Here is a 144,179-nt window from a genome sequence, read left to right on the forward strand (position 1 = left end):
TATGCGAGTGTGTTATCCCGCTAGTGTAGTTACTTACATGCCATGTGCTTTGGACGTTGGTTTTGTAGTTAATTTTATTGTTGTTTTTAGTGTTACCGTTGTTATGTAAATTATACCAATTTCGTCTTGTGTTCCATTCAAGTGCTGTTAGCATGTGAAAACCTCTTACGTTATACCCCCGACAACATGGTAGCCACTTCCGACTGTGGCACCACAGTTTCCTTAAACTCTATACGATTACGAAAACAAACATCATCGCCCTGCAACTTGCTCTCAGTGAGCGTTTGGTTGCGTTAAACCGCCTCCTGGCGTTGCCAGTCACTGACTTCTAGCATAGTTTCATTGCATATTAAGTAATAGTTGGGTGGAATTCAAGGGGGAAAAAATAATGAAAATTTCGTGGATTGCAGAAAGAGTAAGCCTATAAAGGAGAAGAATAATGTCTTTGCTTACACAATTAGCCGAACAGAAAAGTATAAAACTAATTATGTGTGATTTTCAATAAGAAAGACTTAAATTTGTGCCTGAAATACCAAAGCAAATTAGCCAAATTTTTCTCTGTAAGTTTATCTTATTTGATTTGACCCGATGATATATTTATATTAGCAAATTTTAAATAAAAGATGAAATATGACAAACGATTATGTGTAGAAAGTTTTAATACACAGAGTAAAACAGTCTTTTACACATTGGCGACGCTTGAGTCACATAATTAAATACATTTCGTTGCACCGTTGCCTTACGAAATTATTTAAGTTATTTAATTTATTGGTTAACAGCTTTTAATAATAATCTAGAAAACTCAAGTTCAGTAAGCATAATGACAAATGTCAGGGCTATAGTTTAAAAGAATAACTTGTTTAATTTGTAACTTATAACAAGTTTGGTGTTAGCAATTCCGCCAGCAATTTAACGGTATTAAAGAGACATATGAGTTTTAAAAAATGTCCATAACTTGCCTTCAGAAATAATATAATCCAAGTGAGGATGGTGATATCGCACTTAAAATACAAAAGCGTTACTTGTTACTAATTTTGTATACCCTGAATAGGGTGTATTAAGTTTGCCATGATTTTTTTAACACCCAAAAAGAAATGTCGTAGACCCTATAAAATATATATATAACTTCGTTATTTGTGTAGGGTATTCCAGCTTCGGCGCAATCGAAGTTAACGTTTTTTCGTGTTTTAACAAGTTCTTGGAACACATTTCCAATTACTACACCGACACCCTTTAAGTAAGATTATTTAATAGATCTGATCCCAAATCTCTCGATATAAGACTACTATAAATTCAGTATAAAGTAATATATGAAAGAAAGATAGTATTCTAAGTACTACAAGGTGCGTCCAAAGAAAACAGGACTTCTAAAAAAAAGACAGAACAAATGGTTTTATCGGCAAAATCAATTAATTTTATTCAAAATAGCCTCCTTCTGCTTTAATATAGCTTTTTGCACGGTCCAAAAGCATGTCGAACGAGTGTTTTAGCTCATTGCCCGGTATGACCGCCAGTATGCCGGTGCAAGCCTTTTGAATGGCCTCCACGTCTGCATAACGCTTTCCTTTCATCGGCAAATGCATTGTTCCTAAAAGGTAGCCATATCAGGTGAATACGTGGAGTGGTTGATTGTTAAAATGTGATTTTTGGTCAAATAATCGGCCACAAGCGCCGATCGATAAGACGGCGCATTATCGTGCAACAAACGCCAACTTCCATCTTCGCGATATTCGGACCGAACACGTCGAATACGGCGCACCAAATGCTTCAAAACTCCAAGGTAGAATACAGCATTAACGTTTTGGCCGGGTGGAACAAATTTTTTGTGGACAATACCCTTAGAATCATAAAAACAAATCAGCATTGTCTTCACTTTTGACTTCTTCAGGCGCGATTTTTTGGGTTTCATGCTCATCGACATTTATGAATGTCCTCACGACCACTTTGAAAACGTTGAAACCACTCGTGCACTCTGCTACGGGATTGGCAATCATCGCCATAAACTTGTTTCATCAATTGAAACTTTTCGGTAAAAGTTTTACCAATTTTAAAACAAAATTTAATGTTGGCTCTTTGTTCGAAGCTCATTTTCGCACCGATGAAAAAACATACTGACACTTAAAACGCAATAACTTCACTTCCAATAGATGAATGAAATGTCATGAAATTCTTACTGGAAGTCGATAAAGGATAGCAGATTCTAACGCACTAGTCGACATATAGCTGACGCCACTAGAGTTTACTTTGTTACTGTTTACTTTGGAACGCACCTTGTAAGATATGGTAAAGGGATTTGTATGATTAAGTTAATATGATAGTATTAATTCAAATCTTTGTTAAAATATTTTCGCTTAAGCTTAAAATTTGTTTGTAAGGTACGGTTAATTTCAGTTGCAGATTGCATTAAACAAAATTATCTAATTATTTTTGATAATACAAAGGGCAACACGAACGGTATACGATCCTATAAAAAACTCTAGAAACTGCCATCGAAGTTGAAATGTTCCAAATAGAATTCGAACCGAGCGGTAATAAGAAGAACACAATATTGTTTGGCGAGGAAAGGCAAGTGAAGGGAATATTTTATTCAACTGCACTTGGAACAACGGCAACAGCTAAAAATATATCAAAAATCTAAAGGAAGTAAAATGTTAGTGAATGCACATTGTAAGGTTTAAATTTTTTTACTTCATTTCGTGTTTTCATTTTAGAAACTTTTTGCCAACTTACCTATTTCACTAACTAGAATTGAAACCGACAAAAAGGGAAGTCAGTCAAAATGAAGCTTTGAAATCTGGCACTGTCGTTTCGGTTATTATACTCTCGCAACCTGTTGCTACAGAGTATAATAGTTTTGTTCACCTAACGGTTGTTTGTATCACCTAAAACTAATCGAGTTAGATATAGGGTTATATATATATAGATGATCAGGATGAAGAGACGAGTTGAAATCCGGGTGACTGTCTGTCCGTCCGTGCAAGCTGTAACTTGAGTAAAAATTGAGATATCTCTATGAAACTTGGTAGACATATTTATGGGTACCGTGAGACGGTTGGTATTAATTCAAATGCTATTTGGTACACAGGATCACATTAGGGAGGCGCATCTGCAGTTAACATTTTTTTAAAAAGTAGGCGTGGTCCCGCCTCCAATAGGTTTAATGTGCATATCTCCTAAACCGCTAATGTTATAATAACAAAATTCACTGGAATGATTTTAGCACCTCTATCGACAGTGTGAAAATGGGTGAAATCGGGTGACAACCCCGCCCACTCCCCATATAACGGTACTGTTAAAAAATACTAAAAGCGCGATAAACCAAGCACTAAACACGCCTGAGACATTAAATTTTATCTCTGGGATGGTATGAGATGACTTTATAGGAATCGCGCTCTAAATTAGACAGTGGGCGTGGCACAGCCCACTTTTAGGTGAAAACCCATATCTTGAGATCTGCTTAACCGATTTCAACCAAATTCGGTACGTAACATTCTTCTCATATTTCTATGTTATAGTGCGAAAATGGGCGAAATCGCACTACAACCACGCCTACTTCCCATATAACTCCATTTTAAATTCCATCTGATTCTTTCACTTTCCACTATGCATATCAAGCAACAATGATTATATCGGAATAAAACTTTGCGTGAATAATACGTTTAAAGTATGCCACCTTGTGACCAAAAATTGTCTAAATCGAACCAAAAATGTTCAAGCCCCTAAGTACTAAATATGTTGACCCCAGTGCCTATAGTTGACCTTCTACCGAAAATATCAGTCAATCCACAAAGAAATCTCAAACGAGTATACCATTTGACTTTGCGAGAGTATAAAATGTTCGGTTACATCCGAACTTAGCCCTTCCTTACTTGTTTTTATGTTGTTTTTGTGGCAGTCGTGCCTTCTGACTACACTGCGTTCCATCCTCATAATGTGTTAGTAAAGTCTTAAGGTATGCTCGATTTGGAATTATTGGCAATTTAATATGCTTCCGTAGCCCTTTTACTTGTGAAAACTCATTAGACTTCTAAAATTCTTATTTGCCTACAAAAGGCATTTAGTCCATATTTTGTAAAAGTATTAAACTATTATCCGTTCAACCAATTCTGTACATGGAAATAAATTGATTAACAATACTTGGAATTATAGCAAATACTAAAAATCTATCAACATGCGATATGATTCACCGCTCTATGTATGGTAAAGTATCTATTGTTGAGTTAAAAACGGTTTGCGTCCCCGGTTTTTTTTTTGTCACGTAGTTTATTGTCGAAATTTTACGTTAAGGTAATCAAAGTTATTTTAAAGATTTTTTATTATTAGATTTAATGAAATTTATTAATGGTTGTAGACTTATTTGCAATTAATCTAAATTAGTCATGTGCACGACTTTGACAAAAAAAAGATTCCGACACAAAATCGGTAGTTAATTCTACTACAATTATCTTGAACATATTTTATACAAGCTTAAAAAAATTAACACAAGCAAACAATTTTGTATTCGGAGTAATTTCATGCGAAACCAGAGACGATATTATTCTGTTGTTAAGCCCTTTCCCGTCTGATAGGGCTTTGGGACTACTTGAAAGAAACCAAAAACCATTATGACGTTATAAACAATACAATGCAGAGTACTAAGGCAAAACAAACTTGGTAGTGTACGAAGGAAAGAAGATCTATGCTGGTGTAACAACGAAAGTGTTAAAGATAAATATTAACTAAGAACTTACACTTGCAACGTACTCAAACGTTACTTTGAATTACATATAAGATGAATATTAATGGTTGGAGCATTCCAAATGATCGCCATGAAGAGGTGATTCTTCCGCTACACCCTCGCCTGTGCTCTAACTAGCACGAAAAGATCATAAAATTATTTGAAAACAAGAAGGAAGGGCTAAGTTCAGGTGTTAGGAAACTTTTATATTAAAAACTGTTGCGAAACAATTCAACACTCATTATTCGATGAATTTGTAAATTGAAATCAAATTTAATATTTTATTAAGTTATATTATAGGTCATAGACTCACTTAGTTTTATTACTATTACTATTACCCTTAATGGGAACAGAGAAAGGGATTGAGATAATTTTGACATTGCTGAGGTATACTTGAGATCATATTTTCAAGCAAATTTATAACTCACTCATTGAAAATGTTCGGCATAAGGTGTGATAAAATAACAAAAATCAATATATATAGTATTTGGGAGTTGGGGTAATTCGTAGACTAAATTCACATATTTTCGGTAGTTTTTTCAATATTATACGTTGAACAATAGTTTATCCCATATTAATCAGTTAATTTTGCTAAGATATCTTACATATTGACTGATATATATGGCCAACTGGAAGTTTGAAAATCTTATGTTAGTTATAAGAGAGATGGGCTGGTAGCTACCCGATTTCATCTAGTCATCATTTCATCATCACAGAATAAAATGCTCCCTGAGTTTCATTTAAGTACCTCACATACAGTCACCAACATATGTGGAGTTGGATAGATAGATTTTAGGCACCAAGATACATTGTTATTAGGAAAATACGCTACAGTTATGGTCCGATTTTGACACTAGGTGTAGTAAAAATAAATCCATTATTTTTTCATTAAATTGAAGGTTTTAATTACCATAAATTTATTTATCCAATCGCCGCTTCGCTCGATAACTTCTTGCCATTTTACAGGTAATTTCATTATGCCTCTCTCATAGAAGCCTTCTTTCTTATTGGCAAAAAATTGAGACAGTCGATTTTTACATGCCTCTCTTGAAGCGAGTTCTTCACCATTAAAAATGTTCGCCATTGACAGGAACGGATGGTAATCACTTGGTGCCAGGTCCGGACTAGAAGGTGGATGCATAAAAACCTCCCAACCAAGCTCCCGGAGCTTCTGGCAAGTTACTATCGATGTGTGTGACTGCGTTGTGCTGATGGAACACAATTCCTCTCTTATTGGCCAAAGCTGGTCGCTTCTGGGCGATTGCTTCCTTCAGAGGGTCCAATTGTTGACAATACAGTTCCGAGTTAAGAGTTTTGCCGTATGGGAGCAGCTAGGTAATTTCCTGCCAATCCCACCACACATACAGCAAAACCTTCCTAGCCGTTAATCTTGGCACCGTTTCCGCCGGCTCACCGCGTTTCAACCACGGTCATTTTCGCTTGATGTTGTCGTAAGTGATCCACTTTTCATCGCCAGTCACCAACCGCTTCAAAAATGGGTCGATTTTGTTGCGATTCAGCAGCGATTCGCAGATGAAAATTCGGTTCATGAGGTTTTTTTGCGTTAACGCGTGTGGCACCCATACATCGAACTTCTTTTTGTATCCAGTCCTATTCAAATAGTTCCAAACGGTTTTTTATCCATGATTTTATCGACATTTTCGACAATTGGCCTTCCCGTTCATGGTGTGTCTTAAACATTGAAATTACCAGAACGGAATCGACGAAATCTAAACTGCGCGTAATTAGCTGTTACAGTATCAGGACCATAAATGCTATTCCACATTTTCGGCCGCCTGGCTTGTGTTTCGCCCATATCGAAGATAAACTGTAAAATATAACGTATTTTCTCTTTGCAAGTGTCTATGTTTGACGCGCGCTCAAACAAAACTGAATGAACCAATCACAAAACTGTCAGAATTTTCTAACGTCATCTAGCGGAACCCGATCGGACTTATACAATGCGCGATACAGATAAATAACGCCATCTATTGGAAAAATAACGGAATTATTTTACTACCCCAACATATTGATTGGCGCCTAATTTGTATACCAGAAAGTAAAAAATTAGATGGAATTTAAAATTGTGTTATTTGGGAAGTAGGCATGGTTGTAGTCGTTGCGCCCATTTTCACAACGTAACATAGCACACGTCAGGAAAATGTTATGCACCAAATTTGGGTTGAAATTGGTCGGGTAGGGCCGGAGATATGTGATTTCACCTAAATGTGGGCGGTTCCACTCCCATCGTCTAATTTTGACCCCGGCTCCCATATAGCTCTTATGTGAAACTTAATGTCTCTGGCGCATTTAGTTATTGACTTATCGCGCATTTAGTAGTTTAAAAACAACGTTATAGTATAGGGAGAGGTTCTCATTCAATTTCATCCATTTTTACACTGTCGATGGAGTTCTTATAGGATTTTTACTAAGCGAGTTTGGTTATTGTAGTTTTAATAGTTTAGGACAAATGCACATATGGATCTATTAGAGGGCGAGGCCACGCCCATTTTATTAAAAAATTTTAGACCACAGGTGACCCTTGCTACTGCAATCCCCTGTACCAATTTATAGGTTTACATCTTAATTTAGTGTTTAGTTATGGGATTTTATAGGTTTTTGATTAATGGCGTTTTGTGAGCGTGGCAGTGGTTCGATTGCACCATCATGAACTCGTCCTCACTGTTTTGCCAAGGAACACGTTTCATTAAGATATCTTAATTTTTACTCAAGACAGACAGTCACTTGGAATTCAACTCGTCTCATCATCCTGATCATATATATATACATAAACCTATATCTATCTCGATTAGTTTTAAGTGATACATGCAACCGTAACGTGAACAAAACTATTTTATTCTGTAGCAACATGTTGCAAGAGTATACAAAATAAGACAAAACGTTAACTTCGGTAGCACCGAAGCTATAATACCCTTCCTTATCTTTTCTAATGAAAGTTTGCCACGTAAGCACTTTATTCTGATAGTTCAGTTTGTATGGCAGCTATATGCTATAGTAATCCGATCTGAAAGATTTCTTCGGAGATTGCACCATTGCCTTACACAATTTCCCATGCAAAATTTACGTTAACATATCTCATCAAATAAAACAGTTTTTCATACAAGCACTTCATTCCGATCGTTCAGTTTGTATGTCATCTATATGCTATAGTGATCCCATAAATTAGCAGCTTCTTGATGAGAAAAAATGGGTTAAAAATTTCAGATTCATATCTCAAACACTGAGAGACTAATTCGCGTATACAGACAGACGGGCATGGCTAAATCGATTCAGCTTGTCACTCATCATTTATATATGTACTAGTAGTTTACAAGGTCTTTGACGTTTTTTTCAATCATCGTGCCAAACTTTATATACCCTATTCAGGGTATAAAAATGGATGCGAATTCTTGCAGAGCATTATATTTCTTACTTACTTACATTAAAAACACGTGTACTATCAACCAAAAACAACAAACTCATGGTCCTAATCACACTCAAGAAGTCAGTAAACCAGATAAGAATGTAAATATATTACCGCCCAGCTTATGTAATGACACTTGTTAGTGGGCGATGTTAAACTAGATGTCGAAGGAGGACCGAAATTCCGCTTTGACTGTATTATTGCGCTAGCCACGTTATCCGTACAACCAAGCATGACACCAGCTCCTAGCAGCAGTGGTCATATATTCTTCTAAAGTGCAAATGCGTTTTTTACAAGCGGCTGCTAGACAATTGCTATTCCGATAGCTTGTAATATGTAATGCAATCTCGCATGCTCGCGGTACATGTATTTATATATGTATGCTCATATACGTTTATTAAAAAAAGTAGAGTTAAAGAGTTAAATTTAAAATACTCGTATATGTAAGTACTTTTCACTTTGACTTCTTATTTCATTCGTGGTTAGTTAGTATACCTAATTTGCAACAATTGTTTTGTGTTTTAAATGTTACATACATACAAGTATGTAGCTGTAAAAACTACTGCCTTTAGCAACCGTAATAGCACGCCTTAAGACACAGTACCAAAAGTTCGCTAATATACGGTATTTAATTTAACATGGAATTATTTTCATTGAACATTGTATGAGACTCAATTAGAGTCTTTGAATCGATTGGATGTCGTGGTCGAAGTTAATCGAAATGATACTTGTAGGCCAAGGATCATTACGATAACGTTTCCCAGTATTGCAGTTAAAATTGAAAACTCAACTGCCTGTGCTAAGACTAACAAGTAAAAATTAGCTAATAAGTCTAATACAAATATAATTTTAATATGTATTTAAAATGGAATAGGGATCCATGATTAAATTAAACCGACGCGGTTTTGCCAACTGTTAAATACATACTACTATCGAAAAGCAATTCTATCCTAATGAATTTGAATTAGGGACGCATTATTTGTTAGAGAATTATGACAACTCGCTATATTTTACAATTTTTCTTCGATCAAAGCGAAAAAGCAGATAAAGCGGCTGAAAACATTAATTTAGTTTATTGGCCCGATACTGTAAACGAACGTGTAGCACAAAAGTGATTTGCTAGGTTCCGTCCCGGTAGTTTCGATGTCAAAGATGCACCACGCGTCGGGAGGCCTGTCGTCGAAAATTGCGATAAAATCATGAAAATAGTGGAAGGGTAGCCAGAAAACCATTTGGAACCATTTTCATAACCTTGGATTCAAAAAGGACCTCGATGTTTGGGTGTCACACGAACTAACGCAAAAAACATGATGGACCGAATTTCCATCTGCAAATCACTCCTGAATCGCAACAAAATCAACCCGTTTCTGAAGCGGATTGTGACTGGCGATGAAAAATGGGTCACTTATGACAACATCGAGCACAAACGGTCGTGGTCAAAGCTCGGGGAAGCGGCCCAGATGGTGGCCACGACCTGATTGACGGCCAGGAAGGGATTGCTGTGTGTTTGGTGGGATGGGCAAGGAATCATCTACAGCAAGCTGCTCCCCTATGGCCAAACGCTCAATTCGGCCCTCTACTGCCAACAACTGGACCGCTTGAAGGCAGCACTCATCCAGAAGAGGCCATCTTTGATCAACAGAGGCCGAATTGTGTTCCATCAGGACAACGCCAGGCACCCACCTTATAGTCCGGACCTGGCACCAAGTGATTACCATCTTTTCCTGTCCATGGCGAACGCGCTTAATGGTGAGAAGTTGGCCTCAAGAGAGGCCTGTGAAAATTGGCTCTCCGAGTTTTTTGGGGGTCTGGCAGTCTGGCATCTCGTTGGCAACAAGTTTACGAACAAAACGGCGCATATTTGACTTAAATCGGACGAATGTACACAAAGTTATCATTTTTTGAAAAATCAATAAAAAACCGAACGAACTTTTTACTTTACCTAATATATAATTTAGCTAGTGTACCTTTACACACAGACTCTTTTGTAACCAAAACCGGTTTATTGTGGGCGAGGGGACGACGAGGAAAGACGAAGGGACCGTGCCACTCGTGTTCGGGTGGCACGCCTGCTACCCTTTTTAGCATTCTTTTTCACTTTCAAATTCTTTGAACTTGCAAGAGCGCTCGGTTTCAAATGAATTCGTTCACAAATTTGAATTCTGTTATCTATTTTTTGTATGTGATATGCAAATATGTATACATAAAATAAGATAAATATTTTAAAAAATTGTAAATAAGGAGAAAATTAAAATACTCAAAATTCAATTTTAATTTTTAATAACATACCGCATAACCGCAAAGAATTTAGTTTGAATAAGATTATGGGATTTTAAAACTTGAAGATTAGAAAATTCCTGTTATAAATTTGGCCTTGAAAATAGTAGTAGCGTGTATTCAATACATTCTGGTGGATTTGGGAATTCCCATCTTAAGTATTTCTTTGAAACTATTAAGCGGGTAGGTATTATGCATATTGTTCTACCATATTCATGGTAATTCATTGCAAGCAAATTGTGAGACCATCATCCCAACATACAAATGAAATATGCAACACGCTCTAAGTGTTGCGCAGTCGAACCGCACAAATATTTACGAACATTTTTTGAAAAGGAATGCAGAAAAACTAGACTCGAGTTGCTGGACTCTTTTTGATCGTGTGAATGCACAGAGCGATACCAAAAGACAATTTGCCGAAAACGAGGGTCAAAAGAGTCTGTGTGTAAAAGCCGTCTAACATAATTATGTAAATGTGGGAGTTTAATAGCCCAAACAGTCACTGACATTCCTCCCGCCCGTATCAAACCAAATTTGTCTAAAGTTATACCCGTAGTTGTAACGCAGAAATCAGTTGTTCTCTTTTATTTTCATTTCACCAATGTTGCCATTGTTCTATTTGTATACGTGATTTCTCACACATTTAGTTTTTTAGTTATAATTTTTCATAATGTAAAAGTACAACACTAAAATCCAACTATTAAAAATAGTTTACCCATTTATAAATAAATTTATTCGACTGTTATTTGGAGTTATTTTAAGGATATCTCGAATATATTTATTAGTTTATTTTTTAATTACTATAAAGTATCGAGTTTGACAACCCTGCGTTGCAAGAGATTGTTCTCTGACTCTTAGCTCATCCTAGGTCCGTTGAAGCGGACGGTAGAAGCGGTGGTGAGTGTTCATTTACATTGCGCTCTCATAAGATAGGTCGTATCAGCTGACGTACGGAAGGGAGGATGTCGGTGACTGTTTGAGCTATAAGCATTTTAACTTTTTTGTTGTTACTTAAGAAAACAAAACAAAATTTCCTTTGCAGAATATTTATAATGAGTTTGTTTTCCGTTTAAAGTTATAAAAAACAGCAACATTTAAACAATATTTTGATATTCATAATAAAATTATACTCTTATGGTCGTATGTAAATATTTGTAAGACTGTACAAGTATATCGTTCGAGCAATTAATATTCTCGGCTTCTTCTCTATCACAAATACCACATTGTCACATAATTCATTTGTACCGGGTTCATCATCGCTCTCAACATCAAGTTCATCTTCAATTAATTCGCAGATTGCATGTTCATTTAATTTTCTTGAAATTTTTTTTTTAAACTACTGGAAAAACTAAAAAAATATATTTACAAACAAAGTAAGGAAGGGCTAAGTTCGGATGTAACCGGACATTTTATACTCACGCAAAGTCAAATGGTATACTCGTTTGAGATTTCTTTGTGGATCTGGCCGCCTTGTTCTATGTTGACCGTTATTTTCGGTAAAAAGTCAACTATAGGCACTGGAGTCCACATATTCAGTACCTAGGGGCTTGAACAGTTTTGGTTCAATTTAGATAATTTTTAGTCCCAAGGTGGCATACTTTAAACGTATTATTAACGCAAAGTTTTCGCCGATATAATCATTGTTGCTTGATTTGCATACTGGAAAGTGAAAAAATCAGATGGAATTAAAAATGATGTTATATGGGAAATAGGGGTGGTTGTAATCCGATTTAGCCCATTTTTGTACTTTAACATAGAAATATGAGAACAATATTATGTACCGAATTTGGTTGAAATCGGTTAAGCAGATCCCAAGACATGGGTTTTAACCTAAAAATGGGCGATGCCACGCCCACTATCTCATTTTGAACGTGGTTCCTATTGAATCATTTTATACCATCCTAGAAATAAAATTTAATGTCTCTGGCTTGTTTAGTGCTTGATTTATCATGCTTTTAGTAGTTTTCAACACTACTGTTATATGGGAAGTGGGCGGGGTTGTCACCCGATTTCACCCATTTTCACACCGTCGATAGAATTGCTTAAAACATTTGTTCCCAGTGAATTTTGTTATTATAGCTTCAGTGGTATAGAAGATATGCACATTAAACTTATTAGGGGGCGGGACCACGCCCACTTAAAAAAAATTTTAACTGCAGACGAATCTCCCTAATGTGATCCTGTATATCACATAAGAGTCTTGTATCTTGTTGTGGAGCTTGATAATAATAACCCAACGATTACCCTCCTCGCGCCCAACCGTCGCGAGGGGCGCAATCCGCATACGTGCGGAATTAGCCGAGTCAGAAAGAAAGGCAAGAGAGTTTTTTAACTGTTGAGATCTAAAACTGCTCAGCTACAGAAACAAAAATTTCAACAGCTAAGATTTATAGTTACAATATAATAAATTGTTACATTTTCATTCATTAAGAGAAAACAATAAAGTCTTTTTAATTTTGAAAAGTGAGTCAGACAAGTCAAATGTGCTGAAATGAGAGAATCATAACATATACGGCGGAATGGCTCGTTTAGTTCAAAATTTGATCTACAGGATTTTAACAGTAAAAGTCTAAACTGCCTCGAAAAGCGAATCGGGATATTAAATTTAGTTTCAGACAGGAGAAAAGAACTGCAAACTGTTCCATTCAAGATTAAGATTAATTTAGAATATTATGCCAAGCATTCCCCTACGACTAGAAAGTGTAAACGCGCTAAGGCGAAAAGTAAAAATTGTTTTTGAACAGACTCTAAGATCTGAATGGATTTGGTTTTTAGGGTTCAGAGCCATATTCCAATATAGGTCTAACCAAAGTTGTATAATGTGTTTTAGTAATGTACGGATCTCTAAATTCTTTAGACCAACGTTTAACAAAACTGTGGACAGCTTTTGCTTTCAAGATCATGGTATCAATATGAAGACTAAAACTTAGTTGCCTTATTATCTCCCAAATCAACATACGTAGCTAAAAACTTGCTCTAGACTATGGTGTTTTATTACATAAGGATCCCTATTATCGCGTACATTGCTCATGATTTCGACAGATATTTCCAAAGCAGGATGATACGAATCCTCTGGAAGAACAAGAGGATTACTCTGAATAACGGAACACTTTGAAGAGGTATCAACGTATACTAAATCTAAGCATTTACCAAATTTATTCGGAATGAAATTTATTTGGTTCAGACCCAACTCGGACATTTTTTCGAGAAACTCATGAAAACATGAACAATTGCAAATCGGTACGATATAGTCATCGAAAGCATGCTGCATGTATACAGATAAGTCCGAATTGGGTGGTATATAAGACAGAGTTAAATAAATAAAGCAACTATTAACATAGACTCTAATACATTTAAATTCAAATGAGTCGGTTCCTGGAACAAGAACATCTTCAGATGGGATAGAGGAATGTACGGCAAATAGAATACCTCCACCGATTCTGTTCAGTCGATCACATCTAAATATTTGAAATTCGCTATTTAAAATATCATTATGTGAGGTTTTAACCATGCTTCTGTAAATCCAATTATATGAAAATTAAAATTGGAACTGTTTAAATACAAGTCGGTTAATTTTGTATTAAGACCTCTAACATTTTGATAATAAATGCTTAGCGAATTTTTACCAATCAGTTTTTTGTATCGGTGGTTGCTTTTGGTAATTTAGCAATGTTTTTCTCAGTTTGACTTCTAATTTTAGGCTTAAATTCGCGTACAAAAGCCCCAGGTGGCCAGAATGAACTATATAAGATCTTTTTGAATGTTTCAAGAGATACGTCTATTTTGAACGATGATATACTTCTATCATAATTGAAGTTAAATTTACGGATATTGATATCATCAATTTTTAAACGTGACGAAATGTAAGACTTAATGTCCTTTACCAAGGTATCTTTGGCAAGTCTAGAAATAAATATAGACTTTTGAGGTGGAATAACTACCAAATTTTTAATAGATGTTACTGAGTTATTAGGGGGAGCCTCTTTAATTGTGAGACTCTTATTACTATTAGATAGAGCTTTTGGGGAATTGAGCTCTTTGGAAGTTGACGGCTTATCACCTTGAGGGCAAGGAGAAGAGAGATTTATTAGGTCATTGGGCGGAGACGTTCTTTTCTGTACAGAAGAACTAAGTGTTACTTCATCGGAAGGACGTTTACGCTTAGGAGCAGGTTTGGAGGATTCATAAGAATCATTCAGGCACTTTTTGAACAATTTTTCGTAGTGCCTAAATTTTTCAGTGAGGGTTACAAGATCTCGACTGATTTCGTTAAAGCCATTGTGTCTCCCTATAAACTTTAAATAAATCGATCCGATCAGACCAACGCAATCCCTTACAGTCGAGAATAGAATCTAAGATTCTACCTGTCAATCCAGCACATTTAATATGGGCAAGCCAGCATGAAACATAGCGATCTGACTCGCCTTTAATGTTACAATTGGGGAAGTTACAAGACATAATAAACAACAAGAATGAAGATCAAATAAACCAGTAAGTAAAAAATAATTTAATGTATGTAGAATAAGTTAGTGTTTTAATAAAATACTAATAATACTAAATTCAATTAAGAACAAACGCAAAAATAATAGCATTTTCTTGTTTTTTTTTAGTTATGGCAATTTAATTGTTTTTGATTAATGGATTTTTGTAGGCGTGGCAGTTGTCCGATTACGCCCATCTGCAATGCCAACCGTCTTACGGCACCAAGAAACATGTGTACCAAGTTTCATATCTCAATTTTTACTCAAGTTACAGCTTGCACAGGCGGACGGACAGACAGTCACCCGGATTTCAACTCGTCTCTTCATCCTGATCATTTATATATATATAACCCTATATTTAACTCGATTAGTGTTAGGCGATACAAACAACCGTTAGGTGAACAAAACTATTATACTCTGTAGCAACAAGTTGCGAGAGTATAAAAATTTACTGCAAAAAATTAATTAATAAATTCAAACAAAAGAATTTTGTACTTAGTTCTATAATTACCCTTCCACATCACGATTTCATAACCACCTCTAAATTAAAAAGAAAGTTAATTTTAAACGTGCTTTCATTGCAACTGTTTTGCAACTAATAAACTTCCTTTTCATTTTAATTTATATTTTTTAACGTAAAACAACAAAAATATTTTCCGAATTGAGCAACTTGTTTGATTTTTCGCAGAGAATGCCATTCTTGGCATTTCACAAACTCTGGAAACTTCTGTGGAAATGTGTGCCGTCTCTTCTTGACATCTTGTATAGAAAATTTGCTTTATACCGCACATATCAGTCAATAAATGAAATTCAGATAGTCTCTCTTTCTATTAGTTCGGTATTTTCTTTTGCATAAGTGAACTAATATATGTACGTTAGTTAATGCCGAAAATAGGTCAAATCGGTCCACGAATTACTACAGCTCCGATATACTACCTATAACAATCTTGTTTTTAAAGCAGACCTATATTATGTCGAATTTGACTATTATATTCAAGAAATTGCATGAAACCATTTTTGTAGTATATTTGAGCAATGGCAATAGTTAATGCAATCAAGCCAGACCTTCCTTTAACCCTAGTATACCTTTAACAGCGACTTCTGATTTTCCATCTGACTTTAAACCGTTAATGCTGGTCAATATATTAATGAAATTAAGTGGAGGGCTTTCTTAAAAAAATGTGGTTCATCGCTAAATATGAATGAAATTGTTCTCCTCATATAATGACTTCCAATTTTCTGCATATATTCCCCATATATTACATTTATTCCCTTTGGTTGAGTTTATATTGCATATACAGTATCCGAAAAAACTATGGATACACCACCATATTTTTAACTTTAAATATTTCCTCTATGATTGCACATACAATAGGTACACACTGTAAGCTAGCAAATAATAACGGTATGATTTTTACCGCTAACTTGTATTTCGCTAGTAGAATAAAGACTTTGATGATCACTTGAGTTTTGCACGCAACGACACGGATGTGTACCGTCACAATATTTGTGAGTAGTTTTTTTGTATAGTGTAATACACTTTATATGTATATACATATAAAATTTTATTTTATGAAATGTCAAAATCGACAGAAATAAATTTACTTGCGAAAAAAACGGACTGGGGATCGGCAAAATCGCAGAAAAATCTCAAAAGTGATATAAAAAAATTACAAGGAGAATGGTGTAATTGCAACCACTGCTCGCGAGGAGACTAAAATTCCCACAACAGCCGGTTCTGCGATAACGGAATTGACCCGGACTTTATCCGGCCAAGGGCTGTTATTTCGGCGATCTAACCCTGTTTGGATCGATGAGTTTTAGATTAAGTTTGTCGTCATTGGAGCAACGCCTAGCAGCAGAGTTGCTCCGTATCCTCCTAACCCGTGCTGGCATCGAGTCCAACCCGGGCCCCGAGGAATTTTACTGCTGCGTTTGCGCTAAAAGGCTCCATCCAAACTCCACCTCGGTTAGCTGCAATTCATGCAATGGATGGAGCCATCTTAAGACCTGTTCAGGCCTTAAGACACACAGGGAGTGGACCACAAGTTACGTGGCCCCATGCTGTCAACGCAATAATGCGACATCTGCCTCAACGGCTGTGCAACCTGCACCAGGTTCGCGCACTGCGCTGCCACTCCAGTCAAGTGGCCAAGATAGGACCTCCACGGCCCTAAGGAGCTCACACAGACAGCATGACTCCCAGTCTGACTTCCCCCCCCCAACCTTCATCCAGCTCCAATCCTCGTGCGAGAACCACTCAGCGACTCCTGGTTCCTCGCACAGTCTGTACCGTGTGTCAGACCATAATACGCCGGAATGTCACATCAGTCAAGTGCAATTATTGTACTGGCTGGTGTCACTTTCTGTCGTGTTCTGCGCACCACACAAGAGTGGAGTGTGTCGTACGTTGCCCCATGCTGTAGGAGTCTGCCCCCACAATCACATACAGTGGCGTCGCCGATCAACACCACAGTGCGACAACCGCCCATGCGGATAGTGCAGCTGCAACAAACACCACCTACACGCACCCCACTCACCCCTAGGATCACGACTGGACACCCGCGACAAACGCGACTCTTACAATTCAACTGCAACGGACTCCAGAGTAAGATCGAGGAGATAGTTGCATTCATGAGCCGGGAGCGCGTAACGATAGCTGCGGTCCAAGACACCAAGTTAAACAGCCGCTCAGATCTTCTGAGTTGTGAAGGTTTCAACGTTCTACGTAAGGATCGCGAGCGAGATAATGGTGGACGCCTAGCCTTCATATTGCACAACACCGTGCAATATCGTCTAATCGATGTTGACATCGACCGTAGGGACACTGCCCTAGGCGATGTCGAGCTCGAAATATTTAATATATACATCCCCCCAGTTACATGTTACCCAACAGGATATCACCCGAAGATAGATGCGCTACTTCGTGGTGAAAACCGTTTGGTGCTAGGCGACTTTAACGGGCATCACGATCTTTGGCATTCCTGCCTGTCAAACGATCGTAGGGGGATGGAGCTGGCAGATATTACCATCGCTAGCGGTGGTCTGATAAATACTATAACCTGGCGACCTATGCTAACTCTCGCATCAGACCATCTGCCCATAAAAACCTCGATCGGGAAACCTCCTGACTTTATTTCTGTGGACAACCGCACTTATGTTAACTTTAACAAAGCTAACTGGGTCGGCTTCACAGAATTTACCGAGATCACCTTCAACGCACTACCCATTCCTACGGATGTCATCGTTGGCGAGCATCAATTCCGCAAGGTGATCGCTGCTGCTACTGCTCGCTTCATACCGGCTGAATGAATCGCGGAACTCCGCCCTAATTTCCCAGCCGAAGCAGCTGTACTAGCAAACGAGCGCGACACCTTACGCCATGCCGCTCCCTGTGATCCCCGAATAAGGGATCTCAATTTGGAGATTCGGCAAATGGTAAATCATCATAAGAGGACAAAATGGAAAGAGCACCTGAAGTCCTGCACCCTCTCCACCGGTGTGAGTAAGCTTTGGACTGTCAAGGCCCTGTCAAATCCGAGAAGACATGACGATCGGGTTGACGATCGGGTTTAATTCGATGGCCATGCGTCCTCGGACCCGAAGAAGTGTGCGAGCTATTTCAGCCGGCAATTTACACTGCACCCTTCGACTGACAAGGCCAAACGACGTGTTACGCGACGGCTGCGCAAAATGCCAAAAGACTGCGCACCACTTACTTTCACCGATGGGGAGGTTCAGAGTGTCATCAAAAAGGCGAAATCGTCTAAATCCATTGGCCTTGACGGAATAAGCATGCTGATGCTAAAACACCTAGGCCCAACGGGAGTAAATTATCTCACCAAGGTCCTCAACCTGTCGATATCCACTCTTCAAATACCCAATGTGTGGAAAGTCGGAAGAGTGAGGCCTTGTTACTCCCGTCGTTCACTCACCACCTGAGCCTAGCAGATCATCAGCATAGCATCTGAAAAGTGCACAGTACCACCACAGCACTTAGCGTCATAAGCGCCCAGATAGTTCATGGCCTGAACCAGAAGCCACCCTGCGAGAGGACGATCCTCGTAGCGTTGGACTTGTCAAAAGCTTTTGACACAGTCAATCACACAACGCTACTTGAGGACCTAGAACAATCAACGCTCCCTCCAGGGCTGAAACGGTGGACTATGAACTACCTGAGCGGTCGGCATTCATCCGTACTGTTTCGAGGTCAAAAGTCCAAACTTAGGCAAATTAAACAGGGGGTTCCGCAGGGCGGTGTCCTTTCCCCACTACTGTTTAATTTTTACATTTCGAAACTCCCCCAGCCACCAGCGGGAATTTCAGTGACCTCGTACGCTGATGACTGTACGATATTGACGTCGGGAAATGGAATCGATGGCATGTGTTAAAAAGTAAACAGCTACCTCTCCGATCTTTCTCGCTTCTTCTCTGCAAGGAACCTAACACTCTCTCACACTAAATCCACAGCGACTATCTTCACAAATTGGACGAAGGAGTACAGACTGGACCTGAACATTTCAGTCGATGGCACAAAAATTCCGACAGTCAATAACCCTAAAATTTTAGGTGTCACTTTGGACAGTCTGTGCTCTTTCACTCCTCACACGACCGCGATAACTGCCAAAGTACAGAGCCGCAACAAAATCCTCAAGTCGCTTGCCGGCAGCTCTTGGGGAAAAGACAAAGAAACGTTGTTGGCAACATACAAGGCAATCGGCCGGCCGGTCCTAAATTACGCAGCCCCAATATGGTCGCCTGGATGCAGTGACACGCAGAAGAAGAAGCTTCAGACCTGTCAGAACACTGCACTCCGGACTATCACGGGATGCCTCTTGATATCTCCAATCGAACACCTACATAGTGAGGCCCGTATGCTTCCGGTTAAGGAACACAGCGAACTCCTCTCCAAGCAGTTTCTACTGGGGTGTTTTCGTAGAAACCACCCCTGTAGTCGCCTGCCTGTAGCGGAGCCGTCTCCTAGGAACATCAAGAGGTCTTTCCTTGATTACGTCGACGACATTAGACAGTACGCCGACCGGACTTCGGACGCAACGAACTTCAGACAGGCACTGACCGCCATTCACAGTGGAGCCATTAACACCTTCACAGCCTCCCTCTCAGTGAATGGCGTAATAGGAGTCAAACCACCACCCATAGCAGACGTAGAGCGCGAGTTGCCTCGCGAAACCAGAGTGACCCTCGCGCAACTTCGTTCTGGATACTGTAGCTGGTTAAACTGCTACTTATCCATAATGTTCACCTAACGGTTGTTTGTATCAACTAAAACTAATCGAGTTATATATAGGGTTATGTATATATAAATGATCAGGATGAAGAGACGAGTTGAAATCCGGGTGACTGTCTGTTCATCCGTCCGTCCGTCTGTGCAAACTGCAGTTTGAGTAAAAGTTGAGATATCTTTATGAAACTTGGTACACATGTTTCTTGGTGCCGTAAAACGGTTGGTATTGCAGATGGATGCAGATTGTAATTGGACCACTGCCACGCCCACAAAACGCCATTAATCAAAAACAAATAAATTACGCTAACTAAGCTCCACAGTAATATACAATACTGTTATTTGGTATACAGGATCATATTAGGGAGGGGCACCTGCAGTTCAACATTTTTTAAAAAGAGGGCGTGGTCCCGCCCCCTAATAGGTTTAATATGCATGTCTCTTAACCGCTAAAGCTATAATAACAAAATTCACTCCACATATAACGGTACTGTTAAAAACTACTAAAAGCGCGTTAAATCAAGCACTAAACACGCCAGTGACATTAAATTTTATCGCTGAGATGGTATAAGATGATTTTGTAGAAACTTAGACAGTAATCTTGGCACCGCCCACTTTTAGGTAAAACCCCATATCTTGGGATCTGCTTAACCGATTTCAACCAAATTCGGCACATAATATTCTTCATATATTTCTATGTTATAGTGCGAAAATGGGCGAAATCGGATTACAACCTCGCCTATTTACCATATAACACCATTTAAAATTCCATCTGATTCTTTCACTTTCCACTATGCAAATCAAGCAACAATGATTGTATCGGGATATTGTGACCAAAAACTGTCTATATCGAACCAAATTTGTTCAAGCCCCTAGGTACTGAATATGTGGACCTTAGTGCCTATAATTGACTTTTTACCGAAAATATCGGTCAATGTGTAAGATATATATTATAATTGAAATTCATATAATAAATGGTGTGTTGGTAAATAACTAAGACAACAGTTTCTACTTCTAATTATTAAAATTTTTAAAGAAATCTCGAACGAGTATAACCTTTGACTTTGCGAGAGTATAAAATGTTCGGTTACATCCGAACTTAGATCTTCCTTACATGTTCTTTTTCAGATGGTCGCGTGTTTGGCAACTAATAGTTCAAATGTCAATATTTACATTTTATTTTTTTAATGAAATATATCCCTAAAGAAAATAGAAAACAAACTTGCAAATTTCAAGATTATAATATGTTCGGTCATAGCCGAATTTAAAAAATTATACAATTTTGTCTAAATCTCCTTACTGTTAGCCCCTGTACGAAATATTTGTTGTTTTGTACCATTATTTGTGGCTTGCTGGTCCCCTGTTAGTCCCTTTTGAGAGTTAGGTTGTGTAGAGTTGTGGTGTGATGTGATGTGTATGTGTGGGTGGTCTGAGTGGTGTGATGTCTGTTGTGGATCGTGTTGATGTGGTGTGTTGGCGCGCAGTGGCGTGTATGGAGGGGGGAGGCGTAACTCATCTAGCCACATATAACTATGTGCTACCACGATGACACTTAAGCCATCATTATGCTTGTTGTGCTCCCAATTAAAGTTATAAGAAGAAAATATATATGATTGCATCATAAATATATAATAATGAATTTTGTGCGAAATACAGTAGTTAGAGCACTAATTAATAAATTGTCACGTAACATCCTTTTATCCTTTCTTATTTAAAGTACACACAGTAGTGGAGCATAACCAAATAAATAAATTTTGTATAGGTAGTCTTGCTGTACGATTACGGGTTAAGAGTCCATCTGGAAAATGAGAATAATCAACAAAAATACGTAGATAATATATAAAATATTATATATACTACATATGTTTCGGTTATGCATTTTTCCTCCGTCGGCAGAACTCAAAACAGTAAACAATTACACTAGTTTACAGTCATTTTCCGACTGGGATGTTAGAGACTGGTTCTTGCTAATTTTAGGGTTGCTAAAACCAAAAATGATAGTACAAATTTCCCAACACGTGTGATTTTTTGTATTGTAATCAAGGTGTGTAGGATTCAAATCACCACTTACTAAAATTACAAAAATAGCTGTACGTGATGAACAATTTTTGAACTCAAATTCGTAATCAGGACACCTCAAATACCCCCACAGCCCTATTAGCACATTAGTCGCAAATTTTTCTATCAGATTTGTTGATTAGATCAAAGAGACAATAATAAGAACAAGAAGCGGACATGTACTTGTATTGTGGACAGGAGAGACCGAACAAAGTAATCCGAGTGTCGTACATACACCGTATAAATGATACGGTATATATATAATATATATAAAATAAATAATAAATACTCGTAAATATAATTACGCATACGCTGCGCATAGTTTTAAATACGAGTACGTATATATGTATGTATTCCATCATTATTTTATTTTTAAGCAAAAAAAAATACAAATGGCACTTGTTATAATCCCCCAATCTGCTTGGCACCGATTACCACTTGGCCTTTCGGCCTTACAAACATTAAGCTCCATAAATAATCGAATGACTTTAATATAAAACGCATAGTGTACTTTATGCCATGAAAGTGAATTTAGTGTATTGGTGCATTTCTCGTCGTTAGGCTTTCAACTATTTACCACTACGACCTGAGAACAAATACACATGCAAAACTGCCGCTTTAGGAAAATGTATAGTTTTCATTAGGAGGCATTCCTGCATTTGTATATGTTTAGCTTTAAAGTGTTGTAAAGCCTTGTGATTTTGTTTTGTCCAGTGCAAGGAGTAACTAATAGCGTGAAGTGAAAACTGCATATTCCCGCGGGTGCAGTGGTGAAATACAAAATAAGTGTGGTATTACCATTTCGCTGTGTTGCACTAGGCAATAAATAATAAATTAGGTGTTCTTTTGGTGTTGCCGCCAAAGCCCCTAATAAATGAACATTGCAGAAAAGAGTTGAGAGGCAATGTGGATAGAGCGCCGAATTATACACGGTTTCCTGTACATTTACTGACAAAAGAGATGTTTTTACATATGTATGTATATGTATATTAATCGATCCTGATGAATTTTTAATATGATATTTCTGAATGCATATATTCCAAAATTGTTAATAAAAACAATAAGTGTATAGTTGAATATGTATCGATATGCTTGACTTCGGCCTTTTCTGCTTCTGACTCTATTTCTAGCTCCCGTTTTAACGGTTTTACTGAAAATTTATGGCAAATTAACCATAAATTAAATAACCACATTTTGATTGCGAAAAAAAATACATCACCTACAATAAGCGCACACAAGTTTTAAATTATAAGCAAGTATACAAATTTATTATAGCAAAGCATAATAAAGTAAAATTCATTCATTGCACATCACTTGACGTGAAATATATATGTGCATATTTTAATCGATTTTCGCCAATTTTATCGTGCTTTTCAGATGTGATAGACCGATGCTTTTGAAAAATTAAGTTCGTAAATTCAAAGCATAAATTAAGCGTCCTGAGTTTCTGTATAATACCAAAGCTATAATACCCTTCACAGTTGCATTTTTGAAAGCATCAAAGGTTATAAAAAGATCATTTCCATACAAGGGCTTAGTTGGATTGTTCATTTCTATAGCAGCTATATGTTATAGTTGTCCGATCTGGGCAATTTCTTGGGAGATTGTAGAGTTGCTTTGGGTAATAACCTATGCCAGATTACGTGAAGATATATTCTTTAATAAAAATGTTTTCCGTACACGGACTTAAGTTTGATAAGTCAGTTTGTACGTGGCGATAAATGAGCTGCGTGATTAGAAAAGGACTAGAAGGACCGAAATTATGAAAAAAAATTTTTAGTAAAGTTTGATCTCTTAATATTAATATTAATAGATGGCGCATTGTGACATTTGTTTTTTCGTATAAATAAGCCAATAATATATTATTATCTTCTTTGGATCTTCTAAGTGTTTGAAGAAATTCCTGAATAGTAAAATTGTAAACTAATTCTTGTTGAACTTTTTATCGAACTAAAAAAACGTTTTTTACCCAGTCGACTCGTTCAAAAGTTATTCGAGGTCAAAGTCCATCCTTAAATCGTAAAATTAAATTTTTATATTATTTCACAAAATAATGCCTCAAAATATTTAATTTTTTACAAAATTTTTTTTTATTCGATAGATTTTATAGCTTTTTTTTAAATTAAGTACGATTGGAAAAATCGCGGTACATTTTAAAATAACACTGGTACATCTAGCTAATGACGCTATGGTGTACACGAAATACTATTATCATAAACTATTCAATGCAGTGATTTCTAATATCACAGTTTTGCCTTTCAAAGCATAAACCAGGATAACGTTATATTTTCCGTTAAATACTTGTTTAAACTGACATAAGAGTATAACATTTTCGGTTACGCCCGAGCTCAGCCCTTCCTTACGTGTTTTATTTTAGTTTCGCATATACTTGAACTAACATGGGCAAAAATAACTTTTAATCAAAATTAATTTAACACAATTTTAAACAAAATCTAATCTGATCTCTAAGATATAGTATGTTTATCTTAACAAAAAGAGTAATTTCATCCATTTAAAAATTACTAAGTTTTGAAATTTAAAAAGTACGTGTCACACACGCCATGTGTCACAGATGTTTGCAATGACGTCGTTTTTCCACCAAACAAGCTCAAATTTATAGTGACATGCACTTATAGTTGTGTTAATCATTTTTATTCGTCTTCTCAACATTTGACTGATATGGCTATTACCATCGAAAACCAATAATGAAATATTTTACGCATACAACGTATTTAATATATATCATATTTTTATGTGGGTAGAACAAACATAAGAATATTTAAGTTCTAGCCCCTCAAGCCATATAGACATAAAGCACACAAATGTTTGTACGTATGACTCATAAGCGCACTCCGGAGCTCACATTTCACTGCATCTTTAGCACGCACGACTTGCTCGTGACCACGTTACTTTCCACATCGCGTGAAGTTGCGCTATGCGCGGATGGTGGAGTCGACTCGGCGCCGTTCGCAGCAACTGGGACTGACGAATGAAACAACTTGGCGCATTTTATGTCGCTATCTTAAATTGAAAGCATACAAAATGCAGCTTGTGCAAGAACTGAAGCCGCTCGACTTTCCCAAGCGACATCGTTTCGCTCTATGAGCTATTGAAAAGTTTTAAAAAGATCTCATTTTTGGCACAATGGGTAATTAAACAAGCAAAATTTCTGCTTTTGGGACGAAGAGTAACCTGAAGAGATTCAAGAGCTGCCATTTATGTCATCCGGAAAAAACAACGGTTTGGTGTGGTTTGTGAGCCGGTGGAATAATCGGTTTATATTTCTTCAAACATGATGCCGGTGAGAACGTAACCGTTAACGGCTACCGTTATCGCGCCATAATAACCGACTATTTGTTGCCTTAAATTGAAGCTCCTTCTGTGGAGGTAAAGTCTAAAGTTTATGCGGACAATCCCGCTTCGATTCTGGCCTTGAAGCAAAACATCAGGCGTGTCGTTCGTCAGTTACCAGTCGAAATACTCGAACGAGTCATCGAAAATTAGACTCAACGGATGGACCATCTGAAACGTTGCCGCGGCCAATATTTAAAAGAGATAATCTTCAAACAATAAATGCCAAATAATGTTCTTTCGCATGATAATAAACATTCTCCATTAAATTTGAATTGAGTTTTTTCTTTAATTTTGAGTTTTTTCTTGAATATAGTACGGAACCTCGAAATGGATTATCCTCTATGTTATATATACATATTATAAAAGCTAAAAACATTCTCTCTCCTCAATAGAGGTTATACTGTATTGAAGTTTTTACTAATCTTTTAGAGATCATATCTGAAGTGCGAAGTTCAAAACAAATATCTGACTAATTAATATAATCTTGGTAATGTATACAAAATTAATATTACAAAAGTTCGGTTTTAAAGTATGAGGTATACAATTCATTATAAATCAAGAATCCAATCTAGGGAAGAATATGCGTGCTGGACAAGATGGCGTATCTTAGAAATATCACTGTACATGTAAATGTTTTAGATTTGGGATGCTTTGATACATGAGAACACAGTAAGGAGAGCTATAGGTGGTTTTAAAATCTTTGAAAAGTGAGCTTGGTCCGCCCTCTCATAAATTACAAAATCATTATCAACCAAAATCGAAAAATATTTATATGTATGTTCAATATTATTGAAAGTGAGATAACTTTCTAAACAAAAACGTCAGAAGTAGTAAAAGTAGCAAAGTTTGGGTGTAACCGAACATTTTATACTCTTGCGACTTGCAAGGATCCAGAGTTAATGGAAAAAACGTCAACCAAAGGATCGAAATTCATTATATAAGGGATATGAAGTTTAGACCAAGACCAATTTCATTTATATTGATCGCCAAACCATTAATATATATATTTCGTCCGATTATATTCACTTTAGGCACATAGAGGCACTGCTATTAGGAAAATAAGCTTTCTCAATTTCATGAAAATAACTCCCACATTGGCCGATATATTTGGTAAAAAGTCAACTTTTAAAAACTCCGTTAGATTTTGTGTCGTATATATCGTTCAAACTTAAACAAATATTTTCTCCTAAATATGCTGTACTTGTAGTTCAGTGCTGAGAATGGGCACAATCGCTACCAATTCCCATATATAATTATACATACATATGCATGTATAATGATTTACCTTTTGAGTTGAGAATTGCGTAGAAACATAACGTCAGTTTTATTTTATGTGATCACTAAAAATACATGAAATCAGTCCAGTCCCTTGCCCCGGGCCCTAAAATACCGGCAAACTTTATAACGTATATATCAGTCAATGTATGTGATATTTGAAAGAAATTAAGTGGCCAGTAGTGTTAAGCATTATTGAAATCAATCAAGACTTTGGTCTAGTCCACGTAACTTCAAGGAATGATTATCACATTCCGTTCTTTGGCTAAATTAAACGAAATATTCTCGGTTAGTTATCCGAGTAAATATTAGTGACATCAGTACTTTCCCACAGCATTAATATATTTTATATAGTTATTTTGATTTTAATATAAATATTTCGGATATAAAGCAAAACTAGGAAGAAAACTAAGTGAATTTATGACTAATTAGTCAACAAGATACTAAATTGATCTTAATATGTCCACTATTTTGATTGATATTAAATATTAAATTCATAAGCAGCATGTTTGCACGCTCGCAACATGTTGCCACAGAGTATAATACTTGTAGTTTTGTTCACCTAACGTTAGTTTGTAATCCTCAAAAATAATCGAGATTGTTATCGGAAGATGACCAATCCCATAAAATGCCGTTAATCGCATACATATATGGTTTTGTGACTAATAATGCATATAAAGTTTTATCACTGGCGCATTTTCTTTTCTAGATGAAATTTTGCTTAAACATTATATCAATAATACTCCATTATAACTCGTAAAAATTTTCGGTTTTTTACATGATAAAATTACAAAACAATCCAACCAAGTCATTCACAATTTCCATTATTGAGCTTAACAAAATTAACAGCTAAATAATAAATCTTATATTTTCAGAAGGGTAGAAAATGTTATACTTTTTTCTCGTTAGAATGCAACATGCAACAAACGAACCTGAAAAAATGTGATTAGAACACGCAAATTTGGCGGCGTGAGCACAAGACAGAATAAATGCGATATTTTTCTGAGAAAAGAAAACAATATAAGCCGCAAATTAAGGTTGATAAGTAGGGTATCGATCTGTGTTTTAAAAGTTTTAAAAAGTGGGCCACAAAGCTATTTCTCAATATGGTGAAAGCACAAACCATTAAAGCTAAATCAACCAAATTCGCTAAAAATAGTTTCTTCCATCAACTCCTCATTTCTGACATTCTTACATTACAGTGTGAAAACGTGCGTAATCAGACTACAACCACACCTATTTCGCATGTTCGATCTGATTATTTCACTTAGTTATTATATATACCAATTCAAACAAGAAGCTCAACCAAGGTTCGAAGTCGCCAATTCAAAATGACTCGTTTTTCTATTAGCAGCACATACTTTTAACCTCAGGAGGAGCAGCACTTAAATCATCAGCCAGTTGGTAATTCAACCTTATGCGTTTCGATTTATGTCAATACCACTATGCCACCTAAGCCCAATTTGCTCAGTAACAGTTTTTACATAATATAACAATAATGCCCTTTTCAGAAACTTAAGTTTCCAAATGAATTCACATTACCGCATTTGAAGATTTTTTACTGCTCATTGAAATAAACTTCTATAGTATTTTTGCCTCAAGTGCTCGTTCTTTTCGCTGGGAAAGCCACAACTTAAAACGTCATAAGCTCCGTGCAATAAATTTCTATTTGTTATTGTAGTTTGTCTGTCAAAGCTCCCCCGGTTGAAATATAAGTTAAGCATGCTCCTTGGTGGACGACATGGCACAACACTCCGTATAACTCAACCAAGCACCTCGTACCGCCAAGCAACTAACAACACAAAAGGAAATTCAATAAAATTTTGCAGTTACCACCCTTAGTTCTTGCAGCGAAAAAAAATTGCGAAGTTAGGACCGGATAATACTGTGTCTGGCCTGTACCTGCTGTCAAATTGATATATGTAAGTTTACTTCGAAAGTGACGACTGTCATGGAAAGATGGAGTATATTCGTGCCTGGCCTGGTACATACGAAAAAAATATTATTTCGTGTAAAAATTTATTTAAAAGTTTTTAACAAGAGGCAAAACTTTTATGTTTGGAAGGGCTTTCACACTACTCTATTTAGATGCATGCATGTGAATAGAAACACATACATACATATAATCCTATGCATGCACATATCTTAATACTTAGAGAGACATGCATAGCAACATATGTAGATATATTTTGATATAGGAACTATTAATCTATTTACCACCGGACATATTGGGTGGTACATCAAGGTAGCGTGTCGACAACAAAGCATCCGTAAGTTGCAATCGAAGTCCACAAGAGACACTGCCTCAGTCGCGTCGAGCGATGATGCGTCTTACAATAAAGCGATACCGAGATGCGGTGCTTCAACGATTTTTAGAAGAGAAAGACAATTAAACGACTTGGGAATTTAGGGTTTGACATATTCTTGCTGGAGTAGCAAAGTTTTTAAAATCCTTGGAAAAAAAGCAAATTGTAATTATTGCGAATTAAATGACCTTTCATTGTTTAGACTATTGCTGTTGTGTCGTCAGATATTTCGATTAATTTTTAGTAAAAACAAACACCATACACTAAAATATCGCTGTAAGTATATATGAATTTTTGTAAGCCTTAACCGTACAGGCTGAAGTTTACGGAGCATACATGTATACATTATTCTTAACTTTAACATCCTTGCCATTGCTTGCCCTGCCTTCTACTGACAAGGTATTTTTAGATTTCTAACTTTTTCGGCTCGAAGTTGAGTACGCGTTGTATTTGTAAAGCTGGTGGTCCTTTGTAGATATTCAACTATGACATATGTACAAACGTACTAGTTCCTGTGTATTCAAATCCGTGAACCATTTTTGCTGCTGCAAAACTTGTAGTCCTTTCTGGGTGATGCGTCGAATCTTTTTCAACTCCGGTGATTTGTATATTTCTGCACCGTTAAGCTTCTAAGAAGTTGTATTTATACTGCACTTGTTCACGTTTTCTTCTGCTTTATTTTATTTCTGTCCTTTCTTGCATTGCAACTTTTCCGTGCTTTTTGGTACATAGATTACATTGAAGTAACCAAGGGCAAAGTCGCATTGCAGTAATTCTTGTTGCGTCTTACCAACTTTGGAGAAAAATAAAACAATTATGTATAATTAATAGATTTACTTGAGAAAGTTTTTATGATAAATTTATAAAAAACATATATGTACTGAAAATTTTGTTACCAAACGATTACAATATTCAGGTTTAATTTATAGGAAAAACCGAAAACAGTTTGATATAATAAACATACTTATATCCAATTATTGACACACTAAATCCCCTAAAACCAAACAATAACAAATATTTTGGAATTTACTTGCGGAAAATTCCAGCATAAAGCTTAACAAAGCAATAAGAATAAATGCATAAAAAAGTAAGCAAAGGCAAAAATCAAAATTAAGAAATATAAAACAATATAAAAAAATTAAAAAAAAACTGAGACATAACGTAAATAAATACAAAACGGAATTAATAAAAGGAAATACCTACCCTTAATACAAAAGCTCTTATTTACTCAAAATGAAAAAATTTCTTTGAAAATATCATCCAATTTAAAATTATTGGAACATAATCTTGTATTTTAACCAACATCTGCGCACAATAGACATGTCAAAACTTTTTTGAACTTTCAATTTTGGGAAATCTTAAGAGATCTAAGAGGAAAAAGTATTTCTGTAATATACTGATACAAAAACAGTGTCATTAATTTCCTTTAATCTAAAATTTTGCATTATGTTAGTTTCCTCTGCCTTAAGTTCGGAAAGTTATGCGAAATTTTGATATTTAAATTTTTTCAAAACATTTATATCACTCACACAAACCTTGTCCATACCTTTGCTAACAACAACCCACTGTACACTTCATCCTCGTTTCGAATTTTTAAAAGCAATTTTTGCAAAATTTAAGGCTCTAACACCTCACAAACGCACTTGATCTTATAAAAAAAAATGTGTCGAAATCGGTTTTCATGTTCATATTTTTTTTATAAACAATGCGCGCCCGCCTCCAATGTACTAATTTTATAACGGATTTGACTTATTTAAATATGTCATTCCTTCAAATGCCATCAGGCAATTGGAATTGCTATGTGTATACATTTTTTGTGAAAAATTAAAACTTGATTTTACCATAAATTTAAATAGTTTTGAAGACTTAAATAAGTTTTTAAATGCAAAACGACTTCATAACATCTCTGATAAAAATTATTATTAATTGCTTACAGGTAAATTATCAGTTTATAGCTTTTTAAACGGTTTCAAAGATAAAAGCACGTAAACATATTAAAAAGACTCTAGCAACCAACCATTTTGAACCAACTTCGTCATCAAACATATGATTTCAAAGTTGTCGTAACCTGGTATTTTATGAACGTTGCCTGAAGAAGCTATGTACACGCTCAAAACAGGTCGTCCTCCCAGGACATGTTTACATCCGCTTACATAAACCACCCAAAATTATGAAATGTACAAAAATTGTATCTCCGATGCAAAACAAAAGGTCAAGCATAAGTCATACAGTTTACACTAAATGACGATAATTTCAATTTGGCTTGGGAGATACGAAAACGAAAGAATATTGGTCGATAAGCAAATTACGATATTAATAAACTTGCCAAAAATTCAAAAGGAAGCAAGAAAAGAATTTATCAAACTTCAACCCACTGTTTCCAATTGTTTGTCGGTTTTATCGACATAAAACATTTCCGCAGACAGCTGAGACCCTATTTTGGTAAATAAAATAAATTATGGCAGCAAGCAGTACGAAATCGCGTATATACATTTTTGCGGCATCCTCGTTGAATACGTATTTGAATATATGCCTATTAAAAACAAGAAAAAACGTTAACTTCGGTTGCGCCGAAGCTATAATACCCTTCACAAATACAAAGGCCCCTTACAAGAACTTGATTCCGAACGTTCGATTTGTATGGCAGCTATATGATATAGTGATCTGATCTGACCAATTTCTGTGGAGAATAATTTGTTGCCTTAAGCAATAACTCGTGCCTAATTTCGTGAAGATACCTCTTCAAATAAAAAAGTTTTCCATGCAAGCACTTTACTCCGATCGTTCAGTTAATATGGCAGCTATATGCTATAGTCATCCGATCTATATAATTTCTTCGGAGTTTATATTGTCGCCTCAAATAATAATCCATGCCAAATTTCGTGAAGATACCTCGTAAAATGAAAGAGTTTCATATACAAGCACTTGATTCCAATTGTTCAGTTTGTATGGCAGCTATATGCTATAGTCATTCGATCTATACAATTTTTTCGAAAATTTGATAGTTGCCTTAAATAATAATACACGCCAAATTTCATGAAGATACCTCGTCAAATGAAAGAGTTTTCCATACAAACACTTGATTCCGATTGTTCAGTTTGTATGGCAGCTATATGTTATAGTGGTCCGATATCGGCTGTTCCGACAAATGAGCAGCCTCTTTGTTATAAAAGGAAAGGTGCAAAATTTCAGATTGATATCTCAAAAACTGAGGGACTAGTTCGCGTATATACAGACGGACAGACGGACGGACAGACAGACGGACATGGCTAAATCAACTCAGCTCGTCACGGTGATCATTTATATATACACTTTATATGGTCTTCGACGTTTCCTTCTGGGTGTTACAAACTTCTTGGCAAAATTAATATACCCTGTTCAGGGTATAATAAGCAGCATTAAATCTGGCTGGAGCGTAAGCGTGGCAAGTTTGTGGTTTTATTGACATTGAAAACAACTCTTACACCTTCTTGACTTACGTCTTCCATATGGTCTAAATGGAGGTGTTCTTTTAAGAACCTATCATATTCTGGTTTGAGATCGCCGTTTTTAAGGTTTTTTTTCATACTTAAAAACTGCTGTATTGCAGAGGAGCAAGAACGACCCAAGGCGATTGCGTTTGGAAATTCATTTTAGTGGTATTTGTAGGACGTAAGTTGTCAATGTGGATTATGTATCTGTGACTTGTGCACTTAGTATCTAGCCGAAAGTAGTATTTTGTGCCAGAAGTGGGTTTGAAATTTTTTTCTATACCTTCAAGTATTATCTTTGGTATGAGATCGCTGCCTAATAGAGTATCTATTTGAGCGGGAGTGTTGCAGTTGCTATTTATGTGATAGCGCGGAAGCATTTTAGTGAGTTTTGGTTATCCGCTTTTGACAAAATTAGGGTAATGGGATTTTGTTTAAGTTTTGAACTACTCTTCCGCTCATTCCCGTAATTTCAAAATTAGCTAGTTTTGTTGGCAGTTGTAGCCTACTTTGCCTAGACGCTATAACGATCGTTGTGATCCTAGATCTATTAGGGGTCTTAGTCTCAACAATTCTCCTCGGTGTTTCATGGAGACGACTGCTGTGGGTAGTAGTACCCTCTTTTGAATTTTACTGTGTAACGTTTAAGGTTTCCGTGCTTTTGAGCAGCATGGTGTCTCTTGGCAATTTATAGGATTTTGTGTTTTGGGAGTTGTTGTTAAAACTAAACCCGTTGTTATTTTTGTATAAGTTCTTCTGTAGGGTGAAATGGGATATATGCTGTAATAAAGCATTGAGTGGTGTCTTTTTTGACAATAGGCGCAATTGATTTTGCTTTTGCATTCTTTATGAGTATGCGCATGTGGCAAGCAATTTGTAATATACAAAGTCTTTTTGTTTTGACGAAATTGTTTCTTTCATTAATTTTTAATTGTTTAAACTTCTCGCAAGATTGTAGTTTATGACCTTTTGTGCATAGTTCGCATGACATGTGTTTTTTCTGTTCGGATGTGATCGAATACGATTTTTAAAGATATCCCCCAGTAGTTCATTACTCGACTATAAATTAATTATAGTGACCTTTGGTTCCATACTTGGCCATTCCACACTCCACGAATTGGCAGAAAACACCAAGTAAGAATTTCCTCGGGCAACCCCGGTGTTAAAACACAAACGTATGCAGATGATATCCTGTCTGTAAATGCAGGTCTTCCACATGCATACGAACTACTATCACCAATGATACAAGACCACAAAACCGCAGGGTTTCCATCTAAAAAGATATTGGCGAACCACCCTAATATTCTAAAGGACATACCTAAAGAAAACTTGTTGAGCACTAATTTCCTTAAATTTGAAACGGGAAGTACAACAAAAACTCTGGAGATTCAATGGAATGCGATATCTGACCAGACATAATCAATGTAGGCGTTATCCCATATAACAAAGAGATTTGGAGACATTTTATCCTCTGTGGAAAAACTTTCCGACTCCGCAGACTGGTTTTCGCCAATTATGATACAAGCGAAACTCCTAATACAAGAATTATGACTAGACGGAACCGACTAGGACAAATAAGTTGAACCACATTTGTCATATACAAATCCTACGATGCGTAAACTATTTCCCAGACTATAAAGGCGAACTACACGGTTCTTTGACGCCTCTGAACAAACCGATTGCAAAATTGTACTAGCCTAGCTAGAAAAACGACCATATGCATGGAAGACGTATATCTCCAATCGAACTTTCAAATACTTGCCCACTTGGCAACACGTAGCCAGTAGTGATAATCCTGCCGATCTAGGTACAAGAAGGTTCAGACCCCTGCACCTAGCCACCATCTCCATCTGGTTGAATGGCCCCGATGGTTAACAGAATCTCCCTATTCTTGACCACAATCGCCCATACATAATATAATTGCCCCAGAAAATCGAAAAATCGGCTCTTTCCATAAAAAATCGGATGATATTGATATCCTTGAGCGATTTTCATCGTTCCACCGTGCCCTTAGAGTAGTTGCCTACATGCTCAAACTTACAGAGCAACTCAAAACCAAAACCAAGGCATCAACACACCCATTGCGCTACAGGAACGCACCCAGACAAAAAACAAAGGTTGTTCTTATCGCATCTATCTAAGCGTTCCTTATACCTATGGGTGGTTTATGGAAAACATCTGTAAATGCTTCAAACCTCACTTCAAAAAAATATCCCGCAAGAATCCTCCAATTTCACAGCACTAAACCCATGCCATTTTCTCAAAAGAGCACCCATTCTGGCCATATCGGAACCAGGCGTGGAGTTGCCACACTAAAGAAGCCGACCTTAAAGAAATTGTAAATAACCGCCAGTAAAATTAATAAACAAAAAAAAACGCCTATATCCTACAATATTAAGTCGTCAAAATAACAAATCAAATAAACCTGCAAAATAAAACTGCTTTTCTCAAGCATCAACATTTACAACAAAATTCGCTTCCTACATCTACAGCATGTATGCCGCGCCATCCGCCGGTAGTACGCCGAATGACGTTTTAATGAGCTAAGGCTCTTCCTACATATACCACCATTCTACTCGGAAATAACTGGCGTATCCTAATACAACACCACCATAACACCACACAGAATATAACCACTTTCAACAAAAAATCAGCATAGAAGACAGCGCCACACATGATGACACCCTACACCAACTTCGAAAACGGGAATGTAACATCGCTTCTTCACCTCATTCGATGAAACAGCGATCCCGCGCGTTAATACCGTTCAACTTCTATTTCCATACTCGCCGCATCACTCGTCGATATTTTTGTATAAATCTTTTAAAATTGAAATTGTATTGATTTCAATAAAACTATAACGATAAATAGAAACGGATATATTTCCGCCCAAAGTTCAACGTTCATTTTATTTAATATTATAAGTACTACCGTAAAACATTGACGTTACATTTTGACAGCATATTTATCTATCTACATATAATTTTTACTGCAATCTGCGCCCACGAACTATAATTTTTCATCAGAATGACACAATCTGCTAATGACCATTTACAATAATAACAACCTACCGGCAATTAAGGTGAAAAACAATGGTCCGGTTCCATTTGGAAAACTTGAATTTGGTAAATGGTTATTTAATCGTCGCCAGGTATGTAAAAATACTACACATACATACATACGTACGTATACATGTGCCACCCGTCCGACCACACTTACATATATATTATATACTTCATTCGTGGACATACGGGTGAACTATGATAAGTTATACTTCTAATAATACTAAAACATCAACAAATGATGGTTCGGTGCGACCGGATGAGGGTCCTCAACGGCCGTTTTAACATATATGCGGGTCGGTGGGACTTTCGTCCGTTTGTAAGACCACATGTCTACAGGAAATACTAATGTTTCTTTTGCATGAACAAAAAGTGAATTAAGTGAAATTAATTTATTATAATTAATAGGAATTATAAATGATAACTATATCACAATCGATACTCCTTATAGTTTTACAACATATAACCCAAATATAATTGCTTTTTTACCGGCCATTTGTTACATCTTTAATTGAGATAGATATACTGATTGAACAATTAATATTACCCACCCTAATTTAATAAAATGTGTCATAGCTCATAAGTTATTTAAGACACTATATCAACCAAAAAATTCATCCCCAAACCCTGATGATATCTCGTTTGCCTTATTTATACCTTTTTGATCACCGTGGCCTTAGTTAATACGACCGCTCTTAATTTCTAACTGTCAATAGTTAAGTAAGTTTCGGCAGTAAAAATCATAAGAAATATAGAGAACTAAAACAATTTTTTTTACTATCAGAACCCTCAAATGTCAAACACGTTTCAAAACTAAAATTGTTATTATTTGCTTTATTTTAATTTGTTTTCACATACTCCAATTTTGAAATTTTTAAAACTAAATCGTGTTTCATTTTCACCAAGAGAGGCAAATGTTAGGAGGCCGCGAGTACCGTCAAAGCCAGCATCTGTGGTGCTAGCATGTCCTCTGACGCATGCGCGATTGTGCTCCGATTCTTTATTAGTGGAGCAATTAAATATTATTCCCGTGTCCAAAAAACGTTTTGGAATCCCTTAGTTTCAAAGAGTACAATTAAATATATTTTTTTATTTGTCATTTAACTCATTCACAATAGTAAAATTGATCTAAGATATGCAAAACAATACTTGGTAACATTGAATATAGCGGCTATAACAGTTGAATGAGGTATCCGCATACTACCTTGTGCAAATTCAACTCGATAACTTTGCTGTTGCTTTTACATGTAAATTTTTTGACAACAGACTAGCGCGCAAATATAGCGATAAGTAGATTTGACTATATTTTCTTCTATTAACACAACTTTTCCAAGACCAATTGCTGCAATGTAGGCTCAAACCTTGTGATGTTCTGATACTAGCACTTAGAAGTATAATATTATATATACTCAAATACCTTTACAAAGTAGCGAGTACTTTTTGTACTCGATTCCATTATGTAATTATTGTACCAACATGGGTATCGAGTACATTGTGGAAATATTTACTTGGTTGCATAACCGGAGAAACCGAATTTAAAACAGTCTGGATTTTCATGATATGGTAACTCTAGCACTCCAGCTTGAATTTGAACTTCAATACACTCATTCCAATGATGTTCCAATAATTTTATACCATCCCTACAATGACCTTCCGGAAGCTCTGCAAAATATCTGTCTACGACCGTATAGCTTCTTCATTCGACGAAAAACGCTTTCTACGAAGGAATCGTTTCAGGTTTCTGAAGAGGTAGTAGTCGCTGGGAGCCAAATCTGGTGAATACGGTGGATGCTCAAGCAATTGGTACTTTAATTCGTTGTTCCAGCTGAACAACCAGTTTCAGTCTGCTGTAAACGTTCCTGTTTCCATTTAGGATCATGGTGGTAGATCCAAGTCTCATCCCTAGTTATAAAATAAAGCAAAAAATCGGTTTTATTCTGCCTAAAACGCTTCAAATTATGCCGAGAAATTTATTTTCGATCCAGTTTTTGTTGAATTGTTAACGTGGGCGGCGCTAACTTTCCAAACAGCTTTTTCATATGTGATACTCCATGTAAAATATGAAGTACTCGTTCGTCTGAGATGCTTATGGCATTAGCAATTTCACGCTTAGTCAAACTTGGATCTTCACTTTTATGAACTTGCTCAATGATTTCTGGTATGGTTGCGGTTTTTGGTCTTCCTTCGCGTGGATCGTCTTCAAGCCTGGTACGACCACGTTTAAATTCGCCAGCCCACAATTCAACGGCGCGTTTTGAAGGTGAGGACTCCTTATACACTTCTAACTATAGTTCATACATTTTTTTTCCTTTAAACTTTTCAAAACAAAGAATCTAATCACTGAGAAAAAAAACGTAGGAAAAAAATTTCTTGGTGAGTACTACTCACTTTTCAACCAACCTGTAAGTATATCAAGTAAAGATATGTACGTAAGTTTATGTAAATACGTACATATGTACATAATTACATTTTATTTAACATTAGAATACGTACATGACACAAACATATTTTTAGGCCAGGTACTAGTTCAAAAACAGTTGCAGAAAAGGACTTAATGGATCCACCTTAACAAACTGCTCCAATTAGCAACGCCTTTTCAAAATTGTTATCACATCAAGGTAAATAATTCCTTTCATAAATTGAGTACTTAAAACTAATTCAGCTTTGATTTTAATACATACATATGTATGCACATATGTAGATGACGTTCAATAATGTATAGAAGTTTCCACCAATATTTTGTTCTTTACTTGCAAGGAAATGAAGCCTTTTTATGTAGTTTCGGGTATGTATGTAATTTTATTTCTTCATGAAATCAGTATTTCCACAAGTATTTCAAAATAGTAATATAAATTAATTTTTTCAGGTGAAGACTTATGAAAGATATTGCGCCATTTTAAAAACTTCCAGGACCTAAGCGTATACAATTAGCACCAAAAGTGTGCATTTCTATCGACATCTGGACTGATATAATGACAGAAAGAAGTTTTATTCGTGTAAGACTGCATTTTTTAGAAGGCGTTAACATTCAAAACTGCTGTTTTTTTTTAAACTTTAATCCGCTAAACCTAACCTACTCCCAACCCAAATCTCTCTCTCGGAACCACTGGACAAAGTATTACTTCATGGGAGAGAAGAAGACATTTAAGTCTCCTCTACGGTACAGACTGACTGACTCCTAATCTGTTGTAAGTGTCTCAATCTTGTCATTATCAAAGCTGACGCTTCACTGACTGCTTTCCATTTAATAGAGGACTCACACATAAGTGCTGTCAAATTTTCCACCGAGAAACTACCGCCAAGTGTGGTTTTCAGATTTTCTCTTATACTTGAGAACCGAGGGCAATGGTAAAAAACATTTTCAGAGTCTTCAATACACTCTGTACACGTCGGACAGTACGGACTGTGGTCATAACGAAATTTGTAAAGGTAGCTTCTAAAGCACCCATGTCCACTTAGCATTTGGGTCAGGTAGAAATCCAGGTCCCTATGCTGTCTATCTATCCACGGTCTGATGTCTGGTATCAGTCTGTGAGTCCACCGTCTTTTGGATGAGGTTTGCCACCATTGCTGCCACAGCGTAATGCTCTAGGTTCTTTCCTCTCTTTTTGTTGCTGTAGAGGGTTCCGATAGCTGGTATAAGCGCGCGAATTCATTTCCCTGGATGTCAATGGGCACCATACTGGCTAATACTTCCGCAGCGTCGCTTGATACGGTTCGGAAAGCACTTATCACGCGTATTGCAGAAAGCCTATGCACTGTGATTATTGGTTTAGCATATGATTTTTTGTTTAGCGCCTGGATCCATATTGGAGCCGCATACAGTATAACGGATCTCATTGCCTTAGCTATTAAAAATCGTCGGCTGGAACGCACACAGCCTCTATTAGCCATCATTCTAGATAAAGAATTATAGATTTTATTTGCTTTACCCGTCGTGTTTTCCAAGTGCTCTTTAAATTTTATCCTTGAGTACACTATAACGCCAAGATACTTTAGCTGTGGCTGTGAAATTATTTGACATTCTCCTATGGTGAGCGATAGTTTTTCTTCAATTTTCCTGGAGCTAATGAGCAAGACCTCTGTTTTCTGCTCAGCCAACTCTAGACTCATGGTTGCGAACCACCGTCGTATGCCATTTATGCAATCATTGCATTTGACCCGGAGGTCATCTAGATGTTTCGCTACTGCTACCACTATGAGGTCATCCGCATAGGCGATTAGTTTCACGGATTGTTGTTGATGTAGTCTTAGCACCCCGTCGTACATCAGGTTCCAAAGAAGGGGCCTAAGGCCGAACCTTGTGGTACTCCACTCGAGATAGAGTAGCTCTTGGTACCCTCATCTCTGTCGAAAAGCAGCCTTCTGTTCTCAAAATAACTCATAATAATATTTATAAGGTATTGGGGAGCGCGTATTTCACATCCAGAGTAATTAGTATGCAATATTCTTTGATGTCACCTTTCCATCTTTTGCCACTTATTGCACATTTCGCAATATCAACGACTTAGTGCGTCAATAGTGGACCTCTTTTGTATAAAGCCGTATTGTCTCTTTGATAATCTGCCGGCTTTTTGGATTGCTAACTCCAAGCGGTTTCTTAGTATGCATGCACAGAGGTCGATATGATGAAGGTTCTTCAGGGGGCTTTTTCGGTTTTGGAAGTAGAACCAAACGCTGCACCTTCCACGGGTCTGGAAACACGCCTTCCAGTACACACGCATTGTACATTTTAACAAACAAACTGGGTCTCAGAGACATGGCTTCTTTTAGGGCTCTATTTGGTATACCATCTATTCCAGGCGCTTTGAAGTTTTTAATTTTTTTCGCAATGTTCTTCTTGTGTAACTAATAGAGGGGGCTCTGTAACTTCGTTGCACATAGCATAGGAAATGGTCTCATGTGTTGGAAATAATGCGTCGACGACTTTCCTCATAAATGATGCGTTCTTAGGTTGCTGCGGCATATTTTTAAATTTTGACACACATATTTTGAACGCGGTTCCCCAGGGGTCTGTGTTTGCTTCTTCACAAAGCTTTTCGAAACAACCTCTTTTGCTACGAGTGATTGCTGACTTCAGGAGCTTTTTTTGTCGTTTAAATGCTTCTCTGAGGCGATTTCCATTCTCGCCTGCTTGGTTACGCTGGAAGCAACGTCTAGCTGAGTGACAAAGCTTTCTCAGCGTGGCGATTTCTTCGTTCCACCAGTACACTGCTTTTCGCTTGTTATTGTATCTCGTCCTGCGCATAGTTGCGTCGCATGCTGCAACTAGTTCCTTCTGCACAGCGGATACCAAGTGGGCGGCGTCGCCGCCTGGTGCCTTTGCCGCACTCCAGACGATATCGAAAACGTCGGTATCGAACTCCTTTTGTCTCCAACTTCGTTTTCGAGAGGTATTTCTACTGAGGGGTTCCGTTTCTCGGGAGAACAAAACTTCAGCAATTATGGCCATATGGTCACTATTTGTGTACATGTCTGACACCTCCCACTTAATGTGCCTGCTAAGCGCGTCGTTAACAAACATTAGGTCTATTACGGAACCTTTATTGCCCTTTTGAAAGGTATTTTGCGTGCCACTGTTTATTATTGTAAGGTTCGTTTGACTCAAGAATTCTAGGACAAGACGTCCACGATGATTCGTGCTTCTGCTACCCCAAGCAGTAGACCAGGCATTAAGATCTCCCGCTATTATTATCGGGGATTTGCTTTTTGTCATTAGAGACAGCTGCAGGAGAAAGTATTCGAACTCATTTATTGACGCGCTAGGGTGAGCATAGCAACCTACAAGATATATTCCATGTATGTTCGCCCATGTGAAGCTGTTTTGGGCATCTCTGGAGCATCATGTTAAGGCTTGTCCTTTGCAAGACCATATTGCTGCCTTGCCACTTATATTATATCTTTAATCCAAGTGCTTTCCGAACGCTGAGTATATTGCTCGCTTAGCAGGGCGACATCTATATTTTCTTCTAGCACCGTCTGTTTTAGCAGGTCTTGTGCTGCAGCGCAATGCTTAAGATTTAATTGTAAGATCTTCATTTTTCCATTGACTTTCATATCTAGATACTTAGGACAGGCCGTACTCAAGACAGAGTGTTTCCCTTTACAAAGCGTACAGCTCGGGGCATTAGTGCATACTTTTGTCACGTGTCCTAAGGTTCCGCAGCGTTTACAGAGGGAAGACCTGTCAATGGGGTTGCTACATTTATGCGCCATATGCCCCACTTCGAAACACCTAAAGCAGCGAGCGATAGATAAATATTCCCGGAGGCGACAAATAGACCACCCAATCTTTACTTTGCCTTGTTTAAGTACGGTCTTGGCATCCTCGGCACGGAGACATATAAGCGCTATTTGTGTGCCGCTTCTGGTTTTTCGCATACTTGTAACATTTTCTTTCTTTAGATTTTGAATCCCACACTCCTTTTGTAATGCGTCGCAGATTTCTTCGAGAGTGGTTATCTTGTCTAGGTCCTTGCACATAATGGTAACATGATGTGTTTTTGGCTGTATTACCGCCATCTCACCAATCACTCCTTCTAGGGCACTCTCGAACATGTTGGCTCTTTTGTCTGCTTGGTTTTTTAATTCTATAACCAGATCTCCTTTGATGGTTTTCCTGATGTACCTTACGTTTGAGCCCAATTCTTCAAGGCCACTATCGCATTTAATTTTTCTTAGAATATCCGCATACGACGCTCCCTCTTTTTTTTTTAGAATAATAGCGTCAGGTTTCGATCTGATTCTGTTTTCGATCGGCTTTCTTTTTTTTAACTACGTCCACCCATTTCTCACCTGCGGGCTTATGGCAAAACTGCTGTATTACTACGAGTGAGTTGAAAATAAAACATACTGCAGATAATATTGCTGAGTCGCTAAATATAATTATATTTGGGAAGTACAAATAAATCAAATACGCTAGATTGTTACAGATATAGGGCAAAATATGGTAAATCTTAATATTAGCTAACGTGGCAAGACATCAATATATTTAATTTTTTATAAGATAAAGGCAGAAGTTTGGATGATGTTTCATTAACTTTTGCAGAAGAGTTTCACTTGTGTAGTGTTGAACTTTTCAATAGGACAATGCTCCAATCAACAGAGCTAAGAGTACAAAGGAGTTCTTCGCGTCGAAAAATATTTCTGAGATGAAGTGGCCTGTGTTTAGTCCAGACTTTAATCCAATGGTGAACCCATGGATCATTCGAAGCGAGCAAATTTACAAAGTTGCACGCCAATTTAACACCCTATTGCTCAAAAAAGCAATTCAAGAAGAGTGGGCAAAAATCGTTCTCAGTGTCCTTAAGTCAATTTATTTTAATTTTAATTTTGTCCCACATATCTATTTCCTTCTATGGTCTTGAAAGAGTTAAATATTCTACAATAAAAAAGTGAACATGTTGTATTCGAACGTTTCTTTACTTATTTGAAGGTTAAAAATATTTTACATTGATATTTTATTATAAAATAAACCCATTTGTTCAGTGTCCCATATACATAGCTATTTCGCTCAGTGTATTATTTTCAACGGAAGGACGAGAAATGCTTTTAAATAGTGAGATTGAGGGGGCTAAACTAATGGTACTTTTGCTTAAACCGTTTGAGTTTGCGTCTCGTGAAACTTCAGCAAAAAAAATATCTGTTTTATCAAAAATTATACCAACAATAAATTGCATTACATCTTAACTCAATGAGATGAAAGAAAGAGTACCAGCTATTCCAGCAATGAAAATAACGCTAAGGACAGAGCTCAGAAAACGATTTGGTCAAGTGGAGTACCATTCTGGAATTGCAATGGCCACAATTCAAGGAACTACAATTTATAGATCCACTCGTTTCTGCTAGAATTGCTCAAAAACTTGAAGAGCTTTTGAAAGGGGACGTAAAAAGCAGTAGCGATTCAGAAGAATATACGGTAAAATCTTATGATTTTTAGAAGCATCATCGAAAACTTTTCTTGAAGCAAAAAAGCACAAACAAGAAAAGAACAAGGTTTCCCATGCCTTAGTCCTGTTTCTTCACTTTCAAGTAACGATATTTTAGTATGGGAGGATATGAAAGGCCATTTTTTAGCTCTCTATAAGCTTGCTCGAAGTTTATTTTGTGTCGCTGCATCTTCAGATCCATGTGAACGGCTGTTATTCAAGACAGGAACTATAGTTTCGCAAAAAAGAAACCGAATTTCTCCACTGTATATAGACAAACTTCTTTTTTTAAGTGAAACTTCTGAATCGGAATTTTTTACCTAATTATTATTACACTAACATCCATGCGATCAAACCCAGTTTTACAAAGTTCATTTAACTCTGTATGTCATATTTTTTAATAAAAAACATTTGTTCGCTTGTTAAGGAATAAACATTAATTCTTTGTATTTAAATGTTTAAACACACGAGGGTCGATATTTTATGTTGTAAACGATCATTTATTAAAATTTTTGTTGTTATGAGTATAGGTCGAGTACACAGTGGTATCGGAACATCTCTACCCGAACAATAACACTTCACCCACACACACTATCATGGACTTTTCGTGATTATAAGCAAAGAAATACTAATAATTTCAGCTATAGTACACTCACACATGCCTTAATTCGATCTCATCTGATTAATAAAGTAAGTAAGTAAGACCATTGGCTGAGTAAAATTGCGTACTGCAACTGGGAAGATACCCAAGTTCGTGTTACACAATTTTATAGTAGCAGATATCATCGACGAAGTCATAATTGGAGAGACTTTCTAGCGAATCAAGGAATCAAAATTGACATGGAGCACAGGATTATGACCTATTCAAATATAGAAATGCCACTTATGTTCGGTTACGATAATAAGTATAACGTTAGATGATTGGTAACAACAGAGAGCCAGCAGATTCCACCAAAATCAGAAGCAGTTATTTGGGCAGAAATAGGTGGAGACTATGAGCCAAACAAGTCGTGAATTGTTGAGGCCACAAAAGAATCTACACCAAACTTACTTATAGCCAAACCCCTGGCTATGACAAGACATTGATAAAAGTGTTCAGATAAAAGTACTTAATGAATGCATTTGTGCGAAATATATCTTAAAGAAAATTCCATGGACGAAAACGATAAACTAGAGGTAAACTATCAAAATTATTGGATAAATACGATTCCAAATTAGGAAGAACCAAAGTTGGTATTAACACAGGTGATGCAAGACCAACCGCCAGGCTCTTTGAAGCGTTCCACTAGCAAAACGTGTAGTTGTAAGCCAGACCATACGTGAAATGAGCGAGAGCGGCATTATCGAATCATCAGTGAGTCCATAGAGTTCCCTTGTAGTATTTGTGAAGAAAAAAGATGGCAACATGAGGTTCAGTGTGGACTATAGAAGATTGAATGATGTAACAAAGAAAGACAGTTATCCACTACTTACAATCGAGGACATGCCATTGATTTTCTTTGATTTTAAAAGTGGTTATTTGCAAGTAGCGGTAAACGAAAAAGACAAAGAAAAGACGGCTTTCATCGTTGGGGGTGGTCTATGACAATGTAAAGCTCCTACTAACTTTGAGAGACTTATAGACCAGGTATTAAAAGGATTGCACCGGAAGACCTATTTGGTATATCCCGACGATATCATCGTGTTGGGTAAAAGCTTCGATGAACACCTTCAGAACTTGGAAGAAGTTTTCAAACAGAAAACTAACGCTGGTGTAAAACTGAGCCCGGGGAAGTGTTCCCATTTCAAAAAGGAAGTAACTACTTAGGACACAAAGCAACAACGGGGGCATTTTTATTGCTAATGAAAAGATAGAGGCAGCAAAAGATTGGCCCACTCCTAAAAATTGACATGAATCGCGGAGTTTTCTTGCACTTTGTACTTATTATCGACAATTCTAAATTTTACTATCGTAGCTAGTAGCCTCCATCGCAAAGGAATGACAGACATTGCTCGTAAGCTAAGGCCCAAGAAGACATTATAGATGTTCGATTAATGACAATAACATCATACTGGGATCTGTAGGAACTACGAAAATGTCAGTAAGAAGATCCATATTTGAAATGTGAAATACACGGAATGGAAAAGAACAAACGTCCAACACGATAAGAAATAGCTACAGAAAGTCCAGTCGGAATGGCATATTGGGCACAATGGAATAGTTTAAAGCTGATGTCTGGCTGCTTACATTTTGTATGGGAAAACGAAGATGGGCATAGCTCTTGAGCTTTGATGGTTGTTCCGAAAGTAAGAATTCCCGAAGTTCTCAACAACTGGTCCAACTGGGAATCACTAAAACCTTAGAGAAATTAAAACAGAGATTTTTTTGGGTTGGTTGGCGTCAATCAGTTACAGAGTGGATCGCCTATTGTGAGATCCAGGAGTCATGACCAGATGAAGCAGTACAATTCAGGTGCGCCGTTTGAGCGAATTTCCATGGATGTATCTGGTCCATTTCCTACCAGTAAATTAGGAAAAAAGTATGTTTTGGTATTCATGGACTATTTCAGCAAATAGCCAGAGGTATACGCAATTCCTAACCAAGATACAACAACAGTAGCGGACGTATTCATCAACAATTGGGTATCGAGATATGGTGTTCTATTGGACCAAATTGGGTATCCGAAAAACATGCACAACTGCACCATATGCGCAGTCTGATGGCATGGTAGAACGATTCAATCAAACTTAAAAAGAAAATTTGAGAAAAGCTGTGGACAAGTATCAAGAAAATGGGGATATCCATATATTCTTGTTCCCAAAGTCTTATCGATTTGAAGTTTGGAATTAACGCCAACGGAGAAAGAAATGCTAAGGAAGTCAACAGCATCCTAGAAGACGAGACGATATATATCCCATGCTATGAGACAGCGCACCGAAATTATGAGCGATAAAATGAAAGCAAAATACGAGAGGCAATAAACTCTGAGGGTTTTATTGAAGGTTATTGGGTATTGTTATATATATAACCCACAACGAAATAAAGAGCTGTCTCCCAAATTACAGTGCAGTTGGAAAGACTTTACCAGGTTATTAAACGTATAAACGATGTAGTGTTACGCATAAAGACCTTGGAATAACATGAAGGTAGTTCATCTGGAACGGCTTGCAGCGCTTGATGCCGCAAACATGTCTAATTGGGACGATCAGACTTAAGTAGAAGGCAGTGTGTCGAGCATGAATGTAAGAACAAAATAGAATCGACGATAAATTACTAGAATGAACTAGACAGCGATATTCGTAGTTGCCAGAATGTTCGAGTGGCGAAGTTTTGTTAAGGATCTACTATATAAGGGTTAAGCAGCAAATACAATTCTAATTATAGTGCTACTTAGTAAAAAGCTATAAGCAATAAGTTGTAAACTCGAATAAAGAGTAATAAATGTTAAGTTGTTGGAATTAGAAACAAAGAGCATTAAATTAAGATTTTTATTTAAGAATCTAGTGATGGAATTCAAGAGTGAGTTACAAGGTAGACGGTTTATCGTGAAATCCGTTACAACATTTAAAAATTAATTGCTGTATATTATGGCGGACTTAAATAAAAGCGTTGAGGGTCGCGTTTTTTCCCGCTCAGCGTTAACGCCGACTCGGCATCCTTAATTAAATCTGCAATTTTACGTCGAATTCTCACTTAAATCCTAAATTTTGTACAAAAGAAATGAAATGCAATTAATTTATTAATAAAACTTACATCCATTTTTACGGGCATTAAATATCGCGCGTCAAGAAAATTTTTAGAAAAATTACAGTTTCTTCGTTTTTTGCAGCCAACTTTACTTCTTAACGCGCCGTCAAAAGCGAACTTTTCAAAGCTAAGCGTTCCCGCCGCGTTTATTTAGATACATATTACACAGCTGCACAAATGTATTCGTTTGCAGCTTCAAAACATTCTCTTGATTTTAGTATGGAAGTATAATATAAGCGAATATTAATGAGCATAAATTAGAAGAGGAATAGAATAGAATAGAATGAATATTTTATCTCAATGAGTATTTATATTCTCAACATTTGCAACTGAAGGTAGAGTATTTGAGAATACTCTCAAAGAAATGGAAAATATGAAATGGCTACCTGTACTATAATTATAATTTCTTGATGCGTTTAAATTGTTTTTGTCTAGTTGCGTTTATTTGAATAGATTTTTTAATGATTGAAGTTTTCAAAAAATTTACAAATTCACAAAATTTGGAATTTCACACAGTTTAGAAAAACAATGCATTTTGTGGATATGTCAAAATTAACATTTGCTGGATTATTTTTGCTACTATGCGTATTTGTATAGCGGTATCTCGTAAAAATACGTAAATCGGAATAGAAACATTCGATTTAACCACAAGTCTATTTTGTGTGGTGGATCTCACATAACGAGAAACTATCACACGTAAATGAAAAACTATCACATGTCAACAAGAATATACCGGTAATGTCCCAATAGGTATTAAAAAATAATTTCTCCAAAGTTGGAGAAAACCTTAATTCTCAAGTTGGTATCCAATAAAATTCTCAAGTTGATCTTCAACCTAAATGTCCAACAATGTACATATGTATGCATGTATATAATTTTGTATGATGCTGTTATTAAATGAACGAAATGAATTAAATACATATTAACAGTGGAAAATTCAACAATAAATGAACTTTATTTTAAAATAATAATAAATAAAAATAACATATGCTTATACTTATGTACATACTTACATATATACTTAATTTAAACAAAACGAAAGCAAAATATGTATTAATTTCAAATAAAACTTACGTTGGAATTCATCAGTTAATATAGTACATACATATTCATACATATTTTTAAGGGGAATTTAAAATATTATTTTTTAAATCATTTTTTGTAGCAACAATATTTAAAAACATTATTTGGATGACGGAATCGTTATCGGACGAGAGAAGTGTTCTTTTTCTGAAAGTAAATTACGCGCTACGGAAAATATCCTCTCGGAGGATGCACTTCTTGCCGGAGTTGCTAATATTTTGCACGATACTTTGTAAAGAATTCATACTTATGCAATTCCTAGCATTGTAAAACATGAAGGCTAGTTGTAAAGGCTACGTCCAAACTCTGGTATCGATTAAATTCCTTTTCAACGCGTTGTGTTGGATTACAAATTGACTGACATTTTACGAAATCACTGAAAAGCTCATTACTTTTTGATTCTATTTGAGCTATATTTCCATTATCTGCATTTGATATATATTTTAACATCAAATTCATGCGTTTGTCTTTAATTTTGGTTTTTTCTTCTTCACTATATTGCAATAGTTGTTTTGCAGGTGGAAACCAAAACAACGCAATTTTATGGTAAATGGTTATATTATCAATAACAACTGATTCTAAATAATGCCTTTATAATTGTTGATTAAATTTACTGTACACTTTTTTTCAGCTTATGTAAGTATATAAATAATTGATAAATGCAATGTCAGATGTTTATCACTTTCTAATTGCTTAGAAGCTTCTTCAAAATTTTTAGTAAAACAATCCAATTATTCCACTATTGTGCTTGAAAAACAACACTTCAATAAAATAAGAAATAGAAACTCGAAATGAAGGCATATAAATTCAGGAATCCCATTATATTTTTGTTGATTGAACACTTGCCAATCTATGTACGTTAACGGCAGCCTCCACAAAGTAGCTTTACGATCATTATAAACAAAACTATTTCTTTGCCTCACCAATAATAAAACTTCTTAATAAGCATCTTTGCTTATTTAAGTAATCAATACTCTTTTCAATAAAGCTAAGACCACAGCTTCTTAAATAAGCATCTTTGCTTATTTAAGCAACCAATACTCTTTTTATTAAGCTAAGACCACCCATACAATGTAAACAATAAAACTAATTGCTGAATAAGCGAATATTGTAAATTGACACTTATTGTAAGACTTAAGCATATAAGAAAAATGTATATATTATATAAGAGCAAATTGAAATAAAGAGATTCAGTCTTCCATCAGGACCACTCAACCCAATCGTTTGATTTCTTCCGTGCGTTGCGCGGAAAATATTATATATTTTTTTAATACTTCCACATTGGAGGAAGTTAATTGGCGCCCAACGCGTGGGGCATGTGTTAGTGATATCCTCGGTAAAAAAGGGAGAAAAAAAACAAGTATCCCTAGCCGAAAGGATAATCATAGTGACGTGTGTCGAAACCACAAAAAAATAGCAATCAAGTATCCTCTCGGGAGGAGAAAAAAAAAAAATACGGCTACGCGAGTGAGACGCGCCCGAAAATCAAAAATATGGCTACGCGAGCACGACGCGAATAAAAGGCCCGAAAATAAAAAGTACGGCTACGCGAGTGCACAAATAAAATAAAGAAAAAACACAAAAACCAAAAAAAAAAAATTCAAATATCAAAAAATCAAAAAGTTCTAATACTAAAGATTTTTAAAGTTTGAAGAGTAAGAATTGTGGAAAATATTTTCGCGTGAAGTAAGAAATCAATTTATTCTTACTAATATAGTATTGTTTTATGGGTAGAGCGATTGCAAGCAAACAAGTGTGAACGCTGTAAACAAACGAATCTTCAAAAAATGGAACGCTATGTAGTGAAATAACAATAACAGCAAGCGAACCATAACAAAAGTGTTGATCTATAACTACGCCCATTTCGAAGCAATTCAAATTGAATAAAATGTGTAAAAAAATATAAAACATAACATCAAATATTAACAATCGAAGAGTCAGAACAAAAAGAATAGTGCAAAAAAAACTTCAGCGGCCAAAGGCACACAAACCCCGTGCGAGCAATCAACAGTAGCGTAGCAATTAAACAACAATCAACACAAGCGAGGCAATTAAACAGGAATCAACAGAAGCAAAGGAATTATAACACCAATCAACAAACCCCTTTAGAGAAGGACGAAAAACTAGTAAGCTGATAATTTAATATATATTAAATTTATAACAATAAAATTGTATTATTGTAATAATCATAGTAACATAAAATATTTTAAGTATAAGTACTCAAATTTATAAAAAAAAATGTTATAAATCAAGGCTCGATCAGCCATATAACAAATATTTTGAAACCGCGATTCACCACCGCAAGGGGGACCCTCCGGTTTATAACATAAACTCATTTCTGCGATTCTGAACTCCAGACCCTCCAGAATAAAAGAGTTTCTTTTCCTAGAAAGGATCAAAAAAATTATTGTAAGAAAAGAAAACAAACAAAGAAAATATATATCTATATACATAAGAAAATAAAATATGTATTTCCAAAACTTTGACAAAAATGACAGACGCTTTACCAACTGACTCAGACAAATGTAGATCAGATAAATCTTATTAAAATTTTAAAAGGTTGTAGTAGAAACAAAACAAGATAAGGATCACATAGGAAAAAATAAAAAGCATTCTTTCCTAGAAGAAAATATTTTTTTTAATGGGAAATAATTCAAGTACACTAAAATACAAAAGGCTGTACTATTGTCATCATTGCAAGGGCAACCATAGAACTGAAACTTGCCCATATTTAAAACATACAAAAACTAAAATAATAAAAAATGGCTCTAAATAGTGAGAACGAGAATTTTGTTGCTAGACTAATAACTGCAACAAATGCTTCTCTTAGATTAGAGGTAGAGGAGTTGCGAAGGCAACTGCAGGACTTAACACAGTCAACTACAGTCGTTGATTATAAAATAGAAGTGATTGATCCACATATCAATTGTGATGAGTCACTTGAGGTGGTCAAGTCACTACCAGAATTTAACGGAAAACAAACTAAATCAGCCAATAACGCAATGAGCTTATATGTAAGGGGCAGCCGTAGATATTTTGCTGCATTAACTATACTAAGAAATAAAATTACAAACGACGCTAACGACATTTTATCCAATCACGGGACGGTTCTTAATTTCGATGCTATTTTGGCACGACTCGATTTTGCTTACGCGGATAAACGACCAGCTCATATTATCGAACCGGAGATGAGTATTTTGCGACAGGGCACTTCTTCAATACTATAATAAGGTTAATGAAAAATTTACTTTACTTATTAATAAAACGATAATGACTTACGGATCAGATAATGCCGTAACTAAAGAATTAAACGCAAAAAATAGGCGGGATGCGTTGCGTATATTTATAACCGGTCTAAATGGAAATTTAGCCAATATAATATTTTCATTATCACCAAGTGATTTGCCAAATGCGTTGGCAAAAGCACAAGAATTAGAATCGAATAATATGCGAGCAATTTTCGCATCACAATAAGAATAAAAACGAATTAAATATATATAAAAGAGTAAAAACAATTAATGGATTTTCGATAATACGATATTATCATTTTATTACTCTATTTGGTAAAAGACAAATTTTTTACGAAATCGAAAATTTAGAAGCAGATTTTTTAATTGGATACAAATTCCTGAAAGAAATTAATGCAGTGATCAACTTGAAAGAAAAAAAATTGATAGTAAATAATGAAAAGGAAGAAGACATATTTCGCTTAGGAGATGAATCTGAGAAACATGATATTAAAGGAAATATAATTACTTTGGGAGCAAAGACTCCTAAAGCGCCAGCTGAAGATTTATACCAGCACAATGAATATATTAAAAATAATGTGGAACAAAAAAGTTCTACAACGCCAGCCGATGGTAATACCGGCAACAAAAGTAAAAAATTCAATTATAAAAAATATAATGTGGAACAAAAAAATTCTACAACGCCAGCCGATGATAATTCCGGCCACAAAAAAATAAAATTTATTGTGGAACAAAAGAGTTCTACAACGCCAGTCGACTTACCGACAATAAAGAAGATTATATAAACAAAATAAATTTAGAGGAAGAATTCTCTGAAGCACCAGCCGAACAAAATACCGGCATAAATGAAGAAAGAATTAAATATTTGAGGAAAAAAATAAGAAATAAAATAAATGAAATACATTCTTCAATAAACATGAATTTACCGTTTCGAACGGATATTCGTGCGGAAATAAGAACCTCGGTAAATACTCCAATTTGGAGTAAACAGTATCAGTATCCTTTAGCATCAAATGCTTTTGAGAATAAAGAGATCGATAATATTTTAAAAAACGAAGTTCTACGACCAAGTAAAAGTCCTTATAATTCTCCAATCTGGGTGGTACCAAAATAGGGTATCAATGATGATGACACAGCAAAATTAAGAATGGTAGTGGATTCCAAAAAACTAAATGAAATTACTATTTCGGATACATATCCGATACCAGATACAAATGTTATACTTTCAAATCTAGGAGGATCACAGTATTTCTCTACAATCGATTTAGAATCAGGATTTCACCAAATTTTAATGAAGCCTGAGGACATCGAGACTACTGCATTCTCAGTAAATAATGGAAAATACGAATTTTTAAGAATGCCATTTGGTTTAAAGAATGCACCAAGTATTTTCCAACGAGCTATGGATAATGTATTAAGAGAATTTATTGGAAAATTCTGCCACGTATATATTGATGATATAATTGCTTTTTCCCGCAATTTAGTCGATCATAAAAACATTTGAATCAAGTAATCAACTTACTTAAAATATCGAATACGAAAATATCATTAGAAAAGTCAAAATATTTTGAAAATGAAGTTGAATTTTTGGGATATATAGTTGCAATAGAAGTAATCAAAACGGATCCGCATAAAGTCGAAGCGATTTGTAATTTTCCATTACCAAAAACAGTACGACAACTTCGAAGTTTCATGGGAATGATTGGATATTATAGGAAATTTATCAAAGATTTCGCAGCAATAGCTAAACCAATAAACAAACATTTATCTGGAGAAAATCGGACATGTATCTCAGCATATGTCAAAGAAAATTGAAGTTCGATTAGAACAGGATGCAATTTTAGCATTTGAAAAATTAAAACAATTACTAACCAATCAAGTAGAATTAACGCAACCAGACTTTAATAAAAAAATTATATTAGCAACCGATGCCTCAAATGATGCATTAGGTGGTGTATTAAGCCAAGATGGAAAACCTATTACGTTTAGCTCTAAAACATTGAATTCCACAGAAAAGAATTATGCAACAAATGAGAAAGAACTTTATGCCATAGTTTGGGCATTAAAAACTTTTAGAAACTACCCTTATGGAGTATCAGATTTAGAAATACATACAGATCACCAACCTTTGACTTTTGCAGTCTCTTCAAGAAATCCTAATGTAAAAATGAAAAGATGGCATACCATTATTGAGGAATATGCTCCAAAAATGATTTATAAACCGGGAAAAATTAATATAGTCGCGGATGCTTATCCCGACAAAACTTAAATAATATAACTGATGATTCATCAATGGACATACAACATTCAGCAGAGAGTTCTGATAATACACAAATTCAAAAAACAAAAAAACCATTAAATCAATTCAAGCAACAAATACTTCTTAGGTCGCTTTACAATTCACGAATCTATTAATAATTTTAATAAAACTAGACATATTATTGAATATGATACACTCGAAAATTTAATGACTATTCTAAAAGAATTTTTACAACCAAATCTTGTAACTGCAATATATTGTACACCTGAAGACTTATATGAAATAAAGGTTAAATTAAAAGAAACATTTACTAACAAGTTTTTATTTACAAAAAACTTTCCCAAACAAAGAAGACCAGGGAACAATAATAGAGCAAACTCATAACAGAGCGCACAGGGGCTTCGACGAAAATATTAAACAAATCTCAACTTTTTACTATTGGCCAGAAATGCATAAACAATTTAAAGAATACATTAGAAATTGTGAAATTTGAAATAAAAATAAATATGATAGACATCCTATAAAAATACCTATTGGAGTGGTCCCTATACCTAAAGAGGAGGGAATTCAAATACACATAGATATATTTTATGCACAATCATTAAAATTCATTACATGTATCGAAAGTTATTCAAAGTTTTTGGTTATTAAACAAATGGTCAGATAGAGAGGGTCCATTCAACAATAATTGAAATATCACGATGTATAAAACAAGAATATAATTTAATCAGATTTTCAGAATCAATATATAGAGCCGCTCACCAATACAATAAAACTATTCATTCGGTTACTGATAAGAAACCATTGGAAGTCCTTTATAACAAGGTCTCTCATGATAATTTACCAGATAAACTTTTATTAGCACAAACTAGGATGCTAGAAAGACAACATAAAACTGGATTTAACAAAACATAGAGGAGATGTTATATATGAAAAGGGGAAAGAAATAAGCTAAATCCTAGATACAAGAAACAAGTAATAAAAGAAGATTTATGGAATAAGGTTAAAATTAACTACAGAAATAGAATAGTACATAAAGATAATATTAAATCTTGAATATATATTTTCAGAAAATGATACCCTTAATATTTCTAATATTAATTGTTCAAACAATAACGGACATTGTGGACTATACAAGAGAAAATTATGTGTTATTAGAGGACGGAGACGTAGCTTTATACAATGACTATGGCGACATTTTTCACATTACTAATTTAACTTATTTTAGAGAACTTATAAATTCAGACAAAAGTTATAGTAATAAAAAATACAGATATAATAATTTACATGGGAATAATGAAAATGAGGTAGCATATATTAATGATTTAAATACAGAATCAGAAATTGAAATTATCGAAACTTTATTAGGGCAAATACAAAACAAAGATACAAGATATAAGAGAGGGATAAATGAATTAGGGACACTATGGAAGTGGATAGCAGGAACACCAGATCATGACGATTTAGTGTTAATAAATAATAAGTTAAACGAACTAATTGAAAATAACAATAAACAATACACAACAAACTCTGAAATTTTTAAAATAATCACTAAATTAACAAAAACAATTAAAAATGTAAACGAAAATTTACATGTTAAAATTTTAACGAAAAGGAAATATCAATTTTTAATAACTGAACTACAAAATATGGTTCATACGATAGCTATGGCAAAAATAGGAATTTTAAACCCTGCAATTTTACATTTAGATGAGATAAAAAATACAATACAAAATGAACACGGACGATTGACTATAACTGATTTAATGGACATTTCTAACTTTAAGATATTACAAAATAATGATGTAATTGTTTTATATATTAAGTATCCTAAAATTATAAATGATTGTAAATATTATGAAGTAAGAGCAATCACACAAGAAGACGGTAAATTAGTAATTGACAAAGAAATTGCGAAATGCAAAAAAGAATATATAATATTAATATAAAAAGTTGTAAAAAAGACATGATAAACACGTATTGTAAAATTAATAATACAAATACTTGCCTATCAGATATTTTGTCCAGAAAAAAAGGTAAATGTAAAAAAATAAAAGAAAAAAATTAAGAAATAGATGTAATTAAAGAAGGAGCAATATTAGTCTCCGGAAATAACACAGTTGATGGCTATGCTATAAATGGAATTTACTTTGTTACTTTTGAAAATTATACAAATATTAATAATGTTATATATAAAAATGTCGATTGTAAAATTTGCAAATATTTAAAAAACAATCATATTAATACTTTTGAAATTATAGAATATATTGAAACAAAAAATAAAGAAATGAACTTTGAAAACATAAATATTTTAGCTGAACGAATGGAAGTTTTTAAACATCATTCATTTTTATGGTACATACTTATAATTTTGTTAATAATGTACATAATTTATAGGATTGTAAAAATTAAAGAATCTTATAAAAATTCTAAAATAATTAGAAATTTAGAATCTCAAAAAATATCATATAACGCTATTTTGAATAAAATAAATAACTTATCAAAAAATGATATTGAGAGGGGCGAGTTAACGCCAGCCTCCACAAAGTATCTTTACGATCATTATAAACAAAACTATTTCTTTGCACTCAGCAATAATAAAACTTCTTAATAAGCATCTTTGCTTATTTAAGTAATTAATACTATTTTCAATAAAGCTAAGACCACAGCTTCTTAAATAAGCATCTTTGCTTATTTAAGCAACCAATACTCTTTTTATTAAGCTAAGACCACCCATACAATGTAAACAATAAAACTAATTGCTGAATAAGCGAATATTGTAAATTGACACTTATTGTAAGACTTAAGCATATAAGAAAAATGTATATATTATATAAGAGCAAATTGAAATAAAGAGATTCAGTCTCCCATCAGGACCATTGTATAAGCTGACAAGTAGCGAAAGAATCAGCTGTTTTCCTATGTGTGTGAAACAGCCGTGATCACCTGATCGAATATGCCTTTTTTTGACACAGAGTTTTAAATAAAAGGATGTAGTTTAACAATTTGCTTATGAACATGTATTTGTAATGAAAATAATCTTTACTAATAAACTTTCAAGAAAATTTTCGAAACAAAAGATTATTATATATCTATTGCTTTACCTCACCACTTTTGAGGTTGCAATATAGGCGCGTTACCGATCTCTTTTGGGTGTTCGGTTCCCCAGGAGGCCTATATTCACCCATATAATATATACAGTTCTAAAACAATCTACTTTTCATAACAATTATAACTCGAAAAGATATATACATAAAATCAGGTACATGAATCAGGTTCATGAATAATAATAACATTAACAATATAAGTTGAAATATTCAACTTGATTTAAACAAAAACGAAAATAAATATATAAAAATCAGGTACAATTCAATTATAAAATAATTATTATATTTGATAAAATTGGAAACATTTAATAATATTTCAACACAATAAATATTAATTTAAATAATAAAATGTAAATTTAATCTTTAGGAATTAAAACAACCGAAAAATATTTGAATATGTAATAAAAACATTCTTAAAGTTATAAATTTTAAAACATAACACGGCAACACATTATACCAGATTTCTGTCATTTGGACGTTTTAGTAGCAGAATAATGGTTGGCAACCCGTACAAAGTGTGACTTTAGTAGCAGAATATTGGTTGGCAACCCGTACCAAGTGTGATTTTAGTAGTAGAATTTTCGAGGCAACCCGTACCAAGTGGGATATTTTTGAATGTGTATTAGTGAAAATCTTAGGATTGGCTACCTGTAGATTTATACAATGATCAGGACCACTCAACCCAATCGTTTGATTTCTTCCGTGCGTTGCGCAGAAAATATATTTTTTAATACTTCCACATAGGAGGAAGTTAATTTGCACAATCGTCGCAATATTCTTTTCTTTCATTCATAGCAGCGCTTGTCATGGAGTGTTCTCAAGCACTCGCTTATTTGTAGTTGAAAAAAACAAAACCATAGAGTAATGACATGAGAATAAAGAATACTCCGTTGATATCACGCATTCCATTCGTCAAATATATATTTTACTCAGGGATAATGGGATGCCCAACTCTTTTCAGTATAAGAGCGCCTCAAAATTATTTTATAATATTTTCCATTGTAGCCAGATCGGACAAAACAATAATTTTTGCGAATATAAATTAAAATACCTAACATTTATTAAGATTAAATATTATAATACATGTATCCGTTAAACATATGCAGAAACTATTTAAACCATTTTTTGTGATTTTATAATATTATATATTAAGAAAAAGATGTTTGAATTTTCAATACTTAATCAAAAGAACAAATGTATTAGCTCTCAACTCTTATAAATATAATTTGCAAATATTGTACATGTTTTGAGAGTAAAGAGAATGATTACAAAAACGAATACATTCGCGCAGCTGTTTAATACATATATACCAAACAAAATCTAGGGGCATGGGGAATTTTTGACAATAATTTGCCGCTGTCGCTTTTATTTAAGACGGCAATTAGTCTCCCAAAACTCGAGAACGGCTGAACCGATTTGGCTAATTTTAGTCTTGAAATATTCGTTGATGCCCAAGAAAGGTTTAAACGGTGAGAAAATGTGGGAAAATTTCCAGAAAAGTATTAAAAAAGTTTTATTTTCATATACAAACTTATATTCGTCCCGTCGAATCCCGCCGTATATTCTATATATGTATATACATATGACGTATATGAAAATCAATTGCTGCTCATTTGTCTCCTTAACATTTAAAAACTAAGAAAATATGGAAAATGGAGCACAGTACACGTGATAGAAGTGAAAACTTCTTAACACATTATTTGAGATTGAGAGTGAGAGAGAGAGTTGTATTGTACATATTATAGAGATAATTGAAATAATAAGATGTATTCAAATTTAACTTATGTCTTCAATTTGTACATTATCTTCAGTCCGAGCAGGTATAGGTATAACGGATATTACTTTTCATGGTAAATGGAGTATGAACCATACATATTATATGTTCGTGATTGTCAATAGTATAGATTTCTGGAGAATAGAGCGTCAATCCTTGTTCATGATTTAGTCGTGGCAATTTTCCGGTCGTTATTTATATCTAAACCGAATTTTTGACGAAAAAACTGAAGTAGTAGTGAGAACGCATCCCTTACACTAAAGTCACCATAGTGAATCAATGGTATGTGATCATCATTCCTGCCAAGGAGAGCAGCACAACCATGATTGTACATAACCAACGAACTCTTCGTTAGGAGATATGTATATTGATCTCTTTTTATGTTTTACATTTACTCAACCTGATATCGCTAAAATCAGTCAAACTCATTGTATGTGCAGTGGAATTTATTGCACACATATGAAAATGTGGAGTGTTAATGTTTAAAGTATCGCATTCATTATAATCAAGGATGAGAAAAATCTTAGCATGTGCAGTCACTGACAAGCAGCCTTTGCGTACTTTCCGTCCGTATTAAACAAAATTTGTCAAAAGCTAGAAATCAGTTGTTCTTTTTTGTTTTCATTTCACCAATGTTGTCATTGTTTAATTTGTGTATATGATGTTGCACACATTAGGATTCTTAGTTATAATTTTTCATAATGTAAAAGCTTAATAATAAAATACAACTCTTAAAATTGTCTACCTATTAAAAATAAATGTATTCCACTGAGATTTTGAGTTAGTTATATTTCAAATATAGCCAAGTTTATTTTTTAATTACCTACGGTGGTAAGTGTTCATTTACATTGGGCTCTCATAAGTTAGGTCGTATCAGCTGATTCGGTCTACGGTTTTTCCTCGGTGACTGTTTCCAGCATTACATGCACAAACGAAGAGCGTAAAACGAGCGCTTACGATAGGTCAAAGCGACAATAAAGTCAGTCTACCACATTGTACAAGCCTACAAGTAACCAAAGAATCAGCTGTTTTTCTATCTGTGTGACACAGCCGAGATTACCTGATCGAATCTGTATTTTTTTCACACAGAGATTTAAATAAAAGGAATGTAGTTTAACCAGAGAACTTAAATGAACTGGTACTACTCAGTAAAGTTATGTATTTTCAACGACATGTTGTGAGGGCAAATATGACTCTTGGTGATCAGCTTGAATAATAATAAATCGACGATATTATCATTTTGTATATTATAAGTACATACTATCTCGACTATGAAAATATTCGCGATATTGAAGGCGACTATTGCCCATTTTAATATCTTCATTTGCGATTGCATTTTGCTGCGATGGTTCGTCTTTCATAATACATACATATGTACATTGTCGTTGGTTGAAGAGCATGCATACATGCAATCAGGTGTTGGTTTAGAGCAACTCTCCAAGCTTTTTTTCGTAGTCTGTATTCTCGATTACAGTCCGCTCTTGATTTAGCTGTTTTCTTAACACGTAGCAGATTTTCTCGAGCTTGTGTCTCTGGAGTTCTCCTTGGGAGATTTTAGGCATTGCGAAATCTGCAGAATAATAGTTCGATCAATGAAAATTAATTACAATTAGTATGGAATGCGTGTTTGTATGCTCCGTTCACGTAGTGTGTCTATCACTCTCACGTACGCAGGCACGTATTCCGCCACTGTAAGAGAAAATAATAAATAAGTATGTGCAGCGGCCTCTTTAAAAGTATGTACACACGTTCGAAGACAAGAATGAAGAATACAATATAACGAAATAATTGCGAATATTGTATTTATTTAAATTTATTAGTATAAAATATATCAGTTTTGAAAAATCAAGACGACTGTACGACAACGAAATTTTTTTGTCGGCAAATGTCGTCTTAAAGTCAACTTCTTGAACATTTTACAGATGGCAGCGACAGCGATGTACACAATTTCGTTGTTGCCGTACTAAAACCTTTCACTTCAATGAAATTTAAATATTTTGTTCAAAGTGAAATTGGGCAAGAAATATTTGTTTTAAATTATCAATTGTTATTACAAATGATACATACAGTGGGCGACAAAAATCTACGTACGACCCATATGTTTGATGTCTTGCTGAATGAAAAAATTATAGGGAGAAAGTAATGATGCAGTTTTGTTGTATAAGAAATTATAAAAAAAAGGATTCCATGATAATTATAAAAAACTGTTCATAAAAAACTATAAAGTATGATTGACAAAAGCCAACGTACGACTAGCATTTTAATATAAAAAAATTCAATAAGGCACTAAAATTTGAAGCTTAATATTTTGTTGTCTCACCATGGGCATCTATAACTGCTTGTAAGCATATAATATCTATATATCAATGCTATTTTGTGCTTATGTTGGTAAGATAACGTTGGACTTGTTAGAGCTTTGAATAATTTTACATTTCACATATTAGTGGCAACACTACAGCTGCCCCTTGTCGTCGGCGGGTGTATGAATAAACCCCCACCAGGCAAAATGACTTAAGCCCCACCAATTTCTCAGTGAATCTTTCCCCACCAAAAATGACGGAATCCCCACGAAAAAAAATGCTTTAAACCCCACGAAAATGATTTTATCCCCACCAATCGAAATGAATTAAGCCCCACCAAACGTGGGTGTACTTACATGACAGAATCCCCACAAAATATAAAGGAATTACTCCCCACGAAAATGACTTTAGCCCCACTTTACTTCATTTTTAATTTATTTTGCTTGCTTTAAACTTCAAGTTTTTAAATCAAAATTTTAACAAAAATTCAATTATACATATGTATGTAATATTTAATAAGAAAATGGTAAAGAATTAAATGAAAATATGAAAATGTGAGAAAAAGAAAATAATTAAATAAAAATATGTAAATATTCGTCAACATCTTGACGACAAAAAGGGCATTTAAATTTATTAAAATTGTTTGCCGCACTCTCTGCTTCTATTTTAGATGTGCAGTCACTGCACAATTTTAAATGTTTGCATGGCAAAAGCAAAATATTAGGTTTGTTTTTCAAACAAATTATGCATATCAGTGGAGGATTTGCTGCACCTTCTTCCGTGGCATTGGATTCTTCTTCGACTTCAGATTCTTCTTCCATATATTCTAAACCTTCGAATATGTCTTCAAAAGGCTCCATATCAGTTACTATTTTGTTTCTAGAGAAGACCATTATATCCAACAAACTCGTAGCGGTTATGAGTCCATTAAGCAGGTCCGTCTCCGCTTTAGCAATTAGATTTGCTCTCATAACGTTTTCCTTTGTTTTTCTTTTTGATTTCCCTAAAGCACCACCGCTGTTGATAACCAATTCTAATTCCCTACTTTTGCGATTTAAAACAACTTACTTTTTTTAGCCATTGCTCTTCAAAGTATTTTAAAAAAGATTCAAATTTAAACAAGTGGTCGAAAGTGGCAATTTCTTCTTTGATGATGGAAAAGCAATTAACAATGTGTGTCTCCGGTAATAATGGGAGTGACAATATTTTGTGGTAAGATATAGATGCTTTTCGGTTTTGCCTAATAAATTCCGCCAGATTCTTGTGTTTTGTAGCAATATTTCTTCGTACTGCTTGACAATAGTGAAACCAGCACCCGAATAGCTTAGAATATTCAAATATTTTTTTTATAGCACTACGCAATCCAATTTCAAAATCCGCCATAAACACCGCTCCGTCTAATTTTACCACATTAGTATTAATATAGTTAACCACATGTTCGTAACTTTTTTTTGTTTTCTTGTTCATAAGAACAAATATAGCAGGAAACACCTGAGGAAAACAAAAAAAAATATTTATAATTTATCAAATTGAATATTATTATCAACATACCGTTTCAAAATATTCAATATGAATAATTAAAAGCTGTTTGAAGCTACCAATAGGTAAAACAGAAAATGTTGCATCAACCAGTATTTTTCTCTCTACATTTGAAGGAATATTTTCTTTCATTAGATATATTATTTTGTCAGAACAAAACAAACAATAGGCAAAGTCTTTTGCATCACAGCATATCTTAAAAAATGTTGAGGCATCATCGCTGGTATGTTTTGTATACCCAAATTTTTTCAAAGTTACTTCATCTTGAACATCAGCTGGTGTTTTAGGAGAAATTAGAAATTGCTTATTTGCCAGTTTTTGGTAATTTCGTTGGATTTTATAAAAATCAATATCTTTTGTTTCCACCGGGTATCTGAAATAATGACATTATGAGGTGATTAATTTAAATAAATAATAAAAATAAGAATGAACCTACTCAACGCAAGTACTTTGAAATATTTTTCGTATGCTTCCAAGAACGCTCGGTTCAGTGGAATCTTGATGTATTCCCATACAGGATGTCTTCATATTATTCATAATCTTAAGTTCTCTGTACGTATCCTCCTGAGTTTCATGATTATGATTAATGAAATCTTTAACCTTATAACACACCTCACTATTCAAAAACACCCTCGCTTTGCATGTTTTCACGTAACAAGCATAAAAATATTTTTCTTTTTTAATAGTTTTTTGGAATATAATTGCTTTTCCTCTGTAACATATAACAATTTGCTATTTATTCTTTTTCCAACCACGTGTTCATAGTTTAAAGTCATATTTTTATCACGTCGCGTTATTCGCTTCAAGATTTCATAACAACTAAATTTGCATAATATAATGTAATGTGATAACATAGTTATTCGACAATTGAATGCAAAACCGGTTTAACAGTTAGTTTACGCTCTATTATTGAATGCAAAAAAACCCCCAGCAGGAAATTCACTATCCCATGAAAAAATAGCTGTAAGAGATGGATTTTTATTATATGATTATTTACAAAATTATGGTTTCTCCTTTTACGAAATGTGCAATATTAGTGATTTTAACTTTTCGTAAAAGGAAAAATCTTTGACAATTCAATCTTAATAGAGTGATTATTAAAAACAGTTCTGCGTATTCTGCATAAAAATGAATATAGAAAAATTGAAACAAATAGAGAATAATCGTATAAACGCAAGGAAGATCTTACTAAATAAAAGCGATACTATAAACTTTTCTCATGTTCCTGGATTTATAATTGATTCTTTTTTTGGAAAAAAAAGTTATAAGGCGCAATTAATAGTTTGTGTTTTTGCTTTCGTTAATGGAATCAGCGAGTCGCAACTCTTTCAACTAATACGATGGATACCGTTCACAAAAACTCACTACAAAAAAATATCAGATTTACTCTTATGGCTTGAAAATTCTCCAAACGCTCACAAGTACTATAGCTATAATGTTATACTTAATCAAATAGTTTTTTGTAACGGAGACTTACGAAAATATGGAGAAAGAACGCAAAAAAATTAAATAAAATTTGAAAAGTATTATATTTTTACGTTGCTAACTGTTTGTTTTATTTTTATAAAAGATCACGGAATTAAAATGAATTAAGCCCCACCAAACGTGGGGGTTCTTACATGACAGAATCCCCACTAAAAAAAAAAGAATTAATCCCCACGAAAATGACATTAGCCCCACTTTCCGCCATTTTTAATTTTGTTGTAAAATTGGTGGGGCTTAAGTCATTTTGCCCGGTGGGGGTTAATTCAGTGGGGGCTAATTCATACACCCGTCGTCAGCAAGTCTGCAGCCTTGAAGTCCTGCTGCTGTCTAAATAACTGTGCCCATAAGAACGTGTGTATGATAATATTTGACAGAAGCTGCCTGTCGCTTGTCGTCGTCTAGTAGTTCAGCGTTTGAGAACCGAATGACTCCAAAGTGAGATATGCATGTGCGTACGTATCAAAATGAACATAAGTATGTATGTCGGAGAGTGAGTGCAAAACAACAACAAATGCATTGCTACAATGTGTTTATGGCTACAAACACACATGGCTGCTCACAGCAAAGAGCAGAAAGTGTCGTTACGCGACTTTGAAAAATCACTTTGATGCGCCCAAAGAAGTACTCACTGCATATTTGAGTTAACAACATAAATAAAATAATATTAGGTAAAGTAAAAAGTTCGTTCGGTTTTTTAGATGATTTTTCAAAAGATGATAACTTTGTGTACATTTGTCCGATTTAAGTCAAATATGCGCCGTTTTGTTCGTAAACTTGTTGCCAACGAGCTGCCAACCTCATTATACCCCTCTCGTAGAAGGCTGCGTCCCTATTGGCAAAAAACTCGGAGAGCCAATTTTCACAGGCCTCTCTTGAGGCCAACTTCTCACCATTAAGCGGGTTCGCCATGGACAGGAAAATATGGTAATCACTTGGTGCCAGGTCCGGACTATAAGGTGGGTGCATTAGGACCTCTCATCCGAACTCCCGGAGCTTCTGGCGCGTCACCAAAGACGTGTGTGGCCTGGCATTGTTCTGATGGAACACAATTCGGCCGCTGTTGATCATAGATGGCCTCTTCTGGATGAGTGCTGCCTTCAAGCGGTCTAGTTGTTGGCAGTAGAGGGCTCAATTGAGCGTTTGGCCATAGGGGAGCAGCTTGTAGTAAATGATTTCTTGCGAATCCCACCAAACACGGAGCAAAACCTTCCTGACCGTCAATCCGGTCTTGGCCAACGTCTGGGCCGCTTCCCCGAGCTTTGACCACGACCGTTTGCGCTCGATATTGTCGTAAGTGACCCATTTTTCATCGCCAGTCACAATCCGCTTCAGATTCGATTTTGTTGCGATTCAGCAGCGATTCGGTCCATCATGTTTTTTGCGTTCGTTCGTGTGGCACCCAAACATCGAGCTTCTTTTTGAATCCAAGGTTATGCAAATGGTTCCAAATGGTTTTTTGGCTCATCTTTATTTCCTCAGCAATTAAATAAGTGCTCACGTGACGGTCTATTTCCATGATTTTATCGCAATTTTCGACGACAGGCCTCCCGACGCGTGGTGCATCTTTGACATCGAAATTACCGGAACGGAACCTAGCAAATCACTTTTGTGCTTCACGTTCGTTTACAGTATCGGACCCATAAACTAAATAAATTTTTTCAGCCGCTTTGGCTGCTTTTTCGCCTTGATCGAAGAAAAATTGTAAAATATAGTGAATTTTCTTTTTGCTAGTGTCCATCTTTGACGAGCGCTCACAACGTACTGAGTAAATCAATCGAAAAACTGTCAAGGACAAACTTTTAGCGCGAATAAACACGTTTTCGCCGTATAGTATGACATGATGCGCCACGTAACACTAGTACTATGGACAATAACGCCATCTCTTAAATAAAAACCGAACGAACTTTTTACTTGACCTAATATTATGTAATAATAATTTGAAGGTTGTCATTGTTGTTGAAAAATGTTTGACATTGTATTCTGATGCTTGTAATTGATTGGAGTCTTTTTGAATTTGTCAAAAGCGTTTTAATTCTTAATGTCAAAATCAGCTATTTTGTTTTGCTTTTATGATTCCGAATATATTTTTCAAATATTTCAGCAAATTAAAAGTTTTTTGAGTGATAACTAATACAGTAGCGGATTTTTACACTTGCCGCCTGCTGGATTTTTACACTTGCTTTTGCCGTCTCTAAATTCGGATAATTTAGTACAGAGTCATGTAAATTACAGACTAAATAATAAAGATAAATAATAAATAAGACTAAAATTCCTACTTCATAATTTGTGCTGCTTCACACTCGTTGCATAAACTTTTCACGTATGGTTAGTATCATTGGGAACTGAGATAACGGGTCCCAATCCTTGATTATTTTAATAGCAAAGTTATATCAAAAAACATATTTTAAGGAAAGAAAATACCTGAACACCTGAACAAATTGTCTCTGGTGTCCATAGAGCTAATACAGATTATGTACTCGCAGGAATAAATACAGGCTCTTTAATGGTAATGAAATTGGTGTTATCAAAATTCTTTCGGAAGAAATAGAGCTTTGGTACTGTCCGCATTTCTGAACTAAGTCTGTTTTTAAATCATATCATGAAATAACCCGTTATAATCATCTTAGTGTTTCGCTTAATCAGATAGAAGTCTATCGACGATAATGAGCAACGTGTTAAGCCTGAAGTAATCACCCGCAGGCATTTCAATATTTTCATCGGCTGTTTCATCAAATCTCCTTTTTTTCTCTCTCTTGCATAACACTGGCCAATAGCAATTTTGCGCATATCTTATTTTTGTTGCTTTTATACCTCAAAATAAGAATACAAAAAAAGCAAAGGCAGAACTTTTATGTATAAAAAATAAAAGAATTCAATTCAACAAAAATACAAAAAAATTTATTTATCAATAAATAATTTAGGATTCATTCTTACAATAGACTTTTGAAAATATACTTTCAATGTTTAGAGCAACAGTTATACTTTTCCTGTCGTGTTCCGTAGAAGTTTCTCTTATTAACCCTCAAATATAGTCACTAATACTGTATACTGCCTTGGCAACGTCTCTCAAATTCCATTATTTCTTGATGTAAGTGTTCTTCTGGTTCTTCCAAATAAACTCCCATATTATCTTCAAATTCATCCAAAGGAGAATGTAACATGGAGAAATTCGTAGCCAGCTCGCCATAATTGTCAGCTCAATGGTTTCCAAGGAAACGAAGCAATACTGCCTGAAAACTGTTCCAGGCTTTTTTCTACTCATTGCTAAGTAACTTTGGGAAAGTATCACCATACATCATATTTTTATTTGAGTGCCTACAAAGATTTCAGCCTTGCGTTGGAAAAAACTTCTTTATAAGTATATTAGAAAGATGACCGAACAAGTGATTCCTCCAAATTCTCGGCATCTCACACTTCATTGCTTTTTTACACTTCGGTACCATCTTACAATAAAGCGCAACACCTTATTAGCGTTATCAATATAGTTAATAATTATTATAAAACAAGAAAAAACGTTCAAATTGGTTGTACCGAAGTTATAATACCCTTCACAAATACAAAGGCTCTTTACAAGAACTTGATTCCGATCGTTCAATTTGTATGGCAGCTATATGCAATAGTGATCCGATCTAAACAATTTCTTAGGAGATTGCATTGTTGCTTTAGAAAATAACTCATGCTAAATTTGGTGAAGATACGTCGTCAAATAAAAAAGTTTCCCATATAAGTACTTGATTCTGATTGTTCAGTTTGTATGGCAGCTACATGCTATAGTCATCCGATCATTTTTGTTCGGTCGTGTGTCAAAGAGTGCAGACGTGTATTTAACTCGCTCGGTAAATGTTTACACAAAACCGATCAAATAAATAAAAACACAAACAAGTGATACAAAAAACAAATAACAGTTGTTACAAAGTGTAAACTAAAAAGAAATATTATTCAAATAATAATAAAAATAAACATAAACATATACTTGTAATAAGTGAACAAAAAGAAAACAAACAAGCCCAGGGAATCCTCTTCAGAACTGTCAAATTAGCAGTCGACATTGATCTTTTTAAATTGTAAAAGACCCTATAAAAGCTTTTATATAAAAGATCGTGTAAGCACGGGCACAAACCAGTAGAACTTTTGTTTAGGTAAAGCCTAAAAGCCTGCTATAAAAATTTATGAATACAAATAAATATGCAATATTACAAGAGTGGCTAGAAAAGAGTTCTGTGTGGGATAAATCATATTTTACTATGTGACATGAGTCAAAACAGCAACTACATCATACTCATCCAGCAAAATCAAGTACTGTTCCAAGAGGATCAAAAACGCACCCAAAATGAACAACAGTTGTTTAATCAATGGCAATATGCCTCTAGTCGATGCCAACATGCAGATATCGAAATTGCTCGTCTTAATTCTCAACTTATGGGCATGCAAAAACAAATTGATATGCTCAAGGCAAATCTACCTAAAGGAAGGCCTTTTCTAAGTGCCTCGAGAACCGCAACTCCTGCATCCTCTAGAGCTAGTACATCAGCTACAGTAAAAGAATGTGATACTGAATATGGGACGGATGAAGATGAGCTGGCTAAAGAAACAGAATGGATTAGAGAAAAACATAAAAATATAAAACGAAAAATAAATACAACACCCTCACCACCACTTTAAAGAAAGATATGCAAACTCGCAAAAAAACTAAAAAAGAACCATTACCACCGCCTATTGTTGTAAATGGAATCAAATTGTATGAAACCTTATACTGCTTGATGAAAGAACATATGAATGAAAGTTCCTTTCAAATGAAATTAATTAACGACTCAACAGTCAAAATGAATTGTAGAGAGTCAAATGATTATAAAGAAGTATTTAACTTACTTAAAGAAAATAATTTGGATTTTTATTCATATGAAAATAAACAACAATGACCATGTAATCCTAGCGTTGTTGGATCATTTTTAGCTAAAAAAAGGTTTAAAATTATCTCTGCTATCAATAAATTGTCATGGATAGAAAAAAAGCCATTGAATATGTTTATGTTGACATTTAGCAACGAAGAAAACATAGAAAAAATAATGAAAATAAGTCATATACTTGGGTGTAAAGTGGAAATCCAACCAATGAAAGGAAATAAACTGATTCCCCAATGTAAAAAATGCCAGGTCTTTGGTCACACGCAAAATTATTGCTGCAAAGGGCCAAGATGTGTTAAATGTGCAGGCAATCATCTTACAGTAAATTGTGAAAAATCACACAACCAAAGAGTAAAATGTGTCAATTGTGGAGAGCCACATCCAGCGAATTACAGGGGATGCGTTGTAGCCAAAGAGCTGCAAAAAATCAAAAATAAAAAGATTGATAAACCCTATTTGAACAAACATATCCCAAAAAATATTGTAAAAGATGCACCGCGATAAATCAATAAATGAATACGATGGAGACATTAAATTTTACATCCTAGATGGCACGAAAGGGCTTTATAGAAGCCGGGATCAAAATCAGACGATGGGCGTGGTACTGCCCACAATTTGGTGAAAGCTCAAACCTCGGGATCTACACGACGGATATTGACCAAATTTTGAATGTAATATTATCTGGATATTCGTATAACACAATTTTAAATTACATCTGATTCTATCACTCTCCAGTATGCAAATCAAGCAACAATTATTGTATTTGGATAAAACTTTGCCCGAATAGGGCGCTTAAAGTAAAATGGCTAAATCAAATCCAAAATCGGACTACAACTGTCCAAACTCTTAGATACCGAATATGTGGACTCCAGTATATACTTGTATAACTCTGTATCTGTCGCGATTACTTTTAGGTTATACAAACAACCGACATGTTGCGAGAGTATAAAAACAACTGAGGACGCGTTAAATTCTGTTTTAAATGTGTATTTCAGAGACAAGAGACAAAAACACACCAACAAAAATACGTTTGAAGTACTTGTGGATATAATGAAGTTGCACCCCAAAACATATCTAAAGGATTGTCTCAAAGAGCACTAGTGGAAATGAAGACACTTAAGTTAAGAGCTCTCCAGTCAAGGACAAGACTGGATGGAAAAAGGTATAAGAAATCATTTGGCGTTTGTATTATTGGTTAATATTGTTTCATTTATAGGTTTGGACTGATTTTAAATTTGCAGTTTAAAGGAAAAAGGTGAAAAATACAAAGCAAATTTGTGGAATAGGGGGTGGACCCTTCAGCCAAGTAAATTTAAGTTCCCTCGAATAGGAGGTCAGCGTTATACTTTCTTTTAATACATCAATTGAGGAATTGAAAGGCATACAAAGTCTTGGAACATCATTTAACGTCTTACCAGCAAATAAAAACAAATGCAAATACTGATTTATCCTGTACACTGCACAAGAAACAGAAAGTAAACAAAATGGGTCTACTTGGGGAGCAAATAAATCTCCAAAAAAAGATGGAGGACAATGTTTCAAAAGTTCTAAACACGCTTATGAAACAACAAAGCGAATATACCAAAGAACAGTCTAAAACAAATAGGTGGCTAAGCAAACTCAATGCAATTGAAAATGATAAATTTAAAGAAATAAATCGACATAGTGCTGCTATGGAAAAAATATCCATCGATAAATTAGAAACCAAAAAAAATTTTAGAACTTCAACTACAACATTTAAATAAGCTATAAGTTTTTATTTTTAATTTAAAATAATTATTTTTAATCAATTTTTATGTTTTTTTTAATGATTTTAATATAAAATAAAAATCTTAGGTTTAGTGGGAACGTTATAAAATTCAATATTGTGATATATAATATATTGTGATATTACGGATGTAATTGTGGGTAGGGTATACACATTATTGTATATAAATATATGTGTGGGTGTGTGTATGGTTTGTTGATTGTTTTATTTTGTTTGTATAATTTTATTTTAGTTTTCTTGCAAGTAACCTGTTGTGGGGTTGGATAATTCCTTCGATCGGTGATTTGATTAATGTTGGTTGGCTGTTGGTTTTTTTGGTTGAGTTCATTGTGTACTTAGCTTGCACTTTAGCTTTTTTCACTTCACCTTTTTTTTAGCGCGGGACGATAATGTTTCGTTTGTGTTTTACTTCTCCTTTTTTGGTCTTTTTGGTCTGTGTGGGATTCGAAGTTGGTACGGATTGTTCGGCAGTAATTGAGAGGAGTATTTATTTGGCTTAAACATCCTATATGTGAAAATCATTTCTGCGCTCACGACGAATGTTTACATAATTTTAAATTTAAACCTAAAATCACTTAAATTTAAAACAATTGTATCCCTTGGAAATATATAATATGTAGTAACGAACCAAAAAGCTAAGTCAATTTAATTTATAAAATTTTTCGAGAACAAAGTTTACTTATGGTTATCGGTTAGGTAAAGTTATCGACGGTATCCATGATCGCATGAAAATTTTCGATCGGAAATTCTTTTCGTAGTGAATTCGATTTCGATGTGGAATGAATCATTGGAACCCTTATAAATTGTATATTGGTCAACCTGTAGGTATTTTAACAGAACTCAGACAGATCTATATTTGGTAATGACATATCATACCAAAACTGGATTATATAGGGTCAATATATCCCCTGGCCATCAAAAAAAGTGATAAATAATCCTATATATTATATAAACTGACAGTTATATAGACCGAAAAATACTTGTATTATTGTGAGAAAGGTCTAGTATGCTAGATATCCGAAAATAATGGCACAAATCACCTTACACTTATCTCAAAATATTACAACTCTTTTTCGGTCAATATTTCTGTCAGTTTGCATTAAGGTTTATTTTTTACTTATTAATTTGCAGAGCGCTTTTAAGCGTGTTTTTTAGTTTTTATACCCTGAATAGGGTATTCCCAAGAAGGTACTCATTTGTCGGAAAAGCAGATAGCGGATCATTGTAGCATATATCTGTAATACACGCTGAACGATCGGAATCAATTGGTTGTGTGAAACTTTTTATTTGGTTAAAAAGTGTTATATATTAATGAAATTATGTCGACAAGATTTCTTAAAAGTTATAAAATTGAATATGAATGGAGTTGGTCTAGACCTTGGTGGAAATCTCATATCCCTAGTATAATGAGTTTCGATCTTCCAATCTTGACGTTTTCCATCTCAACTCAATATTATACATTTAACTTCTTCGGTTGAGTATATATCACATATTATACATTTGAAGATGATTTTAGTATAATTTTAGCTGACGCGAAGTAAAATATAACAATAAAACTAATTCAGTATATGACCTATAATATACCTATATTAAATACCAAATTTGATGGTAACCCCTTGGTTTCGTCAAATAATGAATGTTGAACTCTTTCGCAACATGTTGCTACAGAGTATAATAGTTTTTTCACCTAACTATTGTTTGTATCAACTAAGAATAAGTCATGAAGCTTTGTACACGTATTCCTTGGAAAGGACGAGTACGTAGATGGACATAAGCGGACTACTGCCACGCCCACAAATGATCAGGATGATGAGACGAGTTGAAATGCGGATGTGTGTCTTTCCGTCCGTCTGTCTGTACAAGCTATAACTTGAGTAAAAAGTGAGATATTCCTGAAACTTAATACATTGCCATAACTAACTAAGCTTCACAAAAAGATACCAGAATGTTGTTTGGTACAACGAATTGAATTAGCATAGGGCATTTATAGTAAAACATATTTTTTAAGTAGGCATGCCCCCAGTCTTATAGATTTAATGTATATATCTTCCTAACCATTCAAGCTATATCACTAAAATTTTTTCAATCTGTCTTACAATAGTGTGAAAATGGATGAAATCGGATAATAACCCCGCCCACTCGCCATATAACGGTTTTGTTAAAAATTACTAAAATTGTGATAAATCAATATCTAAGTGTATCGGAGCCATTAGATTATAAATTCAGAATGGCACAAGGGGCTTCATAAGACCCCTAAAATTGGACGATGGGCGTGTCACCACCTACTTTTAGGTGAAATCAAATATCTTGGGAGCTGCTCTACCGATTTTAACCAAATTGAGTACATTCTTCTGATATTCCCATGTTACAGTGCGAAAATTTAGGAAATCGGACTTCAACCACGCCTACTTTCCATATACCACAATTTTAATTTCCATATGATTCTTTCACTTTCCAGTATACAAATCAAGAAGCAATGAATAACTTATAACGGGATGAAACTTTGCACAAATAGTGTATTTGAAGTGTGCCTTCTCGTGACGCAAAATTGTTCAAATCGAAATAAAACTATTTACGCCCATAGGTACTGAATATGTGGACCCCAGTTCCTATTGTGAACTCTTTATCAAAAACATCGGTCAATCTGTGGGATATATCATAGAAATTCGGAGAGAATCCTTTTCTGATAATATTATGCCGGTATGTTGAAAATGGATTATATCGGATTAATAATTCCCTTAGTCCCCATATACCTAATAGACAAATTTTCAATTTTTCCGGCTGACTTTTCACCGCATATATCGGTCAATATATAAGTTATCTTATTGAAATTGAAGAAGCATATTTCTCTAATAATACTGTATCTTTTTGCTTAAAATGAATAAAATTGGGGAAAAACTTGCCCTAGCCTCCATATAACTAATAACAAAATTTTCAAAGATCTAGTTGACTTTACTCCTTGTATTATATATTGGTTATTGTATGTGAGGTACCTTAATGAATTTAAGTTAATAAGAGCAAGTCTGATTGTTATCCATTCACAATTTCGTCGAATAAAGAATGTTATTACCCAACACCTGCAGGTATTTAGTCGGTTTGTGTATAAAATGTTTGGTTACGCCTGAGCTTAGCCCTTTCCTTTTTGTTTAAGGATATGTTTGAGTAAATTTGTAATTCAAATGAGAGCATGGATAGTTGATACTTCTCGCTACTCATGGCATAGTTTCGGAGGACTTTTTGTTTTTTTGAAGTGCCTCTTAAGCTGTTGCTTGTTTTGTCGCAGGGCTTCTTATGTGGGAGTGGGCGGGGTTGTCCCCGATTTCACCCATTTCGTCGATAGAGATGCTAAAAACATTTGTTCCCCGTGAATTTTGTTATTATAGCTTCAGTGGTATAGGAGATATGCACATTAAACTTATAGGGAGCGGGACCACGCCCTCTTAAAAAAAAATGTTAACTACAGATGCCCCTCACTAATGGGATCCTGTATACCAAAAACAGTCTTGTATCTTATTGTGGAGCTTATTTATGTCAATTTATTTGTTTTTGAATAATGGCGATTTGTGGGCGTGGCAGTGGTCCGATTACGCCAATCTGCAATACCAACCGTTTTACGGTATCAAGAAACATGTGTACCAAGTTCATAAAGATATCTCAATTTTTATTCAAGTTACAGCTTGCACAGACGGACGGACAGACAGTCACCCGGATTTCAACTCGTCTTTTCATCCTGATCATTTATATATATATAACCCTATATCTAAATCGATTAGTTTTAGATGATACAAACAACCGTTAGGCTATTATACTCTGTAGCAACAAAGTTGCGAGCGTATAAAAATTACAGATCATGACTATTAAAAAAGGCCGAAACGACACTTAGTACCATGCTAGCTGGTTTAGGAATAAGTTCTTAAGCAGCGAATTCCTATAAGGATTATAATTTTGTGCTTGCTACTCTCAAGGTGCTAGTAACAAGCCACATGGTAGCGATGTGAGGAATCCAAAACTAATAAAATTCCTTGTATTTATTTTTACATCGCACATATTTAAAAGACATTAAAACTTTCCGCAAGTATAGAATACAGGTACTTCTATAAACTGAAACGACCTCCGAAAAATATTAAATATTCATATTGGCCTCAATATTTTTATTGCTCGGATTGCTTACATTTGTGTTTCAATGTTTTCTAATAATCATTTGTAAACTGATATGAAACAATTACTTAAAACTATTTGAATATAAAGGCATTTATTCATCTTCGAGTAAATATGTACATACATACTCGTTGCTTACATTTTAGAAATCCGATCAAATTATTTTTATACCTCTCTCTAATGTTTGTAAACAATTACATTATAAATAAAGCGAAAACAATTAAATATTTTTATTATTGACTAGTTAAAATGTTTTTCATTCAAGAGTTTTTTTTTTTTGAATGATACTTCTAAAATTCGTAGGTTGGAATATTTTTGAAATACCAAAAACTTATTCAATTTGGTTCTTAATGTTTTTTTAAAATCGAATAAACGTACATTCAAACATAAATATTTCTATGATAATAAGTCAGTTTATCAAATTTTACTATTGATATTCTTAAATAAGGACTTAGTATATCCTTGCAACATTTTTACAACAGCTTCTGTAACTAAGCTCATTCACATTCCACATATTTTCCCCCAGATGTATACCAAAAATATTAACATCCGATTAGTTTTGTAGCCTTTTTGACTCCTCTTTCATAGAGAATCATGTGTTCAGAATTTGCATATCTTTCAGAAGATTTAAAATTACCCCTAGGTTATAAGAACATTATGCCAAATTCGTAGAATAAGAAGAAACAAATTCACTTCTCTGTTACATTATTTTACTATATCGTTTCCGAGAACACCTGCATGCAATCACAAAAGCTCTAACACATATACGTTGAGTTTTAGGGATTAACCGTAAAAAACATTTCTTATATTATATATCATAATTTTGGCTTTAGAAAAGTTAACTTTGGGAGTCTAATAAAAATTAGTTTGCAAAATTCTATAGAATAAACTAATTGTTTTTCGGAGATTTGTCACAATTTTGTTTTAATTTGATTTTCTCCAAATATTTACAAGCCTTACTTATAGTTAAACATAGCATTTGCTGAAATTGTACTACTAGTAACATATACTTGTATACAAATGTTTAATTTATTTATATATATTACTTGTATAATAGCTGTATTTGATTCGCCATTTCTCAGTTTTACCATTGTGAATACCTCAAACGATAATACACTGTCAAAAATTATTTGTTTATTGATTATAAACACATAAAAATAAAAAATAATAATTCTATTCGAAATCAATGCGCGGATAGAAGAAAGCGCAACACAATTGCATGCATGAGACATCTTAACTAGTGCGTCGGTTATACTTTGTAACACTTGGAGAATCGAAAACAGATTTTATAACACTGATGTTTGACATAAAGTAATGTTCCTTGGAAATTTGTCGATAAGAGCATTGTCAGCAAAGTAAAGTTAAAATTTTAAGTATTTTAATTTAATTAAATTGTAAAAATTGCGTAACTTGAAATTTTTCACAATTCACACTATTTTTTAAAACTTTTAAATATTTAAGTTACGTAAGCCTAAAGGAATAAAAATTCGAGATTCATTTATTTTGGAACTGAAAATCCGATCAAAATCTGGTTTAACCAGTTTATGGATATTCCTTTACTATGTATAAGAGTTTTGTACGTTTTCATTTTATTGAATTCCTTATCTACCGCTTTCACGTAGTTAAAAAATTGTTCTAAACTGGCAAGAGTTATTAATTTTGCAAGTGTAACTATATTAACTAAATTATTTCATTCAAGTAGAAAGATAACGCAACCAGGCCTTTTTAGTCCAACTAATTTTGGTAAATCTCTTTTTATGGTAGTTGCAAAGCCCTCAATTTATGCTATCTCAAAATTCTCATTAAACCCGCCTCGATTGGGGTTTACACTGGGTAAATTTTCCAACATCAAATTGGTATATTTTCCAACAATCATGAGATATATAGTTCCATGCAAGAGTTCGACACTATTTCTACATTACTGGTGGTCACGTCTCGGGCAAAAGAGATTTTACCAGCGTGCTTAGCAGAGGATGTTGACATCTTCAGTGCAGGCGCTCGTTCATCATAAGTTTTATCAACGGTAAGAAGTGTTGTATTAGGTAGAACTAAACCTGTCGATACATTCGGCTGGGTACCTAATGTCGGCGTTCTCGTTAGAGTCAAAAGTGGCGCGGCAGCAGGTGTTGTAGGCAACGACACCAACGCCGGTTGTGTAGATGCCGTCACCGAGAGCGGAGCGGTATATTGGTATACACTTGTTTGCTGTTGAGTCATAGCAAGTGGCAGGGTCATTTTGGTATGATATTGCGACAAGCGATTAACATCATTTCTACTTCCTATACTGCCACCTGTAACTCCTTTCGTAATTGGGACAACCGGCGGTGGTATTGTGGAAAATTGTTTTGACGGAATAAATGCACTTGGCGAGGGTATTGTTATACTCGGAGGACTAAGCGCTGAAGTTTGGACCGTAGGCAAAAAATCTAGAGGATACTGAAATATAGGAATTAATTGGATTTATTATTACAGTACTGATTGGTAGATTTAGACAAACCAAAGATTGATGCTGAGTTGCAGTAATATTTCCAGCTAATGATGTGGCCGAATGAGTCTGTGGTTGTCCATAATATGCGTTTGGCGACACTGGCGGACTAGGATATGGCCAATAAAGAAAAGGTGGCGAAAAAAATGTCGGCTGAGGTGATGGCTGTTGGTGATGACGATTTGGTAGCGGGCGATGTGAATGAGCTGATGTAAGTAAAGCTGTTGGCGATCCAAAAGGTTGAAATGGCGCAAACGGTGGGCCTAACACAGGTGTGCCTGAACAGATGAAATATTTCATTTTGAACAAAAGTAGAATATTTAAAATATAATAAATTTAAACATATGAATATTTCCTAATAAACTTAACTGAATTATTCATAAAAGGTTCTTATATAGCTCCTTTAGGAATACATTTTTTAGTGCATAATGTCAATACTTAAAGAATTCTTTTGTTAGCAAAAAATAAAGTTTCGAAAGCAATTATTGAGCAACATATTCGAGGCAAACGAAATAATGAGCAGCGTAAATATGAAAATGACGCTTGGCGGAGTAATTACACCTTTAATAGATTTTGTGATAACGTAAACTAATATATTTGTGGGCCGGAATAGATTTTTTTTTAATTTTGGATCAAACTTTTGGACGAAAATCGCTTGTTTTTTTAACTTTATTTGAATTATTACTAACATTCATATCATATTATTTATAGCTTTCTGGAGTAAAAAAAAAAATACTGCGAATCTGTAAAAAACTAATACATTATTTAAAACTCTACTGAGTAGGCTGCCTATACAAAAATATTAGCTCATTCAGAGCAGTACTAGAGTCTGTTTTATATACATATGCACATAGTCTTGCCACACATTATATTACAAAATTTACAATGCATACAGTTCATTGTATGAGGTGTCTACTCATATATAATAATCAGCTAAAAAAATCGTATTGCGGGGAATGCTTGACATAAGTGTGGAGTAAGCGCTAGTGAAATTTATGAGCTTCGAAAAAAACTTAATATTTTAAAAATGTTTTTTTACTACAGTGGCTTAAAAGTAATATTCCTAGTTTCATAGCTTAAAGTTAATATTTAAATCATTCAATCAAAAAAGTTGGAGAACCTGGTCTTTCGAATATCCAAGAGAAATTTGGCTAGTTGCAAAAAATCGTTGGTTCAAGCAGCGTCGCTAATATCAATAGAAACTGAGTGTGCTGCTATTGATTGAGTTGTGTGAAAGCCAACGGAACTTATGGCAGGACTAAGTACATACATATATATATGTATAACATATGCAATATAGTAATGATTAAATATTATTATTATTATTTGTTGATATTTCGCTTTAAAAGAAGTACCATTATATTATAATGAAAAATGTGAGTCGATTTAATCCTATTAAGTTTAATAAAATAATTGAAGTCATGATCAGCTTACAGGAGGATTATTAAAAAAATTTATACAGGTATGTTGATTGACAACAAATTAAACAAAATTCAATTTAGACGTGTGTATGTCTATATTCATCAAGTATATTCTCTACCAAATCTTATAAAGTGCAACGAGAACTATCAGATACCTTTTAATGCATATGCCTTGACCCGTATAGTATGTAAATACATAAAATAATCACCCATTGCACTGTTGTTATGTTCCCATACCCTAATCCCATGTATGTACGAGTATGTAAGTATTTACTTCTTTAATTATTGTTCACCAGGGTTTTGACGTTCACACTCCTCACACGTATGAGTAATTGGTTGTGTTAAACGTGAATTTATTATTTAAAATTTTATGATTAATTCTGTATTTTTCTAGCCTAGTTAATGCACTCAAATCGATTAATATCTTATAATAGAAGTAGATATGTATATATTTGGTAAAATAAAATATATGAATGATAATAAAGAAATTAAATCGGTATGTGCTAAGAATTACAACTTAAAATACAAGTGCACCCAAAAACGTATATAAAGGAATGTACTTACAGATCAGATTTGTTATACATAACATTACCGTTACATCACCGTTACATCACCCTCAGCAAATTACACACACACAGAGAGAGACATACAAGATTTGTTTGTTGGATATTTTCAAGTGTTTTGTTTGCTGCAATAAAAAGCCAAACCCAGCTAAAAATATGATTACGAGTAACACTCCCATAACTGGTATTAGATTCAGTATTTTGGACGTTACATTACACTGAGAGAAAAAGTTAAGCATTATTAAATTTAGCAACAACCCGTTAAATAGGAGATTTTTTTTTTAGTAGATATCAAAAATAAAACAAAATTACGCATAATAAAACTATTGAACTAAATTTCAATCAAAGATAAATTATTCCTATTTCATCGGACACCATCATTTGCCCTCATATCTGTTGATGTGCTCATATGTATGTTTGTAATAACAAGTTTCGTTTTTAGTGTGCAAGTTTAAATGTTTATACACATGTATCAGCATACATATGTTGCACGTGTGAAATATTTGTTTTTTGAAACTATGCAAATTTCGAAAACTGAAAGAATATGTACAAAAATCTTGAATTGAAAAACAGTGCAATTCTATAAAATATTTTTATTATATTATTAGGTAGGTTCGTTTATATAAAAATGAGCAAAGATAATATCAAAATGTTTAATTATTATTAATATTAAATAGCTTTGTTAAATTTCGTAATATTCATACAACTTTGGATGTTTTACGCACAATCTAGCCATATGATACTTTGATAATTGGAAGGTTGCTTCATTTCCTTCGCCAGCAATTTAGGCTTTGATTAAATGTACGTACATTGACATTTAAACATTTTTACTTTATTCTCGTTTTGAGATGTTATTGTTAATTAAGTACAGCAATACAAGTTCGCCATTCAAAATTATGAAAATATGTAGGAACAGATTACCTAGTCATATCAAAATTTATTTCTTAGCTGTGGAATGATATTCATGTATATATTATATATAGGTATAATACATATATAGGTGTATATAAGCAGAAAAGTGTATCCCGATTAAAAACGATAGTTTTTACATATTTATACGTAACTGCATGTAAGCATGTATCAATTATACACACGATTAACTGAAAAAATTATCACCATACATTAAACCAAAACCCAACTCCCTAGCGATTACTAGATGACTGAAACAAACCTTAGACACATAAATGTACTTATATAACTACACATGTAATGTTGTTTATTTAAATGTTTCTTTGTCATTAAATTATTATGTTTATTACTAAGTAAAAGGTGAAATTATTGAGCTACAAACAGATTTATGTATTGAAAGGATTGCCTTAAGTATAGTGAGTCTTCATCTGTTGCATTAAAATAAAAGCTATCGCGAAATAATATGAATTTATCATATTGTCGAAAGATATGGTGCAAAAAACTGTGATAAGGGTGTGCATATACATAAGTGGACACAGAATCGATTTCCAGTCGCATATTCGGTTATGTTTATAACGATAGTTACTAAGTATTTTTTTAATATTTATAAACGCGGTCTTATTTCAGCATGCAATAAAATAAATTAGTTACTATCGAACGAGTTAATAGACATATAATTGGCATACAATTTTAATAGGTATAACTTCTCAATGTTACTAGCAACGTAACAACGCAAGTGCTTAATATTTTCATCCCGAATTAACAGAAAATTATTGTATTTAAAATTAAGATTGTCTGTTATAATAACTTTTGTTTTCAGCCCTACTACCATACATGCTGTAATAAAATCGGTTTATCCGTAACTCACGAAATTCTAAAGGAATAGGTATAGCATTTACAATCGACATAACAAATTATTACTGTTATATTGAAGCGAGTATTCTAACGTTTCTTCAAAATTTAATTTTTATTACAATTATATAAAGAATGGCATAGAGTTGTGCATTGATTGCGGCAAATTTTGTCAGACGCACATCAAAAGTAGAGAAGAAGCTCATTAAAATACATGTAAATATAAAATTTAGCTAAAGTCATTTGGTTATAAAAAATAATTATATAAGTACATAAACGACACATTTTGGTAAAACTTTTGCTTGAATAAAAATTTTAAAATATTATTTTCATGAGTAAAATATGTACTCTTTCGACCAAATTGATGTAAGCAAATGGGAAAAATTAGTGATGACACTAAACATAAATCAATATGCGACTAACACCATATACATATGCACATATAATGATGAACTCATATTAAATATACACAAAAGAAAACGTACCTATACAAGTAATATTGAACTCACACTTGAGCAATTCAAGCGAAGTGTAACTAGTTATATTCATATTGATTTATATAATAGAGTGAATATAGAATTTTAGCCTTAATAATATTTAGTCTAATTTAAAATATCGCTCCATGGAGACAAATCCATTCAGATTTGACATTTTTTTTTTTATTAATATACATATGTAGGTATATAAATTTGTGTATGAAATTACTTTAAAATTATTTGCTCTAAGGAACGATATTTATATTGCCATGTAAAATTAGTATAACATATATATAATATTTAGTATCAAGATGTTTAACTATAGCGATTTTAGAAATCATAATTTTTTCCATTTAAATGCTACATTTATTTGCAAATAGATTTTTTCAATCAATCGTTACTGAAAAGTGTAAAAAATCCTTAGAATTTAAAAGCTGTTTAATCAGATTTTTATTTGCATTAAGCAAATACGTACATATGAATAGTGTTCATATAAAAAAGCTCAGCAAAGTTTGTGAATTATGTTATATTGATAGCAAAACGTTTTGTGTTTAAGGCAAATACAAATCCAACACCTTGCAATATTCATTTACGAAGTAGCCCTTCAATTGCAAAAATAATTAAGGAAAATTTATTTAATTTTAAGCAATGAAATTGCACAAGTCTTACAAAATGTATTTTTTTCACAAACATGTGAATGGCGCAGCTGTTAAGCACTTTATTAATGAATATTACTAGCCTCTTTCAACTTCTTGCGTTGTTTCGCCTTATTTGTATTTTGTTGATATGTTAAGTTCATAAAAAGGATTAGAAATTCACGCGGTAATATTAATAAATTAACAGAGATTGAGATGCCAAGAATTAATCGTTTTTTAGATAAATACATATATAATATTACCCAGATAAACTTTACACATCGGATGTAATTTGTATTTAAGATATTCCAGTCTAATATATCTAAACCAAATTGCAGTTCAAAACAACACAATTGTTTTCTTATTTCTATGAACTCTTACTAGGTAAGTACTCGTATATATGGAAGTATATGATTTAAAGTGGATATGTAGATATGTATAACTGGTTATGTGCCATGTATATATGGTACATACCTATGTTCGATATGGAAAATAGGTTAACATTAAGAGCTTGAGCGTATAGGCTTTTGCCAAAACAGCACCTAATTTTTCCCTCAACTCGTATTAAGCTAATCTTCCATAAGACCGTAGATGCATATTGTACGGAAACAATGTGAATAATTATTTAAATGACAGTATAAAATAATAGTTTTATTGCAATCATACCTTTTAGTCGCCAGCATTTCACATATACTTTTTAAATGTAAAAAAATGTTATTGAAGGGAATTTATACGTGATGCAACCACGTCAATCTTTACATTGGAAGGTAAATACTTAGCCTGGACTAAAATTTTAACCACAAATGAGTGTCGGATTGTTGTTTTTACATGAAAGTACAAGAACTGCCTGGCCGCACAAAACCTTGTACTACTTGATGAAGGATTAATTCGTCCTATTATTAGCATTTTGTGTTTAATTCCAAATCTCAACCTGACTAAATTCCAGGATTATAAAACTGGTATAAACTACCGGCATTGGGAGGGCGTGTAAAAGCCCGTTTAGCGGCAGTCGCAATATTACTTTCATGCTGGAAGGCATTCTCATACGAACGCTTCATGGAATGGGGCATGGTTGGGCCTGCTGTCATTGTTGCGTTGGGCATGACGCCAGCGACTGGAGCTGGTGCACTCGCACCACTCAAACCCGTTGCAGTTGCTGCATATGGATAGCTTTGTGGCAAATAACCGATCGGAAATGGTTGAAAGGAGAATGGGCGCGGCATAAGCACAAACTGATGATGCGTTGCAGCTGTACCCGCAGCAGAAGGGCTAGGGGACGTTACATTAGACGCACCCGGAGCGGACGGATGTTGGAATAGCAAAGGGTTCATAAAATTTGCATACAGTTGTTGCTGTTGTTGTTGATGCTCTGCAGCCACAGCTGCAGCTTGCTGGCGTGCCAACAAATTTTGCTGCGCGATATATTGAGCCTGTTGTTGCGCAATAATCGCAGAGTTAGCTCCCATAGACAACTGAGGCGATGGTAAAGAATAATTAAAAGGATATGCAGTCATAGCAGATGTTTGTACATTGGAAGCGCTTGGTGGAATTTGTAATGTGGAAGTTTGCGAATTTCCTAGTCCACCAAGTGGAACAGCATTTTGTGCAGCTGCAGCAGCAGCAGCGGCTGCGGCGGCAGCATTTGTTTGCACCGTTATGCTTTGATGCTGAGCAGCATTTGATAGTGTACCAACTGCGGTTGTCATAAAGGGAGACAGGCTACCTGCTGTAGCTGTCATAGCTGCCACAGTTTGTGGATTTGTTGATGGCAGCGCAACGTGCTGCTGTTGTGATAGCACAGCTACTGCTGCTGCCATCGGTGGTGATGATTGCAAGGCATGCGTATGCGCATGCGCATGTGTTATATGGGGACTTTGGCCATGAGTGTGAAAGTGGGCATTAGAATGACCCTGATTGTGAGCGTGAGCATGCGTATGAGAACTAATTGCCTGTGCGTTGGACGGCGACGGTTGAGGTAACATACCCGGTGAAAGCAGCGATGACTGCTTAGATGCAGCTGATTGATGGGGATGCGGTGTCGCGGAAATAGGGGATTGTAGACCGCCATTCAGGACCATGTTCATATCATCACCAGAGCACTGGAATACTTCAATATATCGGTACTTTTTACCAAACATCATAAACTGGTTATGCTTGCGTAGTGCACACAAGCGCGCGGACTCCTCTGAATCCATTTGAATGAAAGCCTCACCACTAGGTTGACCCTATTAAAATAAGAATTAACAAAAATTTTAAGCAAAGATAAATTTGTAAGTTTATATAACAATTAAAAAATAATAATCTATTACTTGGGCATTGATAACCATGTGTACTCCTTGGAATATAATATGCTTTGCAAAATCGTCCAAAAAATGTAAAATGTGCTCGACTAAGGCCTCATAAGGTAGGCCACGTAAACGAATGCAGTTCTTTGTGGTTCCTGAAGTAATCAAGTGCTGAAAATTAACCGTAAAAAATTATATTTATATATATAATATATTATACAATTAATAATCGAATTTCAACACGACTAGGTGGTAAGAGTAAAATCTCTCTCTATCAAATTGTTCCAATCTTCGCGTCAAGGATGAACTCAATGTTATACTTATTTTAGTCTTAACTTGTTCAAGAGAGAAAATTATTCCTAATTCTTATCTGACTTCATGGTACTAATAAAGTAATAATAAAAACTCCATGAGAATTTTAAGAGGAGATTGTACTCAGCTCCTTTATGGAACTATTCAAATAAAACTTCTTTTAATTTTTAATTTATTTAAAGTTTTCAGTAAATATTGAGTAGTATGAAATTTATAAACAATAAGAATTATTGATTCATGAACAAAAAATTAAATTGACTTTAAAGAAGTGATACACTTTTACTGGCAATCGAGAAAACTGCCTCACACTTACAAAACTTATGTCGAATTATGTATTGGAGTCGAATTATATCTGATGAACAAATTTTTAATAAGCCTCCGTACCTGAGGTAGCAGCGATAGCGACATTGACGGCAATTGGGAAATAAGTGGCTGTTGTTGATTAGCTTCATAAGTCCTTGGGTCCATAGAACGATTTAAAACTTGTTGAACTTCTGCTGTTGTCGAGCGAAATAGTTCTATATAACGCTGCCCTATTGATTCGCGATGGCGAGAAAGGGCCTTAGGTGCATCCGACTCAATAGAAAATAGCACGAAGGCGTCACCAGTCGCTCGGCCGTCTGGTTTTTTGACAAAGAGCACTCCTTCTACACCATCAAGAACAGTACAAGGGTCCTCCCCAGTGGTAAAAAAATCCAACTGTAAAAAAAGTTAGGCTTTAAGTGTTATGTAATATACAAGGTGCAGTCCAAAGTATACAGGACTTTAAAAAAAAGACAGAACAAATGGTTTTATCGGCAAAATCAATTAATTTTATTCAAAATATATCCATTTGCTTTAATACAGCAAACGGTCCAAAAGCATGTCGAACGAGTGTTTTAGCTCGTTGCCCGGTATGGCCGCCAGTATACCGGTGCAAGCCTTTTGAATGGCCTCCACGTCTGCATAACGCTTTCCTTTCATCGGCAAATGCATTTTTCCGAAAAGGTAAAAGTTGCACGGTGCCATATCAGGTGAATACGGGGAGTGGTTGATTGTTAAAATGTGATTTTTGGTCAAATAATCGGCCAAAAGCGTCGATCGATGAGACGGCGCATTATCGTGTAACAAACGCCAACTTCCATCTTCGCGATATTCGGGCCGAACACGTCGAATACGGCGCACCAAACGCTTCAAAACTCAAAGGTAGAATACCGCATTAACGTTTTGGCCGGGTGGAACAAATTCTTTGTGGACAATACCCTTGGAATCATAAAAACAAATCAGCATTGTCTTCACTTTTGACTTCTCAAGGCACGATTTTTGGGGATTCGGCTCATTTCTCATGTATGTCCTCACGACCACTTTGAAAACGTATAAACCACTCGCGCACTCTGCTACGGGATAGGCAATCATCGCCATAAACTTGTTTCATCAATTGAAACGTTTCGGTAAAAGTTTTACCAATTTTAAAACAAAATTTAATGTTGGCTCTTTGTTCGAAGCAAAAACATACTGACACTTCCAATAGATGAAATGTCATGAAATTTTTACTGGAAGTCGATAAAGGAAAGCAGATTCTAACGCACTAGTCGACATATAGATGGCGCCACTAGATATTACTTTGTTACTTTTTTAATGTTTACTTTGGAATGCACCTTGTACAATACTTTTTTGAGAGTAATTGAATTAAAGTAAACAATTAAATGTAGGGAGACTGGGCTTAAAACCGACTATGTAGACTGTATATTTCATACAGACTGTAGCTTTCATACGGATTGAGTGGGCAGAGTGGGGACCGTTCCGAAAATCTTAGAGCCCTGTTGTGTAAAGTGGCCTGTTTAGGTGTACTAATGTGTACACATGTATTCACGTGAGAAATGCAGCGCTATTTTATTCATGAACGAAGTTCATCGATCTTTCAATATTAACTAATATTCATATTAAATTATTGTGGATATTTATTTACCTTATTTTCATTTCACTTACTACTTGTTTGGCGGTGCAATCATATGGTAGGCCCCGCATTCGTATTATGACTTGTGCACCTTTGGAGAGGAAAGCCTGCGCTTCGTTAGAAGCTCCGCCTGCAATGGCTAAGAAATCTTCGCCAGTGGCGCGATAAACCTCAATGTACCGACTTCCAATATGATGTTTGTGACGTTTTAGTGCCATGTCGCGATGCTCTTGTGATACAAATCGAATAAGAGCTTCACCGTTACGCCGCCCAAGAGGCGATAGGCAAAGAGCAACACCACCCCTGCAAATAAGGAACATAGGTAAAGCCTATTACAATCTATGAATGCATATGCGTTTAATCAAACCTTTTGACCTCTTATCAGTAAGACTAAACGTTAGTTTTATTTAAATGTAATATAATAAGTATATACAGTAGGCTTGCATACATAATAGTTTTCTAAGTCCGCAAAAAGACAGTAGTAAATAACGATTGAACCAGTTTTTAAAGATTCATTTTCCAGTCATACTCTACTAAAATAGACACATTGGTTTCCAATTATAAATTCAAAGCGTATCGGATATGTGGGACTAAAAAAGGTTTTTAATTTAAATTATATTCAAGCTTGATTTATGAATACACTAAGAGGTCGGCTGTGTTTGAACACCGATTTTCTTGCTTGTTTTTAGTTATCTCACTCTTTTGCTTATAAAAAAGGTCAAATGGCATAAGAGACCTTCTAAACATAATCAGTGCATATTTGTATGTAAATATAAAAAATGAACATTAAAAAATATTTTGACTATTATTTTCAAAATATTAGGGGAAAAGCAACGGGTTAATCACACGTTTCATTTATTTTACTTACTTGGCAACGTTCAGACCACGAAAAAATTTAGCTATATCCTGATCACTGCTCTGCCAAGGCAAACCTCGAGCGCGTACAATACAATTACCGTCTATGTCGTCGTCAATTGAGCTGCAAGTAATGTAAACTCAAAATTAAAAATGTAAAGGCTAAATGCGCGTGAGTATTTCGACGATTAGCCAAGTTGTTGGCACCTCAATCAGGTGACCATAATTTTTATAAAGTCGTGGCAGCGGGTATGCTTTATATACATTCACATTACTCCAATTGAGTGTGCGAATGAAACCATAAACAAATGAATGGATTACTTACATCTACATATGCAGCTATATATAAACATATATACAAATAGGGCTTACATAAAAAACAAAATATTCAAAAGTATATTACATTAAAGCTGATCTCAGCTAAATAATTGTATAGTTATGCACATTCGTATGGAATTTATTTCAAATTAATAACTTTTTCGCAGGTTTTCGTCAACTACTTATAAGCAGCTGGAAGCTGATGAGGGTAGTATGCACAAAAAATCATGTTGAAGTTTCCACTGTACAACTAATTCTAAAAAGTTCTTTCACCGTGATGCTTTTAAAATCTTTAATTCATTATATAAAATTTTGGTGTTATCTTAATTTTTTTTCGATAATCTGATTTATGTTAATATTCACTTTTTCGTTTTCATATTATACATATGTATACATTCTCTTTTTTGTTGCGATAACGATCGATGGGTTTCAACCGAATTATTCGAATAAATATTGGAATTGTGTATGTATATATACGCATGTTTTTACAAAAAAGAAAATTGTAACAATGCACATTCAGAAAATAAATGTATAAAATATTTACGTACATTCATATATAATATTGTGTCGTGATGTTCGGACCACACGATGATGGTGGATTACTGGATAAGCCTTAGACAAGCAAACAATTTGATCAGATTAGACGATGTGATCACTTTGACTCGAACGTAGACAACGCGCAGCCTTATTGCTGTTGTATTGAAACTGCGACTACTTCGAAATTTTTAAAGACATCGATTTTATGTTATGCAGTAAGCAGCTTGGGAGAAAAGTTTGAGAGTTGAGTAAGAATTGAGTCATTTCTCGTCAGTGTGAGTTGAGCAAAATGTGTTAAAGGCGTATTTGAGCAACATATTTTAAGAAATCAAACTTCTTCCGTTAAAGTAATACTCATTAAAAACTTTTGAATTTAAAATTTATTTTAAAGAGGCCGCAGGAAGTGAATCTTCAAATATGGTATATGTACATAGTTTATATGGTACATAGTTATGTATATATATCTATAAATGTATTGATGAAAAAAAATAATAAAAAACATATTTAACAGGGAAATACTTTCAAGTGTTGGCAAAATTTTACAATAAAAAATTTTGCAAATTAATATTCACCAAAACTGTAAATAGATTAAACAAGAAAAAACGTTAACTTCGGTTGCGCCGAAGCTATAATACCCTTCACAAATACAAAGGCCTCTTACAAGAACTTGATTCCGAACGTTCAATTTGTATGGCAGCTATATGATATAGTGATCTGATCTGACCAATTTCTGTGGAGAATAATTTGTTGTCTTAAGCAATAACTCGTGTCTAATTTCGTGAAGATACCTCGTCAAATAAAAAAATTTTCCATTCAAGCACTTTACTCCGATCGTTCAGTTAATATGGCAGCTATATGCTATAGTCATCCGATCTATATAATTTCTTCGAGGATTGGATAATTGCCATAAATAATAATACACGCCAAATTTCATGAAGATACCTCGTCAAATGAAAGAGTTTTCCATACAAACACTTGGTTCCGATTGTTCAGTTTGTATGGCAGCTATATGCTATAGCAGCTTCTTTGTTAGAAAAGGACAGGTGCAAAATTTCAGATCGATAGCATAAAAACTGAGGGACTAGTTTGTATATATACAGACAGACGGACAGACAGACAGACGGACAGACAGACAGACGGACAGACAGACAGACGGACATAGCTAAATCAACTCAGCTCATCATGCTGATCATTTATGTATATATTTTATAGGGTCTCCGACGTTTCCTTCTGGGTGTTATAAACTTCGTGGCAAACTTAATATACCCTGTTCAGGGTATAATCACATTTAGTATCTTCACGTTATGTTAAAAAACATGTTTATTCAATTTCATTAAAATATAACTCATATTTACCATCATAAACCGTTTAAAGTCAGCTAGAAAGTCGGAAAACACTATTTCGGGAATTTGGGGCTAGGGGAAAGTCTGGACTGATTGCATCAACTTTGACATTACTCAAATATACTCAAGGTGCAGTTTCCATGCAATTTTATGAAGATAACTCACACATTAACTGAATAACGAATATCATTATACCTATGTATCACATTTAGTATCTTCACGTTATGTTAAAAAACATGTTTATTCAATTTCATTAAAATATAACTCATATTTACCATCATAAACCGTTTAAAGTCAGCTAGAAAGTCGGAAAACACTATTTCGGGAATTTGGGGCTAGGGGAAAGTCTGGACTGATTGCATCAACTTTGACATTACTCAAATATACTCAAGGTGCAGTTTCCATGCAATTTTATGAAGATAACTCACACATTAACTGAATAACGAATATCATTATACCTATGTAGTATATGTTACTGGAGTAATTCATGGGCCAATTTCACACATTTACGGCATTAAACTACAAGTATAGTAGATCCAATACTATCATGTACGTTCACTTAATTTTGCTTATATTAACCGATATATATATAATAGAAAGCCAACTGGAAGGTTGGAATTATTACATTCGGTATATAGGGGCAATGTTTAGTATTTGATGTAAAATTAAAGTGTGATTTCAGCATTTTCATACAGTCTGTGAACGTGCTAAAAAGATATGTCCTCATCAAGGTTTTTTGATAAAGCCTTATTGATTTATGGGATATCTATATTGAGCCCATTATGATGCGAGGCCAAGCATACTTTTTGAAAATTTTCAAACCACAAATGCTCCTCCATACTGCGATTACCAGCACCAGATAGCAGTTTTTTTTGTCATAATTTGGATTTTAGTTAAAGCATTTTATAGGTTTTCGATTATAAGCGCTTTGTGAGCATCGCAGTGATCAGATTTCGTGCATCTTCAATACGAATCTTATTAATTTGATAGGAAACACACGATCTAAGTATCTTAATTTTTACCCAAGTTATTGCGAATGAACCGACAGACAGTCACCCGGAATAAAAATCAGTCCCTCATGCTGATCAATTATATATATACATAACTTTATATCTATCTCGATTAGTTTTAGGTGTTCAATAGAACCGTTAAGTGACCAAACCATTATCCTCTGTTGCAACATGACGCGAGAGTATAAAAATGGTGACCATGTCAAATTGTTATTGCAGTAACGACATAAAACATATATAATATAATTCGTATACATATTTAGTGATGAAGAATACACTTTTGATATTAGTTCATTAAAATATATTTTTAATATGAGTTGATCACCAAAATCTGATTTGATCTATCTGCCTTTATGTTAACTGAATAATTCATCTTAACGAGATATATACATTAATACAATTTGTATAAATTATGATATTTGGTAGTGGTAAATGCATAAGTTTGATCAATATAGCACCAAATTAAAATTATTGTATTGATTAGAAGTGATACTACCTTGGAAATTATAAATATGTATACCATATATTCTAAAAAACATACTGCGGTTTAATTTATTCCATTTTCTAAAAGGCAAAATCAGGATAAAAAACAGATATTGAACATGTATCATTTACTAATATATAAATATCTTTTAATTTATAACACTTCAATAAAAAATCTAAACACTCAAAGAAAGTTTTATATTAAACTGGAAATTACCAAACATTTATATAAATATTCTTACCAAATTCCAGGTTCCAGAACAAGGGTTACTATTTCATTTGCTCTAAATTTGTGTCCTATAAAACATACAAAGTTATATATGTATACCAGTGATGCGAAAATAATAATCGTACCTCCTTTCAGCATTACTTGTATCACCGACACCATTTCGCGAGATTCTTTAACATAGAATTCCTGTTCTTCACTAGTGGTAATATTTAATTCTAATAAAATAAAATGTTGGTTTCAATAGCTTTCAATTATAATATATAATAAGTAACCTTTCATCATTTCTCCGATACTCTGAGGAGCCGCAGCTGTTGGTATTTGGAGTATTTTTTTTATATCCTTTACGGGAACCAAAGCGCGTGATAAGTCACCCGACTTGTACTTGAGAAATTCTTTACGAAGATCACAAAAGCGGTTGTAATAGTTCGGTAGCCGGATATTTTTGGCGCAGGCTTCGCGATGAAGACACTGGCGTAAGGGAAGTTGCCCGTCAGTAATGAAATTGATACTATCGATATCATCGCCATATAATGTCAAAGAGCGTAAATATTCATCAAACTGTTGGATAAAGGACATAGTTTAGCGAATATTTTATCTTCAATATTGTTGTTATTTTTAAAAATAAATTAAGTTCATAAATATATATATGTAGATACATAATCCTTTACCAAAGCACACACAAATGTAACTCACAAATAGTAGGAACATAGATGTATCTGCACCTATTTCGATATATTTAGTCTAATGTAAGATTCTAATATGATTTGTTTGAGTATCACTATAATATAATATAATAGTAACGAAGGTCTGTTAATCAGAATCTTTTTTTTCTTCTTCTTTTTTAAATTTCATTTATTATGAAATATTGTAATAAATAAATACGAAACTTCACTTTATCTAATACGTCAGTTAGAACTGAATTTTTTCAGATATATATTCACTTTCCCCGCCCTTATGAATTCAGTACCAATTCAAAATTTTAAGGTATAGATGTACAAGCATCAAAGGGCCATAACTTAGCGTGCTTCCGCCCCCTAAATAGTTCATGTTCAAAGCTTATTTAGAAGAAGTCCTTTTGGCACCTTTCCATGCACTGTGAAATTCGGTAAAATCAGATAATAACCTCGTCCACTCCCCACATAACGGTTATGTTGAAAACTACTAAAAGTGCGATAACTCACTCACAACTAAGATGGTAGAGAGGAAGGATTTCATAGGAGCAGCTGTCAAAAGTGGCTAAGGCGGGGCACCGCCCTCCTTTAGGTGAAATCCTATATCTCAGGAACTACTAGGTTAATTTCAACCAAATTTGGTGTGTAAGGTTACCCAGCTATTCCTATTATACAGTGTGGAAGACATCGGTTGAAAACCACGCCTACTTCCCATATAACAAAATTATAATTCCATTTGATTCTTTTACTTTACAGTACAAATCAAACATTAGTGAATCAAATAAAACTTTGCACAAGTAGTGCCCTCAAGGTATTCCATCTGTCGTCCGAAAATTGTCTAAAGCGGGCTATAACTTTTCAAAGGCCAAACCAAACACCAATGTATATGGCTGATTTTTTATCGAACATATCGATCTATCTGTGAGGCTAGTAAGGAAATTCAGGGAGCATATATTTATAATGATAGATAATGATAATGCGGTTTGGCGCCGTTTATGAATTAAATTGGGATTTCCCATTATTTCGTTGATGTTTTCCTCATATACTCCATACATAAAAATTTGGCCCCTTGGGTTAAGTTTGAATGAATATTGAACTGAGTATTAACTTACCTCGTCTATTGCTTCCTGGAGGGGCTTTCCCTGAGAGTGAGCAACTGCTACAGGCAGCTCAATTGTATCGGGGACTGATGTTGTATTAACTGTTGTTGTAATCGAATCTGCCGCTTCAATACCACTACTTGATTCAGTTGTGATCGTGTTAGTATTATTGCTATGAATTACAGTTGTACTTGGATTGTTGTATACATTTTTCAACAGTGTGTTTGAGTTACTAATGCTAGTGTTGTTATTGTTAATGGCATCAGCATTTTGGGATGCAAGAGGAGGCGATGAAATTCCTACCATTACTGCAACATCTGATGAGCCGGACACTGTGCGATCCTTCGCAAAACTGCCATCAGGTCGTACCAACAGCTGCTTTGTTCCAATAATCTAAAAGTAAAGTTATTTTTAATACAGAACGTGCTTTATTCATATATTTTTAATTAAGAAATTTTAACAAAATATTCAGCTCCAATTTGAAAGTATATAGATAATTATTTATTCTATATCTATTGTATATATAGTTACAATAAGGTAAAAAAAAGTATTGAAAACTTAAACTCACTTTACATATGTGTACATTCAGGATCTAGGCCTCTAGCGATATTAATAAACGCACGTATGAAATTGTCTATGATTATATGTTTACGTACAATATATGCATGCTTTATATGCAATTGTTTCACTTAAGAAATCTTCCTCATAAAATATGGCATACAAATTTCTGAGTGTAAGACCACTTCCCATGCTTGCAATTGCGATCGATCTTAATATGCAAATAAGTATTTACACATGTACTTCTGATTTTAAAAAAATATATATAGAAAAACACTAATTGTTAAGGAAATTCAAATGTGTTATTTAATGTGTACAATTTAGTTCTGATTATAACATCATTCAAATGGCCTCCACAATTTCTTTTGCAGGAACGAATTCGATGAACCCAATTTTCGAGTTCTTTTTCAGTTAAATCAAGTCGTATGTCATGAATAGCAGATGTTGTCAAGATGATCTTCTTCCAATTACGGCCATAAAAAGTTGGTTTTCATCGATCTATATCGCACTTCATTGACAATGTCAGCAGCTTCATTTCGAAAAAGTACAGAACGCCAAACCAAAAACCACACCAAACTGTCAATTTAGGTGAATGTACTGGTTGTTCATGAATAATTTGTAGATTTTCTTCGCTCTAGAATAGACTGTTTTATTTATTTACCGCACCACTCAGATGAAAGTACGCTTCATCGGAGAATATGATTTTCTTTAATAGTTGCAATTGGAGAACGATTATTTTGATAATAAAATTTAATATATTATAAACGTTGTTCTTGCGTATAAATTTCTATGATGAAATTATAAACTTTACTGAATACAAGGAAAAAAAATATATATAAACACTTATACATACATAAGAAAGTCCGCAACTAAACGGTCTATGATGGGAAGGAAAATATTAGCTGACACCTAAATGAGTGTCAAATACATATAAAATATCAAGCGGTTATAACATTTTAATAACTCATCTACATACTCTCTTGGATTGAATTCAGCGAACAGATTTATTTTTCCTGTCAAATACCAATTTTAAATATTATAATTGATTGATTATATTTAAAAAAAAAATCTAACTTAAGGAGTTACACTTTTTATTATTCAAAGATACATATTCTACAAAGATTTTGTGAAATTTTCAAACGAAATTATTCAAAATTCAGTCATTACGACTTCATTTCCGGTAGTCACTCAGAAAAAGTGCCTCCACGTTGATAGCAGAACTTGTTACAGGATCATCAAAAGTAAAAAGAAAAAAATACTTATTTTAATTAAGAACATAAACTAGGTATTGGACGAAGTAAAAAGAAAAAACAATTAAAAATGTATTTTTGGCAGACGTTTTAAAAAAATGCAAATTTTGGTGAAATTATCTCGTAGTTTTTTTGTTTTTAAATAGTTGTAATTAAACAAAAAAAATCTTCGTTAAAAACTTGATAAATTATACCTCAAAGACCTGTGTGAAATTTTTTTAAGATCGGTTGAGTACCGACTTGAAAACCGACTTTGAAAACACAGTTTCGAAAAAAAACGCGTTTAAAGTTGTTAGTGAGTATATACCTAACCTCGAGCGCACAACTTTTCAAGGCTGTATCTTCAAAACTCTTACTCGAATCAACTTGAGAATTTAGGATAATATTCTAGAGACGCTATAGAGTTATATAAGACAATAAATTTGAGTCCATGTAACCCTTAAAACGTGTTTCTAATAGAAAGATCATGTACACGGTTCCGTGCTTAAATGATTATTACATTAACGGGTTGTAATGGCACAGGTCTGATATGTTTTTCAAACCTAAATTATTCAGCTTAGTTTATATAAAATTGATCAGAATAACGAAACGAATTACTATTGAGATATCTGCATGTCCATCTGTCTACTTTATCAAGTGACAACTTAAATAAAAATTGTGATAAATAGTGAGGTTTATGGGCGAAATCTAAAAACATATTTGAGGTTTGAAAAGTATACGAAGTTTTATTCACTGTTAGGCTTAATGTACCTTTCTCTTGACTTACTAACATTATGTCAACAAAATTTCGGGAACATACTACATTTCTTATTTGAAACTGTAGTGTGAAAATGGGGAAACCGAGTATCAACTTCCAAAACCAGTGACCATTCATACATGCCTCAATCATTAATACGATTATCGATCGAAATTCTCTCAATCCAAATACTGACCTTAACATGTTCGGATTGCCAATTTAGAGAGAGTCAAAAGCTAGCCGAATATTAGACTCTTCGTCGTTCCGATTCACTTTATACCACAGATATAAAGATTGATGAGTTCTTAAGACTTCGCTATAACTCTAATGTAATATTTTTTTAAATACAATTAAAAATAAATCGAAACTTCGACTCTTACAAACTGCGAGAGTATCGTATGTCGAACTTATCCCTTTCTTACTTGTTTATATAAAAGGTCGAAACCTCAGCCAATTAACAATTTAAATACATACATGTGTACCTTCCAACTGTAATACATTTGCTATAGGCTTAATTAAAATGGACGATAAACAAAAATGTTAATGAAACGTATTTATGTACATAAATTTGAGTGAGTAAAAAGGAAGTGGTTAAATTTCTACAGAATGTATTTAATTTAAGCACTAGTGAAAATATCGTAATAAAGTTTTCGAAAATAGTGCACTCAAGGTATGCCAGTTAAGATCCAAAAATGCTCGAAATCGTCATATACCTTTTTAATTCTCCAGATTCCGAACATGTGAACTTCAGAGAATACAAATAACTTGCTACTGAAAATATCACTCAATATGTGAGATATATTAATAAAATTAAGAGATCATCTTTTATCCAAAATTGGTAAAAATCGAGACCTTACTTCCCCTAGCCTCCATAAATTTTGTACAATGATTTCGAAACTAATGGTTGACTTTATGCCGTATATATCGGTCAGTCTACAAGATAACTTCAAGAAATTCAGAGAATTTTCCTAGTAATAATATGTGAATATGTAATGAGTGAAATCAATCCAAGAATTTCCCCAGTTATTATATATATATAGCGATTATCTTTATTCTTGTGGACTCTGTGCTGAATAAGTCGGTCGAGCATAAATTGAGTCTAATGGTAAAACTAATTGTTATCTTCCCAAAACTTCATCTAACCCAAATATACCCAATAAAATGTTGTCCGACTTTCCAGCTGACTATAAACTGTTTTTTCTTATCAATATGTATGATACTTTAATGAAATTAGGTGGATATGTTTTCTTAATTGTAATGTAATTTAGCGAAGAGTATGAATGAAATCAGTCGAGGCCTGGTCTACTTTTCCCTCATATTTCAATATATTAAATTTTGTCTCATTGGTTATTCTTATATCGTACATATCTTAATAGAAGATATCTCAGCAAAATTAAAAGAGGATATTTCAATTACTATTATATGGTTTAGTAAAAAAATTTAAGCGTGATTTACATTTCCATGGGACTTATATAATATGTAAAGATGATTTGTGTACTTTAGATTTATTTTCTACCTAAACCCTAATTTTCAATAAAAAAATCTTAAGTCCAAATTTCAGAATATTTTTAAAAGTCAGAAAACCTGATATGATATGTGGTATAAAAAATATATACATTACTATGGCAATTGCAAAAACAGATCCCTCTAAATAGCTGATTTTTCGAAATAATAGGTGGAATAGCTGTTTAGAAATGTAATAATGTACAATATATTTTTTTTATACCATCAGAAAGTAGAGATATCAAGAAACAAAAAATTTAACCACACCCATCCCTTTCCTTTTCCCGACCTCAGATCGCCGGTAAATTATTTTTCCTTTAATGTTTGTTATCTTAACTTTCGTTTCCAATGGGTTAAACAAACGCTTCATATATTCATTAATCTGAAAAGTAATCACGTCTTTCAAATGAAGTTCAGTAAGCATTTAATAGTTTGAACGATTATCTTTAGTAGTCCTTCATTAGTTCATTACTTCATACTAATTTTGGCGGTACACTGAATATTGGGAGACCCTGCTAGCGCAAGCTGTTATGAGCAACATTTTCTGCTGAAACTTAGATATTTTACAATAAATGTAGTTGCATTCTAGCAACAGAACTTAACGATAATTACAAATAATTAATAGAATACTAGAGCGCAAGTCATAATTATGTATAATTAAGTGTAAATTATTAGCCATTCTCAAGTCGATGTGAGAAAAGCATTAACAGGTAAGCGAGGGTTATGTTTAAGCGCTGTCGAAATAAGATACTTTCGCAGTTAAGTATTAACAAAGTGCGCAATATTTCAACGTATCTGCAACAATTTATATAAAAAGGTTTTAAGGTTATCAAATACTCCTCCTCCTTCATAAAAATATTATACATATTGATCTATATATATTAAGGTATAAAGTTAACCGGATATTGGTTAGGAAAAACTGATTTCATTAATTTTTACCATAAAACAAATTATGGTGAGAGTAAAATTAACGTATATTATTATTAAATGCTGGGCAATGGGACCTAAAGAAAGATCAAACCTGTTTTCATTCATTTATGGAGCCATAATATAATTTAAAATCTTCAAATCAAAAGAACCCGATACATAACATACAAGTATAAATAAGTTGGTTACATTAAAAGCATGTGTGGTTATTGGCCGATTGGCTCCAATTTCGAACTGTATCTACTTGTAGAAAATGGAAATAAAAGCAGTATGACCTTAATTTCGTTTAATATGGTCAAGTTTTTGTAAACGTATGGCGAAATTGTATATGAACTTTTGGATTGAATAACTAGGTTATTATAAAAAAAATATAAATATATTTGTTGCAGTCCATAAATATAATTATCATTAGAAAATATGTCGCAAGATATATATACACACTTGACTGAGGACGCAAATATTTCATTATTGTAGTAACTATAAGCCAATCAGTTAAAGTAAATGAATAGCATTTCCAGTTATGAGCTTTGAATTTTCTGTTGGAAATGCAATTGTGAAGTCATTAGAAAATAAGGTCTCGCATAGGTAGGCAAAGCCTGAGTGCAATCCATACTGAATATGTGTGTGCAGTGAGCAAATATACGTAGCAAGTTTATGTCTAAGTGTATAAATATTTACAAAACATGCGCGCACTAAAAGCTGGAGTTTAAGCCACAAGTTATGTATACATATAATATAAGGATTTTAATCCAGGGTTCAAGGGTTATTTTTTTGGACAGGATTTTCGGTTATGTAATGTTTTAAAGGCTCTAAAACTGCACGAAAGTCTCCAGTGAAAGATGTCGGACATTTAATGACGTTCGAGATCATTGCAGTTCAAATGCTAACTTAAAAATGGTATGAATCAGCGTGGGATCCTGAAATTATAGAGCTTTTCATGAAAAAATTGGCATCTCTGGTACAATGGTTATGTATATATAAAGTATCTACATTTTTAATTTTATACACCTTTAACAGAGTACCTGGACAGAGTATAATAGCTTTGCTGACCTAACCACTAAAAACTAGTCGAGTGCGATATAGAAATGAATGAGTTGAAGATGGTGAACATCTCCGTCTGTACTTGCAAGCTATGACTTCGTTAAAAATGAAAAATAAATATCTTAAGAAGCTTTATACACGTGTTCTTAGGCAAGGAAGTAGGAATTTGAACACAGTAACTACAAAATTCAAACTACACAAAAGATAACAGTAAGGAATAGTTAGGGGTCCCAAAAGTTGAGTTTAATATAAATATCTCCTAAACCTACCCAATATCGGTAGGAAAAATTACGTTCAACCGATTCATAATGCAGTATGAAAGTGGAGGAACTAGTGCTACATCTATCTCAAATATGAATGAACTTCAAATTTAACCATAAGTATGTTTCAATAGGTTTGCATATAGATCATTTAAAAACGAGCAATAGAATGGCACCTTTCGTACCTCATAGTGCAAAAATGGGCAAATTGAATAAAAGTACGTCTACTTACCATAAAATACCATTTTGAATAAAAACAATAGTGCTCTTAACATATAGCAACGCTGATCTAAAAACTTTCAAATCTGACTTAGTATACATACAAATTAATATTACAATATTTTGACGGTAATAAAAATTGTGCATATCTTCCGATAACCTCTTTAAAAGTAAATACTTTTGAAAAATATCATCATAATGTTTTCAAACATGTGAGTAAGTAGAGTAGAACAAAACTATGTATGCATATATTGAAAAAATAATTGATACAGTACAATTGCTTAAAACCTTCCAAAACGTAATAGAAAGTGCCATTAGCCCCTCATTGGCATGCTTAAATTTTCATATAATAAAAAATCACGTTCAAGAGTTTACAAACATACACATATACATATGTAAGATATAGTATGCGAATATTTAGCAAATCAACATCATTTGGCAAAAATACACTAATAATTTTAATAAAGCACATCTTTAAAAAAAAAAGTGGAAATCTTCACTAGTGATCTTTTTTCACTTTTGTGAATATTAGCAAAACGCGGTTGCAGGTGTGACACGACCTTATGTTGTCATGAGTGTGTATATTAGTTGAAATTATCAAATACACAAATAGTTCGGTTTATACATATAACCGGTAAATGTGCACTTAATTGCACACAACAGTTCGGGCTTCTTTTCGGAGTAGAATGTCACTTTAATATTTATTAATATTATGGCAATCACACTGAACCCCGGGAAGGAATATGGTAAATACAGAGTTAATGATAAAGTTATGAAAGAAAGCTAAGACCGCTTTGAAAAAATATCCATATTTATGTTTGTTATATGTGCGTTAATACAAAGAGAGTACATATGACTACGTTACTATTATAAATCAGTTTATATTTCCATCTAAGCTACATACGCACTGATTTGTACTAAGAAAACCTTTCATAATAAAATATGACATTATTAGATTCTCATATATTATTACTTATAATTTAGTTTTGTTTTAGGATTGGCTTAAAACAAACCGATGTTATTGTTTAGTTTTTAGCAATTGTTATCAAACCGGATAGTAATTACTTAGTATAATTTTGCAAATTACCACGCAAAAGCTCATTCCAGAAAATTTAAAATTCATATTCAGTGATGATAACATAAGTAAGCAAAATTACCGAATCGGACCGGGAACAACCCAAATTGCTATTTGGTGATTTTATTAGATTACTTTCTACGAGGGTACGTCAGGTTAAAGATTATTATCCACCTACAACAGCTGAATTAGTAGTGGTCTTATTTCTGTTTCAACATCAAATGCCATAACATTTTTGAATAAATAAAGGTAAATTCAAACTTACATGTTAAGACAGAGCTATTGTATTTTATTTTAACACCGCTTGAAAAACACTATTTGGTGTAGGTAAAATATGTTTTTGGCTCATAAATATATCATTATCGATACAAACTGTATTCGACACTGAACGGTTCCTGTATTTTTTTCAGATCATATCTACAAGATTTCAAATATATAAACTATAAAATAATATAAATAACTAAAATCGAATAGTGCTTATTATAATAACATCAAAGTTAAATACCTTTCCGCTACTAGCTTCCAAAATAATATAAACCAGCAATATTATTTCCTTTTCATCCGCTCCAAGTCCGGGCCCATTTTGTCCACATGTTGCGATATATACTGACACCAAATATTCTGAGACCTGCATATTTCCTTTTTAAGGCCTGCTTTATGGCTGTAGGCTTATTAGAATGTCTTGAATATGATCACAGGATGTATTTTCCTTTTATTGGCTTTTGCATTTGTTATATTAGTTCGAGTATTTTCGTGGATTTGTTTAAAATATTGAAGTGTTGACTAAGCAAATTTCTTTCGCATATAGGTACATATGTACATATGTGCGTTTGGGAAGGAATATTTTCGTTCTGCCTTTATATTATATATGTATATACGAGTATATACATGCTTATATATATATATTCTATAAATAAAATTAACGGATTTTCACATTTGTAGACATGTCCCAAGGTTTTCACAGCTTAATGTATTTCCTGGAAGAAAACAAACAAATTTAAACCTTAGTCATTTAATTTCATAAATATATATAGTAGGGTAGGTCAAAAAACCATAGATTTTGTAGAAAATAAAATACTCTACAAAAGGGTTCCTAACGATTTTTTCGTATACCTAACCATTCAAAAGATATTAACGGTTGAAGTTTGTTTATTTTAAGCCAATTTTTTTTCTTATGAATTTTATAACTAAATGTAAACTACTGCTCTACTAAAATGGTCTCTTATAATTAGTCCATCAAGTTAAGCGTTTACGAGATATTCGTCGTCGAACATAAATGCATATTGTATTATATACCATATAAGTATATATACATATATATCTATATATTTTGTTTTTTTGTTGACTTATAAGTGATATATACATATATATTTTTTTTAATTATAAGTGACCATTTCATTTCCTATGAAACGAGCTATTCAAGTAGTTGTAAGCGAGATTTGAATTTTTCTATATGATAATAAGGAAAGAATAGAAAACTGTAAGGCGGAGTTCCTCTCATAAAAATTAAGAGCCCATTGGTTGCATATTAAAATATTTATCTAATGCAATAAGCTAAGGTTACAGGGACACAAACTTGTACATATAAGTATATAGCAATTACTCGTACATTTAGTAATGGAGGAAATTCGTTCAACCTACTGCTTAAAGAACTTAAACTAGTGCAGAAGCCTTTGAAAATGATAAAAACAAGAAAGAAATGTATAGTAGGTCATAAACCATGGGAAACAAAAGATAAAATGACAAACATTAAAAGAATAATAATATACGCGCAATCTAGGGTGGAGAAAAGAAAGGGGAGGAGCGTAGTTGAATTTTTAAGAGTTAAAACCGGTATATCTCGATTTCCGGCAAAACTATGAGACCTACAGAAAAAATAGCAATGTTGAAGATAATGAAAAAATCTATAAGTTCAGTTTATAGACTTTTTTTTACATAACCTCAAAATTTGTGTGAAAATTGAAAAAAACAAGTTTTTGGGTTTTTTATTTTTATCTTGTACAAAAAATATTTCATTCACGAACTTACCTTCTTATGTTCCAAAGACACTGCATTTTTTTAAATTTAAAATATTAAGAAGGAAACCTTATATTGACCTTATATCAAAAATAATCTAATTTTCAATGAAAAATTCTAACGTCAAAATATTAGATTTTTTTTAAAAGTCAGTAGGGTTTGTGTTCGTGGAAATATCTATTTTCTGATGGAGTAAAATATATATACATTTTCTAAATTTTCTTAGAAAATGCAAAAACAGACCTCACTAAACAGCTGAAAATGATTTAAGCTGCTTTTTTATTTCATCTAATTATTATTTCGTAGTAGAAGATGTAAAAAAATCAGAATTGAATCGTTTAAGGGGGATTGTTTTTGCGTTTTCCGAGCAAAATTACCATAATACTGTATATGTTTTTAATACCATCAGCAAGAAAAGTTTTCAGCAATTGCAAAGCTTTTTCTCATTTTTAAAATATATGCAATAAGGTTTCATCCGTAATATTTAAAAAAAATTGTGGTGTGTTTGAAACTCAAGAAGGTAAGTTCACACCAAAATTCATGAAAGAAATTTTTTTTTGTACAAGAGAGAAATAAAAAACCCAAAACCTTGAATTTTCGAATTTTTCACATATGTGAATTATGTGAAAAAAGTCTCTGTACAAATGTTATAGATTTTTTCATTACCGACAACATTTCCACTTAACTTTTGTCTACAGAACTCGTAGTTTTGCCGGATATCGAGATAAGCCGTTTAACCCTTAAAAATTCAACCACGCCCCTCGCCTTCCTTTTCCCGATCTCAAACCGCCCGAAAGCTATTTTTCCTTTAATGTTTGTTATTTTATCTTTCGTTTCCAATAGCATAGGTTTCATCCTATTATGATTTTTTTTTTGTTTCCAAAAATTATCTATCCTGGTCTAACTCTTGAAAGCAGTTTTAAGAGCAGAGTTTAGCTCCTCATCGTCCTAATATAGATACCGCTTTTCATATACAAATTTTGTATAACATTTCCCAGAATTGATTTTGGATTATAATATATTATATTTTTTATTTAAAGCACATATTCAGATATCTAAATATCATAAGATAGGAAAATATCGCGAATAGAAATTCTTAACAGAATTATCAAAAATAGAGTAAAGACATAGAAGCGCTCTAGTTAAGATGATAAGCTGTCTTAATTATTCTATTCAAACCTAGCAAACTTCATACATACATATGTAAGTATAAAAATAGTGGGCAAAAGCTGGTTTTGACCCATTTCAGTGCTCAATTTGACGATATAATTTCTCTTTTAATCAAAAATAATTAATTTCCTACTTTGCTATATATATATATATATACATATATGTATATTATTAAAATATGTAGGTATACTCGATGAAAAGTAAAATACCTTAAAATCAGCATTTACTGTCGCGAAACTTATTCAGTTCGAGTAAAGACGGTGATATCTCGGTCTCGGACGTGCAATGTTCAAAGGTCAAAAGGTGTATGGGTTAATCGAGTATACTCAACAATGCCGACTAATGTCGCAATTTAATGCATGATTGTTTGCGTACGAACTTAATATATATACACACATTTAGACATTTATAGATGTATTTACATATTTGTATAGGCGTCGTATATATGTAAATATCTATAAGTGAAGTTGTTATAATATTTTATATACAAATTTATAAGTATGTATGTGTTTATGAGCGTATTTGTAAATATGTGCATCTATGTCAACTTGTTTTTATAGGAATTTGTATCCACATGAATATAATAATTAAATAAAATTATAATAAAGTTTTCGCATACATAAACAACACACATACGAGTATATACGACAACGACACGCAAGATTCTAACTTATCTGCTTGTGTCAGATTGTGTGTTGCTAAGAAACTTTTTGACACTATTTTACATTAATCATGGCTAGTGGATTGTAAAATTCTATATTCCTCTGTACCGTTATTCTCAAACTACTATTATATTTGGAAGCAAGTATAAACATTGGTATTATCAAAAATCAAATAACAATATTTATAGATATAATGCGTTTCATTATGATATAGATTTGAGTCAAATGCCATGTTAATTAAAATGAGTATTATTCTACTTATTTTACGCAATTATTTGAGAATATTCATTAATATATTCCTATACACAACACTGTCCAGTCACACTATATTGCAGTATTTTTAAAATGCTCCTTGGAAATACAGCAGTTGCCGAACTCAACTTATTATTCGCCGACTATACGAAGACAAGTACAGGTTTGTAAAGTAAATTGAATTGAAAAGAACTCATAAACTGACCGATATGTTCGGTAAAAAAATAGACATATGCATTGGTGTCCACATATTGGTTGTCTGGGTCCTAGAAAAGTGATAGATTAAATACCTTGAGGACACTACTTGTGCATACTGATATTGCCCATTTTCACAGTGTATGATAGTATTGATTAGGTAACCTCAAACACAAAATTTGGTTGAAAATGGTCCAGTAGGTTGTGAAACATGTTGCAGGAGTATAAAAAAAAATTTCGTGTGATTACATTAAGGATCACATTTAAAAACACATGTAATTTCAAAAGAAATCTTCCGTTTTGTACTCCATTGAGAATGGTTACCAGAACACCTACAAGTGGTACCAAACCTGTGCATAATGAACCATACATTTAAATTGCGTTGGGGTTAAATTAGGAGTACCATCTAATTTATGTGAGGTACATTTTCGCACAATTTATGAACTGTAAACTGAAAGCATCAGGATTTCATTTAAAGGTTGGCGGTATTTATTTAGCAAGTTATCGTCGTTATATTGGGAGTGTGAGGGGTAATCACACGATTTTATCAATTTTTTCTTCATAGACTGCGGACTGTATCATACAACATTAACTAGTTAAAGCAATTATCAGCTGAACTCCATATAAAATTACAAAAATGGTTATTATTCAAAAACAATACTTTGAGTTTACATGGATGAACTCGTTACAGAAGTTGTGTTTTATCTTCGCCAAAGTTCATAAAATTCTTTCTGAAATGCTTCGATTTCGATTGGATGTATGAATTTAAAAAGTAATATAATAAACAATATATTTGCTTCGTTTAGAAACTTATTCATGAATGTATATACGGATCAAAATAAAATTTAGTATGTATGTACACTACTTTCTAGAGGCTTTTGTAAATATTAAACCACCTCCGAATGTCTTATGGAGTTTATGGGAAGCTTTTTCATGTCTTAAGTACACTCAGTTATTTGATTCTTTTCGAAGAGAGGACCTTAATTAGGCATATGTAACCTCTTTTATCATTTTAAAATTTTGGTCAACCGGAATTTTACCCATCGCTTCCTCGTACACTTACCCCTTTAAGTACATATATGTATGAATAAAAATGTATCTTATATCTGAATGTAGAAAGTACTTTACATGGCTATAATAGATGTACAAACAAAATGGATTATCTCATGTATGAATAGGATTTAATTGACCCCAGGCTAGTGATGTAACTTTTGATCTTCATTACACAAAATTTTCTCTTTTGTCCGAGCATATTCTATGAAAAATCTTATTGTGCCCAAAAGCTCACAAAAAGTGACTAATCGTTTTCATGATTTTACGGACAAATAATTTCTAGTAGTTCTAATTAACAACTGATCAAAATCCAGTTATACCCTAAAGACAATCCTTAAGGTCTGTGTTCGAGACCATTTGATTCTCAATTCTACCCATTCTATAATAACATTACCAACGGTGTAGTAACAGTAGACAACTACAAACAAACGACAAACAAATATGTAGCTCAACTGCATACATTCATACCTATAATATATGGCATATGAGTAAATGCCTACTATTGTGGAGAAACATATGCGTATACTCAAAGTGTTTGAGATGAGAAATATATTTTCAACTTAATATTTGCAACTGAAAGTTACCATTGCGAAGCTACTATCGACTGAAAGATCTTTTATTTTATAGTTACTCCGCTTTCTTTGATCTCTTTTAAATGTTTTCTCTTGCTATTATTACCTCCTTATCGTGTTGGTTGGCTTTCCAACTATCACTTGTCACTTGTTACTTTGCTGTTTCGGTGGAGACTACCTGTTACACCACAGTTTCTAGCGTATGTATTCACAGATTTGTACGAGTTGCAATTTTCTTTAATAAGGTTAAAATTCATTTGATTGGTACTTATGTATACACTTCCATACAATACTAACATGCACTTTTCATTTAACCTGTTCTTCGCATATTCCCCTTCTCGGTTTTGTCGTGTGTTCCACAAACAATTTTCATACCATCAATAGGACTTGGTTACAGTCATTAAAACGCATATATTCACGTCGTCGTTACACACTTAAGTATGGACTTTTGTATATTCTACGCATATATTTAAAACCATTTTATCATAAAATACACTTTTATTGTATTTTTAAAAACTGTTAAATTATATAAATTTATGGTATATGTTTAGCAAATGAAAGTTAAAAGAAAAGAGTGTATAAAATTTTATATTTTCTTTTCACCAAGGGAATCTAGTATTTATTTCGACAATAACTTATGTTTGTATGTATACATGAAACAGTATTTACCACAATATCAAACCCGCATTGGCAATAACTAAAGACTACTACGTTGAGAAAATTTCGACTGTTATCGGTATACTCGCGCTCATCTCTCGATGGAATGTCAGCAACTGACTGAGGTTGTTAATGATCGACGTTGTAGGCATCAGCCTTTGACCAAAATGTTGTGAATATAGCCGAGAAAATGTTAACAAGTGAAACTACAAACGTATCTTACAATAAGCAAATATACGAAAAATGAGAGTCAGTAAACACTTAATACACATACAATCATGTATAAACATATATTCATATCCGAACATATGCGTATACACATATGTATGTATGTATAAATATCAGATAGGTACATACAGGTAAGACGCTTACTCCATAGGTAAATATATACGTAGCTATTTATATAAAAATTTGGTTATGTTTCAAGCTCAGGAAAGTAATATCTTTATTTATATATCATATTTATATATGTTTATCCAAATCGCATACATACTCTAGTTTAGATATTTAAAACGTTGGAGAGCGTAGAGCTGTGCTCACAATCACCTTTCCCGTTTATGGTTTAACTCTAATTTCACCTCGGTACTCGTTTTATTTGTTATAATGAGTCCCACAGCCGATCTCTCCTTGCTCCTCCATGAGGTGTCGGTCGTATACAAATACATACATAAGTAAGTCACGCTTGAATGTTTAAGCCTTGTTACCACACTCTGAACAAATGAGAGACAGCAGTTCACTCGATAAGTGTTTTTTAAAACTTAATTTCATTTGCTGGCATATTTTCCATTTCAAATACTCACGCACATGTGCCCTCAAAAAATCATTAGTAGTAACTGTATACTTATATAACACTTATGTATATAGTATAAATGCTCTTTTTTACATATGTACTTGTATGTATATAAAAGTGCGTACCTACAAACTACAGCAGTCGTTCTTTATACCGAGTATCTATTGTACTTTACCATATAAGTGCTCTTATACCTAAGCGTAAAACCAGTAAAAGATCTTTGTTTAATTAACAGCTGATAAAAATATATACACTCTGAGTGATAAGAATGATTAGCCAAAATGAACGCCCTGTGTGTACATACAAATGAATCTTAAAATAAATACAACGCTACGGTTGTTTATCAAAAAATATCGAAGTTATCAGACTAAAACAGCGAACCTCCCGGGATTTAAAAAGATAATGAAACAATACCTAATAAAATTATTTGGATCACGGGGTAATATAGTATAGAAATTTTGATTTAAAGCTACGCAAAGTAAATTTCACTTGTTGAGTTAAACTATTTAATGGGCAATCACTGTATGTGATGAGAACACATATACAAAAGTTATTGCAGTAGTATTGCTGCTGATATTCCTAACAACATAGCACACCTGAGCAACTACCATTACCTAGTGTGCAATAACGTAAATTACTCTCTTGCACTCTTATTATCTCCCCTCGCTCTCCTTTACCATTTAAGAAACGCAACATTGAGTCAAATCGCCCGATTAAGTATTTTCAAATTCCAGGACACATACTCTGATTTCTAATGATTGAAACTGGCAGGTTTAATTCATCTTTATTTTACTATTATTTAACATAAATGCGGCGCTGACGCTTGATATGGTTTCTAATTTAGTAACAATTTAATAGCACCTATTTTTTACATACCATACTTATTACCAAATGATATTTTCTAACCATTTCATCACATGGTACAAATGTTTCCCAATTCCATCTAGGAACAATTATAACCTAATATTAATATCTGTAATAACATCATACGATTGACTCATTACCCACTTTCGCATTGTAACATAGGAATGTTAGTTATATACCGAAGTTGGTTGAAATCGGTAGGGCAGGTCCCGATATATGTGATTTCACCTAAAAGTGAGCGGTGCTATGCCTACGTCCAATTTTGACCACGGTTCCTATAAAGTCCTCTCATACCATCTTGAGTTTAGAATTTAATGTCTCTGGCGTATTTAGTTATTATTTATGAAGTGGGCGGGGCTATCATTAGACTTCATCCATTTTTACAGTGTCGGTAGGGGTGCTTAATTTATCTTGAGCGAATTTGGTTATTTTGGCTTGAATGGCTTCGGAGATATGTACATTAAACCTTTAAGAGGACGGAGCCAGGCCCGTTTTTTCCAAAATTTTAGACCACAGGTGCCCCTTGCTATTGCGATCACCTGTGCCAAATTACAGTTCTATATCTTAATTTAGGGCTTAGTTATGGCCTTTTATAGGTTTATGTTTAATGGCGTTTTGTGGGCGTAGCAGTGGTTCGATTGCGCCCATCTACAAACTCGTTCTTACTTTTTCACCAAAGAACATGTGTACCAAGTTTTATTACGATATCTCACTTTTAACTCAAAATACAGCTTACATAGACAGACGGACGTCATTTTGATCATTTATATATAATATATATGGTATGTAAACCTATATCTATCTAGTTTTAGGGGATAGAAACAACCGTTAGGTGAACAAAACTATTATACTCTGTAGCAACATCTTGCAAAAGTATAAAACGTTTGACTGAAAATAAACTAATTTGTCCATTTTATTCAGAAATTATGATATTTATTTACAACAATTGAATCCACTTTTGCAATTGTTTATTACGATTATGAGGCAAGGATTATTATAATTATTGTCAGTTTCTATATTGTATTTTACATATTAATACCGATTTTATCTCCTGCCAAAGATAGATATTATTACTGAAAGTATCCCTTGCATCCCTTTGCGTGCACCAAAAATATTACTACGATATTTTATTTTATAAATAATATACAAATACAGCTACTACGTGAAAATTGTTTAAACACCAGTTCGATGTAAGTAGATAAGATATACTCACTTACAAAATGTTTAATATAAGCATATATATTCGTATATACATAAGTATGTATGGCTAAGGCGGAGGTATTGTCCATATAAATATAATTATATGCCCAATATTGCACACTTCGGGTGCAAATCGTAGCTACAGTACAAATAACTAGTTTTGTCACAATTCTGCAGATATAACACGATTATTAATCCAGCATTTTCTTGAAGAGCCAATCAGTTATTTTTCAGTGAATGTGCAAAAAAAAATGAAATTATTTGATTTTAGGTATGTACATATTTATTATTTCACTACATTTTTCTAATCCATAGGCTCTTAGATTGAGCTTATTTTGACATGAATATTATTTTAAGAATTAAAACTAGAAAAGTAAACCAAAACTACACCTTTATTAATTTTGCTTGCATTTAAAACTTTTGCTACGACTACAAACTAAACTTGTGTAATTTCTCTTATACACCTAGAAATTTTCGGATATTTGTATAATATTGACATTTTATGCATATACAATTTCTTCATTAGGGATTAATAAGTAAAACAGTGGTTAAAATTAAGTTTTAGTATCCTCCACTTAAATTTTTCAACCTATTAAGTATTATTGGGTTCAAGCAAACATTGAGAACGTACAACTCTTCGAAACTTGATCACTCTTATGATATTTAATATATACTCTCTTTCAAAACTCTCACCATGCCGTTGTCCACTTGCCTACATACTTACCTACCTGTTTTCGTAATCGCAGCGATTAACTTTTTACCTTTTATTTCTTATTGCACTTTAGACGAGGGCTTTTAGCCGTCTACATATGTAACTAATATTAGTCCAATCAGATTTGAACTGGATTTAATTATTTTTAAAACATGTTAGGATAAGTAAGTGCAACTATTTACTATTGTTTGATTTTTTTAATTTGGTTAAAAAGCTCTAACAACGCTGAAACGTTTTAGCAGCATATTTAAGGCGCAACGAACACGGTTTTACTGGCATTTCAATCAGCAACAGCCATCATAGCAATACTCGTTCAACGTGTATATTAGTATCGTAAGGTAAATTTGTACAAACACATACAGCAACAGGTTTTTACGCACTCTCACGGTATATGTATGTGTAGCTGTACACACACATTTCACCTTATAATGGAGATTACGCTGGCTTTCCGTTTACCTGTTGAATAATAACATACCTATGAGAGAAGAAAACCCTTTTCGTTGTGTTTGTGTTCAAGTATGGTGATCTTATAAATAACCAGTTCAGAGAGATATACAGAATAAACTACAAATCATTGGGGTGAATTTGAGGAGTTGAGTTGTACTATAATAAACTCCATAGCTTTCAATCTTACACTGAATTTCTAATTCTCATTTAGTGTTGCCCATTGCATTCACACAGACGATATGAGTCGGGCAATTTTATGCATTCTATTTCATATCATATTGTCAAAGTTTGTACCCTTTATTGACGTGGTACTTATAATATTTTTCTTTAGCTAATTTTTATCCTTATTCACCATTTTTTAAAATATTAATTTTATATTATATAGACCTGGTACATATAATATTTTTGTTTAGCTAATTTGTATCCTTATTCACCATTTTTTATAATATTAATTTTATATTATATAGACGTGGTACATATAATATTATGCATTATTTTAAACATATTTGCATATTATATACAAATAAATGCGTGACAAAATTCAAATTTTCGAACATATTGTAAGTATTCATTTAAGTCCGAGCGGAACGGCAACCAAGGAATTGAAATGAAACAGAATATCGAACTGTTACAAACAAGAACACAAAACATGAACACGAACAACTCGGCGCACTTCGTCTTTCTCCGTCGCCTCCTCGCATGCAAACTACGATTTTGGGCAACAAAAGTCTTCGTGTGTGAACCCGCGCTAATAAATCAATCAAATAAACAATAAATCTTTTCACGTATTTAACGGGTTAAGACTAGCCCACGCTAAATACGCGTTATAATCTAAATTAATGGCGTGAAGTCCTTAGTCTATTTCGCTATGTCCGTCTATCTATCTTTATATGCGCGAACTTGTCCCTGAAATTTTAAGACATCGGTCTGAATGCTATAGAATATAGCTGCCACACAAACTGATCAATCAAAATAAAGTTCTTGTATGGCAAATTTGTACGGAAAATTGGAATAAGCATTAGCATACTTATATTGGCTCAGGAACCTGTTTTAAAGGCTATAATAAATATTTGTATTAAAAGACGATGTAAATCTTATTGCCGGTATCAAAATTTCTAATTTCAAGCATCCAGGATTAGTTCAAACATGAAACTTTGTTGTTTCATTCTCTCATTCAGCGTTAAGCATTTTTATGAGGAAGGTAATTTATTTGTGTACCATTTTTAATTTGTTGTATATGTATGTGTATGTGTACATTATTCAAAAATAAATAAATTGCCATAATTAAGCTCCACAACAAGATACAAGACTCTTATTTGGTATACAGGATCACAATAGGGAGGGGCATCTGCAGTTAAAATTTTTTTTAAAGTGGGCGTGGTCCCGCCCCTAATAGGTTTAATGTGCATATCTCCTAAACCGCTAATGCCATAATAACAAACACCATTTTAAATTCCATCAGATTCTTTCACTTTCCACTATGCAAATCAGGCAACAATGACTGTATCGGGATAAAACTTTGTGTGAATAATGCGATTAAAGTATGCCACCTTGAGGCCAAAAATTGTCTAAATCGAACCACACCTGTTCAAGCCCCTAAGTACTAAATATGTGGACCCCAGTGCCTATAGATGACCTTCTACCGAAAATATCAGTCAATCCACAAAGAAATCTCAAACGAGTATACTATTTGGCTTAGCGAGAGTATAAAATGTTCGGTTACATCCGAACTTAGCCCTTCCTTACTTGTTTAATTATAGAAAAGCACTTCAGTATTTAGTTATACCTATGTATGTTGTGATATAAATACCAAATATAGAATATCTATTCACAGTTTAAGTAGTACGAGAAAACAATACTTTTGACCTTTGGAGAGATCTAAATTGGGTCGTGGTTTAGTGAAATAGAACCCTTGTTAACAAGTCAATTTCCATTTCGCGAAGTTTGAGTATCTTTAAAAACTTGTCTGCCCTTAACACATTTCTGATGAGATTATACGTTAACATTTCCTCCGCACAATAGCCGTTTAATATTTTAAATCTACTTACACTCATTAGTCGTTGAAAGGCATAATGTTCTTGGTAAAATTTCTAAATGATTCAATTTATAGTTCATTCCTATTGACTGAGGGAAACTTTAACGTCCCAGCTCATTTACAAAGGAACTTTTAAAATTAAGTAAACATAATATTAACCATTATACCCATGTGTTATGACTTTATTTCTCACTCCATCACGCTTGATTTATCAAGCACACAGCATTAAAAACTAAACTGGCTTCTCTAAACAAGGAACATTCTACAAAAAAAGTTATTCTTAGAATGTAATTCTAAATCTCAACTGTCCAAAGTTTTAATTTAGCTGCGCATACTAACTCCAAATGTTTCAAAAACTCTCATATCGTCATGATTCTTGATATAATGCGAATTGTGGTCTTCGAGTCGGTTGGATCAGAGTAGCACTGGGTTTATTATCCTATACCGATCAGAGTGAGATTAGTATCTTTGAATATATAGGGCGATCAATTTCGTGGCTCCCTACTTAAAAAAAAAACACAAAAAATTTAAATTAGATGGGTAATTTATTATCATTCAAAAGAGCATTCTTTGGCATTTCTTTTTTGAAGATTCTCAGATGGTCCACCCGTTGAGTATAATTTTCCATGATTCGTTCGAACATTTCGACTGGTAACTGGCGAATGACACGCGTGATATTTCTCTCGAAGGCCTGAATCGAAGCGGGATTGTCCGCATATACTTTAGACATTATATATCCCCACAGTAAAATGTCTAGCGGTGTGATATTACACGATCTTGGTGGCCAATCGACCGGTCCAAAACGTAAAATTATCTACTAACCGAAGTGTTCTCTCAATAAATCCATTGGTTGATGCATTATGTGGGAAGTGGAAAACTAAATGTCGCCGAGATCATAAGCTTCAATTTCAGGGGTTACATGCGTTTCGTCGGTTAAAAAATTCCTATTTTCAATAATTTTTTTTCTATATAAAAAATTATTTATTTAACTCAAACTTTTTTCTGTCTTAAAGATACACACTTAAAGAATAATTTCTGAAATTTAAAATAAAAAAATTAAAACTCCGCCATTGTAACGTCATTTCCGGTGACCCCTCGAAAATAAGGTGCGCTCGCGTTGTCAGCATAACTCCTGACAGGATCAACTAAAATAAAAAAAAAAATACGTGTTTTAGTTTTAGACCATAAAGTCGTGCTTGAACAGAGGAAAAAAAAAGTTAAATTTGTAATTTTGGCAGACCTTTTTCCAACAAAATGAAAATTTCGGTTAAACTTGCTCGACATTTTTTTTTTAAATTGAATTTAATTGTAATTTAATATCTCAAAGACCTGTGTAAAATTTCATTAAGATCGGTTAAGTAGTTCGCGAGAAATGTTGACCACCGACTTTGAAAACACAGTTTCTAGAAAAACGCGTTTAAAGTTTTAAGTGACCATATAGGTGACGAAACATATAGCGAAGCGCGCTAAACATATTCTTTACAGAACGTGAATTGCTGTAAATAAAATTATAATAAACTGTTCAATCCTGTGAAAATATTATTTAAATAATGAATTTTTCATTTGGCATTTTATTACTATTTCTTTTCACATGCCTATGTTTACAAATATTTTTTTTTTATTAATGAATTGTTGTACTTTTAACATGCTTGAGATATAAACGATCATATCTTTTAAGTTCGATCAAACAGGACACAGTGTGCTAAATTTTACTAAAATCAGTTTTATAGTTTAGGAGTTTACCCCGCTGATAACCTGACACCTAAATTTTATACATATATATAATGTAATATGAAAGAAAAAAACTGCAGGTAGAAAAAAACATAATACCAATTTATTTGCATTACATAGAATAACAACTAATGAAGAGCTATATTTGATACAAAGCATCGTCTATCTTCCCTGGGAAGGGCGCTATTCGTAGCTTTCCGATGACCTTCTTATTCTGTTCTTAACAAGTTCTAATGACGTTAAGGCTAGGATTGCTCTTCTTACTAATATTTCTACAACGATATGGAGGGAAGTGAGGCCAACTCTAATGTAGCGGCACCAGTGATGCACACAAATGGCCTTTGCAGTTTGTGTAGCTGTTTTTCAACTGTCACAGGAGAGCCACACAATACCGCGCCATATAGGACTATTTATCTAACTATCATGGTTTACATCTAGCGTAGCAGTCTGGTTAGCAGCCCCAAGTTTTAATCAAATTCAAATTTTCCTCTTACTATTTTGATCCTGACGTCATTGGATTTTAGCAATTCCAGAAGCTCATCCCCTGCTAGACTCGATAGTAAAGGTGATAACACTCCACCTTGGTTGAGTAATGCATGAGCCTATATTACTTTCAGCAATTCTCGTTTTGAGAATCGCATTAACGCATCTGATAGTATAGATACGGTGTTACAATCTTTTATTACACATTTTTAATTGAATGCAGGATATCTCAAGAGCATTGTATCAAAATTCCAAGTCGATTGGAGCAAAATAGACGAAGTTGAGGTTTTTTATACCTGTTTTTAGTGTTAAAAACGACCTTTAATTGTTCAAAACAAATGTCCCGATCATTGTGGAATTTTTAACACCCGTTCTGAACATTATTTCCAAATATGTTAAGTTTGTAAAAATTAAAAGTTTAAATTTCGAAAAACCCTCTCGGCGTTAACTATTATCTAACGAATAAACCCTAATTTTTAATTTCGGACAATTAAACACTAAGTTATCCTATAAAGAGCACCGTTTTACTTATTTTCGAGATACGTCCGAATAATTGCTGCAATTGCATTATTTTTGCCATTTTTTTGCGAAAATTCTACACAACATTCTTCGAATGTTATACTTTAATGTACTATTGTGTCAATTTTAAAGTTCTCCATCTTTCCCCTGTATGGAAAAAAATCGATTCAAGGTCAAATGTCAAAAATATCATTTATTTGTGATTTTTGGCAAAACAGTAAATTTATCATAAAAATATCTCATCTTGACCTTTGACCTTGAAAAGAATTTTTTCCATACATGGGAAAGAAGAGGAACAATGAAATTTTATTTATAATTGTATTTTAAACGATCTTACAAATTTAAAATCAGCTTGTTATGAATTTATGTAACTTCAAATATCTAAATTAACTGGACTATAGTATCTACAGCTCGTTTAACAAGGGTATCATGTAGTCTAGCTGTCGCGGGGTTGTAAAGACATCTTCACAACACTTTCTTAAACTGCCTTAAGACAGTTCTAATATACTTTATGCAGTAAGGCTAGTTTTGTAGTTGTTCTATTCACCATTTGCCTAGCGCCGAGGGTTTGGTCGACCACCAAGGATTCCTATTTATTGTTCTGGGAACAGTTCTAGTACAGATGGCATGATAGGCACCTAACGTGATATGACCAACTATCTCCGTTCTGCTTTCAAAGGAAAGATACATTCTTCGGGTGGCATGAAGTTTGCACTGGCTCAGACGGAATTAACATGTTGATGCTAAAGCATCTAGGCTCGATCGTCCGATAACTCTCCTTTCCTCAGTACTTAAGACCTTTTTACTCACTACCTGAGTCTAGTAGGCCATCATCATGGCTTCCGGAAAGTGAACAGTACTTAGCGTCATAAATGCCTAGGACAATAAACAACGACCATTTTCACTAACTGGACGAAGGAGTATAGACTGGATCTTAATAGTCGATGGTGTTAAAATTACGACAGTCAACAACCCTAATATTTTAGGTGTTACACTTGACAGCCTGTGCTCCTTCACTCCTCATACGACCGCGATTATCGCCATAGTACAGAGCTGCAACAAAATCTTCAAGTTGCTAGCCGGCAGCTCCTGGAGTAAGAACAAAGAAACGTTATTATATAAGGCAACGACCGACCGGTTATCAACTACACTGCACCGATATGGTCGCCGTAACGTAGACGAAGAAGCTCCACTCACTCCATACCCTTTACAGTATACCATTGCAGGATGCAGTAAGGCCTGCATGCATCACGTTAAGGCACAACCTGCAAGCGGCTACTTGAAGTGGAGCCGTCTCCTAAGAGCATCAAGAGCTTTATCCTTAATTATGTCGAAGACATCGAATACGCCGACCAGAGTACGGACGCAACACTTTAGACACGCACTGACCGCCATTCACAGTGGAGACATCTACACTTTCACCAACTCCCTATCATGAATGACGTACTTGAACTTAAACCACCACCCATAGCAGACGAATAACTTCAGTTGAGAGAATCTAGAGTGACCTAATCGGATCGTATCAAAAAATATTATAAAACAAAGTTTGCAAAACTATTGTGCAATTCGAAGAAACATTCGAGATACTGCCCAAACTAAAAATGGAAAAATCAGACATAGAACCGACATAAAAGTTTAATATATAGAACAATATTAAATTACAGTATTATTTCATTCTTGAAATTTTTAGACAATTCTTTGTGCGGCAAGACAATGCTATTTAATAAAATTTTCTCAGACGGCACTTGTACAAAACATCCTGAAAAGAAGAGTCAATTATTAAAACTTTTCTATATATATAATATAATATATTAATAAAATTAAAGATGTGAAACAAGTTAATTATATCTCAATAACTTATTTGTATACACACGATATTATTGAAAAATTTACATAAATAATCAATCAATAATTATTCTTACCCAATATCGTAATTGAAGGATTAAGTTTACCCTCTTTATTGAATAACGGTGGATTTTCCATTTTGGCAAATGGCTTATTCGGATCAGGATCAGACGGAGTACCTTCTACTCGCGACCACTGGCCAATTATGGATCCCCTACCCACTTAAAAATTAATATTCAATAATTGAAAAAAAAAAATTGGAACAACTGTATAACATACCAATTGAGTGCAATACCAATGTATGATCTTTTATGACTGCATTTTCAAGTATAATAGATTCTCGAATTCGAACGCCTGGACCGACGGTAACTCCTGGTCCAATAGAAACATTTGGTCCCAGCTAATTTTACACACATTTATTTTTAATATTAGAAATATTCGTTTGGACTAACCGTTGCACTGTAATGAATTGTGGCACTTGGATGAATATAAACATCGGGGAGAACTGTGCATACCAAATTAGAGTCCTGTTCACTTAGCTTCGTTCCAGCGTTAGCCAGCCTCTCTGGATGTGCATTTTTGTAAAGTTCTGCAATAAGTGTTGTTAAAATTGATTAAGCTCTCGATCATTTATTATTTTTAAAACAATAAATACCCAAAAAATGGCGATTAGCGTAAATGGCTGAGCCAGCAGTTTTTAATTGGGACCACCAATTCGGTACTGGCATTGCGTAGAGTTTTCTGGTACCAGCAAGCGGTGTTAAAACCTCCTGTTCCCATTGAATATGTCCTTGATCCTTGCCATTGGCACCGTTAATTAAACTGTGATTTGTGTATTCCTGACTTTTTGAATAAAATACGTCGGCTAAATGAGCAAATATATCCGTGGAGCACACGTACACACCACAATTAATAAAAGTAGATACATATGAGCTTGGCTTTTCTACATAATGCGACACTACCCCGCTGTTACGATCAAATACTAGGCATCCATAATGCAGCGATTGCTGTCGCGTTGCCTCAGTGCTCATAATGGTCACCAGGGCCGTATCAGTATGCTGCCTATGAAATGAATATAAATCTTGTAAAGGAAAATCAGCGCATACATCACCATTTAAAACAAAAAATGCACAAGGATTGCCGGATCGAATTTGATCGCGAAAGTGGTACATTCCGCCTGCAGTTCCTAACGAAGTAAATTCCTGTAAGTATCTGAAAAAATACGCATATCATTGACAAGGAATACAAAGATTTCAAAATGTTTGAAGATACTACCTAATATTAATATTATACAAATTTTGCATATCAGTGACAAAATTTTCCATTTGAACTAGGGGATAATACCCAATAATAAGAATTTCTTTTAATTCAGGTAATCGTAAGCATGCTTCAATATGATGCTGTATAATAGGTCGACCGGCCACTGGAAACAAAGGCTTCGGTGTGTCTAAGGAAAGGGGACGAAAGCGTGTACCTAAAATACAATAAATCGAATACTTTTATAGAAATTAATGAATTTAAATGGCTCACCTTTTTGAGGGCCTCCAACAAGGATAACAGCTTTCAACATCGCAAAACTTTCAACCGCAGCAGATGAAATTCTTATCAATAAAACACCTACGTGTTGTTTGCTCACTTATTGCTTTTTTAGGGTTACAATTTTCTCCGTAATGTGTTATCAGAGCGAAGCAATTGGTTTTTGCAGAGAACGTATATCATATATGTATATATTTTACGTTCTCTGGTTTTTGTCTACATTTGATAAAACCGAAAAGAAATATACATATATTTACAATATATCAAAGATATATAGATACCTACAATTTTGGGTGAGTTTGTACAAGACAAATCCTGTTATAAAAATAAATTAGTATGTTGTTTATATAAATATTATAAATGAATATTTGTCAAGAACATATCTAATATCTTCTTGAAGTGAACGTACCCAAGAATGATAGAATTCAAGATTACGACAATAATTTACCGTTACCTTTTTCGGTTTAGGCTGTGACAATTGTTACATAAACAAATTGCACTATGCCGTCATCTTGTGACGTAATTCTTTTAAGTTGAGAAAAAGAAGCATAGAACAGCACGTAAATTGTAAACAAAATGTTACGTTTGTTAATTCGTGAAATAAAGTTATAATATGATAACAATGTTGCGTGAAAATAGTTGAGTAATTTTCAAACAGATACATTTAACTATTGACAACTTGATTGCCAATTAAGAGAATGGCTAAAAGGATATGTGATTGCGAAGGTTGTATATATTTAAATTTATATGGATAAAATATATTGATTTTGAAAACTGAAGTGTGCAATAGCAAGTTGCAAGAACTGTTATGCAAATAACGGATATTCGGATATAAAAGTTGCCAAAAAATTGTTAATTATTTATATTTATATGTATATATTTGTGTATAAAGTAAGAAACTACTGCTGGATACATGGCAATTGCAATCATTCTCTTTATTGGCAATTATGTAGTCAACAGATATACATAAATATTTTATTTATTTAAATTAATATTACTAAAATATTAGCATGCAACATTATTCTATACACTTCAGTAAAAGTTTTTCACTATAAACTAATAAATTAAGTCTATTTCACGACGTTTACGTTTTTGTTATGGATTTACATGCTGTTCTATGCTTCTTCTTTTCAACTCAAAGATAGCGCTTGGCGCATTCTTGTATTCTATCATTCTTGAACATACCCAAAAAATAGATTGACAGCTGCTGTCAAATTGTCATCACATATGTAATTTTAAGCTTATTGCATATAACTTTTGGTGTCAACATCTATATAGGAACTAAAACAAATATAATTGTACAAAGTTAAATCGATTTCGTGAGGAGAACAGAACAACTGCAACGAAGGGATTTAAAAAGCGTTAATGAAGTATTTTTGTTCGTGTTGTAATATTTTTTACAAGTTCGAAGAATCTTATTAAGCTATATACTTACTTATGCTTTACATATTAAATATTCAATTCACAGGGGATGAACATAGACCTGGCTTCTCCCGAGATGATGGTGTGCGAAACATTACGCGCCGCCACCGATCCTAATCATGAGGTGGTTCTTAAAGCTGAATCTCAGTTGGCAGAATGGGAAACACAACCAGGATTTTTTGCGACTCTGGCACGTTTTGCAATGCATGGTTGCAATAATATCGAGCAACATCAATATCATATTGATTTGAATGTGCGTTGGATGGCCGCAGTTTATTTAAAGAACGGCATAAATAAGTATTGGAGGCGGAATGCTCGAAATGAACTCCCTAACGGAGAAAAACAACAAATTCGTCAGGTATTATTGAAAAACTTTAGTACGGAACCAGTGCCACAAGTTGCTTTACAGATTGCAGTGCTAATAGCACGCATAGCACGCATTGATTGTCCTCGGGACTGGCCAGAGTTAATACCTCAGTTAGTTAAGCAGTTACAAATGTGTGCACAAGGTGATGGTGATGCTGGAGAACAACAACGAGTCTTACTTGTTCTACATCATGTGATAAAAGCACTGGCATCTCGCCGCATGATGGCAGAAAAACGTGTTTTTGAAGAACTAGCGGGGAATTTATTTATATACATGCAAGAACTGTGGGATGCTTTTACAACTCTATTCTTTCATCAACTCAAAACGGCATCTATAAATGCAATATCAACTTTAGAACGCGCACTTTTATCGATGCGAATTTTACGAAAACTTACAGTTTATGGTTTCCCAAAGCCCTTTAAGGTAGAATGTTGCATGCGCTTTCTCGAACAGCTATTTACGCGACTGAAGCAATGCTTAGAGTGTCGATATGAATTACAACATCTTGGAGCTGAAGAACAATTAATAAAACTAATTGAAAAGTTTATATTAAAACAAATGAAGACGCTAACTGAATTTCAGGATATACACTCCAGTTCATTTGCGCGTTTTGTTCCTGTTGCACTAGAGTTTAGCTTTGAACATGTCTTCCATGAAGGTGCACGTCTAATATTTACCGAAAACGTCATAAACTTCAGCAACTTTGGAATTCATTGCATCAATCTTATGAAGGGGATATTGATGTGTAGTGCTTATGCAAATTCAACAACTACTGGTGAACAACTAGCAGCTGAACAGGACGCAGCTCCACATATAGCATTATCAGACTTTTTCACAAACGAGCGTCTATGTTATATTTGCGATAAAGTTATAACTCATTATTTCTTGTTAACGCAAATCGAGCTTGATCAATGGATGGAAGATCCCGAGGGCTTCGCACAAGATGATGGCGGAGAGAGCTGGAAGTATGCCCTTCGTCCGTGTATTGAATCATTTTTCCTCACATGTTTCAGTCAATACCAGTCTCAAATGACGTCTGAGGTTGTAAAGTATATACGAAAAGCTCAGCAAATCGAATTATCTCCCGCATCTGATCTTAAAGATATACTTCAAAAAGATGCCATATACAATTCTGCAGGATTAGCTTCATTTCACTTTTTCAATGACATTGACTTTGACTCTTGGTTTAGTAATCAACTATTGGCGGAGTTGCGGATTGAAAGTGATAATTTTCGAATTCTTCGTAGAAGAATTATATGGTTGGTTGCAGAATGGGCGGCTGTTAAATTTTCAAGAAACTTACGTCCTTTGGCTTACGAAGCATGCCTGCATTTACTTCGTGCAACTGAAGATATGTCGATACGACTGGCAGCTTCCCGTACGCTATCCACATTAATTGGAGACTTTGAATTTGCACCCGAGCATTTCCTACCTTATTTAGAACCTTCTTTTAATGCACTTTTTGTACTATTGGGAGAAGCTAGAGAATGTGACACGAAAATGAATGTGTTGACCATAATGTCGTGTATTGTAGAAAAGATGAGTGACAATATTGAACCCCAGGCTGACAATCTAATATCGTATCTACCACTTTTATGGAAGGAAAGCGAGGACTTTAATATGTTAAGATGTGCTATCATATGCACATTACAGCAACTAGCAAAAGCATTGCGTGATATACCGGAATCTATGAAGCCATTCCTCTACAATGTTATACAGCTCAGCACTAATCTTCAGGTAGTACTTAAAAAATGCAATTCAATGAATACAGTTGTATTCTGATTATCAACATTAATGCTAAACACTGATATATTTGTAAAAGCAATTTTAGCAAAAATTGCATTTTGAACATAATGTAGCTGATAATGAGTATTAATTCGGATTAGGACATATTTCATATTGCGACGTTTTTAAGTTAATTTTGTTAATTGCAGGGCTTGCTTTAAATGGTCTTTGTGGGACAAATAATATATACCTGAACCTTAAAGCGAATTCTTAGTGTTACGAAACCTCAGTTCTAATTGTTTAAAATCAGGGACTGTAACTAATGATTATTGCTGCGATTTTTAAATGAAAAATGCAAAAACTTTGAATCGACTAACAAAAAAAACAGATAATTTCTTGCATTGCGCAGAAGGAACAAGAATTTGTATAAAAAAAATTTTTTTTTAATATGAATAATTTACAAGAAATACTTGCAGTTCTTCTAAAGTCGGTCATGTTGCCTTAAATTAAAAATTAAACTAGGAACATGTGGCCCAAACGTATAAACAGACGAATAAAATGATCAAAATATAATTGCAATTAGTTATAAGGTACCCAAATATTAGCTCCCAGAAGTTTCATAATAATATTACTGCTATGACAACCAGAAAAAAAGTAGTATTATTATCCCAGCAAACAGAAAACATTATATTCAATTATAGAACCATTAATATCAAGTTTAGAAAATGTGAAACGAAAAACGAAGAATAATTCCACTATTATTTTTTTTTGCCGCTACAACAACATCTACAGAATAGTTTTAGAAATTCACTTATTATTTAATAAAGTTAATTAATTGGAAATTCTTTTGGTTGGGACTGTTTTTTGTTAATAGTGGATATATAATTCGTTAAATATATTTTTGTTGTGCTAATCCGAACTCCACTTTCTTGTTTGTTTAGGAGCTGTCCCATATATACCTCATCGAGGAAGGTTTGGCGCTTTGGGTTGCCGTTGTAGAGAACTCGACCGTTATGTCTACAGAACTGCTAGATTTATGCAAAAACCTTCTGCCTATCATTGAAATGTCCTCGGAAAATTTACGCATAGTTTTGATCCTAATTCAGGCATACATACTCTTGAATGCACATTCATTTCTTGAACGCTACGGAAAGGAATTCGTACAGTTTTGCGCGCGAATGTTCGATGATTTGCGGCCAGAAGGCATTGCCTTGATGCTTAAAGTGTTTGAAACTTGCTTGAAGTCAGATGCAAATTATGGATTGGAATTAGTACGACCCGCCTTGCCTTATATTTTTAAGCAAGTGTACCTGGACAAAGAATTTCCTATGCTGATGTCAATGTATTTGATGATGGTTGCAAGAGTATTGCTTATTAATCAATCTGTTTTCACTGCAGTTTTACAGGAATTACAGTTGCCTAATGCTTTAGAAACTATACTTGACGTGTGGATACGTAAGATGCCATTGGTAACGGAAGTAGAAAAACGAAAGCTTTTTGCGCTAGCCTTTGCATCGATCTTTACTAATAATTCAATATTAGTAGAACGGTTTCCAGCAATTATGCAAAATATTGGAGACACACTTATGGATGTGATGCGAGAGGAAGATAATGAAGTGGATGATATCAACAGTTCTGATAGCGTTGTAAATACACCGCCTCGTTCAGCAGGCGAAAAGGAAATCAAATTCTGCGACTCGTTGGTTTTTCTCGACGAACATGACTTGGATACAAGCAATTATTGTATAATGGACGATTTTGACTATAAGACTTATCATTATGATCGCTGTAGACAGCTATCTCTTAAAGATCCAGTACATAAGATTGTACTCGCAGAATATTTGGAATGGCAATTAAATACACTGCGAATGCAAATGGGCGAAGAAGCCTACCAACAACTAATGCAATCTGTGTATTCTGGTGTATTAGAGAAGATCGGAAAATTTGTAAAACTGAATTTAAAATTTCAACCTAACTAGCTGAAAATATGATATATTTTATGCAATAATACACACATACATATATACGAACAGCCTTTAACCCAAAGCGTAACGAAGCGAGTCACTAATTTTCTACTCCAATTATAAGCTAAGGCAGTAAGAGCTTTTTCTGCCTCTACTGCCCTTTACGTATATTTAACGTAAAATAAAATAACTTAACTTGAACAAACTTTTGGTTATTTTTACAACAAAATATTTTTATAGTTTAACTAAAATTAGTAAACAAAAATAAAAATGCGATATAATTTACAATTTTTTGTTTTGTTTAACGAAGCAAAGAATCAAATAAAAGTTTAATAAAATGCAAAACGGCTATTTTGTCTCAACGAAAGTTAATGAATCAAATGCACCTACCCCCAAAATGCTAATTACTTATGTAAGTATGTACATATATTTCTAGTATTCACCATGGAGACATATAACGATTGTTTTGTACACTACTTTGCACTTGTAATTTTTAGAGTAGAAATGAAATCCCAATCAGTGAAGACAATTCAATGTTCTAGATAAATTTCTTTATAAAAATGACGTCGGTACAAAACGAAATGCAGCGTAAACATGTAATCGTTACGGATCTGGATCTCTCTGACTGTCAGCAACAGCAAGAAGTACAAGTCTCTCATGATTCAAATCGCAAAGTTCACAAAAAACGGCACTCGGAAAAACAGGTGCATACCATTTCGGGCAACTTTAATCGCCGTTCTCGATCTGCGGAAAATCGTTTTCCAGAACACAACTCCAATATTAAACAGAGTATCCGCCTTAACAGTTACTTCAATGAAGTGGTAATATCTAATAAAACAGCTGTTCAATATGTTCAAATAAAATGGAATGATTTTTGTATTTTGCTTACAGCTGCAATCCAAAGACAAACAAATGGAAACATTGTTGCAACGTTTAGCCACCTTGCACAAATTCAATGAACAATTTGACGTACGAAATAAAGAGCTTCGTTTGCACATACATACCTTAGAGGATCGTATAGAGAGCTTGCAGTTCGAAGTCGCAAATTGTAGTCATTGTCAGGAGCTAATGCAACAACTCAACAAGTGTTCGATGGTCAATCAGACATTAGCGTCTGATGTATCGATGATGAAGACTCTTGTGTATCGTCTTAATGTACAAATTGAAAGTTATCAGGATCATTTGCGCCTTTCTAAAGATGTTACAAACAATACAAATAACGCAAGTTCTGATGGTCTAGTTCCACAATCGTCTTCTATTTCAACCTGGGAAGAGAGTGATATACGTACACATACACTTGCGCCCTTGCTACAGTCGTATGATGAAATGATAAGCGATAAAGAGCACTTAATACAACAATATAAACAGGAATTTGAACATTTCACAGGGGAACTGAAAAGAACACTAGAAGAAAATAATAGTCTATTGCATCAAAATGAAAATTTACGTCAAGAGGTTAGGTCTTGGCGGGAAGAACGTACCCGATTGCAGGCACAAATCGACGTCTGCCGCGCGAAAGTCGAAGCGCAAACAAGAAAATCGGACTTGGCCAAAGAAAAGCTAATGGAAGTAATGCATTGTTATGAGCAAAAAATGCAGTCTCTGGTTCTGGACTTGGAACACTTACAAGCGGCTTATACACGATGCAAGAACGAGCTATTGTCGCTCAAAAGTGTTACGCCGCATGCAACTGATGGCATGGAACACGATTTACAAGAGTGTAAAGCAATTTTAGAACAGTTGAAAAAACAGCACAAGGACGAAAAACAAATGCTCGCGAAATCTGTTGAAGAACTTCAATTACAACGTATGGAAGATAATAGAAGAATTTCTGAAATGAGAATGGAAAATAAAACGTTAGAGAAGAGACTGGATGAGCAGCGTACTGCAGTAGAAGAGTTTCAAAATAGTGTCTATTCTCTTCAGAGAACTACCGAAAAAATTAAGCGCTCTAGAGATCGGTTGAAGGCACGATTGCGAATTGCTTTACAATGGGCACATAAAATGGAGGAAGGACAAGTAAATATACAAAGTACATGGGACGCTCTAAAGCGTCTTGAGACCATTGTAAAGCATAAGGAGTCACAAGTGCGTGGGTTGCATGCCCGCCATCTGCAAGAGATCGAAAAAATGCAAAAGAAACTATCTCAAAAAGAGGAGACCATACGGACTATACTTAAAGGAAAACTCGTTATCGGCGATCATCAGTAGATAATAGATGAAGCGATATTTTTCCATTAGATATAAATACATGTAAGTGTATAAGATATACAAATATAAATATATAGTAAATGAAAAGTTCGAAACAGGATGAGAGAGTCAGAGAAAAACATCTTCATAAAACTGTAAATAAACATTCACGATTTTTTGGTTTTTATTAACTAATACTATAGAAAATAGATTTCTTTCACTTCGCTTCATTACCATATTTCATGTCCGAAATGATTCAACTAAAATCACTATATTCAAATATAACACAAATCACTACATTCACGATCTTAGTGCTGTAGTCATACATTTCACTACCGAATGATATAGAAATTAAGTTATCAAAATATTTTAGTTTTATTAATACTATAAATATTCGATATAAAGTCAACTACAGGTACTAAATTTTCAACCCTATTGTGTAACGCTACCATCGCTAGAATTCTAAAATACCATTATGTATGGCTATCGGCTACCAATCACAGGCAACTATGTAGCCAGTCGCTAAAAAAAAAGACTTAAATTATGTAATTTTCAAAATAATGTTTATAGTCAGTTTGTGCATTTAAAAATATTATATAGTTTTTACATAATATACTTTCCTAATAAATATTTTATCTTATAATTGTTACAAATAGAGATTAAATTTATTACAACATATAAATACATACATCTTTCATCATATTAATCTTATATAGTCTTATGCACATGCGCATTTGAATGTACGCATTCAGAGGTTCAAACCAAATCAAGATTTTATCACTTATCACTACACAGTTAGGCAATTCACAAGCTTTGTCTTATGTCGTATTTTAATAGTCTTAAAAAATACATAACTTGTTAACTTAATTTTAGACACTTAAACGTCAACAATAAAAAAAGTTAATAGATACAGCTGATAGAATAGCACACTCAAAAAACATACCTTGCCATGTTGTATTTGTCGTATTTCAATTTTACATGGGAAACAACAACAGTAAAAAATAAGACAATGTGACGGTATGACACAATATGACACCTTGTATATACCCTATATGCGCGCATTGATTTATATGTACACACATATATGTATGTATATATGACTTTGCCGAACAAGTAATGCATACACAAACCAACCTACATATGAATATGCGTACACATGTAAATACATATGTCACCCGCAAAAACTACAAACATTGTTATACAAAAACAACAATCGTCACAAGTCAATATGTCACACAACAACAACATTTTCATTCATAAACGCAAGCGTACTTTCAACAGCCAAGCTTGTTTCATTCATAAAAACAGACACCCACACATCTCCCCGAGCATGTGTTTGCCTACAAGCGTATTTTCGCGCAAAGCTGTTAAAACGGAGAGGGAAGCGGAACCAACCGTTCGTTATTTTTTTTCGGCACAGCTCGGATTTTCTACCAACAACACAATGTTGTGACGCATTGTCGTCGCGCAAACAGTCTTCAATACTTCGACTCTTTGACATAAAAACAAACATAATATGTAAGGAAGTTCTAAGTTCGGGTGTAACTCTCGCAACTTGCCCGGGAAATTACTTCAGGTGTTGGTAAAATTTTGTATTAAAGAACAAAGGCCTACTATTATCGAGAGTTTCATTTATTTATTTTATTATATGAATTTCAATTATACAAGTATATCTTACACCTTGACCGATATTTTCGATAAAGAGTCAACTATAAGAACTGGTGTCCACTTATTCAGTACTTAGGGGCTTAAACAGTTTTGGTTCGATTTAGAAAATTTTTGGTCACAAGGTGGCATACTTTAAACGAAGTATTCACGCAAAGTTAACCCCGATATAATCATTGTTGCTTGATTTGCATAGTGGAAAGTGAAAGAATCAGATGGAATTTAAAATAGTGTTATATGGGAAATATGCGTGTTTGTAATCCAATTTCGCCCATATTCGCACTATAGCATAGAAATATGAGAATAATATTATGTACCGAATTGAAATCGGTTAAGCAGATCCCAAGATATGGGTTTTCACCTAAAAGTGGGCGGTGCCACGCCCATTGTCTAATTTTGAACGTGGTTAGTATAAAGTCATCTCATACCATCACAGAGATAAAATTTAATCTCTCGTGCGCGTTTAGTGCTTGGTTTATCGCGCTTTTAGTAGCTTTTAGCAGTACCGTTATATGGGGAGTGGGCGGAGTTGTAACCCGATTTCACCCATTTTCACACCGTCACATTAAACTTATTAGGGGGCGGGCCACGCCCACTTTTGAAAAAATATTTAACTGCAGATGCCTCTCCCTAATGTGATCCTGTATACCAAAAAACAGTATTGTATCTTATTGTGGAGCTTAGTTATGTCATTTATTTGTTTTTGAATGCAAGTTACAGCTTGCACAGACGGACGGACAGACAGTTACCCGGATTTCAACTCGTCTCTTCATCCTGATCATTTATATATACATAACCTTATATCTAACTCGATTAGTTTTAGGTGATACAAACAACCGTCAGGCGAACAAAACTATTATACTCTGCAGCAACAAGTTGCGAGAGTTTAAAAAGTAAGGAAGGGCTAAGTTCAGATGCAACCGAACATTTTATACTCTCGCATAGTCAAATGGTATACTCGTTTGAGATTTCTTTATATATTTTTATAATTAGAGCGATCGTTCTTATGCTTTGTTGTATACGCTTATAATTTATTTTATATAGAGTGAATTATTGTACAACTGTATTGAGGGGTATGAAAATAAATCGTTTTTTGACAATGAATAACATTTTTTATTTATTTAATCAATATTATTATATATGTTTAGCTTAAAAATGATAAATATTAACAACTTTAAAAATTATATTATTATATCAATTTGTATATAATATTTACAATATTAAACATAAATTTGTATATAGATTCTTATACCAATATCCATATTATACCTATTTCTTTTCTCCTTATACTATTTAATTTCTATCATATAATTATAAAATAATGTCTTATATAATAACAAATTATACATATAATTTAAATTTTCTTAATTACAATAGATTATTTACATATTTTTCTTAATATTGTCTTAAAAACTACTGTCAAAATTGCTATACCATTTCTTAATATATATTAAAAAAAAAATTAAGAACTATTGCAATAAGTCTGAAAACTTTAGTTCGAAATAGAGACACAAAAACTGTCATGATAGCTGTGTACTGTCTCAAAAGTAATTGCATTAACATGGGAAGGATCCATGTTTGAAAATGCCCAATCAATTTGTGTACCGGCAGGTGTAGTTGAATATTCTACACCAAGCAGGGAACTAACGTTTTTTCTTGGAGCAGATTTCCTATTGTAGTCCCTGTAGTCATGTTGATATCTCCAACAATTAGCACATTTTAATTGCATAACTCAGAAGTAAAGACTTCCTGAAGTTCTACAATTAAATGTCTGACAGAGAAAGCTGAATTTCTGTATAGAACCAGAATATTAATATTGAAAAATTTAAACAAAACCGCTTCTAAAACTTTGCGGCCTGAATACATTTTTATACCCTGAACAGGGCATATTAATTTTGCCACGAAGTTTGTAACACCCAGAAGGAAACGTCGGAGACCATATAAAGTATATATATAAATGATCACCGTGACAAGCTGAGTTGATTTAGCCATGTCCGTCTGTCTGTCCGTCCGTCCGTCTGTCCGTCTGTATATACGCGAACTAGTCCCTCAGTTTTGGAGATATCGATCTGAAATTTTGAACACTTCTTTTTCTCCCCAAGAAGCTGCTCATTTGTCGGAACGGCCGATATCGGACCACTATAGCATATAGCTGCCATACAAACTGAACAATCGGAATCAAGTGTTTGTATGGGAAACTCTTTCATTTGACGAGGTATCTTCACGAAATTTGGCATGTATTATTATTTAAAGCATTAATCTAATCTCCGAAGAAATTGTATGGATCGGATGACTATAGCATATAGCTGCCATATTAACTGAACGATCGGAGTAAAGTGCTTGCATGGAACATTTTTTTATTTGACGAGGTATCTTCACGAAATTTGGCATGTATTATTATTTAAAGCATTAATCTAATCTCCGAAGAAATTGTATGGATCGGATGACTATAGCATATAGCTGCCATATTAACTGAACGATCGGAGTAAAGTGCTTGCATGGAACATTTTTTTATTTGACGAGGTATCTTCACGAAATTAGGCACGATTTATTGCTTAAGGCAACAAATTATTCTCCACAGAAATTGGTCAGATCAGATCACTATATCATATAGCTGCCATACAAATTGAACGTTCGGAATCAAGTTCTTGTAAGGGGCCTTTGTTTATGTGAAGGGTATTATAGCTTCGGCGCAACCGAAGTTAACGTTTTTTCTTGTCTTTACAGCCTTTAATTCTATAGAGCTAGAAATACTATGATTTGCATATATTATAACGCCACGTTTATTTCTGTTGCTTGTTTCCGTGCTATCTATCCTCAGCTCGTTAATTGGAGTAAGTCCTGGTATATCAAAATTTTCGCACGGATAACCTCAAGTTTCTACAAAACATAAAATATCTGAAAATAGCATCAAATAGTCGATGTTTATATCATTAATGTGAGCATGAAAATTTGATGTCCTGATTATCAGGAATTCATAAAACTGAAACATGTTTTCAGAGCTTTATTTGTGCACAATTCCCTTAGTTCCCTAAATACAGGATCCGATTCAGAAAATTTGTTAGGTGGAATAAAATTTCCTGTGATGAACAGACCTTCTGCAGTAGTAGCTCGACGGCAAGCGACATATGTATGTATATTGAAGCTCTAGGCATTCTGGGTCGAGCATGAACTACAACTTTATTATATGTGGCACCCTGATTTTTACGAATAGTTATTCCCTCAGCCGGAACAACTGGAAACTGATTTCTTTCAATTGATTTTTGTTCATTTTTTTATATTGAAAAGATTTTAAGTTTTCCACAGGAATATTGTCCAAAAGAGTTTCTTGACCGACTGAATTAGCTCGGCAGGTAAACGACCCGTGGGAATATTATAACCTGAGGGACTATCATGAGAAGTTTGTGCCGCACGAAAATATTGAACCAATCGGGAATCCTCTGCAGATGCAACAAATGGAACTTCTTCTTGGTTTTTAAATTCTGAAATCAAGTTCTCATTAATAAGTATATTGTGCCCACGATACAGAGGGGTATTCACTAAGATTTGCAAAGCTTCCATAATCTTTGCGGGGCGTATGTGTTTATACTATATCACACGGATACCACTCACCAATTTCTTTTACTTATCCGTAAGGAAGTAAGGAACACGCTTTTTATAAGTTTTCAATTTAAATTAAATTTTAGTTTATTTTTTCACAACTTAACAACTTTTTTTAAGAACTAGTATGCGCTTTTAAAAACAGCCGGTAGCGGAGATGGTGACGTTAACACGATGTAGCGAAAAAAGGGCCTTGTGGTAGCTCGTCGTCCCCCTTTTAACTCCTTCGGTGTGGTGTGTAGGGTGTCTTCATGTGTGGGGTGATCGTGGTGATGGGTTGGTGTGGAATGTGTGTCTTCATGTGTGGGGTGATCGTGGTGGTGGGTTGGTGTGGGATGACATGTTGAATTAGTCATTTAACCATCCCGGCCCACCTAGGCAAATATTTAGCCTAGCAAATTCTGCAGTTGTTGCAACGTTGCTACAACACTGCTGAGGCCAGTGGGGCGGCGGGATGATGCTCTGGGCCGTCGGCGCCGTGCAGGTGTTTCGTTCCTTACATTCCTTGGACGATACTGTGGAGCGGCAGCTGGGCGTTGATGTTGTATCGGGTGCCTGGGTGGCGGTCGCCTGACAGCGCCGTGACTGTGTGGTGCGGGTGGTCGCCGAACATCGCGCCTGGAGGTGCGGTGAAGGAACGTATGGTGTAGCCTTCCGCACAATTGACATAAACACTCTTGCGAGTCACACTCTTGCGTCGTATGGGTGAGACTCAGGCAATTGAGGCATTGCCCATGCGCCTGGGCTACCCGCTGACGTTGACTGGGTTGCATGGATTTGAAGATGCTACAGTGCTGTAGCCGGTGTGAGCGGCGACACAGCGGACATCGGGTGCGGTGCGGCTCCGGTGGCACCAATGGCGACGCTGGCGGTGGTTGTGCTGTGTTCCGCGGGACAGCTGTGACAGTTGTTGCAGCGGTGACTCGAGGCGCTGGAATCGGCCCAGTGCGTGGCACGTTGATTGCCGATCGAACGGTTGGCGTTGGATTTGTCGGCATTTCCACGTCCATATTAATCTGTATGAAAAGATTAGATTTAGTATGTGTTTGTGGCATATAATTGAATATGGGCAATTGTGCCACGTGATGTGGCACGCGTGGGTCGGCATATTGATCGACCATTTCTGTTTGGTTTGGAATTGTTGGTTACGTTTTTTATTTTTACCTATTTGCGGGTTTATTGATTCGATTTATTTGAATTTAATACCATTTTAGTTTCGGTAGTACGGTCGGTGGGCAGGAAGCATAGTTTTACGAGCGGTCTGGTTAGCGTTCCCGATTGCGTGCGGAGATCTACTATTCGGATATGACCGTCGGACCCGGAATGAAGCTTTTCTATGCGACCAAGCCGCCATTCTGTGGGGGGGAAACAATCATCATGGATTAGGACGCAATCTCCAAGCTTTGGCGCTTTTTCTGGAGTTTTCCAGCGGTACCTCTTGTGGAGGTCCTTTAAATATTCTTCTTTCCATCGACGGCTAAAGTCATGATGGAGAATTTTGATTCTTTCCCATCGATTTAATAAGGATAGCGACTCCACGCCTGGCTCAGGTATGGCCAGAATGGGTGTTCCTTTGAGAAAATGCCCTGGAGTTAGGGCTGTCAAATCTGAGGGATCTTGCGAGAGTGTCGTTAGTGGCCGTGAATTGAGAACGGCTTCGATACGGATTAGTAATGTTGTAAATTCTTCGTAATTGAATTTGTAATTTCCAGCTACTTTTTTGAAGTGGGATTTGAAGCTTTTTACAGCTGATTCCCATAAACCACCCATATGAGGAGCGCTTGGGGGGATGAATTGCCAATTAATGCCTTGGGGCGCGTACTTTTGTACAATCTCAGGTGAGACTTGTTAGATAAAGTCCACGAATTGCTTTTCGGTGGCTCTTTGAGCGCCGATAAATGTTTTACCATTATCGCTCATGATCTTCGATGGAAAGCCGCGTCGACCGACGAAGCGGGCAAATGCCGCAAGGAAAGCCTCCTTCGTCAGATTAGTACAAAGCTCAAGGTGCACTGCTTTTGTCGTAAAACAGACAAAAACAGCCACATAGCCTTTCATCAGAGTGGGAGACCTTAACATGGACGCCTTTATTTGAAAAGGCCCAGTCGACACCTGTAATGGAGAAAGGCAGAGCGAAGTTGCAGCGTTCCGGGGTAAGTGCTGCCATAATCTGTGTTCTCATCTTTTGCTTGTGCGTGGTACAGATTTTGCACAAGAAAATGCACTTCTTTATTTGGGGCTTAAGTCGGGGAATGTAAAATTCCTGGCGGACCATATGTTGCATGAGACGATGTTCGGCATGAAGCATTAATATGTGGATATAATTGATGAGTAATATGGCAAGTTGAGACTTCTCTGGTATAATTATGGGATGGCGTTCGTTAAACGTTAGGCTTGAATTGGCAAGCCGACTATTCACCCGAAGCAGACCTTTCGTGTCTATGAATGGATTTAGTACTAAGAGTGAGCTCTTTTTATCAATCGGCTTCGAAACTCTTAGTAATGATATTTCTCGGTTGAAGTAACGCGCTTGAGTAGATGCGATAAGAGCGACCTTTGCTTTTTGTAAGTCTAGGTGCGTCACTGTATCGCATTGAGAATCTAATGAGGTTACTCCCTTAAGTTTAATTTTGAGTCGCTCTATGAACTTGAGCATGTAAACGATTACCCTGAGGGCTCGGGGATACGAGGAAAATCGCTCAAGGATGTCATTATCCTGCAATGTTGCGTGAAAGGAGTCGATTTTTCGACTTTCTGGCGCAATTATATTGCGCATGAGCGATTGTGGCCAAGAATCAGTAGATTCTGTTAACCATCGGGGACCATTCCACCAGAGGGTGGTGGTGACAAGGTGCAGGGGTTTGCACCCTCTTGTACCTAGATCGGCAGGATTGTCAGCACTGGCTACGTGTCGCCAAGTGGCTGATCCCACTAGGTCAAGTATTTGAGACGTTCGATTGGAAATATACGTCTTCCATGCATGTGGTGGTTTTTCTAACCAGGCTAGTACAATTTCAGAATCGGACTATAGATATAATTTATATTGTGCCATGTTTAAATGCGTTTGTACGATGGACACGAGTTTGGCTAGTAGTAGCGCTCCACACAATTCAAGTCGTGGTAGACTTATTGTTTTTAAAGGAGCCACTTTTGCTTTTGCTACTAGTAAGTGGCATGTGGTCGCATTGTCGCTTTGTGTGCGAACATATATAGTTGCGCAATATGCCTTTTCAGAAGCGTCACAGAAGCCGTGTAGTTCGACTTTGTGCTCTGGGGCATAATTTACCCATCGTGGGATTTGTATCTGTGAGATATTATGTAGATTGCTCGCAAACTGGGACCACTTTTCTAAACGCAGTGGTTTTACTTGTTCGTCCCAGTCGGTACCATCTAACCATAATCTCTTAGAATTTTGGCTTGTATCATAACTGGCGAAAGCCATCCTGCGGGGTCGAAAAGTTTCGCCACAGAGGATAGAATTTGCCGCTTTGTTATGGCAGATAATGAAGATATTGACTCTGTAGTGTATGAAAACTGATCAGATATCGCATTCCATTGGATCCCCAGAGTTTTTGTTGTACTTTCCTTTTCGAATTTAAGGAAATTAGTATCTAACAAATTTTCATGTGGTATATTTTTTAGAATATTAGGGTGGTTCGCCGTTATCTTTTTCAACGGAAACCCTGCGGTATTTAGGGCTTGTATCACTTGTGATAGTGACTCGTATGCTTGTGGAAGACTGTGACTTCCAGACAAGATATCGTCTACATACGTTTGTGTTTTTAACACTTTGGTTGTCTATACATTTTTTCGACGTCTCCGTTATAAACGTATTTGAATATACGCCAATTTAAAATTAGTAGCATTAAATCTGGTTGGAGCGTGGGTCCCGTAAATAGGCTATCATTTATGGAATTCCCCGAGCTAGTAGATCTTAATGCATTAAAAACAACTCTTACTTTAGTTGTTTTTTTGTCTGGCTTTACTACTGCGTGATGAGGCAAGTAAAATGAGTAATATTTGCCATTTATGATTTTATCGCATGGACTTACTTCCTCCATGTGGTCTAAATGGAGATATTCTTCCAACACACCATCATATACTGGTTTGAGTTCGCCTTTTTTAAGTAGGTTTTTTTCCATACTTTGAAACTGCTGTATTGCAGAGGTGCGAGTGTGACCTAAGGCGATTGTGTTGGGAAATTGCTGTTTTAGTGGTAGTCGTACGACGTACCGACCATTAGCTAATCTAGTAGTTGTGGCTTTGTAAAAGTCTTCACAATACTGATCTTCAGGGGTTGTGATTGATATGGGGGGAGCTCTTCTAACTCCCAAAACTTTTTCAATTGTGAATTGAGGTATTCGTTTGAGATTTCCTCAACTTGAGTGGTCATGGTGGTAACTGGTTCCGAAACTAGTCCACTTAGGATCCAACCGAAAATAGTATTTTGTGCTAATAGTGTATTTGAAATTTTCTCAATACCTTCGAGTATTATCTGTGGTATGAGATCGCTGCCTAATAGAAGGTCTATTTGAGCGGGAGTGTTGCAGTTGGGATCTGCTATCTTTAGGTGTGAAACCTTTTGCCAATGCTTGCTATTTATGTGATAGCTTGGAAGCATATTTGTTAGTTGCGGTAAGACTATAGCTTCTGCTTGTATGTGCTTATCCGCTTGGGGGGAAATTAGGGTAATGGGGCAGATTTTATTTGAGTTTTGGACTACTCTTCCGCCCATTCCCGTAATTTCAAAATTGGCTAGTCTTGTTGGCAGTTGTAGCCTATTTTGAGCCCTAGACGCTATGAAAGATCGTTGTGATCCTTGGTCTATTAAGGCTCTAAGTTTAAACAGCTCTCCTCGGTGTTCGATGGAGACGACTACTGTGGGTAGTAGTACCAGAGAACTTAAAACAACTCCTTGATCTCAAATTTTCAGCCAACCAATCGAGCATCATACAAAATTCAATTTGCACCTTCTCGTTGTTTTAAGTTCTCTGGTAGTACTCTACTTTGATTTTCGCTGTGTAGCGTTTGGGTTTTTAATGCCTTTGAGCAGCATGGTGCTTCTTGGCAATTTTCGGGATTTGCTGTTGCAACTAACCCCGTGGCTCTTTTCGTATTTGCGGGTCAACCGTGTGTTCTTAAAAGGTGGCAACACTTCAAGCTCTTAAGCTAAAATTTTTTAGCTGTGTACATTTGTGTTTTTATTTTAAAAAATTCTTTAAGTTTAACTGATTTTTATTACCGTGTTAATACAAATTTTTAGTGATTAAACTCTCAGTTACATGATAAGTAATAAATGTTCTGTTTTGTGCGGTATTAAAAAGTATTAAAAAGTTTAAACTTTCCAATTTTTGGTACCGAGTCAGCCTTTCTTTCATTTTGTTTTATTTTATTTCTATTTTCTCACTTTGTTTATCTTATTTACTTCTTTATTCACAGCTGTGTTGCGTTTAGCTTTTTATTTGTTATAGTGCTTCTAAAACTGCTCACTATATTGCTTCTTCAAATTGTCTTGGTTTTAAACTTTGATAAAAAAAAAAAAAAAAAAAAATTGTTCTCAATTGAATTTATTATTATTAATATTTTATTAACACACTAATTGATTATTTATCTATTAAATTTTGTTCTACCTACTCTTTTATTTGATCTTCATTCTTGTGGTTTATTATGTCTTGTAACTTCCCCAATTGTAACATTAAAGGCGAGTCAGAACGCTACGTTTCATGCTGGCTTTGTGATGGGCTTGCCCATATTAAATGTGCTGGACTGACTGGTAGAATCTTAGATTCTATTATCGACTGTAAGGGATTGCGTTGGTCCTGCTTAAATTGTAGATCTATTGAAATCGATCTATTTAAGGTTTATAGGGAGACACGCAATGGCTTTAACGAAATCGGTCGTGATCTTGTAACCCTCACTGAAAAATTTAGGCACTATGAAAAATTGTTCAAATCTTTTAAGTGCCTGAATGATTCTCACGAATCCTCTAAACCTGCTCCTAAGCGTAAACGTCCTTCTGATGAAATAACACTTAGTTCTTCTGTTCAGAAAAGAACGTCTCCTCCCAATGACCTAATAAATCTCTCTTCTCCTTGCCCTCAAGGTGATAAGCCGTCAACTTCCAAAGAGCTCAATTCCCCAAAAGCTCTATCTAATGGTAATAAGTGTCTCACAATTCCAGAGGCTCCCCCTATTAACTTAGTAGCATCAGTTAATAACTTGATAGTTATTCCACCTAAAAAGTCTATATTTATTTCGAGACTTGCCAAAGATACCTTGGTGGAGGACATTAAATCTTACATTTCGTCACGTTTAAAAATCGATGATATCAATATACGTAAATTTAACTTCAATTATGATAGAAGTAAATCATCGTTTAAAATAGACGTATCTCTTGAAACATTCAAAAAGATCTTAGATAGTTCATTCTGGCCATCTTGGACTTTTGTACGCGAATTTAATCCTAAACTTAGAAGTCAAACTGAGGAAAACAGTGTTAAATTACCAAAAGCAACCACCGATATAAAAAACTGATTGGTAGAAATTCGCTAAGCATTTATTATCAAAATTTTAGAGGTCTTAATACAAAATTAACTGACTTGTATTTGAACAGTTCCAATTTGAATTTCCATATAATTGGATTTACAGAAACTTGGTTAAAACCTCACATTTTTGATAATGAGATTTTAAACTGCGAATTTCAAATTTTTAGATGTGATCGACTGAACAGAATCGGTGGAGGTGTTCTATTTGCCGTGCATTCCTCTATCCCATCTGAAAATATTCTTGTTCCAGGGGCCGACTCATTTGAATTTAAATGTATTAGAGTATACGTTAATAGTTGCTTTATTTATTTAACCCTATCTTATATACCACCTCATTCGGACTTATCTGTATACATGCAGCATGCTTCTTTAATAAATAGTGCTACCTCGATGGCAAATAATGCAGATTCAATAATTGTATTAGGTGATTTCAATTTACCGTGTGCTTCGTGGAAACCTTTCGATGACTATATCGTGCCGATTTGCAATCGGTCATGTTTTAATGAGTTTTTCGAAAAAATGTCCGAGTTGGGTCTGAACCAAATTAATTTTATTCCGAATAAATTTGGTAAATGCTTAGATTTAGTATACGTTGATACCTCTGCAAAGTGTTCCGTTATTCAGAGTAATCCTCTTGTTCTACCAGAGGACTCATACCATCCTGCTTTGGAAATATCTGTCGAAATCTCAGGCATTGTACGGGATAATAATCATCAAACTTGCTTCTGTACTCGGTTTAACTTTGCAAAAGCTAATTTAAAAAAATTAAATACAGAACTTTCTACAATAACATGGCCTAATTATAATGGTGACATTGAATTGAGTGTCTCTCATTTTCTCTCAACACTATTATGAAATTATTTGAAAAGTATGTTCCAATAGTAATTGTTAACAAAAACAAAAGTATAAGTCCGTGGTTTTCGAAAGAGTTATATAAATTGAAAAACAGAAAAACTCGAGCCTTTAAACATTTTAAAAAAACCGGTTCACTTGTCGACTATTCTAAATATTCGCTACTGCGTCGACAATATTTTGACCTAAACAAAAAATGTTATAATAATTACTTAAATAAAGTTAAAAAAAAATATTGTAAGTAATCCAAAATCGTTTTATGATTTCGTCAACTCCAAACGCAGGATTTCCAAATTTCCGTCCGCAATGAAATACAAATCTATCATTTCAAGTGACAATGATATTATATCCAATATGTTTGCAGAATTTTTCAAGTCAAACTACTGTAATAATTCTTCCAAAACTTTTTCTTATCTTATTCCAGTTATTTCTGAAGAAGACGTCCTTTTTAATTTAAATAAGTTCAAACCATCTTTTAGTTATGGCCCAGACATGATACCCTCATGCTTCCTAAAAAATAGTGCCAAATATATTTACTTGCCTTTGACAAGGATATTTAATTCCTCTCTTAAACACGGTATATTTCCTTCAATATGGAAACAGTCATTTATAATCCCTTTGCATAAAAGTGGATTTAGATCCAACATTGAAAACTACAGAGGTAACGCAAAACTATCAGTTATACCTAAACTTTTTGAAGCTATCATCACTGACCATATAACCTTTTCGAATTCTCCGTTAATTTCCTCATCTCAGCATGGATTTCGTAAAGGGAACTCGACTATATCCAACTTACTTGAATTTGTAAACCATGTATCATTGGGTTTTAGGGAACAAAAGCATACGGATGTTATATACACAGACTTTAGCAAAGCTTTAGATAAAGTAAATATCTCGATTCTCATACATAAACTTGATCTGCTGGGCTTTCAGCCAAGATTCCTTCAATGGGTATCTTCCTATCTTTATAATAGAACACAACGAGTGATATTTGAGGATACACCTTCAGATACAATTAATGTTTCTTCTGGTGTTCCGCAAGGTAGTCATCTTGGCCCGATTCTGTTCTTGTTGTTTATTAACGATATCTCTTCAGTAATAGAATTCTCAAAAATTTTATTATACTCTGACGATGTAAAGCTTTTTAAATCATACACTTCAACTGAGGAAAGGTGTCTGTTGCAAACAGACTTAAACAATTTGGTTGCATGGTGTGATAGAAATTATTTGCCATTGAATCTCAATAAATGTAAGACGATGTGCTTTTCCCGTAGATCTGTACACCCCTCTTCTTATGTAATAAAACACCATATTCTAGAGCAAGTTTTAAACTATGTTGATTTGGGAGTTAATATGGACCCTAAGCTTAATTTCAGTCTTCATATTGATACCATGGTCTTGAAAGCAAAAGCTGTCCTCAGTTTTGTTAAACGTTGGTCTAAAGAATTTAGAGATCCGTATATTACTTAAACACTTTATACAACTTTGGTTAGACCTATATTGGAATATGGCTCTGTGGTATGGAACCCTAGCTACCCTCTCCATGCTGACAAGTTAGAGTCGGTTCAAAAACAATTTTTACTTTTCGCCTTAGCGCATTTCCGATGGGATGCTAGGGTAAGTCTACCTCCATACACTAGTCGTTTAAAACTTATAAATCTACCTACACTTTCTAGTCGTAGGGAAATGCTTGGCATAATATTCTTAGTGAAACTTTTGAATGGAACTGTTTGCAGTTCTTTTCTCCTGTCTGAAATTAAATTTAATATCCCGGTTCGCCTTTCGAGGCAGTTTAGACCTTTACTGCTAAAATCCTGTAGATCAAATTTTGAACTAAACGAGCCATTCCGCCGTATATGTCATGATTTTAATTCTCATTCCAGTACATTTGACTTATCTGACTCACTTTTCAAAATTAAAAAGACTTTATTGTTTTCTCTTAATAAATGAAAATGTAACAATTTATTATATTGTAACTTTAGATCTTAGCTGTTAAAATTTTTGTTTCTGTAGCTGAACAGTTTTAGATCTCAACACTTAAAAAACTCTCTTGCCTTTTCTGACTCGGCTAATTCCGCACGTATGCGGATTGCGCCCCTCGCGTCGGTTGGGCGGGAGGAGGGTAATCGTTGGGTTTATTATTATTAACTAACCCCGTGGCTCTTTTCGTATTTGCGGGTGAACTGGAAAAATTATTTATATGAAGCATAGAATGATGTCGTTTATGACAATAAACGCAATTGAACTTGCTTTCGCAATCTTTGAGTGAATGCGAATGTGACATACAGTTTGTACACAGTCTTTTTGTTCTTATATAATTGTTTCGATCGGTAATATTCATTTTTTTGAATTTCTCGCAAGCTTTGAGCTTATGCCCCCCTACACAGTTCGCATGACGTTTGTTTGTACTGTTCGGATGTGAACGTTTGATTTCTGAAGAAGCTTCTATTTAAATTGTTGTTGCTACTGGCTTGGGGTTTGTGGAAGCTTCTATTTACGTCGTGTTGAACGCTTTTAGTTCTTACTATTTTTTTGTCTACCCTTTCTGCGATTTCGTACTGGGTAGTTAGGAAATCTTTCATTTGTTGCCACGTGGGGCATTTTCTTCGTGATGAGAGCGATTGCTCCCATAGAAGTAATGATTTCTCTGGTAATGCGGCAGTGCATATGTTTACCAGTATAGGGTCCCAGCTGTCTGTGGGAATATTCTGTGTCGATAAAACCGACAAACAATTTGAAACAGTGGATTGAAGTTTGATAAATTCTTCACTTGTTTCCTTTTGAATTTTTGGCAAGTTCATTAATATCGATATTTGTTTATCAACCAATATTCTTTCGTTTTCGAATCTTGATTTAAGAGCTTCCCAAGCCAAATTGAAATTATCGTCATTTAGTGCGAACTGTTTTACTATGACGCCTGCTTGACCGTTTGTTTTGTATCGGAGGTGATACAATTTTTGAGCATTTGTTAATTTTGGATGGTTTATGTAAACGGCAGTAAACATGTCTCGGAAGGACGGCCATTGTTCATAACCACCAGATAACTGACTTGTATTTGAACAGTTCCAATTTGAATTTCCATATAATTGGATTTACAGAAACTTGGTTAAAACCTCACATTTTTGATAATGAGATTTTAAACAGCGAATTTCAAATTTTTAGATGTGATCGACTGAACAGAATCGGTGGAGGTGTTCTATTTGCCGTGCATTCCTCTATCCCATCTGAAAATATTCTTGTTCCAGGGGCCGACTCATTTGAATTTAAATGTATTAGAGTATACGTTAATAGTTGCTTTATTTATTTAACCCTATCTTATATACCACCTCATTCGGACTTATCTGTATACATGCAGCATGCTTCTTTAATAAATAGTGCTACCTCGATGGCAAATAATGCAGATTCAATAATTGTATTAGGTGATTTCAATTTACCGTGTGCTTCGTGGAAACCTTTCGATGACTATATCGTGCCGATTTGCAATCGGTCATGTTTTAATGAGTTTTTCGAAAAAATGTCCGAGTTGGGTCTGAACCAAATTAATTTGATTCCGAATAAATTTGGTAAATGCTTAGATTTAGTATACGTTGATACCTCTGCAAAGTGTTCCGTTATTCAGAGTAATCCTCTTGTTCTACCAGAGGACTCATACCATCCTGCTTTGGAAATATCTGTCGAAATCTCAGGCATTGTACGGGATAATAATCATCAAACTTGCTTCTGTACTCGGTTTAACTTTGCAAAAGCTAATTTAAAAACATTAAATACAGAACTTTCTACAATAACATGGCCTAATTATAATGGTGACATTGAATTGAGTGTCTCTCATTTTCTCTCAACACTATTATGAAATTATTTGAAAAGTATGTTCCAATAGTAATTGTTAACAAAAACAAAAGTATAAGTCCGTGGTTTTCGAAAGAGTTATATAAATTGAAAAACAGAAAAACTCGAGCCTTTAAACATTTTAAAAAAACCGGTTCACTTGTCGACTATTCTAAATATTCGCTACTGCGTCGACAATATTTTGACCTAAACAAAAAATGTTATAATAATTACTTAAATAAAGTTAAAAAAAATATTGTAAGTAATCCAAAATCGTTTTATGATTTCGTCAACTCCAAACGCAGGATTTCCAAATTTCCGTCCGCAATGAAATACAAATCTATCATTT

The 144,179-nt window shown here is 34.4% G+C and overlaps 6 protein-coding genes, 1 long non-coding RNA gene and 1 pseudogene across 18 annotated transcripts; 4 read left to right on the forward strand and 4 right to left on the reverse strand.

Moving 5' to 3' along the window:
- Nucleotides 1–61,609: 61,609 nt before the first annotated feature.
- Nucleotides 61,610–63,688, reverse strand: LOC118682123 (uncharacterized). Its single transcript, XM_036369141.2, has 3 exons — nt 63,069–63,688; nt 62,645–63,005; nt 61,610–62,584 (listed from the first exon to the last, which is right to left on the reverse strand). Exons 1-3 carry the CDS (start codon nt 63,167–63,169, stop codon nt 62,135–62,137), a joined length of 912 nt encoding a protein of 303 aa, XP_036225034.2. The 5' UTR covers nt 63,170–63,688; the 3' UTR covers nt 61,610–62,134.
- Nucleotides 63,689–69,849: 6,161 nt separating this feature from the next.
- Nucleotides 69,850–70,773, forward strand: LOC138856926 (uncharacterized; annotated as a pseudogene).
- Nucleotides 70,774–71,015: 242 nt separating this feature from the next.
- Nucleotides 71,016–71,423, forward strand: LOC138857128 (uncharacterized). The gene is made up of 2 exons (XR_011396112.1): nt 71,016–71,106; nt 71,167–71,423. It is a non-coding gene; the product is annotated as an uncharacterized lncRNA (long non-coding RNA).
- A 3,502-nt stretch (nt 71,424–74,925) lies between these two features.
- On the reverse strand, nt 74,926–111,380 carry fus (epithelial splicing regulatory protein fusilli). 7 transcript variants are annotated; one of them, XM_036369137.2, is made up of 13 exons: nt 107,526–107,682; nt 101,442–101,913; nt 93,380–93,760; nt 91,869–92,154; nt 91,722–91,811; nt 91,610–91,664; nt 87,690–87,800; nt 86,854–87,124; nt 85,270–85,584; nt 84,598–84,744; nt 84,273–84,513; nt 77,445–77,710; nt 74,926–77,383 (listed from the first exon to the last, which is right to left on the reverse strand). In XM_036369137.2, exons 2-13 carry the CDS (start codon nt 101,568–101,570, stop codon nt 76,820–76,822), a joined length of 2,856 nt encoding a protein of 951 aa, XP_036225030.1. In that variant the 5' UTR covers nt 101,571–101,913; nt 107,526–107,682; the 3' UTR covers nt 74,926–76,819. The 7 variants fall into 7 exon arrangements, with proteins under 7 accessions (XP_036225030.1, XP_014094136.2, XP_014094134.2 ...); XM_014238661.3 differs by lacking the exons at nt 74,926–77,383; nt 77,445–77,710; nt 107,526–107,682 and adding an exon at nt 111,129–111,380 and having other exon boundaries at nt 79,995–84,513; XM_014238659.3 differs by lacking the exons at nt 74,926–77,383; nt 77,445–77,710; nt 107,526–107,682 and adding an exon at nt 111,096–111,380 and having other exon boundaries at nt 79,995–84,513.
- Nucleotides 111,381–117,911: 6,531 nt separating this feature from the next.
- Nucleotides 117,912–120,075, reverse strand: Gmppa (GDP-mannose pyrophosphorylase A). Of its 2 annotated transcripts, none has more exons than XM_070109131.1 (8): nt 119,961–120,075; nt 119,670–119,891; nt 119,415–119,613; nt 118,795–119,351; nt 118,592–118,728; nt 118,419–118,539; nt 118,217–118,360; nt 117,912–118,053 (listed from the first exon to the last, which is right to left on the reverse strand). In XM_070109131.1, exons 2-8 carry the CDS (start codon nt 119,707–119,709, stop codon nt 117,953–117,955), a joined length of 1,299 nt encoding a protein of 432 aa, XP_069965232.1. In that variant the 5' UTR covers nt 119,710–119,891; nt 119,961–120,075; the 3' UTR covers nt 117,912–117,952. The 2 variants fall into 2 exon arrangements, with proteins under 2 accessions (XP_069965232.1, XP_069965233.1); XM_070109132.1 differs by having other exon boundaries at nt 119,957–119,973.
- A 796-nt stretch (nt 120,076–120,871) lies between these two features.
- On the forward strand, nt 120,872–125,498 carry Impbeta11 (importin beta11). 3 transcript variants are annotated; one of them, XM_036369125.2, is made up of 3 exons: nt 120,872–121,078; nt 121,144–123,201; nt 124,131–125,498. In XM_036369125.2, the coding sequence occupies exons 2-3, from the start codon at nt 121,147–121,149 to the stop codon at nt 125,166–125,168; spliced, it is 3,093 nt and encodes a 1,030-aa protein (XP_036225018.2). In that variant the 5' UTR covers nt 120,872–121,078; nt 121,144–121,146; the 3' UTR covers nt 125,169–125,498. The 3 variants fall into 3 exon arrangements, with proteins under 3 accessions (XP_036225018.2, XP_014094138.2, XP_014094139.2); XM_014238663.3 differs by having other exon boundaries at nt 120,873–121,053; XM_014238664.3 differs by having other exon boundaries at nt 120,873–121,045.
- Nucleotides 125,475–130,076, forward strand: Cep89 (Centrosomal protein 89kDa). 3 transcript variants are annotated; one of them, XM_014238656.3, is made up of 3 exons: nt 125,475–125,565; nt 125,651–125,974; nt 126,045–128,025. In XM_014238656.3, exons 2-3 carry the CDS (start codon nt 125,714–125,716, stop codon nt 127,362–127,364), a joined length of 1,581 nt encoding a protein of 526 aa, XP_014094131.1. In that variant the 5' UTR covers nt 125,475–125,565; nt 125,651–125,713; the 3' UTR covers nt 127,365–128,025. The 3 variants fall into 3 exon arrangements, with proteins under 3 accessions (XP_014094131.1, XP_069965230.1, XP_069965231.1); XM_070109129.1 differs by adding an exon at nt 129,826–130,076 and having other exon boundaries at nt 125,559–125,974; nt 126,045–127,406; XM_070109130.1 differs by adding an exon at nt 129,832–130,076 and having other exon boundaries at nt 125,559–125,974; nt 126,045–127,406.
- A 2,862-nt stretch (nt 130,077–132,938) lies between these two features.
- On the reverse strand, nt 132,939–133,940 carry LOC138857110 (uncharacterized). The gene has a single exon (XM_070108658.1). The coding sequence runs from the start codon at nt 133,727–133,729 to the stop codon at nt 132,995–132,997; it is 735 nt and encodes a 244-aa protein (XP_069964759.1). The 5' UTR covers nt 133,730–133,940; the 3' UTR covers nt 132,939–132,994.
- Nucleotides 133,941–144,179: the final 10,239 nt, after the last annotated feature.

The sequence above is a fragment of the Bactrocera oleae genome, chromosome 4 (genome assembly GCF_042242935.1).
Source record: "Bactrocera oleae isolate idBacOlea1 chromosome 4, idBacOlea1, whole genome shotgun sequence".
Taxonomy (NCBI): Eukaryota; Metazoa; Arthropoda; class Insecta; order Diptera; family Tephritidae; genus Bactrocera; species Bactrocera oleae.

Excerpts from the sequence above, each read along its gene's own strand:
- LOC118682123 (XM_036369141.2), bottom strand. The coding sequence starts at position 63,169 with ATGAATAATATGAAGACATCCTGTATGGGAATACATCAAGATTCCACT. Across the intron at positions 63,006-63,068 it reads TTTCAAAGTACTTGCGTTGA|ATACCCGGTGGAAACAAAAG; the intron begins GTAGGTTCATTC and ends TCATTATTTCAG. Across the intron at positions 62,585-62,644 it reads ATATTGAATATTTTGAAACG|GTGTTTCCTGCTATATTTGT; the intron begins GTATGTTGATAA and ends TGTTTTCCTCAG.
- fus (XM_014238661.3), bottom strand. The coding sequence starts at position 101,570 with ATGCAGGTCTCAGAATATTTGGTGTCAGTATATATCGCAACATGTGGA. Across the intron at positions 93,761-101,441 it reads TGGAAGCTAGTAGCGGAAAG|ATTATTGGAACAAAGCAGCT; the intron begins GTATTTAACTTT and ends CTTTACTTTTAG. Across the intron at positions 92,155-93,379 it reads TCCAGGAAGCAATAGACGAG|TTTGATGAATATTTACGCTC; the intron begins GTAAGTTAATAC and ends TTTATCCAACAG.
- Gmppa (XM_070109131.1), bottom strand. The coding sequence starts at position 119,709 with ATGTTGAAAGCTGTTATCCTTGTTGGAGGCCCTCAAAAAG. Across the intron at positions 119,614-119,669 it reads TGTTGGAGGCCCTCAAAAAG|GTACACGCTTTCGTCCCCTT; the intron begins GTGAGCCATTTA and ends ATTGTATTTTAG. Across the intron at positions 118,054-118,216 it reads TCCTTCAATTACGATATTGG|GATGTTTTGTACAAGTGCCG; the intron begins GTAAGAATAATT and ends TCTTCTTTTCAG.
- Impbeta11 (XM_036369125.2), top strand. The coding sequence starts at position 121,147 with ATGAACATAGACCTGGCTTCTCCCGAGATGATGGTGTGCGAAACATTA. Across the intron at positions 123,202-124,130 it reads AGCTCAGCACTAATCTTCAG|GAGCTGTCCCATATATACCT; the intron begins GTAGTACTTAAA and ends TTGTTTGTTTAG.
- Cep89 (XM_014238656.3), top strand. The coding sequence starts at position 125,714 with ATGACGTCGGTACAAAACGAAATGCAGCGTAAACATGTAATCGTTACG. Across the intron at positions 125,975-126,044 it reads ACAGTTACTTCAATGAAGTG|CTGCAATCCAAAGACAAACA; the intron begins GTAATATCTAAT and ends TTTTGCTTACAG.
- LOC138857110 (XM_070108658.1), bottom strand. The coding sequence starts at position 133,729 with ATGGTCGATCAATATGCCGACCCACGCGTGCCACATCACGTGGCACAA.